At 49.5% G+C, this 121896-nt stretch overlaps 17 protein-coding genes, 1 long non-coding RNA gene and 1 pseudogene across 21 annotated transcripts; 11 read left to right on the top strand and 8 right to left on the bottom strand.

Annotated features, from left to right (window-relative positions):
• The first annotated feature begins 1326 nt into the window (after positions 1 to 1326).
• On the top strand, positions 1327 to 6865 carry LOC112887590 (cyclic nucleotide-gated ion channel 17-like). The gene is made up of 6 exons (XM_025953808.1): positions 1327 to 2529; positions 3765 to 3977; positions 4088 to 4374; positions 4704 to 4815; positions 4947 to 5183; positions 5779 to 6865. The coding sequence occupies exons 1-6, from the start codon at positions 1951 to 1953 to the stop codon at positions 6448 to 6450; spliced, it is 2100 nt and encodes a 699-aa protein (XP_025809593.1). The 5' UTR covers positions 1327 to 1950; the 3' UTR covers positions 6451 to 6865.
• Positions 6866 to 9602: 2737 nt separating this feature from the next.
• Positions 9603 to 13622, top strand: LOC112901325 (amino acid transporter AVT1A-like). 2 transcript variants are annotated; one of them, XM_025970217.1, is made up of 12 exons: positions 9603 to 9832; positions 10036 to 10268; positions 10372 to 10586; positions 10915 to 10938; positions 11044 to 11224; positions 11319 to 11538; positions 11643 to 11778; positions 11873 to 11892; positions 12010 to 12155; positions 12508 to 12551; positions 12938 to 13000; positions 13099 to 13622. In XM_025970217.1, the coding sequence occupies exons 1-12, from the start codon at positions 9696 to 9698 to the stop codon at positions 13189 to 13191; spliced, it is 1512 nt and encodes a 503-aa protein (XP_025826002.1). In that variant the 5' UTR covers positions 9603 to 9695; the 3' UTR covers positions 13192 to 13622. The 2 variants fall into 2 exon arrangements, 1 of the variants encoding a protein (XP_025826002.1); XR_003230268.1 differs by lacking the exon at positions 11873 to 11892 and having other exon boundaries at positions 13099 to 13176.
• A 1277-nt stretch (positions 13623 to 14899) lies between these two features.
• LOC112893390 (amino acid transporter AVT1A-like) lies at positions 14900 to 19542 on the top strand. The gene is made up of 12 exons (XM_025960698.1): positions 14900 to 15395; positions 16197 to 16480; positions 16562 to 16776; positions 17213 to 17236; positions 17336 to 17516; positions 17628 to 17847; positions 17929 to 18064; positions 18153 to 18172; positions 18286 to 18431; positions 18691 to 18734; positions 18984 to 19046; positions 19214 to 19542. The coding sequence occupies exons 1-12, from the start codon at positions 15163 to 15165 to the stop codon at positions 19304 to 19306; spliced, it is 1659 nt and encodes a 552-aa protein (XP_025816483.1). The 5' UTR covers positions 14900 to 15162; the 3' UTR covers positions 19307 to 19542.
• A 3628-nt stretch (positions 19543 to 23170) lies between these two features.
• LOC112877454 (protein SMAX1-like) lies at positions 23171 to 26564 on the top strand. Its single transcript, XM_025941800.1, has 3 exons — positions 23171 to 24418; positions 24554 to 24785; positions 24897 to 26564. The coding sequence occupies exons 1-3, from the start codon at positions 23247 to 23249 to the stop codon at positions 26295 to 26297; spliced, it is 2805 nt and encodes a 934-aa protein (XP_025797585.1). The 5' UTR covers positions 23171 to 23246; the 3' UTR covers positions 26298 to 26564.
• Positions 26565 to 34205: 7641 nt separating this feature from the next.
• LOC112899478 lies at positions 34206 to 35801 on the top strand. Its single transcript, XM_025967965.1, has 2 exons — positions 34206 to 34370; positions 34901 to 35801. Exons 1-2 carry the CDS (start codon positions 34261 to 34263, stop codon positions 35502 to 35504), a joined length of 714 nt encoding a protein of 237 aa, XP_025823750.1. The 5' UTR covers positions 34206 to 34260; the 3' UTR covers positions 35505 to 35801.
• A 363-nt stretch (positions 35802 to 36164) lies between these two features.
• On the bottom strand, positions 36165 to 38110 carry LOC112877934 (eukaryotic translation initiation factor 3 subunit G-like). Its single transcript, XM_025942314.1, has 2 exons — positions 37652 to 38110; positions 36165 to 36718 (listed from the first exon to the last, which is right to left on the bottom strand). The coding sequence occupies exons 1-2, from the start codon at positions 38004 to 38006 to the stop codon at positions 36165 to 36167; spliced, it is 909 nt and encodes a 302-aa protein (XP_025798099.1). The 5' UTR covers positions 38007 to 38110.
• A 2454-nt stretch (positions 38111 to 40564) lies between these two features.
• Positions 40565 to 47436, top strand: LOC112903339 (diacylglycerol kinase 7-like). The gene is made up of 13 exons (XM_025972587.1): positions 40565 to 41127; positions 42203 to 42325; positions 42739 to 42876; positions 42957 to 43042; positions 43433 to 43529; positions 43870 to 43939; positions 44218 to 44300; positions 44855 to 44925; positions 45317 to 45394; positions 45969 to 46056; positions 46340 to 46456; positions 46761 to 46941; positions 47083 to 47436. The coding sequence occupies exons 1-12, from the start codon at positions 40732 to 40734 to the stop codon at positions 46920 to 46922; spliced, it is 1509 nt and encodes a 502-aa protein (XP_025828372.1). The 5' UTR covers positions 40565 to 40731; the 3' UTR covers positions 46923 to 46941; positions 47083 to 47436.
• A 612-nt stretch (positions 47437 to 48048) lies between these two features.
• On the top strand, positions 48049 to 53272 carry LOC112879828. The gene is made up of 3 exons (XR_003226200.1): positions 48049 to 48402; positions 48642 to 49281; positions 49647 to 53272. It is a non-coding gene; the product is annotated as an uncharacterized LOC112879828 (long non-coding RNA).
• Positions 53273 to 59336: 6064 nt separating this feature from the next.
• On the bottom strand, positions 59337 to 66227 carry LOC112875466 (glutamate receptor 2.8-like). The gene is made up of 4 exons (XM_025939335.1): positions 65716 to 66227; positions 61007 to 62319; positions 60611 to 60923; positions 59337 to 60522 (listed from the first exon to the last, which is right to left on the bottom strand). The coding sequence occupies exons 1-4, from the start codon at positions 66032 to 66034 to the stop codon at positions 59483 to 59485; spliced, it is 2985 nt and encodes a 994-aa protein (XP_025795120.1). The 5' UTR covers positions 66035 to 66227; the 3' UTR covers positions 59337 to 59482.
• Positions 66228 to 69861: 3634 nt separating this feature from the next.
• On the top strand, positions 69862 to 74227 carry LOC112897373 (glutamate receptor 2.8-like). The gene is made up of 4 exons (XM_025965691.1): positions 69862 to 70834; positions 70950 to 72265; positions 72388 to 72700; positions 72792 to 74227. Exons 1-4 carry the CDS (start codon positions 70579 to 70581, stop codon positions 73835 to 73837), a joined length of 2931 nt encoding a protein of 976 aa, XP_025821476.1. The 5' UTR covers positions 69862 to 70578; the 3' UTR covers positions 73838 to 74227.
• Positions 74228 to 74520: 293 nt separating this feature from the next.
• Positions 74521 to 78284, bottom strand: LOC112902557 (E3 ubiquitin-protein ligase At1g63170-like). The gene is made up of 5 exons (XM_025971679.1): positions 77908 to 78284; positions 75899 to 76691; positions 75595 to 75720; positions 75234 to 75519; positions 74521 to 75131 (listed from the first exon to the last, which is right to left on the bottom strand). The coding sequence occupies exons 2-5, from the start codon at positions 76489 to 76491 to the stop codon at positions 74916 to 74918; spliced, it is 1221 nt and encodes a 406-aa protein (XP_025827464.1). The 5' UTR covers positions 76492 to 76691; positions 77908 to 78284; the 3' UTR covers positions 74521 to 74915.
• A 501-nt stretch (positions 78285 to 78785) lies between these two features.
• LOC112899061 lies at positions 78786 to 80028 on the bottom strand. The gene is made up of 2 exons (XM_025967394.1): positions 79566 to 80028; positions 78786 to 79483 (listed from the first exon to the last, which is right to left on the bottom strand). The coding sequence occupies exons 1-2, from the start codon at positions 80026 to 80028 to the stop codon at positions 78927 to 78929; spliced, it is 1020 nt and encodes a 339-aa protein (XP_025823179.1). The 3' UTR covers positions 78786 to 78926.
• Positions 80029 to 88097: 8069 nt separating this feature from the next.
• LOC112874884 (mitogen-activated protein kinase kinase 5-like) lies at positions 88098 to 89754 on the top strand. Its single transcript, XM_025938844.1, has one exon. It carries the CDS (start codon positions 88321 to 88323, stop codon positions 89407 to 89409), a length of 1089 nt encoding a protein of 362 aa, XP_025794629.1. The 5' UTR covers positions 88098 to 88320; the 3' UTR covers positions 89410 to 89754.
• Positions 89755 to 93278: 3524 nt separating this feature from the next.
• LOC112882173 (U-box domain-containing protein 52-like) lies at positions 93279 to 96593 on the bottom strand. Its single transcript, XM_025947163.1, has 8 exons — positions 96381 to 96593; positions 96213 to 96307; positions 96008 to 96129; positions 95665 to 95888; positions 95526 to 95568; positions 95159 to 95441; positions 93776 to 95086; positions 93279 to 93679 (listed from the first exon to the last, which is right to left on the bottom strand). Exons 1-8 carry the CDS (start codon positions 96553 to 96555, stop codon positions 93581 to 93583), a joined length of 2352 nt encoding a protein of 783 aa, XP_025802948.1. The 5' UTR covers positions 96556 to 96593; the 3' UTR covers positions 93279 to 93580.
• Positions 96594 to 96741: 148 nt separating this feature from the next.
• LOC112882181 (putative lipase C4A8.10) lies at positions 96742 to 100677 on the bottom strand. Of its 3 annotated transcripts, XR_003226618.1 has the most exons (11): positions 100257 to 100677; positions 100107 to 100174; positions 99585 to 99655; positions 99163 to 99414; positions 98660 to 98823; positions 98513 to 98568; positions 98362 to 98414; positions 98153 to 98270; positions 97807 to 97904; positions 97281 to 97411; positions 96742 to 96879 (listed from the first exon to the last, which is right to left on the bottom strand). XR_003226618.1 is itself a non-coding variant. In XM_025947177.1 (10 exons), exons 1-10 carry the CDS (start codon positions 100652 to 100654, stop codon positions 97340 to 97342), a joined length of 1350 nt encoding a protein of 449 aa, XP_025802962.1. In that variant the 5' UTR covers positions 100655 to 100677; the 3' UTR covers positions 97075 to 97339. The 3 variants fall into 3 exon arrangements, 1 of the variants encoding a protein (XP_025802962.1); XM_025947177.1 differs by lacking the exon at positions 96742 to 96879 and having other exon boundaries at positions 97075 to 97411; XR_003226619.1 differs by lacking the exons at positions 96742 to 96879; positions 97281 to 97411 and adding an exon at positions 97998 to 98071.
• A 2149-nt stretch (positions 100678 to 102826) lies between these two features.
• On the top strand, positions 102827 to 103628 carry LOC112882220 (pathogenesis-related protein PRB1-3-like). Its single transcript, XM_025947230.1, has one exon. It carries the CDS (start codon positions 102890 to 102892, stop codon positions 103412 to 103414), a length of 525 nt encoding a protein of 174 aa, XP_025803015.1. The 5' UTR covers positions 102827 to 102889; the 3' UTR covers positions 103415 to 103628.
• An 852-nt stretch (positions 103629 to 104480) lies between these two features.
• LOC112899052 (pathogenesis-related protein PRB1-3-like) lies at positions 104481 to 105266 on the bottom strand. The gene has a single exon (XM_025967383.1). The coding sequence runs from the start codon at positions 105264 to 105266 to the stop codon at positions 104649 to 104651; it is 618 nt and encodes a 205-aa protein (XP_025823168.1). The 3' UTR covers positions 104481 to 104648.
• Positions 105267 to 107436: 2170 nt separating this feature from the next.
• LOC112882196 lies at positions 107437 to 108127 on the top strand (annotated as a pseudogene).
• A 4205-nt stretch (positions 108128 to 112332) lies between these two features.
• Positions 112333 to 113219, bottom strand: LOC112882215 (pathogenesis-related protein PR-1-like). Its single transcript, XM_025947216.1, has one exon. The coding sequence runs from the start codon at positions 113188 to 113190 to the stop codon at positions 112651 to 112653; it is 540 nt and encodes a 179-aa protein (XP_025803001.1). The 5' UTR covers positions 113191 to 113219; the 3' UTR covers positions 112333 to 112650.
• Positions 113220 to 121896: the final 8677 nt, after the last annotated feature.

Below are 121896 nucleotides of genomic sequence, written 5' to 3'. Positions count from 1 at the left end.
TATCTCTTTTATAATTTTTTTTTATATCGAAGCCGGCCGTAAGTTTACTGCCTGCTTCTCCTCTCTCTCTCGTCATTTCGTTCCTCCAACTCAGCATTTAGCGCTTATAATTTATTATAAATAATACTTGCTCTAAGGTGCTGAACCGCGAAGGACTTGGACAAGCAGCAGCACGTACTGCTCGGCGCTCGCGAGTCGCGACATAAAGAAGCCAGCTGATTTGGAAGGCCGAGTGGAGAGCGACGCCCTTTCCGGCTCCACGGGCAGGAGAAAGGGCAGGGCAACCGGCGGTGCCGCTCCCGCTCCGGATCAAAAAGGGAGCGGCTGCTGTTCGTGTTCGTTCGTTCACTTCCTTTTTATCTGCGCCGGCTTGAGCCGTGTCTGATGCACGTTTCCTGATGGGGAGGATGCGGAGGACTGCACTATGTGAGAACTTTACTCGCAGCCGCCCAGTTGGGTCGTGATCCCGAGTTCTTGACCATGCTGGCACAACGCTAGTAAGCGGGACGTCATCTTCATCTCCATCCAACGGTTTCAACCTCCTCGCAGGTTGGGACAGTCCGACAGACGGCGTCCGTCGAAGCCTTTGCCAAAGCCAAGCCATCCTGTTTTCATACTTTAAAATAAAGGAATCTCGGAAGCCCTCCAAAGTCAAACCCGTTTTGAGATGCTTTGGTTGGACTCTTGCACCTGCTTTTATTTTTGCAAAAACTAAAAGCTAACTAAAGCGCTTGAACGTCCCAGGTGCTTTTGTCCAAAAGCAGCTTTTTCCGTAGTACAAATGCAAAATCATCTCCCTCCTGCTTTCAGTGACTTCTGGGGCAAAAAAATACCCATCTACCACTGATTATGAAAAAACGGTTCATTCTATCCCACCTCCCGTCCCCATCCGCTCTATCCCGCCTCCCCGGCGCCGCGCCGCCCCGACCTGCCGCCCCACCCCGACGCCACCCACGCCATGCCGCCAAGGCCGGCCCGACGCCGCACCGCCCGTCCGAGGCCGTGCCACCCCGGCCGCCCCACCCCAACGCCGCCCACCCAAGCCCGCGCCACCCCCGGCCGCCTTGACGTCGCACACAGCACACAGTTTCCCACAGCATGCAGTTTTCCGTAACTCACAGGTACTCTAACCAAACGGGCTTCTGCTTTCTCTATAGCAAATTTTTCACAGTAACTTTTTCACAGCTCACAGCAGCTTTTTCAACACCTCATGCTAACCAAATACACCCAAGCCCAACATGTCTTCGGCTTGTTATCAGCACTCGTCTTCTCCCCGGCGACCACTTGCCCACCTCTTCTCTTCTCCTCACCATCGCCGAACCCCCAAGAAGGAAAACTCCATTTAGCGCCGCTATTAGCACTAACCACGGTGAAAACAACCCCATTATTATTAACCCCAGGTTTTAACCCAAAGCCCGTCAATTAGCGGCGACAATAAAGCAATTAACCCAGAGCGCGGAGGCATCCGTATCTCCCGGGAGTTTCCGCTCCCTTGCCCGACACCCCCGCCTCCCTCCTTCCTCGAACTCCTCGCCGCCGGCTCTTCCCAACTCCGCTGACTCGCCTCGCTACCCTCCCTGCCCCTGCCTGCTCCAGGTCCCAGATTCGTCTGGACGGTCTCCGGCACCTCGCCGGCGGCCAGGTCGTCGTCCTCACCGCTGGGTGCCTGCCACCACCAAACAAGCGCCGCCGAGCGCATCCCGAGCGCTCCGCGAGAGTTGACTCCCGAAGCACGCCGGCTGGAATCGCCCTCTCCAGTTCCCCTCTCCGTCCTTCTCCGCTGCGGCCGCCGGCGCTACTACTGTGCAAGGTGCAGATCCATTGGGACTCGGAAGCACTTCTCCTTTTGTTGGTGAGGAAGCAGCTGGATGGATCGTTCTGAGGGTTAGTCCTGTTCTAGTCTTCAGTTTATTTGCCACGAGCAGTCAAATCCAGGCCTTCTCTTGAGGGATGGACTGCGATTTGTTTGCTGCGTGGTGGAGCAGCACCACAAGATTGTTCTCCAGAATTTTTCGGGGATCGGCTGATCCCCCGGGGCCGCCGCCAATGAAGCCAGCTATACCGCTTCACCAGAAGCAGGCGGGGCTCGCGGCGAGCAAGCTCGGTGTGGGGACCTCGAAGAAGCACAGGGCTTTTGTAGCCGGCGATGAGCAGTGGTACAACAAGATTTTTGATCCGTCAAGCGACTTCATCTTGACATGGAACCGCGTCTTCCTCGTCTCCTGCTTCGCCGCGCTATTTATAGACCCTCTCTACTTCTATGTGCCCAAGATCACCTACGGTAGCTCCATTTCTTGTGTTGGGACAGACATCCATTTAGCCGTCATTGTCACTTTGCTTCGATCAGTTGCCGATATGCTATATGTCTTGCACATCATAATCAAGTTCAGAACCGCGTATATCAATCCGAGCGCGACTCTGAGGGTGTTTGGAAGAGGAGATCTTGTCACAAATCCCAAGGAAATCGCATGGAAGTATTTGAGATCTGACTTTGCAGTTGATGTGGTGGCTGCATTGCCTTTGCCACAGGTAGCTTGGTACTCTGTTTTTTGTTCTTGTTGACTTTAGTATTACTAGTGTAATGATCCCTGGTATTAGGCTGTCTGCCATTAGTATGTTTTATGGCTGTTATTATTATTGGTAATTATTGACTGCAATAATGATACAAATATGGTATGGAACAAACAAAGTTCATTACGGTGCTGCAGCACAGGTCACACGTTAATTACAATACTTTGCTTGTTCAACCATTCTATCTCTAAGCTTGCCCTGATTGTTTGGAAAGAATGCATTTCGTAAAAGATTTTTCTTTTGAGAAATAGATAGCACTTAAGTTCGACCATGGTAATCTTTACCCTCAATGGTACTTAAGATTATACATATCTCTTAGAGATATCGTAGAAGTTAAGAGATAGTTGCTTAGCCTTCATATGACACTCTTTGAGTTTATTTCTAAAATTTCTAAAATTTGTAAGTACACCTACCCTTTATTTTCAAAACAAGTTCCTCAATCCTAATAGGGAGGGATTCACTACTGTCGTTGTAGCATCCATTTGCCAAACACACATATTGCTTTTTCATGTTTTTTTTGTGCCTATAGATAGGTCAAATCTTAACATCATGTTTCTTTGTCAGTTACGATCTTAATAGTTACTACTATTGACTTTTAAATATGGAACTTCTTTAATCATGTGCAATATCTAGTTTGTCCTAGTTCCTTCTCATTTAGCTGGCATTTTTTGTTGGGACCCTGGGCCATACAGCTGCATACAGGCAGCACATCTGGCCCAAGGCGTCCGAAATCCAGGGCCTGTTTGCTTTGCGACTGGGCAGAGCTGCCTGGCCCACGCAGCGCACCCAGGCATCCAATTCCGGACGACTGCGGCCGGCGAGCTACCTTTCAGGCCTCCAAGTAAACATGGCCCAATGCCTGGGTGTGCTGCCTGGACCAGGCTGCGACCAAACAGGCCATAATGCCTTAGACCCAGGAATGCCGCAGGGGAAAAAGCATGTGCAAAATTATTATACTCTCAGACCTCAAAAAACACTTGTCTCAACTTCTTATGCCAAATTTTATCTGGACAGCTGTACCTCGCTGTTTTTGAATGGGCGGGAGCACCGCCTCTTCATTTAAGAAGAAAGAAAAAACCTTAGGGTTACAATAGTTTATTAAATATGGAAACTAAAGGAACATGCTATTAGGTTTAACATATACCTCAGTTTGCACTATACATTATGCTTACTTATCTTCACTTTCTTTGCAGATCATTATCTGGTTTGTGATACCAGCTATAAAGTATTCCACTTCTGAGCATAACAATAACATTCTGGTTCTTATAGTTCTCGCTCAGTATCTCCCAAGATTGTATCTCATATTCCCCTTAACTTATGAAATTGTCAAAGCTACTGGAGTTGTCGCAAAGACTGCTTGGGAAGGGGCTGCATACAACCTGGTGCTCTATCTGATAGCTAGTCATGTATGATATACATATGCACAAGTGGAGTTTCTCATCATTTTCTATCTTGTATAGAAAATTCCGCGTTAGATGTTACGCAAAGTTTTAATCCTTTGTTCCTCTTCTCTCAGGTTCTCGGTGCACTATGGTATTTGCTATCTGTTGATCGCCAGACAGCCTGCTGGAAGAAGAATTGCAGGGATGAAATTGGTTGTGCCATTAAGTTCCTAGATTGTGATGACACACCAAATACTACTTGGGCAAATACTACTACCATCTTCAGGAATTGTAATGCTAGCAATGGCACCATTGATTTTGATTTTGGCATGTTCCTGCCTGCACTGACAAATCAAGCACCTGCTGAAAGTTTTGTGATGAAGTATTTCTATTCCCTCTGGTGGGGTTTGCAGAATTTAAGGTATTTCCTATTTCCTAAACACACATTTTCATGTCATAGTCAATTGGAGTTCCTAATGGAAACTTATTTTACATTTCCTTTGCATAAACCTGTTATCAGTTCTTGTTTAATCCCACTATATGGGCGGGTTGGGGATCTCAGCAAGAAAAACTTATTATCATTTGTTTAACAAACTATTAAGATCTTACTGTTGTATTTGCAATTAGAGGTTATCTGTTTAATTGCTTCGAAGTTCAACCTAGTCCAGTCTTTAATTTACCAGTTCTAAGTTAATAACCTAATATATGGTTTTAGTGATATGATGTATATTTCTTTCATTTTCCAAACAGCTGCTATGGCCAGACTCTTGTTGTGAGTACCTATCTTGGTGAGACTCTGTATTGTATATTCTTGGCGGTACTTGGTCTTGTCTTGTTTGCGCATTTGATTGGAAATGTGCAGGTACTTTTTACCCACTTTGTTGTGCTCTTTGTATTGTAGAAGCTCGTGTAACATCAATTTTATCATTTTTAATTGATGTATTGATTTGAACATTCCATTTGGAACATTCTGACTTAATGTGACGATTGAAGACCTACCTGCAATCTATCACCGTGAGGGTTGAGGAATGGAGATTAAAGCAAAGAGATACTGAGGAGTGGATGAGACATCGCCAACTACCTCATGAGCTGCGTGAAAGGGTGAGACGGTTTATCCAGTACAAGTGGCTTGCCACTCGGGGTGTGAATGAAGAGTCAATATTGCAGGCCCTACCAGCAGATCTTCGGCGTGACATTAAGCGCCACCTTTGCTTGGGTCTTGTTCGACGGGTAAATTCTTTTATACGCTTCTGCATATGTGCATTCCGAGCAAATGTTTGAAACTGCTACGTTTGTCTTATGGTCTTATGGGTGATGGATAATTTCAGTGTTTCTCTATATACCTAACTTCTAGAAGTATGCATCACATTGCCATTTGCCAGTGTCACGACAGCACTTTTCACCTTGTATAAAATATATAGTAGTTATTTGATCGTAAGCAGGCTGGTGGTAGTGGCTTCTAATATGAGCTGGGAATAAATATCTTGGGTAAATCAAATTCTTGGTAAAACGAATGTTATGACCCTTTTTTATATTGTTAAAAAGAAGTGTGTTCCTCCTAGATGGCTATTACTCATCAATCTTACTCCGAAGTAGACAACTTAGCAGCCTGCACTTATTACCTCAAAAAACTACTGTACCATCCCAATATTACTGAGAGTAGAGGGTCCAGATGATAACTTTTAGCAATCCTTATGCGCTTCTCTTTCCAAAAACCAAAATCATTGCTAATTTGTACTAAAGATTGCCTTATGCTCCCTTGTGTGCTAATCTCTAAGATGCCTTATGCTTGATTGTGTGCTAATCTCTCATTGTATTGTTTCAGGTTCCATTTTTCTCCCAGATGGATGATCAGCTTCTTGACGCCATCTGTGAGCGTCTTGTATCATCACTTTGCACAAAGGGCACATATATCGTCCGTGAAGGTGACCCGGTGACTGAGATGCTCTTTATCATTCGTGGGAAACTGGAAAGCTCCACAACAAATGGTGGCCGCACAGGCTTTTTCAATTCAATTACTCTGAAACCTGGTGATTTCTGTGGCGAGGAACTACTTGGATGGGCTCTTGTCCCCAAGCCTACCACCAACTTGCCTTCATCCACTCGGACTGTGAAGGCCCTCATAGAAGTTGAGGCCTTTTCCCTCCAGGCCGAGGACCTCAAGTTTGTCGCCAGTCAGTTCAGGCGGTTGCACAGCAAGAAGTTGCAACACACTTTCCGGTACTACTCGCACCACTGGCGAACCTGGGCCTCGTGCTTCATCCAAGCTGCTTGGCGGCGGTACAAGAGGAGGAAGATGGCAAAGGACTTGTGTATGAGGGAGTCATTCAATTCCGTTAGATTAGATGAAGTGGATGAGGAAGATGAATCTCCAGCCAAGAATAGTCTGGCACTCAAATTCATAGCTAGGACTAGGAAAGTGCCTCAGAGCATGAAAGAATTGCCTAAGCTAAGGAAGCCAGACGAACCGGATTTCTCAGCTGAACCTGATGACTAAGGTCCTACAATCCATACAGTGGTTATTTCTGCATCTGCCTCTGACTCTGCTGCTGCACGAAATGGGTCTAGAAGCGAACTTGATAAGACCATGAATCGAATTGGGGTCGTCGGTACCATTTGTTGATGTGAGGAAGGTAACTCGAAGCTTGAATTGTGATGACACTCCTGACTGAGATAGGTTTTGAACGGTTGTAAGTTAACTAGATGTTGTTCTCATGTTGTAAAAATTCAGACGCCTTGTGCCTATAGAATTCTTGAAACCAAAGAAAAAGTACACCGCTACATAAACTGATAGCTTACGAATCTAACATTGAAGCCTGTGATTACGCTGTCTGTAACTGTTGAGTCTGTAAATTGTTAAGGCTGGTTGGCTGTATTTCTTTCTGAAAAAAATGTTACACAGATTGCTGTCAGGTTCTTGTGTGTCTGGTCAGAAGGCCAATGTAACATCGTGCACGCTCATCATCTCTGCCTCTGAGGCTGTAAGATGTTGGACGTAATTCTTCTTTAGGAAAATGATATCAAATGGGTATTATTGGTTATACTATGTGTTATGCTCCATTCCATGTTCCTGCAAGAAATTACTGGCCGAGTTGCTGACCGGGGGCACCATGGCAGTCTGGCCGGCGTGGGCGAGGCTGCACTGGAAGGCTTGGCAGATTGGGCCGCCGGCGCCGAGGCGTGTGTTGCCGGGCAGGCACGTTCGGCGCCTGGGACGAAAGCTGGGAGTGCGGCGAGGGGCTGCGGGATGCCAGGATCGGAGGAGACCAGGGCCAGCCTGCAGGAAGCTGCAGGGTGCCTGCTGGGTTCACGTCGCCATGTGCTCGGGGGCGGGCGCCAGGCGGAACGGCCTTGCCGGCGCGATTCGGAGGCGCGGTTACCCGGCGAGCGCTGACGACACGCGTCTCCGGCGGACCTACTCCTCTGAAGAGGTAAGGCGGGCAGTCGAGCAACAGAGGACCAGCCCATGCGGCCGGCCCGCCATGCTGCATGCCTCCTACTCTACTGATGCGATGCTACAGATGCTACAAGTAGGCCGCGCCATTGCTTCGTTCCCTACAAACAAGGTCACAGCGGCGTCTAGGACTGGGCTAATAGCTCGCTGCTCCCTCACCTTTCTCTTACTCTTCCTCTCCCAAGAGAAATTAAACAAAACAGAGAGAAAAATCCCCTCCTAAGCTATAATAATCAGCAAACCTAGATTAAAAGAAAGAAATAAGTGTGCATGTCGTGAACAAACAAACAAACAAACAACTCGCCGGCGCCTCGAGCTGACAACTCATCAAGAAGCGACCAACGAACGACAAGAACACCGATGCGCGTGCATGTTACCCGCCGTGGCAATGCTGACCTGGTTATCTCGCCCGTTGTACTTGCATGCATGTCCTCAAAGGAGGTTCGTGATTCTTCCTTCTCTCATGCCATGCATGTGTACCGTGGAGTATACATATACTGGGACTGGCATAGCTGTTGCACGCCGATGCAGCCGGTCCATATCCGTCTCCCCAATACGCCATGGACGCACTTGTCACGTAGCCCAAAAGTTGCCCCCTGCCCGTCCGTTCCGTCGTCGCCCTGGACCGGCCGCCTGCCTCCTTTCCTCCCTCCCCGGACTTCCACATTGCGTGTCGACCGGAGCGCAGCGATAATAATATATAATGGCTTTAAAAACGGTTTGCAAAAGAACGAGCCATCGCCAGATGCATGATGAAGCATCATCCAGGCCTTGTCTCGCTCGTATGGGCGTTTTCGATCACCTCATGACCTGCAGCGTTGCCTAACTGTTGTGCTCCAAACGGAGGAGGAGGTGCGGCTCCGGCCTGTTCTGATATCCAACAACACTCGCTTGTTCTTTTTTGTCGTGCGCTAGAGGTGGTAATCTAATGGTAGCGCTCTGAAACGACGGGCTCTAATTTTATATAATTTTAATTTTAAGCTAAATAATATATATAAGGGTTAAGTTGGATTGCAAAGAGAGCACTAGCGCCATAATCCGTTACCATCCCTACGTAACACCAGGCGCCGCCGACGCACCTGCGCGACTGGTCCTCACTTGTTACACCTGCTCCGGTGCTCCGCGTCAGGTCAAGGACGATCGATCACGATAATCAATGTAGAGCCCGTTTGGAGGGCTCTGGCCAGCTCCAGCTCCTCCTAGCAAAGCACTGTTTATCGAAGTCGGTTTTCTCTCCCCTCTCCCCTCTCTTTCACAGAGTCAATAGAAGCCGGTGGAGCTACTCGTGGATCCATCGGACCGGCTTCGATGAACAATACTTTACTAGGAGGAGCCGGAGCCGGTCGGAGCCCTTCCGAACACGCCGGCAGCTGACACGGCGGAGCACCTCCTGTGTATCATCATGCATGCTATCCGTGATACTTGTCGGTGATAGTGATACTGATAATATCAGAGCTGTTGCCTGCACGCTATACATATACATATATATACATACATATATAGAGAGAGAGAGGCTCGTTGATTTACACCGTGCCCCTACCCCTCGTTCGTGCTTGCTCCCGTAGGCTTGCTACTTTCGCCGATGGGCCCCAAGCCTACGAATGAATCCATGAATGATTTTTGTGCATATGCGTCATGCATGATGAGACTCTCTTTGGCAGCTTAGCAATTCATTCATTCTGCATGCATGCCGCCTAAACAAAATTCTGATTCTGCATGCGTCGGAAAACACCCAAAGGCAAGTACACCGCCGCCAGGTCAGCGACGCCCCAGCTCGCGCCCTCCTCTCGTACCCGCCTCGCTAGCGCACCCAACCCCACTGCTCGGGCCCGCACGTCAGCCTCTCCCACCCACGAACGGAAAAGCCGCTCTCCAAGCAGCTCGCGTCGTCGCCGCACTTTTGACTCCGTGTTCGATAGCCTGACCTCATGAGATGAGCCAGTGCATCGGACCGATGGATAATAGAACTGAGCAGGCTAAAAAACGCCAGATATGGATTAAGATTAAGGCATTCTACGACTACGAAATCTAAATGGAAGCGAGTTCTGTTTAAATTCTTTGGTTAGATTTTAATTTTTATAAAAATAAAAATAGGTTGGAAAGCTCCAACCAAACATATTACCCTATCCGCTCCTTTCGGGTTCCTTTTATTTCAGCGCCCGCCCCCCTCCCCCCCGGCACCGCGCCTTCCAAACCCAAACCCGGCCACTGAAACATTCTCACTCGTCCCCGCGAGCGGATTGCGTTCCCCCCAACCCCGCCACTGGCACGCGTGAGGCGCGGGCGAGATGGCGGCGGCGGACTGGAAGGAGGAGCGTTCGGCGATGGAGGACGGAGACATCGAGGACTGCTTGGACGACGACAAGGCGGAGGCGGAGGCGGAGGCGGGCTCGCTGGACTCCCAGCGGTGGCCGCGGAGCTTCCGGTGCGTGCGCGCCTCGCTCTCTCCTCGCGATCTCGTTTCATCTGCATGCGTCCTGGAGAGAGAATGTCAAGGATAGCGGGAATGCTCGCGCTTCGGAAACGATCAAATGATTTTGTTCCTGGCTCTGAATGCACGGATGATCGATCTTTTCAAAACAGCTTAACAATCTCCTTCACCTGTGGGACGCCGCTTATTTTTTTCAGGGAAGCGACTGACACCTTCACCATTGCTGCGCCTCCGGGCTTTGGTCACCTGGGCGACGGCAGGGGACTGGGCTCTGACCTGACGCTGCCTCTTCTGTCGGACAAGCCAGACGGGAAGCAAGATTCATCAGTCAAGAACTTGCTATGTGACGGGAAGCTCTCAGATAATCTGCACCAGGCTGCAACAGCCCCAATATCTCAGGGATGCAGCCTAACACAAACTGTGTTCAATGGTACAGTGCTATGTTTGCAGTATACAAGTATACAACTGTAACTGAAAATGGCGCTTGTTTTCCTAGGATTTGGACGTCTCATATTTTTCTTTGTTGTTGGCAGGGGTCAACGTGCTTGCTGGTATTGGCATTTTCTCGGCTCCATACACGATTAGTGAGGCAGGATGGGCCAGCCTAGCGGTTCTGGCTTTTTTCGCTATTGTTTGCTGCTACACTGGGGTTCTTCTCAAGTATTGTTTTGAGAGCAAAGATGGTGTTAAAACCTTTCCAGACATTGGAGAGGCTGCCTTTGGGAGGATCGGTCGCCTTCTCATCTCTGTAAGTCCCCTTTTATTTATTATAATTATAATAATGAAACGCAGAGAAATTATCTGATATGCTACAGAATGTCCGGACAAGTTTCTCCCTAGGACGCTAAAAAAAATATCTTCGAACACTAAGGCACCAATCAAACTTACTGACCAATGGAGATAAAGTGAAAATAACAATAATCAAACAGATGTTTGCAACCTTGTGTGCAGTGGATTGCTGGTTCATATATTTTCTTAACCATTGTCACACGTTGTGTAGATGAGATAGAATCATTCCAATCTCTTATCTCTACTGAATTCCTAACCATTTGATGCTTATGTTTTCATCTCTGCAGATTGTTCTGTATACAGAGTTATACGTAAGTGACTCATTTTTCCTTTTTGTGTTGTGCAAAATTTGTCATCCCGAGCAAAACGCAGTGCTACCTCGTTGTTTTCTCACTAGAATGACCTATATATTGCAGTCCTTTTGTGTGGAGTTCATTAACCTGGAAGGTGATAATCTAGCATCAATATTCACAAGCACCACTTTCGATTGGCATGGCATTCATGCTGATGGGCGGCACTTCTTTGGAGTGTTATTTGCTCTTGTTGTCTTGCCCAGTGTATGGTTGCGTGATCTTCGAGTGATATCTTACATTTCAGGTTTCACTGCTCTCAGTCAGTTCATTTTTACTCACTTTATCATCAACAATATTAAGATAGCATATTGATTAGCATACACTAATTGTTTGTCCAGCGGGTGGTGTCTTTGCAACTCTTGTGGTTTTCCTATCTGTTGGTCTAGTCGGTGCTACTGGAAGTGTAGGATTCCATATGACAGGGAAAGCAGTGAAGTGGGATGGTATACCCTTTGCTATTGGGATTTGTGGCTTTTGCTATGCTGGGCACTCCGTATTTCCGAATATATACCAATCGATGTCTGATCGCACAAAATTCAACAAGGCACTGTACATATGGTAGGTATCTTTGTATCAAGTATGAAGCTCATTCTGATGTAGTGACTTTATTCAGTTGATTAACGAAATTTTGAATGTTCTGAATAATATTTGGTCTTGTTCAGCTTTGCAATTTGCACAGCCATATATGGTGCTATTGCTGTTCTGGGCTATCTCATGTTTGGCGACAAGACTCTGTCGCAGATAACTTTGAATCTTCCAAAAGATTCATTTGCTTCAAAAGTTGCTCTGTGGACCACGGTAAATGTTGCTTCTTTTTTGCCTTGTTCAGTTCTTAACGTTCCTTTGTGTTCCTTCGTTTATAATCCTTATTGCTCATTTTCTTTGTTTCCAGGTGATTATTCCTTTCACAAAGTATCCTCATACGTTTTAGTCATCAAAATTCGGAAACTTGAAGCTTATAGTATTACATTGTGTTTGTCAATGTGCCCAACTCCTATTTAGGATTGTTTCATCCTTAAATGCTTGCAGATATTCTTTGGTGATAAACCCATTGGCTCGGAGCATAGAAGAGTTGCGTCCAGCAGGGTTTCTGACAGACAGAATCTTCTCTATTACGCTGAGGACTGCCCTTGTTGCATCAACTGTATGCATTGCTTTTCTCCTGCCATTCTTTGGTATGTAAGCACCCCATTTCCATTAAGCGTGGATTCATGAACAGTTTTGGTATATCAACCTTGTTAATGTATTGAAACATAGCCATCGTTAATGTTTTGAAAGCTTTCAGAAAACATGTTTGCTTTAGTTTTCAGAAACACAATCCAGTCTTTAGTGTCACTCATCTTAAGCAGGTTCAGAAGCTATAGAATGTGAAATGATTATATAGATGTTAAGGGAGCATGTGTAGAAAATTTTTGTTTAACTGTTAACTTATTAAGCAGTGGAGATACTCTTCAATTTTTGGGGAGGATATTTATTTTCTGGTTTATTAATGTGTAACATGTGATTCTGAGTTGTTGCACATTCCAGGTCTTGTGATGGCTCTCATTGGATCTCTCCTTAGTATACTTGTGGTATGTTGCTTCTGTTCATTTCACTATTTGTACCGTCACAACAGCATAATTTGGGTGCTAATTTTCAGCTAAATAGATCCTCAATAGTTACACTAATGTAGTAATTAACAAATGCACGAAAATAAAATTGTAAAAACAAAGATAATTTTAGTGAAACAAGGCTAGATCCTTAAATCTCGCTCTACATAGTATATTTTTCTAAAAAGACGGCCGTTATGTAGACAGTATCTGAATAGCAAGGTGCTGGCTAATTGATGAAGCCTCATTTCAGCATGGTATTACGCGACAACAGTGACCTTATCGCAGTCTAGATGATAAACACTTAAAGCAGAGTGGCTGACGTGTTCTCTTGTTTCTAACACCGATTGCCTATTCTTCATCTTCAGGCGCTCATCATGCCCTCCCTGTGCTTCCTGAAGATCGCGCGGAATAAAGCGACACGCTCGCAGGTAAACTTCTCTCGGCTCAGTCATGCAGGCAGCGTTGTAACACGCCAATGACTGACGCGGTGACACAGTAATTTCTCACTCCGCTGCAACTGCTGAAGGTCATCGCGAGCATGGTCACCGTGATGCTGGGCGCCGTCTGTGCCGTCCTGGGTACGTACAACTCGATCGCCAAGATTGCCGAGAACTACTGAGAAGTACGTAGCATCCAAGATGGGAGGCACAGGACGCGTCCGTTCTGCCATGACCCGTACGTCGCGCCGGCACAGGGCGCCATCGTGCCCTGTTGCCCCTGATCTTACTGCACCGTGCACAGCGCAAACTGTGTGGTCTGTCCGTGACCCGTCCCGCCTGTGCAGGGCGCCATCGTGCCCTGTAGGTAGGCCTGTAATAAGAGGGATCCTGTGTCTGTCCGTCTGTGCCTTATCAAGACTTGGTGTTTCTCTGCTCTCCCATGTTCCCCTGAATCGGAAGGAAGGCCGTGGGCCGGCCCCGAGCCTCAGGCCTCGGCCTTCTGCCGGACATTGCCTGTCCGGGTTGGGCTTTACGCCCACACCTCCTCCTCGTGTCGTGTGAACTTCATCATCCAATCGGACAAAATTCTCTGCCGAGTAAACTGCAATAATTCACCGGGCAACTAGCTCCTTCTGCTGCTGAGTCGTCAGCGACGTGGAGGATAACGACCGGTCAGCTGTCTGCATTCCCTAGCGTCGATCGCAAGATTCCAACACACGTCTTGGACAGCCGACGCCTACACGCTTGCGGCCACTAGATGATGAGCACGCACGCACGCATCGCTGAATCACGTCCAGCGCACGGAGGATGGTGAGGAATCTGACGGCGCGTAACATGGCGGATCGCACCCATGGCGGCGGCGATCTGAATCCGATCTCGCCGGCCGAACGCGCATCTCGTCGTCGTCCTTTCTCCGGGAAAGGAACCGAACAGAGACGCAACTCGCCTCCACGGAGCTTTCTGCAGCAGGGTCGTGCCCCGGACCCCAAGTTGCCCTTACAGCAGGGTCTGCCGCCTTCCCGATTGGGCCATTTGGAGTTTTCCAAAAACCTGGCAGTGGCAGCCTCATGGTTGGTCGTCAGAGATAAGCTAGAAAACCCGGGCATGGAGGAGACTGGAACAAGGCCAGCCGCCGGAGCTCCCTTGTCTCGGGCCTGCACTTGCGGCCGCGGATCCACATGCCCGTGCTCCGTCCTCGCCCTAGAGATATCATTTATTTCGCCGGGCATGTGTGGGCGGGTCGGCCGCCGGTCGATGCAGGGATCCATCCATCGATCGCCTGCCATATTCGTTTTGCTGGAGGCGTTCGTCAAATCCGCTGCATGATTGCGTTTTTTTAGAGGTCCATTATTAGCTGGGCTTTCGATTCGGATATTTTTGCCTGCTGCGGGGGAGACATTTTGAAGAGATCGCGCCCACCGGCTGCTGCAGATTTTGCACACCTGTTTGAACAGGGTGAACTCTCGGGGAAGGGATGGGAGCAGTTGACTTTTGCAGAATAGAAATCAGAAAGATAAAAAAGGAGAGGCTCGCGCATTGCAACCATCATCATCCGTCGAGATAACGAATTTGAGCCCAGTAGAATCCCGGCCCGTGCGCGTGCCATGATGAGTTTCGGTCCATGAGTGCCCCGCTCCCTGCAGGTCACTCGGACGCGTGCTCCGCCAGGCGCCAGCTCACACCTCCTCCCGAACTTGCCAAGTTTACCGCCACAGGAGTACGCCGAGCCGCCGAACCAATCACGCAGAGCAAAATGGCCGCAACCGCCGCGACCCCACCAACACTCATCTCCCGTGTCGCCACGTGCACCCGCGGCCCCACGCGCCAGTGACACCGGGCTCGGGGCGGCCGGGGTCCCCGTCCGCAACAAGCCACCGCCTCCTCTCGTCCCGAGCTCCGAGAGCCCGAGCACCCCGCGCGCCCCTCTGGCCGCCGCCTTGTCGCGACGCGCGATCCCATCCCTTGCCTTCCAATCCTGTCGCGGCCATTAAAAGCCTCCCGCGCCCCCTCCTCCTCCGCTCGTCTGGAACCGTCCTCGCACCTCTCCGCCTCCGCTACGCAATCCCAACCCGGCCACGATTTCCAGTTGTGAGCAGGCGTGCGGGCTAGGAGTGCGAGCAACTCGCGAGAGAGGCGGGCGGCGGGCGAAGATGGCGCCGGAGAAGGAGAAGCCACGGAAGGAGCAGGAGGAGGAGGAGGATGAGCTGGTGCTGGAGGACGGCGGCATCGAGGAGAGCCCGCGCCGCAGCTTTGAGGACGGCGACGACTACGAGGAGGGCGGCGACGGCGGGGAGGACGACGACGAGGAGGAGGAGGAGCGGGACGGCGACGGGGTCGGTTCGCCGCGCTCCTTCCAGTCCCGCCAGTGGCCGCAGAGCTACAGGTGCGTGTGCAGTTGTCAATCAATCCCCTGCTTGATCGCCGCTTACGGACGCAATTATATTCTTTTTAGAAAATATTACTAGAGTATTATAAGCATGCTGCTTAGTGCTAGTTAGAGTAGTACTGTGCTTAATGGTGATGGAGATGGACTGATGGTGGTGGGGGCTGCTTCGTTGATTTCCCTGTTTTTAGTAAAATTCTATGTTGATTAGTGGGCTTGGTCGAACTGTCAAGTCCGTGATTGGGACGGCGGGATGTGGGACGATTGTTTCGGAACATTGACGTGTCTGGCTGGGATATTTCTGATGCTGAATGGCCTAGAATCCACACCTGGGGTGTTGCTCTGAAAATAACTGGAACCGTTCCGAAGGCGTGGAAACTGAGACGTGGCGCGTTCATGTACAGTGGGGACCTGGGGACGCTGAAGACATATTTGGGTTGGATTCTCCTATCAGTACAGAGGATGCATATGGAGCTTAGATTTCTTTACCAAACTTTTTGGTCCTACTCAACAGTCGCAGGAAAGGAGATCATCCCCGTCTTGTAAAAAAACCTCTAGCAAGTACTCTGCCACTTTTCTCATCCATCGAGAACTTTGTGACTATGTATTTTTTTAAAAGAAAAATCGATCCTAGTATATCTCATTTTTGCTTTGTTAATCCAGGTCGAGTTCTCACTGATTAATGTAAACTTAAGAAGTGTTCAACTGATCATTTTTGAAGAACATTAGCAGCTATACTACAGGATTATTCGTGGATCATTTTGTACAAATAACGTGGTAATGAAACTCTTTGTTCTTCAGGGAAACAACTGACACCTACACAATTGCTGCATCCCCGAGCTTCGGTTACTTGGGGCCATCTACAAGCAAATACTCTCTCCTTGATCTTGGTCGTAGTGGTCTGGGCTCTGATCTGAAGCTGCCTTTAGTATCCGACAAGGCTGATGGAAAGCAAGATTCTGTCAAGAACTTGCCGACGAAAACACTTGGTTCAATAAGAGATGAGAGGGTCTCATTTCATTTGCAACACACTGGAGAACTCTACATTAGTCAAGGGTGCAATGTGACACAAACAGTCTTCAATGGTACTACTATCATTTGAGTACAGAGGTGCTCAAATTACTTACTATTCAACATGTTTGATATTTCTCATTCTTATTTGGCAGGGATTAATGTACTTGCTGGTGTTGGCCTTCTTTCCACTCCATTTACAATTCATGAAGCTGGATGGACAGGCCTCGCAGTTCTAGTATGTTTTGCAACTGTTTGCTGTTATACTGGAATTCTTCTGAAACATTGTTTTGAGAGCAAAGATGGTATTTCAAGTTATCCAGACATCGGAGAGGCTGCATTTGGAAGAATTGGCCGCTTGTTCATATCTGTAAGTTCTAGTATCTTTAGATGAAAAGGTGTAGGACTGTCTTTCAAGAGTATGTAGAAATTCCTGTGCACCAACCAAAGTTACATAGTCACAGTACCTACAAGCAACCATTGATTTTTTTTCCATCGGTACACTTTCTTAGCATGGCTTACTGTTATATTGATTGTCAGCAATCTGCGCCCCACCTTAATAACTTTTGTATATGAATGTTTGTAGTTCGACAAAAGCATCTACCTACGCAAACTGTTGAGATTTTTTTTTTGAAACATGGCTGCCTTTTCATAGTGCATATCGCGATGAATTTTACATTCAACCATTGGTACCTCAGGGCTTGGAAAATTCACGTCCCCCTTTTGTTTTATTTTTCATGCAGGAGATGTTTATTTTTTCTTTAATTCTAGGGAAGAAAAACTAACTGATGATTATTTTCATGCAGATTATTTTGTATACTGAGCTATATGTAAGTATATCATTTTCCATAGTTTTTATCTAGTTGTTTGTTTGTCAAACAAATCACAGGTCTAAATTTTCCCTTTGTCATGTTATGCATTGGCTGCAGTCATATTGTGTGGAATTCATTATTCTGGAGGGTGATAACCTCACATCAATTTTTCCTAAAGCTAGTTTTGATTGGCTTGGGATTCATGTTGATGGGAAGCATTTTTTCGGAGTGTTAACTGCTATTTTGGTCTTGCCAACAGTATGGCTAAAAGATCTTCGAGTGCTCTCGTACCTTTCAGGTCTCACTGATCATATTTTGTTTTATTTATTTTTGCACAGTATTATTAGTGAATATTGAGAAAAGGTTTCAAGTGACTTTGCACGGTTTTAACTAATTATTATATGTGCAGCGGGTGGTGTGATTGCAACTCTTCTGGTATTCGTGTCTGTTGGTTTAGTTGGTGCTACTGATGGTATAGGATTCCATTCAACTGGAAAGGTAGTAAACTGGACTGGCATGCCCTTTGCCATTGGTGTTTATGGATTTTGCTACTCTGGGCATTCAGTATTTCCAAATATCTACCAATCGATGTCTGATCGCTCTAAGTTCCCTAAGGCACTGTTTATATGGTATGTTCAAACTGATTTCTGATTCGGTTTAGCTTATTGTTGAATAATGACTGTACTAAAGGTTGTAATGGTGTTCTGCAGTTTTGCAATTTGCACAGCAATATATGGCTCTTTCGCTGTCATTGGCTTTCTCATGTTTGGGGAGAATACTTTGTCACAAATCACTTTAAATCTTCCAAAGCATTCGGTTGCCTCAAAAGTTGCACTATGGACCACGGTAACAACTCCTCTTGACCTAACTTTACTTTCTCAAGTCCAATAATATTTTATTGACATTACTCAGTAATTTTTTTGTATGTTTTCAGGTGATCAACCCTTTCACCAAGTATCCTTATCATAAAAACATCTAAATTTCAGTTTTCTAGGGTAACATTTTGATTTCGATTGTTGCAACTCTTTGTGGAGTACTGGAGTTGCTTCATCCTTAATGACAACCAGATATGCCTTGTTGTTAAACCCAATAGCTCGAGGTTTAGAAGAGTTGCGTCCTGAAGGTTTTATGAATGAAACATCTTGCGCTATTATACTGAGGACTGCCCTTGTTGCATCAACTGTATGCATTGCCTTTGTTCTGCCGTTTTTTGGTAAGCATGCAGCTGTTTTCCAAATTGTGAATACCTCTCTCTCTCTGCTTCTGTTTATCCTGAAAATTTTCAGTATCTTGTATCAGGTTAATGTATACATACTTCTAACAAGTACAGTACAAGCCTGGTTTTGCTTTCTTATGCATATTCTAATCTTTATTCAACTTAAGCAACTTCAAGCACTGTATTAATAAAAGAAGCATCTCATGTTACTGTCTTGACTGGACCCAGCATTTTTGAACTATGTTGCATATTTCAGGTCTTGTGATGGCGCTCATTGGATCGCTACTCAGTATACTTGTGGTAAGTCATTCGTTTTTTTCATTTAATAACTGGTTATAACTGTACTGAGCTGTATTGGCACTTGTTCTTCATATCTAAAATTCATTTTGTAACTACCTATACATCGTACTTTTCAACTGTTTCACGAGAACAACAGTCCTGTTTAGTTTTTTTCCTGATACACTCCTTGCATTGTTATTTTTCTTCTTCGCCTAAGTAGTAAGAAGCATTGATGATAGATTAACAAATGTGTACTTTCCACGGTTACAGGCAGTTATAATGCCAGCCATATGCTTCCTGAAGATTGTACAGAATAAAGCGACTCGTTCACAGGTAAATGACCGCCAAATAGCAGTTTATTACAAAATGAGTATTCCTTTTCTACACATCAAGCTCTCAACTGGAGATCTCTGATGGTACTGATTTTCTTTACGGTGGCAATGTGCATGCCTGATGGCTCATATCATTATATATGGTTGTTTCTTATTCCTCAATTTCAGGTAATCGCAAGCATTGGCATCATAATATTGGGCATCATCAGTGCTGCCCTCGGGACGTACTCCTCCGTAAAAAGGATTGCAGAAAACTACTAAGCTCTAATACTTCTAGCACAGTCTTCAGCAGCGGCAACCCAATACCAACACGTGCAGATTATTGCCCGACTCTGCTTATGGGACTCGAAATGGTTAGATACGTTGCTCACGATCAAAATTTTTGCTAGAATTTCTGAGCTTTCTGTAGATTATTATCCGGATCACAATACATATATATTCTACTAAAGACTGCATCGCCGCTTGCAATAATGTAATCATGTGCCTTTTAGCTGCTGCTGTTTCTGCTCTGTCGATTGTTGCTGTTAGATGCATCTATAAGCTTATTTTCAGTCGATCAGTCAGCCCTCGAGATTCCGTTCCTCTCAGGCCTAGCTGGTTTGGGATTGGTCGGTGGGCTACTGGGTGGGCTGGGCCTTGTTATGATGCTGCCTCTAGCTTCCTAGAAGGCCGCCTGGTCTTCTTTTCCTTGTATGTTTGCTGGATAGGAGGGGGGTGGTGGTAGCGAGAGCTGAAGCATACTGGGCCCTTGCAAGACTAAGACCTAACAGGGTAGCACATTTTGCACATATTTCTTCTCAGCCTCTTTATATGGTGCTGGAGCCTGGAGAATCTCTTCTGTTATCATTCGCTGCATGCAAGCACTTGAATGATTAAAAAGGCGCCTCATGCTTTTAAGTGCAATACAGAAAAGCGGTACTACTACTACCACTACTGAAGTCTAAAGAGGGAGAGGCTGTAGCACAAACTTGAAACATTGCCAATATTCGTACGCATCGCAGCAGGAATGAGCGAATGTGTTGGCGCTGGAAAAGCAGGGGATTGTTAAGCTTGACAATTCCCGCACGCACAAAAGAAGCGGGGAGTGGAGGGCTTCGCTTTGCGGAACTTTTCACACAAAGCCGGAGTTTGCCGCTTTATGGGGCTCCAACTTTCCATTGGCACCTCACATTTGTTTTTAAGGAATCCAAAGTGACCAAAAGGCCCTTCTCTCTCTCTCTCTGCTAGTGCTAGGGGGGGAGAGAGGAGAGAGGAGAGGCGAGGAGAGGAGAGGAGAGGCGAGGAGAGGGGAGAGAGAGGGAGGAGAGGAGAGGAGAGGAGAGGAGGGAGGGAGGGAGGGAGGGAGGGAGGGAGGGAGAGAGAGAGAGAGAGAGAGAGAGTAGAGATGAGCGGGCGAGCAATTGCAAACAGAAAGAAGAGTTCGTGCGTGTGTGCCGCCTTTATGCAAAGACGGGCATCTTTGCAGAGTGCATCCCACTTCGCGTTCCGGTAGGCAGCCAGCCCATCTCAAAAGACAAGCGCTCTTTTCCTCATGACTTTTAGTAGTGCAATCTTTCTGCCCTCAAAAGTGGCTAATCCTTTCTCTTCCTTTCATTGGTGTCTCAAACTCCCTGGCCTTTTCTCCTTTTCCACCCGAAAAGGGCATGGCCATGCCATCTTTTTGCCACACCCTTCACCATCCATGCTGTGGGGCGGGGGGAGCATGATGCCCTTTAATTTGTCAATACCTTCCCTCACCCAGGTGCCTTGCTTCACACACACCTCCTCCTTCCTTCACATTTCATCTCTCTCTCTCTCTCTCTCTCTCTCTCCCTCTCCCTCTCAGAGAGAGAGAGGCTCTCAATGGGCAATCAATTATAAAGGTTGCCAGCTTTACTGGTGGCCATGCAATTTTTCAATCCAGCTGCTGCCTGATGAGCTGGAGTGTTTCACTCATGGCATGCATCCATCCATGGTTAAAACGTACTAACCCAGCTGCATGCATCACTACACACTACTAGCTAGTAGATAGAATAAACAAAAGAGAAAGCTAGCACCGCCTGTGCCTGATTAAAGTCTTGATAGAGCTAATCATGGTGGTTAAAAGGTGCAACCTTTATTTAGGTGTTGTGGGTGGGTGCGTGGACTATGATGGCCCGGATGCGATTCACGCTTTTACTTTGCACCAACAACTTTGTTTCTTCAAGCTAAGGATTGACACACGGGCAGGCAGCAGGCAGGCCATTATTCCTCATCATGCTCTACTTTGAGTTGCGCAGAGATGCACGGTAACTTAAGCAACCGGAAAGCAGGCACATCGCAGGATGGCTATCTATCTTTCTCGGTATCTCTCTCTCTCTCACACACACACACACATACACACGCATCGGCGGCTGAGGGAGGAAATGTGAGGAGAGAAGGGAAGGAAGGAGATAAAGCAAGCAGCAACTTTGCTTGCATCTCATGGCATGAATGAATGAATGGGCATGATTCACCACCAAAGTGCCGTCCACTGAAAGACTGAGGGGCGCCGGGGAAAAAGGCCACTTCTTAAAAAGACATGAACCAAGAGAAAAAAGGGGGCTAGTGAAATTATGCGTGTATAAACCACGCTGCAAGCGCACTTTATGTTATTGGCGCTTACAGGAATCATGCATGCTCGATTGGCTCACTTTTCACCTTTCCTCAATAATTACGCACGCACAGAGACACGCCGTGTAGTAGCCTGTCAAAAGGAAAAGAACAAGAGGGGAAAAATTTGAATTATGTGACAGGATAGCTCGCATCATTCCTACCTGAAAGACGCAGTATTGTCGAGTACATGATACTGCAAGCTCCATGCCTCCATTGGACATGGGCTGGGGCCTGACGACCCGAACTCGCTCATGCCCAAGTCCAACCTTACTCAGCCCAAATCCACGCCCAGTCCAATCCATTCTTTTGCGAGACCCCAGCCCGGCCAGTTCATGGTAGCTGTTTAGTATTGGCCTGAATTTTACATTCCAAAGTAGTATTGGCCCCATTTCCACCAATGCAAAGTAGCAGATATATCGATCAGTTTCTCCCGATCCATAAAAAGAATCGAGACAAACATCTTTCAACTGTTCCCAACAAACACACCCAGCTGCAGTAGCAGTGTAACACTTAGCTCGGCGAAAAGGAGATGGAGATGGAGAGAGGATCGAGCTAGCAAAGCCACGAGCCCCTATTGCCACTGCTTACATGCATGCCTTTCCCAGCCAGGAGTATGTGCATGCATGCGGTGGGGAAGAAGAGAAGAGACCGAGAGGGGCCGGCCGGGGCGTCATCGCCGCACTCATGATACTATGATGCCGCGCGGGGCGGCCGGGTGATTCGGCGCGGAGCAGGCGGACAAGGAGATAGGGGCTGGATCTCGGGCGGGCCGGGGCTGGGCGCAGTACGTCGTGCGACCTCAGCTGGGCAGCGACCTGCTCCGTGCGCGCGCAGGCACGGCCCCCTTTTCCTTTTTGCACGATGACGACTCCAAGTGTGCACCACCACCCACGGTGGCCCCGGCCGGCACGCTCCCCTTTTGCGGCTTGTTGGGTTGCGCCTTGGGAGGGTAGCGGCCGCCCGTATGCGAGCGATCGGGCGGACGAGCTAGGCGTTCCCCCTCTTGGTACGGATCATCGCGTCGGCGTGTGCGTGCGTGCATGCATGACAGCGAACCATACTCCGTGCACACCGGCTACCGATCGATCCATGCATCTGCGTGGTTGTTATCGACTGTCCTGACCTCCATCGATCGAGGACACGTGACACGTCGATCTGCCCCCGGGCACGGAGCATGGATGAAAATCCAAAGTGAAATGACAGTGAACATCCTCTGCATGCGCAAGCGCAACGTACATCCGAGCTCTCAATTTTCCAAGGGCCCAACCTGAATAGCTCCCTTGCTCGCTTGATGCGTCGGGCCCACTCTGCCAGAAGCACGTACACATGCCTGCACGTTAAACTAAATTATCTCCTCTCTGTCCCGGCCTCGTTTTCAGCTGCACGCACGCTTCGCTTGTTTACCACTTACCACCACTCCAAGTCTCGGAGCTCAATCACATCTCCAAACCAAACTAACCCCCAGCAAACACCACCTACACCTCCCGCACCGCACGCAGCTAAACCTATAACACCACCGCAACCGCAACCGCAACCGCAAGCGCACGCCGGTGACTGACCGCAGCGGCGGACGGCGACCACCACAGGCATGAGAGCCTACGCGGCTGCCCCCGCCGTCGCCACGCTGCCGTCGGCCGCGCCGCCGCTGACACCCGACGCCGCGGCCGTGCTCTCCCGCGCAGCGGCGGACGCGTCCAGGCGCCGCCACGCGCACACCACGCCGCTCCACGCGGCGGCCGCGCTGCTCTCCGGCCCGGCGCCGCTGCTCCGCGACGCCTGCGTCGCGGGCCTCGCGTCCCCGCACCCGCTCCGGTGCCGCGCGCTCGACCTCTGCTTCTCCGTCGCCCTCGACCGCCTTCCCACCTCCACGGAGCTCCAGCACCACGACGGCGGCGCCTTCCACGCGGCCGCGCCGCCGCTCTCCAACGCGCTCGCGGCCGCGCTCAAGCGCGCCTACGCGCACCACCGGCGCATCGGCAGCGGCGGCGTCGAGGCCGACGACCACCGCGTCGGCGTGCCGCACCTCGTGCTCGCCATCCTCGACGACCCGTCCGTGGCGCGCGTCATGCGCGAGGCCTCCTTCTCCAGCACGGCCGTCAAGGCGGCCATGCTCAGGTCCTTCTCCGATCCGGCGGCCCCCGACTCCGGCGTGTACGTCAACGCCCGGGTGATGCAACGGCAGGCTTCCCACCGGGAGGAGGAGGTGGCGAAAGTGGTGGAGGTGCTCAAGAGGGGCAAGAAGCGCAACCCGGTGCTCGTCGGCGACACGGTGGACGTGGACGCCGTGGTGCAAGAGGTGGTCACGCTCATACAGAGGCAGCGCCTTCGCAACGCGCGCGTCATCTCCTTCCCGAAAGAGTTGGGCGACTTGGTCGACATGGACAGGGCGGAACTCATCGCCAAGATCAAGGAGCTCGGCGAGGTGGTGAGATCGGCATCGAGCAGCGCCGGCGTCGTGGTCAACCTCGGCAACCTGCAGTGGCTCGTCGAGGAAAGGTGCGCGGCTCATCAGGCCGAGCAAGACAAGAGGAGGGACGTGGTGCTCGACTCCGCGCGAGCCGCTGTGGCCGAGATGGCCAGGGTTCTGAATCAGTCCGGCGAAGGCGAGCACCGCGTCTGGGTGATCGGCACGGCGACCTGCGCCACGTACCTGAAATGCCAGGTGTATCACCCGGCGCTGGAGAGCGAGTGGGATCTCCAGGCCGTGCCCATCACGCCGAGGCCTCCGCCGCCACCGCCGCCGCTCGGGCTCTCGCCAAGGTTCGCTTCTGCCCCCATGACTGCATCAGCTGTCTCATCTTTTATTCTCATGAATCTGACGGAACAGTTGATCATTGAATCTGACAGAACAGTTGATCATTGAATCCTATGTCTGTTTTCCTGATGTGACGACAGTGTCGGAGCTAACAGGGGCATCCTCAGCAGCTCGGTCGAGGTGCTGTCAACGGCGATGACGGCCACAATGCCACGGGCGCCGAGCCTTTGCAACGCCTGTGTCGATGGCTACGAGCGCGAGCGCGCCGAGATGGCTTCGGCCGAGCGCGCTCCCTGTCACGCCGAGCAGCCGATGTCGCAGTGGTTGCAGATCGGGACGCCGAGCAGCGCACGCCCGGTCGACCGCGCGCAGGTGGGAAGTTTTTTTTCCCCCAGTTGCACGTCGTGTCCACGTCATACACGTCTCAACTCCTAGTATGTCCTAGTGGCAACGGTCTGACACGTGGAATCTGTCGCTTTGCAGGAGAAGGCACGGGAGGCTGACGAGCTGCGACGACGGTGGCGCGACCGGTGCGCGCAGCTGCACTCGCACGGGCGGCCACCGCTGGTCACTTGCTCGGAGTGGAACGGGGCTAGTATTCTTGGCAACGTTCAGACGCCGCCGCCGCCGGTACGGCCATTGGTGCAGCCTAGGGGTACGGTGGACACGGATCTTGCGCTTGGCCTGGCGGCGGCGAGGCCGGCGTGTGAGACGGACGACAAGGTGCTCGTGAGACGGCTCACGGAGGCGGTCAGATGGCAGCCCGAGGCTGCCGCCGCTGTTGCCAGTGCGATCGCCAAGGCCAAGTCCGGTGAAGGCAAGCGGCGGGGCGCGGGGGCCAAGGCCGACGCGTGGGTCGTCTTTGCCGGGCCGGACGTGGTCGGGAAGAGGAACATGGCCGAGGCGCTCTCCAAGTCCGTCTTCGGCACGGGCGCCGTCACCGTGCGTCTCGGATGCCCGCCAGCTGGCGACGACGGCGAGTCCGTCGTGTCGTGCCGTGGCCGGACGGCGCTGGATCGCGTGGCCGAGGCGATACGGGCGAACCCGTTCCGCGTCGTCGTGCTCGATGGCGTCGACCACGCCGACAACGTCGTGCACGGGTCGATCATACGCGCGATCGAGTCCGGCCGGCTCGCGGACTCGCACGGCCGCGACGTCGCCCTCGGCAGCAACATCTTCGTCGTGATGTCGCAATGGTCCTCGCCGTCGCCGGATCACTTGAGGAACTCTCAAGAAGCTGTGCCACTTCCAGACCTGCCATGGAACCCGGAGCACAGGACCGGGAAGCGCAGGCCGGAGCAGGAGCTTGAAGGAGAAGAAGACCGGCGGCGCACAAGGGCACGCAAAGACTCCGCGCGCGAGCCGCTCCCCCTGGACTTGAACTTGTCCATGTCCGATGACCATATCAACGCCATAGATGACAGCGGCGGTGAGGGATCACGGAACTCGTCCAGTGACCTCACCGTGGAGCACGATCAGGACTACGGCCATCCCGCTCCGGCCAGGTGCCCGGCGCCATCGAATGTGTCCGAGCTCATCAAAGCCGTGGACGGAGTGGTCGTGTTCAAGCCGGTCAACTTGGAGCCTCTGAAGCGGAGCTTCTCCGACTTGGTGCCGGCGAAGTCGGGAGACATCACGGGCGGCGGGTGGCCATCCGTTCACATCGATGACGGCTTGCTGGCCAGGCTAGCCTCCGCCGGTGCGGTGCGGACGACGGCCACGCCCCTGGATGCGTGGGCGGGCGAGGTGCTGTGCCCTAGCCTACGGCAGTTCAAGCGAAGCTTGAGCACCAACGACGTCGACGGAGCGACGGTGGAAGGCAGCGGCGGCCGGAGGAAGGGCGGCGAGGTGTTCCCTATGCCGGTGGCGGTCGACGGCAACTGAAGCGCATAGCCCAACCCTGACGTCTTTCTTCTTTCTTCGCTGGTCATCAAAATATGATCAAGCATGAACGGTGTACATTGGTACATTCATGTAAAGTTTCAGCAATCACTTTTTGTTTCGGTGGAGAACTAGCAATCATTATTAAGTTGGAGACGGGATCTAGAAGCTAGCTAGAGTAGCTCATGTTTCTCATTTTGCTTCTATTATTTCACCGAGGACATGGATTCACTTCGAACCATATATGATCGATTCACATCCGCTGAACAATTATTCGGTAGAGGATCGATCATGCTTGCTGCTGCATGCACCTGAATTTGAAAAACTAAGTGCTCTAACGATAGCATTTAATTTACAGCATACTACTTTACTACTCATGTGGCATGGCATCCAACATGCTCATGCGCATTGTACGTTCACTAGGTAATGCAAGCAGGCTAAACTTTTATCAACCAGAGTGAAGTGTGATTAATTGGCAGTCGTCATTATTTAATCATAATGCACCTCGACCCTGTTAACTAGCGTGCATGAATGGGTAAACACTTTGGCCTTTGGGTATGCATGCATGATGGCCCTACCAATGCTAAACCTCTGCTGTACTGTAGTCAGTGTACCCCATGCACGCAGTGCTGTCTCCACTGCACATTATGTCCCTAGTACCAAGTACAGATACACAGCTGCAGCAGTATACTAACAGGCTGCTAGCAGCAATACGCAGATACAGCTTCTTGTATCGTAGCCCATCCTGGTCGGAGTACGCGCGAGCGCGCAGGCGACGGAAGTCCCGGTCAAAAAAGGGCAGCCTCCGCGTACGCGACGCGCACCTCGGGAGGCCGCGCCGGCCGGCAACGTCCCGGAAGAAGGCAAGCAGTTGCAGCTGCAGTTGCCGTGCCAAAGCCGCCGCCACGCGCCGCAGCGCAAGCGGGTCTCGCCGGCCGGCCGGCCGAACTGCGCACACTGCTGCCAGTGCCACCAGCCAGCAGCCGAGGCCGAGCCGAGCAGCCGAGGCGCCGCTTTATCCGCCAACCAAAAGGCAAAGGGATGACGCGAGGGTTGATGAAAAGCGAAAGTTACCGCAGGCGCACGCCAACGCCGTAACTAATCCCGCGCCGTAATCTATCTTAACCCGACGCGGTACGCACGGATCCGATTGGTCGGGAGCGAGCGAGTGGCCTCCAAAGATTCACCCCACCTCCTCCGGTCCGGCTCCGTCGCTGTACGGACCATGCCGTCGCGTCTCCCGTCTTGGATATATAGTTTACTATGCATGCATGATCTAGCGCCTTTTCATGGGGGATTTCTGCTGTGCTCGCTCGTCTATTTTTCTTGATCGATCTCGGCTTTGGAGGCAGCGATGATACTGCATCTGCATGGATCGATCGCCCGAGTTGTATAATGTGCTAATACTCTTCCTAGTTTTCTCGGATAACCCGGTAGAGAGAGAGCTCTCAGAATGTGTGGATTATCATCGCATAATGATGGACTGTTACTGCTGCTAACACTGACATCAGAATTCTTTTTTTTTAACTGAGAGTTCCCAACACCCTAGGAGCGATGCTATAGCTTCTAATTGTGACAGCTGATGTAGCTTTGTTTACTGACTCCTGTCATCCAAAAAAAAACTTCACTGAACCTTGCCAATAATGCAGTAAGTACCTCCCCCTTATTTTGGCGGCTGCAACTTGTTTTCTCAATGCCCTTTTTTCGACAGAGGGAGAGAGAGACTGAGAGAAAGAGGAGAGGATCCAAGATCCAAACTACTGCTGCTGCTGTGGCCATTTGAATAATATGCTAGCTCGTACACAAGCACATAAGCTATCCGCTCCTAGAAATGCTCAAAATTCCACAGTAGTATCCCATCATGCATGCATGCAGCATTCAGCAGGACGTATGTAGGGTACATCTCGTGTGTTGAAATGGAAGGGAATAGAGGGAATGATGGTTTGTCGCCGCGCTGAAGAATTCCCGCCCTTTTGCAGGTCGTAAACGCAGAGTGGTTAAGCGCCGCGCCGGTAGCTGACACGGACAAAATGGCTGCATGTTTAGGGATAAGGGCCAGAGGACAAAACGCGCGCTGTAAGTTTCGTTATAACCACTCTCTGCTACGTACAGTACAGTACAGCCTCTCTGAAAGGAAGGACATGCATTAATATACAAAAGTTCTCAGCTGGCCCATCCATGCATGTGGTATACTTACTAGCAACACACTGCACATATCTGTATGAGATTATCACTAATCGTTCTACTCATCTACTGGTTTTGAAAAAAAACATGTAGACAGAAATACAATCTGAATGAAAGCTCCTGCACATAGTTTAATTAGAGTCTACTGATGCTACATGTTAAGTGCTAATCCTGTTCTGAATCGGAGAAGAATGAGCTAAGCTTATCCTTTACTAGTTCAGAACTTCAGATATAAAACTAAAGATGGTAGTGGCACCCGTAGTAACTTATTAATTTATGACTAATCCTGTAAATAATATAAACTCTGAAGCTTATCTCCTTCCTTTCTGCAGTAGGTGCAGCCTGCTTGCGACAAGGAGATGGAGGAGAGGGCAGCTATCCCTCTCGACAAAGGCCACAGATGGTAGCAACAAAGCGGATCGAGAGCTAGACGCCAAGGACAAAACTGCTGCATGTTTAGGGATAAGGGCCAGAGGACAAACGAGGAGCACGTTAAGCACGTAACTACCTTACCTTTGCTGCCCACGCCAGTTGGGGGGGGGGGGGGGGGGGGGAGCGGGGTGCTGCAGATAAAGCGCTGAACTATCTCTCAGCTTTAGCAGAGCTACAACCCGTTGGAATCGACGACGACGAGGGAGAAAGAAGCTGCTGCTGGCCTGAATCCGCTCCCATTCTTTCATTTCGTTTCAGACTTTGAGTGGCGCCGGTCGCCCGCGCGCGTGAAAGTCCGCGCCACTGATGCCGCGTGGCAGCTTTCTGAATTTACCACTCCACGGTCCTCCCCGCTTTCAGTGCCTGCCTGCCATGCGGCCAATGCCATCGGTAAGCAAAACAACAACAACTCCACCTGCAAGCCCCATGCCGCCCCGTAGACTGTGGTGGCAGCGGCGGCGTCAGAGATGTGCCTACGGCGACAGGGCCAAGGAGAATGGCACGCCACAACAGCTTACTGTTCAGAGGTTAGTGTTTTGCGAGCTGGGGCGAGCAGCTTCGTTGCTGGTCAGTGGTCACTCCCACCCACAGCTAGCTTCTTCGAGATGTTCAGATCTAGGAACCACTGTACGAGAAATAAAATTGGTGGAACACATAATAATTGTTTTTTTATTATTGATGAAATGGTTTTTAGGGTATTTTATTTTATTATCGAAATTCTGGAGCCTTGCTGTGACGCTGACAGATTTTTTTTGAAGGAAATGCTGACGGATATTTGATCGATTGGGTAGGTGGGCCTCTTCTGTGTGATTTTCTTGCTGTTGAGCCCAATAGAAGCCAACCCAAGCAGCCCTTCTAGGCTACCAAATCGGCCCAACTGAGACTCCAGAAAGGCCCAATTATATCGCTTCGGCGATATATTTTATTCATTTTATTCCGTCACCTGAAACCAGCGCTATCAAGCCTGACCGCCCTCGCGACTCGCGTCCACGACTCACCAAATCGTTCGATGATGATCAGGAGGAACCCCATCGCCACAAGGCGATGGATTCCGGTGGCTAACAGCGGCGGCCGGCGGATTCCGGTTCCGGAGGAATGGAGGTGCGGAAGGTCCTGGAGACTTAAATGTAATGTTGTTGTTTGTTAGGGGCCTATCTGCAAAACACCTGCTATCTGTATCCTTGTCGGATGTACCTGTATTTGTACGGGTCTGTGTTTGGTATCCTTAACATCAATACAGGTATGCTTCGATCAAAAAAATAAAAATAAAATCGTTCGATGATGGCGAGCAGCAGCTCGCCGGAGCAAGAGGGGGCGATCCGCACGTGGCTTGGGCACCATTCGTCGGGTTCCAAACCACGGCGGCGGAGGATGCAGGAGGAAAACAACGGATTGGAGTTAGGGGCTGTTAGAATATCGAGTGGTTTGTCAGGTATAATTATCGAGTTTGCCTGCTCTAAGAGAAAATAAATATATTCATACCTTTCAGCTTTACTGCTCTAGGGTTCTGACTGGACGCCGATAACTGCTGTGTACTTGCATTTAAATAGAGGTGTTAAAGGGATAGGTTACAGTAAAGGGACTCTGAGTACAACACCCAGCGCAACTTCCAACCAAAAGTTGCTTTGGTGCATGGGCTGCATGCAAGCAGTAAATGAAGTGTGCAGCTACCTAAGCCTAATCACAATAGGGGTTTCATAGCATTAATTATCATGACACATCAGCATTTTTGATGATGTGGTACTGATTTAATGAGAAGAGAAGTAATCAGTTTCATTCCCACGACACTCTGCTAGCTCGTTTCCAAGACGTTGGAAATGATGTGAAACGATCACTGTGACCGCCGTTGTTTCATGGAGAATCCCGTGCGCCAATAGATCAACTAACATATAATTACACTGGTTAGCTTTAAAAACAGTGAAATGAAACTCTCCATTGAGGCATAGTATTTCATTCATCCCCCGAGCTGATGTGACATTCTTTGGAAACAGAGATATGAAACCCCCCATTATGATTAGCCTAAGACTAGAGGATTTGATCTAGATCCTGCCTACACGAGGGTTAAAACCCCAACAATTCTTCCCTTTAAGTCGTGTGTGCCTTGTTTGAGGGTACTTGGACCATCCCAATTCTGGATTGCAGCTCTTGAAACTTTACTCGCCTGAATACCTTCGTCAGGATGTCAGCGAGCTGGTCCTTGGTGTTGATGTAGTCTGCGTCGATGAGTCTTTTCTCAATGCAGTCGTGAATAAAGTGGTACCTCAATTCGATGTGCTTGCTCCGCTCATGGAAGACGGGATTCTTACTTAGCGCCAGTGCCGACTTGCTGTCCATCATGAGTTCCACGCACTCGGCCTTCCTTCCCATGAGTTCACCGAGTAGTCGCGCAAGCCAGACTACTTGGGTTGCTGCTGCGGTAGCTGCCACGTACTTTGCCTCGCCTGATGACAGAGCCACCACTCGTTGCTTGAGTGATTGCCAACTCACCGGACACTTTCCAAGATAGAAGAGGTTGCCATTGGTGCTCTTGCTGTTGTCGCCGTCGACGGCATGGTCGCTGTCGCTATAGCGAGTCAACCGAGTTGTTTCGGTCGACTTCTCGTAGCGTAGACCGTAGTCGAGCGTGCCGTTGACGTAGCGGAGGATGCGCTTCACCGCCTTCATGTGCTCTTCAGTCGGTCTCTCCATGAAACGACTCGCAAATCCAACCGCAAAAGCCAGATCTGGTCGCGTGTGGAGGATTACGATAGCATGCCACTCTAGTTCATTTCTCCTCCTAAATTATTTACACAAAATGACATTCTAGTTCATTTTATTAACTTTTTAGATCGATCCAATAACCTAAAATATATATAATTTGCATATAATAGGGCTTCCATCGCCTTTGAGAACTGAAGCTAAACATCTACTATCATGATTAATTCTTTCAGCAGTACCATTTCCCAGTCCATTATGGCTGTAGTATATCCCATGCAAGTTTGTTCGAGAGCTAATGTTATCTTTTCCTGGTATAACACCTTTCTTGGTTAAAATTGATAATTTGACCTTATTGTTAATGACTCTTTAATGGCCAAAAGATCTCAGTTTCTCTCGTTCTGTAAATAGTATGGAAAACGGATATGAACTGGATATAGGGGAAAATGTTTCTTTGCTAAATGTAAGAAACTAATATGGTTTACATCAAAGAAAATAAAGGAGGTAATGTGGCAACCTACCTGACAGTGGAACTTCGTGCAGGTACGAAGCAGTAACACTGCCAGAGAAAAATATGAATATGGAGGTGGAACAGCCCATGATTTTCTCAGAGGCTGGTGCTGCCATGTTCCGGGGAATGGCATCCTTGTTACTTGGGCATTTCAGAAAAATGGTCATTTGCGTACAGTATAATAATTACCACATGAACACAATATTTTCTGACATTGACCTGATTGTCTCCACCCTTCTGACTGAAATCTATGATGCCTATGCAGCAATTGGATGATTTGGGATGCTGATGGCTTCTCTCGTGCTGACCATCCTCACCAAGGTTGGTCTTTCTGCTCTTATGGTCCACTCTATGTTTGCTCAAGGGATAATACTTTCTAACCCTAGGAAATTTTCTCAGCTGAGGCAGTGAATATCACCCTGGTTAGTAATTTTGAGTCTGAGCTTGCAGAAACTGATGTGTTCAATCGTTCTGAGAGGTAAATTAAAGCTACATATTTATCTATCAGCCCCGGGCTGGCTCAGCGCTAATGAATGGAATTTCAGGTGGGGGATTCTCTCCCCCTCCATTGATCCATAAAAAACATATTTATTTTAATTTACTACTCTTTTATCATTGTTGTTGTATGCTTCTTTTTCTTAATTCATCTCCAGTAAAAATATATTTTTGTAAAAATGCTTTGTATACATATTTGACAAATCAGATGATGAGATCACAATCAATATCACTCCTGATGAACACCCTAACAGGTCACAAGTACCCTGGTTTCTTCACCACCTAGGCAGGAACACCCTCCTCAGCAACAACAATAATATGATGCCCCATCCCCTATTCAATAAGTACCTCAACAAGGTGTCAAGCACATGATTTAACCTATGGTGCTATATGGAAGCAATGAAGGTTTTTTATTAGAATTTAACATGTTAAAATAGTAGAGCCGAGAAATAATCATTATGAGGTGGTAATTAAAGCGAGTTTCTAATTAAAGCAGGCAGCCATCATCATCAGTTCATCACAAGAACAACAGCCGGAACTCACCGCCTCATGAATTTCCACCTCAGGTTATTCTAGATTATTTTATTTTTCTCAAAAATTGGAGTAACACCCTTTTTCCTAAAGAGCCGATCATCATTGTCATTGTCTTTTTGTCCTGATAATTGATTGAATTTGCAGCCTGAAGGAGAATATGAGATGGAAACAGAACTCATCCGATGGATTTCACAGATGGCATAGTGTTAGTCCTGGAAGTCCTGGTAAGTTGACAAGTGAATAAGTTTAATTCATGTCCGTACTTGTATAGACAGTTGATGACATAAATTCTTTACTGCTTCGAGCTCTGGTGGCTCTGGTCGGGGGGTCATACTATTGGATCCAAAAATACAATTGCCATCAGGAAGTAGAAGGTGACTGTTGACTAATAGTAATAGCAACAGTTCAGTTATATTAGTATTTTGAACTATGGCTATGTGATCTTTTGGTACTGAAAGAACTTGGCCATCTAAAGAATGTTTCATCAACACAGTGGAACCTCCTTTTGTATATGCTTGTAAGTGTAGAAACAAAGTTTAGAATCTCTTTGATGAAGTGTCAGGCAAATAGAAAAATGTCTAGCTCTCTAAAGTCCTCTGGCGTCTTGTTTGACCATGGCATGGCTATTAAACAGATCCAATATGAGGCAGCACTCATCTAGAAGAATCTTAGGAATATTTGATCCAATTGAGGAAGATTTTCCACTGGAGCAAGAAGCGAGGGACTTCAAGATGGGAAAGCTTCCAGATTTTGGGCAAACTCCTGGTTGGTTGCGTTTCTTGTCCTTACTCTGTCATATATAAACATGTGCAACTGTTTTCTCGAAGTGTTTCATCCAACATAGAGGGGTTTTTTAAAAGAAATCCAACATAGAGTTTAACAGTTAACATTCGTTTCAGAGTCGTATCCCGAACTCAAACCCCCCACATGAGGAGAAGAAGCGCTCCGATCCTATCGAAAAGGTCAGCTGTAGTTCGGCCCGGCCCAACTACTAGTTGTCCGAAAGGCCCAAAAACGAAGGGGTACGGAAACAGAGGAAACAAGAAACCTTACCCGTTCTGCATTCACTGTTCCCATAGCACGAGCACGAGTGCACGACCATATCCTTCCACGGCAATGGCGGCGGCGGCGGCGGCCTCTCCAGCGAGGGCTTCGTGGCGGCCTGTGATTCCGGCCACCTCTGCTTACGCAACCAGGAGCTGCTTCCGCGTTAGAGCTAAGCGCTTGTGAGACCCCTTCTCTAAGCTTCGTTTCATGTTAATCTGCAGGGAGGCGAGTACTCGTGCAGTAATTGAGCAATTTTTGGTTCTGCTAGCTTCCAGCGTTTCTGAATCAGGGGGTTTAGGGGCAAATTTGGGACATGGGATTTACTAAATTTAATCTCTGGCGCTTGGCTGAACATTCTTATGCTTGAGGTTAAGGGTTCAAGTTCTTTCCCCAAATCACATCGTCATAATCAGGAAATGCTAGACATACTTGCCTTTCTTCACCTGAATAGTTGTATGATGTTTAAGCAAACTAACGGAGCTGTTTCCAATTTGTTCGATGCATTTGAAGTCTCTGTGACAGGCATGCTCTTCTGAGGTTGTTGACCTGAGAACTCTGAATCAACTAAAATTGTGCTTATTTCAGCTCTTTTGCACAATCTTATATAGTATTTCGTGCCGTCTTCCTCTTTGGCATATACAGTCACATCACTCTTTTTTATAGAACTTTTGCTGAGCTGAGCAGGCTGTAACGTTTGCTCGGTCAACAGTGCAGGGCTCCAAACGACATGCACCTGTCTGCACCAAGCCATGAGGCTCACAGCTGCTCACGTCAAGAGCGGCGAAGCCGAAGGGCGTCCAAGCACGGAGAGCGCCGCTGCCGGCACCCCGGACGAAGAATCCTTGCGACGTGAGCTCGAGACGGCGATACAGGAGGAGGACTACGCTCGCGCCGTGGCGCTGCGGGACGAGCTCCGTGTGCTCCAGGAGGACGGCAGGTCCGCGGTCCTCGCGGCGAACACGCGGTTCTACACGGCGTTCAAGAACGGCGACCTCGTGGCGATGCACCAGGCCTGGGCCAAGGGCGACCACGTCTACGTGGTGCACCCGTCGGCGGGGAGGATCTCCGGGTACGAGATGGTGATGCAGAGCTGGGAGATGGTCTGCGACGCCGACTACGAGTTCCCGCTGCAGATCGACCTGCAGGACGTGGAGGTCCATGTGAGAGGCGACGTTGGCTACGTCACCTGCCTAGAGCTGATCAGGACCAAGGGGAGCAGCAGCTGGGGGAAGCAGGTGGCTACCAATGTGTTCGAGAAGGTTGATGGCAAGTGGTTCATGTGCATCCACCACGCTTCACACTTCGATGAGTGAAAGTGATTTTCATTGGCCTGCGAGAGCCTGAGAGGTAGAGTACAGGCGTGACACATAGAATTCGGATTTGAGAATGGCGATATCTCCGTTTGTTTTTAGTTGCATTACTATTTTTTTTCTTTCTGCTTGAGAGAAAAGGGAAGAAAAAAAAATCAATGGTTTGCCGGTTTGAATAGCAAGGACCAAGCTGGCATATCATCTGACACTATGTTGTCTTAGTTTTGATGCTTGCTCATCTTACATGCTGCATGTTTACAGTTGATGTGGTCAAAGACTCAGAGTGAAATGTCTTCAGAACTTTGCACTTGTTCATGGTTAAGTTGCCCAGCACTTTACTTGACATATTGACACTATTGCAGATGACGCCAAGATTCAAAAGCATGGATTTGTATGAAACATCTTGATGCTTACTGAGTAACTGACATGCACACTTTGGAGAACGGAGGCGCGCAGCAAACTGATCTGAAGTTATACAAAGACAACGACATTCAGAATCAGAACTCAAACAAATCCTCCTAAATTGAAATTTGCAAGATTAGCAGACAGCAAACAGCAGCGAGTGAAGTATTCTCGTCCAAACACACGTACTATTTTAAGATAGTAATCATACATTAATAGTTGGTTTAAACATGCAATTATATTAAGCAGATGTAGCAAGAACTAGTTGGGCCTTGGTGCTGCCCAATCGACGCATAGGATGAGGTTATCGTAGCCGTAACCATTGAGATTCTTGATAGCCCTCTCGCCGTCCTCCCTGTGAACAAAGTTGACGAAGCCAAACCCCCTGCTTGCCCCAGTCGCCCGATCTAATGCAACGTAGACACGGTTGAGAGGGCCAAACTGGCCGAACAGCTCTGCGAGGTCAGGGTCGCGGGCGTCCTCCGAGAGGTTGGTCACGCGGATCGAGTTCTCATCGTTCCTCCGCCTCATCACATCTGCTCCGCTCTTATCAGCACCTGACCTCCTGAATACAGGAACATACGCTCCAGCCACACCGGCACCACGTCCACCTTGTGATGCAGAGCCGTCTGAGCTTGGAGGCCTGTCGGCAGAACTTTCACCCTGTTGTGGAGCAAGGTCCTTGTAGGGGCACTTTGAGGTCCAGTGGTCACCCTTCTTCCCACAGGTTCTGCAAACCATGAGAAGACCTCCACCCTTATCATTCGCCTTAACCAGTGAATCAACTTTAGTAGATAGCTCCTTGTCTTTGCTTCCTGCAACAAAGAGAACAGTTAGCAGGTAAGCACAAAGACATGCATGAAGATAACAATACTTGAGCAAAACTGGCAAAATCAAGAGACTCCAGAACAACCAAATTCATACGCTGAAAACATTATGAGCAAGATTCTATATACACCTTTTCTTCTAATAAAATTTCACGGCAAAACTATTGCCGTCCTTTCAAAAAAAAAAGATTCTATATACCCCGTCAGCTGTTTTGAGAATATTCATGCTGCCGGCACCACTACCATAGAAAATTAGCAATGGCTGAATAAGATGTCTATTCTCTTAAGATGCAGAGTGTTGATAATTGATATCCTTCGTCTGTCGGTTATTAATCAAAAGTAACTAAGTCCTAACATGCTGACACCCATTAAAAAAAACTTTTCTTTAAGTGCAAGTGCCACATATTCATTTAGGAAATCCAACCAGCTTACAACTTACAGATCAGCAAATGCATCTATGCTTCTTTTTTTTAATATTGCAAATTCAAAAGTGCAGACAAATAAATTAAAGACTGAGTTTGTTATCTGATTCAACCCTACCATTGCTTACAATTTAAATCACAAACCTTCTATGGTATACCTCCTTGCAGTATCTAGAGATCTATTGGTCCTACGCAGCAGTCAAACCAACTAAACACGTTCAGCGGAAAAATTGAAAATCTACGTCTGACTTACTGTATAGACCCCAAGAGCAGGTAAGATGGAACACCAATCTCAATCCTATCATGAAACACGTCGATCCTATCATGTCGATTCTACCAGCACCTACAGCAATCTCGATTCTATCTTGAAGAAAATTGTCAGAACACCCCAAATTCTGACCCAGGTCGATTGTGTCTACAACGGAACATACGAACCGAAACAAATGAACCGACAATGCAGAATCAGTTGGAAGGAAAAAAAGTATAGAACAGCGACGACCTGTGGCGCGTGTGCGGTCGAAGAGTATCTCCTCCGTGCAGGCCATGGTAAGCCGCGAGCCGGCGGCCTCCCTGGCGGCATCGCCGAACTTTGGCCAGGAGCGTCGCTCGATGGCGCTCCTGGAGCGGCGCACCGTGCGGACGCGCTTGGTGGTGGTGACCTTGACCTTGTTGCCCTCGCCGTCGATCCTGTACTCGGTCACCGTCTTGATGCCTTTGGCGTCGGGCCCGACGACGACCGGCGGCGGGAGGAGCATGCCGAGGTCGAGGTCGCCGCCGTCGTCGTCCAGGAGATCGGCCCACCGTTCCGTGTGGTGGTGGTGGTGCTGCTGCTTGTGCATCGCCACGGCTGCCATGGCCGCTTCTGCTCGGCTCGTGACGGGATGCGTTCCGCTGCGCGCGTGCGTTAGGGCTAGGAGGCGCGACGGCGATTGGAGGGAGATCGGGAGATGTTGTAGTTTGCTTGGGTTTCGTCTTGAACGTGTCGGGGGTTCAGGGGGTTTTAAAGTCGGGTCAATGTCGAGCCGTCTTATATTAAAAAAAGAAAACTGTGGAGCCGGTATAGATGTAACTGGGGTATAGCCCATGGGCTGTCTTTATTGGACTGGCTCCGTGGGGAGAGAAACGAGGAAGTCAAATAACTGGGCCTGATGAGGCCCAGTAAAAGGCAAGCGTACCTCCTCTTTTTTTTTTTCCTTTTCCATTTTGTTAAAGCTTTCGTCGCGCGTGTAGGGCACATGCGACAAATGTTTGCTGACCAAGTGATTCTAGCGGCTACGTTCCACCTGGCTTGAAGTTTCGTTGTTCGACTCCATCTGCGTCCACAACTTGTCATCCTTTGCTTTCGTGGTGAATTCAAGGCCGGACGAGATGGAGAGAAATTCACTGATGCCCAGTGCTGCCCTTCTAGTGGAGGTAATAACGGGGGCGTCAATGTTCTAGATTACGGAGAACAAGTTTTGTTGGCCCAGTTCTCGAAGGAGAAGAAAAACGTCGCCCCCGCCTGTCTGATGACTCCGGTCGGAGCGGGGCTTCGCGTTCTCCGCCCGCCCGTCCAACGGTCCAGTTCCTTAATGGAGCCAAGCAGCCCTGACCCATCGTCATCAATTCAAACAACTAACAAGGGGACCGACCCCACACCCCCTTCCTTCTCTTCCATGCTTCCAAGCTCCAACGAGCGATGCCGGCCGCCGCGGCAGCGTGTCGGGCTGGCCCACGCCACCGCGGCCCGCACGTGGGCGCTGCCGTCTCCCCTGATCCCCTCCGCGCCGCGGGAGGTCACATTTATGCGCCGGCAAGGCCGCTCGCTTGCATGACAGGTGGGCCCCGGAGCCGGCCTGGGTCGTTGGTGGCTCGAGTCCTGCCGCCAACCGTGCACCTGACGCCACCGGCCGGGCACCGAATAAAGCGAGGCAGCACGGCATCATGCGTGGCATGGGTGCGAACCACATTCTGGCACCAGTTCTACGGGACAGGTTGACAACAACCAGCCGGGGTAAAGGAAAGCATCGTCTGCACGAGAGCAACACGGGCGCATACGTGCAGGACTGGAGGTCACTTGCAGCTGCCGTTTGGGCCGGGCTATCAGAAGGAAGGCCAGACAACGGAGGGCCCCCTTTCGTGGCCCCGGCAGGCCGGGACGGAATGGATACCGTGGCCGCGACCGCGACGGCGCGCACGTGCCGCTGCGTCTCCGCGCGCCCACATGACGGGTGGGCCCCAGCGAGTCCGGGCCAGCATGGCATCTAGCCATCTAGCGTGGGCGGTAACTGGCCGTTGGCGGATGGAGGGCTGCGATTACTACGTTCTACAGCAGCGACCAACTGTGCGCTTGACGCCACGAGGCACATACTGGAATAAACCGAGTGGAAAGCGCGTTAGCTGCGTTGCTTTGGGTACCGGCCACATTCTCGTCTGCCACCCGTTACACATGACAAACAGCTAGGAAAAGCCAGTGTGCCAAAGGAACGCATATGGTTAGGTGCACACACGACACGAGAAGAAAAGGAGAATACAGGAGATTCCAACCGTAAGATAGATGATTGTTTCCAAATTGAAAGGCAAATAAAGTAGGAGGAGAGTTATACACCCTCTATAGAGAAAAGGGGTTTAAATGGAATCTGCATATGCTCCTCTGAAAGTGGCAAAGGAACTAGCATATGCTCCTCCGAAAAGTGTCAGCCTACAAATATCGGTTGATCATGCTTGAGCCTAAAAAAACTAGCATTCAAAGTTAATATATCACATCCTGGATAGAGTTTCCTTTTATTATCATAGCTTCATGGCTTATGGATATGCAGGTAGCGAACGGAGTATGTGACATAACATTATATTTATAATAAGGTAATAAGCTATACATTTTCAGACCTGTTAAGGTAAATGAGCGAAGACATGTAGGATTTGGAGATGGAAACAAAATGGTGCCAGCTTAGTTTTATTTTCAACTAGCGAATGACGAATGTAAAGGTGGATCTGACCCTATTTACCTATTTACCAGGGTTTGCTACGTAATGAAATTCGTAAATCATATGGTTAGAACACCGTTAGGCCTGAAAAAACCCAACATGTCATGAAGTTGAACCTAGTGACCCACCCTCCTTGTGTTTTTGATTGGAGCTGTCAATGTAAATAGTTGTTTGGTTAAGGGTGGCCATCTCTACTAGTAGATCAGCGAGAAGGACATCTATGTCGACCTTAATTGAAATTCTAGAACGCGCAGTTCCAGCATCCAGTCCTTGGCAGATCTTGGGTCCGTCCTGCCGGAGAGAATCGAACGTAGGATTTGCGCCAGGAGAGACGACGCCGGCAGAACAGGACCACGCGGTTGCCGCTGCCGAGGGCGGAAGGAAACAAGGAAGAGCGCATCAGCAGCACCAGTCAAAAGCCCACCACCTGACCTGTCTAACCTTCCGTTAGTAAAACCTCGCGCCCGCCCACCAATAAAGTCCACATCAATTTCTTTCTTTCCCCAATTCCATCAGCTCACACAAGACCAAGCAAGCACGAGGGGGGAGGAAAAAAAGTGTTCGGTGCTTCTGCTGAGCTGTGCCTGTCCTCGGAGCGGAGCAGGGAGCCGTAGCCATGGAGCGAGCGGGGGAGGTGTCGTCCGCCGCCGGCAACGGCAACGGCAACGGCGACGTGCGGAGGTCGCCGTCGACGGCGCCGTCGGCTCGGGTGTCGATCTGGGAGTCGGTGCGCGCGTGTGGGATATGGGGGAAGGAGGTGGACAAGGCCGAGCTGCGGAGGCAGGTCGTCATGCCGCTCCACCTCCGCCGCGCGGTCGCGGCCGCCGTCGCGGCCAAGGACGAGGCCGCCGGCGTGGCGGCGGCGTCGGCGGCGAAGGAGGGAGCGGGGGATGGGGAGAAGGACGAGGGGCCAACAGTGGCGCCCCTGGTCGTGTTCGTGAACTCGCGGAGCGGCGGGCGCCACGGGCCCGAGCTCAAGGTGCGGCTGCACGAGCTCATCACCGAGGAGCAGGTGTGTGACGGCATCGCGATTCGCTCGGCGCTCGTGCAACTCTGCTTCCCGAATTTCGCTCCCGGTTTCTTCCCCAGTTTGCAACGCTCTGGTTTGTTTGATTTTACAGCTTGCAAGTGATTGTTTTTATGAGCTTTGCGTTGAATTGGCAGCGAAATTTGGACCCCATAGATATATTTAGCGGAATCCGCTTCGGCGGGTAACGCTCGTGGATCGTTTGTACTGTCGAGAAGAGAATGAACACCCTGCGTCATGCGATCTGCGTGACATTACGGTGGCTCTCTCTCTCTCTCTCTCTCTCTCTCTCTCAGACTTTAAAGTACAGAATCGACTATACACTAACTTTTTGCGGATTTCCCATTGATACTCGAAGGCAGAAACATGAAGCTGTGGAGACAGATCACAGAACATCAATGTTAATGCATAATAAATGCTTACACCGCTGGGTGTTGGGAACGCTCTAGCAATTTGTGTCTCGCTTCTTCACATGGCCTCAGATCGGAGTAGATGAATATATTCAATTTGGTTGGTAGCAGGTAGGGAAGGGATGGAGTATCTAAATAGGGATCATCATCCTTCCGAGTTTTTTTTTTGTTGGGTGAGGGTCAGGGGGTTGAAACGCCCACAATTATTCCAGGGTGGTAGAATCTAGAGTGACGGGAGTGGGACTGCCTTTCATTCTTTAGCTTGACATTCCCCTGTGAGAAAACCTATGCCATTAGTTGATACTGATTTCAGCACTGCTTTGATGGGGTTCCTTATGTATCAAATCCTGTGGAACTTGACCCCAATGATGTAACTAGGCATTATATTACCATAAGAGCACTAAATTTGATGAAAAACTAAGGGTTGAAAAATGCATGCAAGTCTTTGGAATTTGACATTCTTGTGCATTGCTCCTGAGAGGTTGGACAACTTATGTAACATGAGACGAGCCAAATTCAAGCCTTTACTCTGAAATCTTTTGGGACTATCACTTGTTCGATTATGTTATGCACTCACAACATATTCATTTTAGTTTCCTTTTCTTTTGCTTTTTTGAGAAGACAATTTACTGATGCAATGACTTTTTCAGGTCTTCGATCTTTCTGTTGTGAAGCCTTCAGATTTTGTTCACTATGGTTTGAGTTGTTTGGAGAGGTTAGCTGACCAAGGTGATAACTGCGCGAAAGCTGCTCGTGAAAAAATAAGAATTGTGGTATGTGTTTGATGCCTTAAGTAAGGACATTGCATTTTTTTTTTGGCATTAAGAGTTATCAGATTCAAGAACCATAAAAGAGCTCCTTTCCTAGCTCATTTGTTTTCCCTTTCTCTTTTGGGCATCTTCTGGTCTTAACTCTTTTTCAGCTTTGTATAGTTCCCCCCCTTTCTTCACCTGTATTAATTTATTTACCAAAGTAGGCTCTCCCCTACTATATTTTTACATAAAAAAGAGTTATCTGCATATCTGATTTTCTTTTCCTATCTGCTACTTTATGCAAGGCTGTTCCTTTCTCAGCTTATTAGGGCCTCCCTGTGTTTTCCTCTTCACAAACTAAATTTTGTGATGTTGGTTATTCGCCATCTTCCAACTACTTTGTGTCACATAATTGCACTAATTTTTCCTGGCAGGTTGCTGGAGGTGATGGCACAGTTGGTTGGATGCTTGGTTGTCTCTCAGATCTTTATAAGATGAAAAGGGAACCAGTTCCACCCACAGGAATCATTCCACTTGGTACAGGAAATGATCTTGCTAGATCATTTGGATGGGTAATAACCTATATCTGTGATACTTGTCCTCTTTGGATCGTTTGTTTTTCAACCCAAACGGCTAATTAGCTCATGCACAGGGTGGCTCTTTTCCCTTTGGTTGGCGCTCAGCTGTAAAGCGTTATCTCAGCAAGGCTGCCACTGGTCCCATTTGCCGTCTGGACAGGTGCTTTTGTTATTAAAATCTTGATATCACTGTTAATTATTTTTTGACATCATAATTCATCTGTACACTCATTCAAGTTCCATTTATGTTAGTTGCTTATCTAGAAGAGAAAAAATAATGTTGTGGGGTAGTTTGTCTTCTATTCCACCTACCTAAAGAGAATTATTCTATTATATTTCAATGTACTAGTGCAAATCTTTGTCATGCTTTACATGAGATGGCTACTTAATCTAGATGGGCAGAATAACGTACCAAGATATTAATGGCTATCACTCATTTTTATCGTCTACTTTGTATCATCAAATTATGGTATCTGCTCTATATAATCTGTTACATTTGTAGGCATTTCATCTGCTTCTGCACTCATAACCTCTGTTATTGCCCATGCAGTTGGCAAACTGTAATTCAGATGCCAGAAGGAGAAATAAAAGAGTTGCCGTATTCACTTAAGAAAGTGGAACCTGCAGATCGACTGGAGATCAGCCAGGTTTTGACTACGAACCCACCTGGATTTATATGCTCGACTTAATTATAACTCGCATATATGCATTATTCTCTCATTATTATTAACTTTAAACCCCTTGCTCTTGTTGAGTTTATTTATATCTTACGTTTAATAAGACTACAAATGATAACAGAAAAGTATTGTTAAGAATTTAAGATAGCATGTGAGAACAGAATAAATGAACAGTTATGTTACAACAAGATGGTAACAGAAAACGATCTGGTTGCATGTTGAAAAGGCACAAGAGAATGGATTTTGTAGAGTGTGTTACAATGTGTTTGGTCGTTTCGATTTATTAAAAGGCTAATCTAATATGGTGCAGGGGAATGGCACTGAATTTTCTGAAAAGGCTTCCTGCTATAAAGGAGTATTCTACAACTACCTTAGCATTGGTATTTCGTTTGTTGCTTAATTAAAATTCTTTCTCTTTGTTAAGACTGTTATTTATCATGCACTGAGAATGATGATTAATTCAAGAGAGACAATTGATGCTCAAAAACGAATCCTTCAATGGTTTGCTGTAGATAAACTCGAACTTAGGCTGTGTGACTATAAATGGAGTTAGAACAGATGTACTATTTTGTTATGTTTAATCCAAATTTGAAATTTGTTTAATTATTTAATATTATGGTTTGTGGTCATTGCTGAGTTTGCAGTTTACTTTGAACAGGGATGGATGCTCAGGTTGCATATGGTTTCCACCATCTTCGTGATGAAAAGCCATATCTTGCACAAGGACCAGTTGCAAATAAGGTGCCAATAAAACCCTCTAATGGTGTAATATGTATTGGTGACTAGCTTAAAATACTCTGCTGCGTGTGCCATCATTATGATGCGTGGATTGTGGCTATTTGCGAGCTCATTTCTTTGGAACCACATAGTTAGCATTTTTTTTTCAATAAGTGAGCGGTATATACCCTTCCATTTGGACTACTGGTTAGAAATACTTTATCAGTTGCCTATTTTGTCATCAGGTCATAATTATCATGACTATATATCATGTAATGTCACAAAAGAAAAGGAAATTGTGAATCCCCACTTCACAATATGTTCTGGGCATAATATCATTCTGTGTATCTTGATATATATCTGTTGGATGAGCTGGGTGTGGTTGCTGCAAGTTCTTCAAGACTATATAACTTCTGAAGAAGGAAATAAGCTTCAAAGGCTTATTTGTATCCATATGCAGTTTTTTTCAACTTCATTTTCTGTAGCATAGTGATTTGGTACCTCAGAATCATGTCTGATGTAGATGAGTGACATATAAAGTGTTCTGATGATGATCTTTGTTTTCTCACCCTATGCAGTTGATTTATGCTGGATATAGCTGCACTCAGGGGTGGTTCTGTACACCTTGTACGGCAAGTCCTCAGCTAAGGTAAGCGATCTTCTTTGCATGAACTCTAATGTGTTCTGAATGTTTAGAGTATTAAGTATTTATTTTACCCTGATCGATTCAGATGCTATAATATAATTGATTCGAAGTTATATTTTAGATGCCACCGCGTTTCCATGATTTATTGTGCTTTAGAAATATATGATGGCCCTGCAAAATAAAATAATTTCTTAGTTGACATCTGAGTATGTAGTACAAGGTTGATGCCCATGGTATACTAAATATGATGCAATGAAATGAACCTCATCTTTTGCATTTTGTCTCCATATTTGATTGTTCATGTATTAAGTTGCAATCAGGCTGTGATAACACTCTTCTTCCTTTTCTAAGATGCCAAAAATTGTCATGCTCACATAATAATTTGTTGATGCAGGGGGCTTAAGAACATTTTGCGACTTTACATTAAAAAGGTTAATTGTTCTGAGTGGGAGCAAGTTCAAATGCCTTCAAGGCAAGTTGTTGATTTCTTTTACATTAAACAGGCTACACCTATTAACAGACACTTGCATCAATATGTCTCACAATTTTTTTAATTGCAAATGTCCAATATATAATTGGCATTGGTTTAATAGGCACAAAAGTTCGACGTGTCACTTTACAACTACAGGGGAATAGTCAGAGCTATATTATTCAAAGATGATTAATTGTGACTCTTTTACCTATAGTTCACATCATTTTTGAACTAAGACATATTTTGTTAGAAGATTGTAGTCAAATAATTTAAATTTGAACGCCTTAGCAACTCATCCTGTTATTTGACTCTTACCTTTAGAAACGTAGATGGATTAAAAGATGTATTGGATGTCCATGCGGGATCAGGCTCTGAATATATTATTGTAATATGTTAGATGCATAGGATTTCCAATGGAACCTTTTGGATGTGTATTTGGATACTATTGTAAAGCCTGGAAAGCATATCTGCTCAGATGCTAGATGAGCTCGTCTCATGGAGAATTGCTGTCGAAACTATTTACTGGTGTGTAAATTCCGGATTTGCGCTCACACCTGTTTCCCTGATAATGCAGTGTTAGATCCCTAGTTGTCCTGAATTTATACAACTATGGCAGTGGAAGGCATCCATGGGGTGATCTTAAACCTGAATATCTCGAAAAGGTTAGTTATTGCATGTTCATGTGAATCGCATATGATTTCGCATTTCTACCTTTTGTTCCTGAATACACTCTTTGAGGACTGGGATAAATGCCTTTGATGTTGCAAAAATTTATAAAAATGGACCAACTTAGCATGATTTATAAGTATATATTCCAGAACTATTGTTGTATCTTTTGAGAACAGGAAGTTGCTAGAGTCAAGGAGCATATGGTGGGGTTTGTACATGGTTTTGTTTCTTATGCACATGAGAACATAATGTTGGCACTCAATACCGGTTTTGCAGAAAGGTTTTGTTGAAGCTCATTCAGATGACGGCTTGCTTGAAATATTTGGTCTGAAAGAAGGTTGGCATGCTTCATTTGTAATGGCTGAGCTTATAAAAGCAAAGCACATTGCCCAGGTATTTACTTTTTATTGCCTTAATTTTTGCATTACCTGTCTGCGAAAGATAATCTGAATGAATATCAACAGGCTTTGTTGTAATCAGTAGTTTTTCTATGAGGCACACTTGATGTTGGAATCTTTTGCTAGCCACAATTTTTTTGGTTGGCTAAGGTTTTTTTGAATCAAGAAGCTTGCATGACTCGCTTTAATTTATCTTTTTGAGCAGTGGTATTGTGGTAGACTGATCTTGGTTCTTGGTCCCTTATGCTTCTTTTCCTACGTACAATTGACTATGATCCAAATCCATCTCCTGCTATCAGGCCGCGGCTATCAAGTTCGAAATGAGGGGTGGCCAGTGGAATCGAGCATATGTTCAAATGGATGGAGAGCCATGGAAACAACCACTCATTCAGGACCAGTCAACCATTCTGGAAATAAACAAAGTTCCATATCATTCTCTTATGATCAACGGGGAGCAATGACATTTCCCATGTGAATCAGGTAACACTCCAGAAAGACCGTTTCCATAATGCTTTCTTTAGGGCACCAATTCCTTGATGTTTACTGGCATCATATTCTGCTCTATACAGCATTTCATTTTCTGATATCGCCTCTGATCGCTCACTTAACATTTTGTACCAGGGTTGCATTCTTAGACCGTTAGATTGTGTACAGTTCAGGAGCAGCACGCACTAGATTCTTAGAACTGGGTCGACTGCAGCGAGGATGCATGTTCGTTGGCCTTTATCTTGCATTGGTCGAGTCATGGCCAAAGCATGATAAGGCACCATGCATTGTTGTATTGTATCATATCTGTATTCTGTTGTTGTATCCTGATTTCTTTTGAAGCGAAAGAAACAAGCTTAATTTAATTTGCAGTGTTCCGTTGTGTGTCAATGCAAAAGAATAACCTGGTGAAAAACACCATCTTGACTGTAAAACTGGACAGTTTGCCATTTGCAATGTCCTAGAGCATATTCATTTGCAAACAGCTTATTTTACTCTCCAAATTTTCCTTAGCATTACTACTAAGTCATCGTGAAAGTAAAAGAATAGTTTCTTCTGGTTCATTCAGCCGTTCAGGTCAGTTGTTAAAGTTGAGTTAGTTACTGCATGCGAGAGTTGGTCAGTTACAAACATGTACAGATTGGAATTAGGAAGTACAGTACAGTGTGAGGATGACACACATATCTGTGCCATGTATAAGCAACTGGACCTTAGGTGGCATGTATGGATCTGAACAAAGATATCTTCGATTCGCATTCGAACACAAACATTCTCCTGATGAATGCACGCAGTGTTCCATAGTTACAGGTAGTGCCATTCAGCACCTAGCTATAAGCTGATGTACTTCTACTATTGTACTTAGCTATAAGCTATAAGCTGTCATGTCAGAGTTCTCTACCAGACATGTCAAGGAGCAATTGCCCTGCATCCACATGAATGCTCACTTGATTAGGAGTACTAGTTGACTACGGCCGCCGCGTGACCAAGGTCCATGGGTGCCGTCAGGGTCCTTCGCAGCAAACATTAGCCGCTAGATTGTCCTCGGACGGCTGCAGATCGAATATTCGAGGCGGTCCCTCAGCTCACGCGGTCCGTCACGGCCGCCACCTAGCACAGGTGCACATGCCGAGCACGTGCCGTCGTCTTCCCGATTTCGAATCCCCCATTGCTCCCCGCGTGGCCGAGACGCGACTAGCCCTAGCCCGCCCTGCGCACCGCCTCCATCTCCTCCTATCCGCGTCCTCCTCCCTCTCCGCATCATGGTGGCGAGGATGGGGTGAGGGAGCTTCGCGTCACCGTGCTGATGGAGCAGATCCGCGTAGGGCGGCGTGGGCCGGGGGCGGATGGGGAGTTGGGACGACTGCGATGGCGGAGGCGGGAGGGATGGCGGCCTTCCGGTGACTCGGCGATCACCGGCTCCGGTGTCGTCAATAGTGGCGCGGCTACCCTAATTTGGTATGGAATCCTTCCTGCCCCTATCGAGCTCTGACCTGATTTTGCTCGTCGCCGCGGGAGACGTGGGAACCGTAGAAATTGGGGGAGACCGTTCCGCTTCCCGGCGCCGGGCCTCGATTCCCTCTCGTGTGCTGGCGCGTCGCCAATGCCACTGTCTCCAACCATTTCAGACGCCGCGCTTCTATTATGACCATACCGTCTCTACCTTTTCTGAACTGTTTCATTTCCTCCGATTCTAGGGTTTCTGAGAACCGAATGGTGCAGAGGAGGAGCCAGATTAGGGGATCGCTTGCTGTATTTGCAGAACTCAAGTGAGATTGTTTCATGATTTCTTCGGTTTCCAAGGAACGATGGCCAACCCGTTTTGCTGGGAAAGTTACGCGTTGAATATTCACAGCACTGTTTGGGATATGCTAGTTTTTATCTCCTCCTTTTCTAATTTGCACAGAATAAGTAGCAAATTTTATTGCTTCAGAACCTTGGTGCTTAGCAAAGTTTTCTTATTGTGTCACATAGATATTGTTATATGTTAATACCATAATCTTAGCATCATTGTTTGATGAATGTCAGTGCTAGATAATTCCTTTAGTATATGCATAAAAGGTGAGCAAGAAGACAAGAAAAACAAATTTATGAATTACAGCTTTGCACCAACTGAAAAGGGAATGGATGTTCCATCATTTGCACCCTCCTGGACTTGTTCCCAATTGACTTTCACATCATTTGAACTGCTTAGGTTGTGTTATGATGGGTTTGCATGTCCTTATATTACTATTCCTATGAATTTAAAAAGGCTTTTCTAGGAGAAATGGTCTTGAAAGCAACGCCAGGCCTTGAAGAGGAACATGCAAGTGCTCAGGAGCTTGTGCTTCTGGACAGGTCAGTGTTAAGCCGTGTGTGTGTGTGAATCTGCCAGATCTGTGAACTTGTTTTGGCATCATGTATAGGGTTATTCTAGTTTTATCTACATTTCATCTTTACAATGTGTGTCAAAGGAAGTAACCAAGTGTACCACATCAGAACTTTAGGGCAAAAGCTATAGGTTTATGCATACGCAGAAACATTACAATACCATTATCATTACTTGAGAAACGGCAGATAGTGGATAGTTCCATTTATTCTTTTAGTCTATGCGCGTACTAAAAAAAGACTACAATAACAAACTTATGAATCTTAGCTTTGCACTAACTGAAGAAGGAATGGAACTTTGAGGATGAGTTGTACCTTTCTTGTCTTGTTCTCAGTTGGCTTTTTCATGGATTGGACTGCTCATGTTGTGATGTGGTCAGTTGCATGGACTATTCCTATAATCCTATCCCCATGAATTTTTCATGCCCCATTCATGGCAGCGAAAGCAATACTAAGCCTTGAAGGGGAACAGGCAAGTGATCAATGATCATGGGCTTGTGCCCCTTGTGGTCTCTGGATAGAAGTTGCCTTCCAATAGCATATGACATAATTCCCAGAGATTATGTTGGTTGATATTGTTTCTGATATTACATATGTGTTGATTTTAATTTTAGATTCTGAATTGCTAAAAGGGCACTGTCCAATTGTCCATGATTATTAGTTATTACTTATTATGTCCTTGTGCATTTCATTTATCTTTTTTTCTAAGAGAGTACCGTGGCTCTATATTTACAGTTACCATACATTACTTATTAGGTCCTTGTGCACTCAGATTTATCTTTTATAACAGCAGTACGAATTGGCTCTACATTTATAGCTACCATAAGCAATTTATATTGGCTTTCATTAGGTCTACTCTTCCTATTTCTCTGAATCTTCTATTTGCTATGATCTCTGGCAATTCGATTTGAGCCTGAAGAAGTCATCAAAAGTTGCTGAATTGGCTAAAGCAATGGCTTGATAGATTTCGATTCATTTTAAGTTTTCCACCCAGAGCGTCTACTGTCTTTGCATCTTGCTTAGTATTCTGTGCTTTGTTTTAGGTTTCTGTTTTTTTTTGTTCGAGGTTTGAGTTTTTGGAAAATGTGCATTCATTCTTATCCCTGGTATGCCAAGGTGAAAAACTTATCCTGGTCAAGGCTGCTTGAAGTAAGTAAAAGTTTGATCACTGTTTATTATCTGGTGTTAATGGTTCTGTTTATGCACTATTCTTAGTGTTAGAACTTTATTATCTGGTGTTAATGGTTCAGTTTATGCACTATTCTTAGTGTTAGGACGGAAACTTGATAGAAAACATAGAAGACATGTCACTTAACTCCATTGTTAAATGCATAATTGAAAGGACCTCAAGATGCCTAGAGGGGGGTGAATAGGCTGATCTTTGGAGTGTTTTTTACCAGTTGTCTTACTTTAGAGACTTGTATAATAGTAGATCGATCACAAACCCTAAAATGTTGGTCTCACAAGCAAATAGTTCAAAGCAAGGTGACACGGAGAGGTAAGGATTTGTTTTCCGGAGTTCACTCCCCAAGGAGCTATGTCTCCGTTGAGGAAGAGTTCAAGAGACGATGCTCAAGAACCCTTACCCTTACGCTCCTCCCCAAGGGTGAGACTGACGCTCAAGCCCAAGGTCACTTACTATGAAATCCTCCGAGAGGATGGCGAGTACAAACTTCTTGTGGAGCTCACGATACGGCTGAGCATTCACAAGCACGCCTAGCCGTCTAGGAGCACTTAGCTCCAAGAGTAACAAACTTCAATCACCGGCTTGACAAGGATCTAGTGCTTAAGGGATTTGAATGGCAGCTCACGAAGCACAAATCTCTCCTCTTGCAACACTCACACTTGAATCCCCAATGGAAATTACTCAAAGATGAAAGGAGGGGCGTGAGATGGCTCTTTCAAGATGTTTCAAACTGTGCAGCATAAAAATGAGCCAGAGAGCTAACTGTTGAGGGTATGGGGGGTATTTATACCCCCACTCCAAAAACTAGCCGTTGGAGCAAGAGGTGCCCGGAAAATACAGGCAAATGTCCGAATACTCCGGACACTGGGGTCCGGACACTCCGGACTCAGCGAAAACTACTGACGGGGAACAGGGAACACATACCCGGAGACTCTGAGTGTATGTCCGGATACTCCGGACTTTATGTTCGGACATTTCGGATCCGGAGTCTCTGGACTCACTAGGGACACTCTCAAAACCTTGTGGTGTAAGTTTGACTCATAAGTATTTGTATGGGTTCTCTTGAGCACTAGTTCTAAGTCAAAACCTGCAGATCAAAGTTCTTTTTGATAGTACGGAGTTTCTATGCTCAAAAATAAAATAAAAGTCTACTCTTTGAGTAAATTTTAACCACCGCTTTTTAATTTCATTTTGAGGGGTCATACTTCATCATATATTTTCATCATATGTTTTGCTTGTTCAATTTTAGCACATGCACACATGCTAGATAACGAGATTAAACGTATATGTATTTTGTAATTTAAACACCAAAATCCACGTAGGGGTCTAGATATCTTTCAATAATCTATTTGCAGCTGCTTAGGTAATTGCAGTTATTAGATCACACCTTATGTGACTGTAAATAGTATAGACCTTTAGAATTTGGAGGTAAGCTATAGCATTGTTATAGTAAACAAAGTGTTGAAACATTTAATATTCTAACTACTTGATGTTTTTGGAATATTGATGAAAGGTTTAGCTCTGTTTTTGATGGCGAGTCATCTTAATGAATGTATAGTGGCAATGTAATAACTTTTTTATATAATAATGGAAGGTTGACGCAATGAATAAGGTGATGGCCCCAATTGTCGGATAATAGTGTCTTACCAATATCTTGATTAGAGAGCAGCGAACTAATAAACTTTGATTAACTGTATTTCATGGATATTCCAGTTAACAATATGGAAGCGATGAATTTATTTGATTTGGAAAATGGTTTTCTTATATTATGACTTTCCTTAGGATTAACAGTAGAAATTAGACATGATATTGATAATAACAATTATCTGGATGAATTTGTGTTTTACATTCTGATATTAGACATGTTTTGTAATCTTATAGCAATTATCTTTAATTAGCTTGCCCTCATCCATTATTTGCACATTGTTGCTCGAAATTACTCCAAAAAACATTACCACATTACATGATCAGCAGAATTCAATAGCATGATAGTTTCTGTCCGTGTCGAAAGTGTTACCTGCTGGGCCACATACCATCTATACGAGAACACCGATCCTTGGTCTTCTTGTAGGTAATTTGACTAAACTTGGTGCAGTTGATTTTCAGAAACCTAATATTACCTCAGAAGAGTTTTTTATTATCTTTTTTCTATGTGGTCATCAAGCTTTTACTTGCTAATTATGATAATAACGACCTGTTAATTCGTCCAGCATATTTATTATCTAGTAGTGTGCGAATTGTAGCCTTTTCTTCATATTGGTTTGATGGATGCACTTCTCTATTTGTCCTGCGTGATTTTCTTTTCCTCAGGTGGCATAATGAGAGTGACAGCTTCAGTGAAATTATTCTATACAAATTATTGTGTTTTCAACAATATTCGATTTACTAGTTGTGTGCGTACCAGCAAGAGACTTGCATATACTCCGCTAACGTTAGTAACGTTTTCTTTCCGATGTGTAGCACATGGCCAAAATCTATTCGTGCGCTGGCCGTCCCAAACCTTTTTCCCCTAGAATAAGCATATTGAGCTGAACTTAATAAACGTTACTGTCGGTCATCAAAGGCTCATTTTAGCACAGCCATGTACATAAAACGCAGCTCCGAACATAGACAGCTACACGCACATCAAAACAGGCCTCTCGGACCAACGCCAGCAAAGGCCCATAGACTCGGCCCAAGAAGAATACCAGCCCAACAAGTGCCACCAAGCGTAGTGAGGCCCATTAAACTGTTGGCCAGCCCAACACCAGCCTAATAGATCGCATCTCCAGCCCAACAACGGCCCATTTAGTAGCATTGCTGGCTCAATAGATCGCACTTCTGGCCCAACTGCGGCCCATTTAGCAGCAATGCTGGCCCAATAGATTGCAACTCCGCCCATTTAGAAATGCTGGCCCAATAGATCGCTCCTCCGGCCCAATAACAGCCCATTTAGCAGCAAACCTAGCCCAACAGAGGCCTAATGCATCAGCCCAATAACGGCCCATATGTGTCCGAGAAAGACCCATTTAGCAGCAATGCCAGCCCAACAGAGGCCCAACAAATCTCAACGCCAGCCTAGCCACGGCCCATCGGGGCACCAGTAAGAGCCATTTAACAGCAATGCTAGCCCAGTAGCGGCCCATCGGGGCACAAGTAAGAGCCATTTTAACAGAAATGCTGGTCCAACAAAGGCCCATTAAACCGCAACGCTAGCCCAATAAAAACCCATCTGAGCACAAATGACTCCGTTGAGAAGCAACGCCGGCCCAACAGAGAAGGCCCGTTTATATGCAAAGACAAGACCCAATAAAAAGTTCGGTTGATTAGGATTTCCAGCTCCAACATACGGTCCAATTAAGTGCATCGACAACCCCACAAGGGCCCAATTATGTACGAAGCCACTAAACGAAGATCTAATTAAAAAAAGGCTTATTTACCGTAGCACAGCACTGAATGGATTAGTACTACCATAAAAAATGATTACTTCCCAATGTACTTATATTTAACCCAAGAAAGATATAATCAGATAGGTACCAAATATATTATAAGTGAATGCTGATGGAGTCTAGTACAAGTATTATGCTTGCATTCAACACCACGACGCTGTAGCCCCATTAACTCCCAAAAAAATTGAACGAACCCCATTAACCCAAAAATGATCGGTCAACAATCCCATTAGTGCCATACGATACAACGGTCCCATTAATACAATATTATTAACCTACCTATACAAAAAGCATACAACGTGTTGCAAAACATTTACTATCGTAGAGTGTAAATAAAAGATGGCACTTCTGATCTTCTTTCCTTTGCTGCAAAGGGCAAATGTAATGCTGCATGCAACTAAGGTAGACAAGTTCAAAAGGTATAATACGTGCAAATCAGAAACATGGTTGTTGTGACAATGCACCAACAATCAAAACATAGATGAACGATGGATGGGCATCATTATCACTGTTGCATTTGCACGTGTAAATGTTTTTGGGTGCCCAAATCACTATTAAGCACTACTTGCTGAAAAGAAAAAAAAAGGTCCGAACTAGGCTGGGGATTACAATGCACTAGGCTCCAACTTAGAAAGGGATTGCAATAAAGTTACAGACCAATACCAAAAAGATGCTGCTACACAAAACACTGAAACTATATTTTAAAATGATTGCAGATTAGGAGTTCGGACACATACCTCAGAATGCAGGTGCGGGCAAGCAATTAAGTTGCCTCAGAGGCCACATCTTGAATCAAGCATTATCCAAAAGAGGTTTTAAACAAGCAATGCATTCATTTAAATTATTTGCATTTGAATTTAAGAGTGAGAATCACATGAGTAGTAAGCACTACATTGTTTCAGGTTTTTCAGTTTCAATGCCTCATGTTGAACTCTTTACTTTTCAAACAGACGATTGACAAGAGAACGCCGCATTCTACAAAATGCATCAGTGGCCTCATCACTTTTAGGAATGGTAGAATGTGTGCCCCAAAGTGAAACAAGTGGAATTTAATGTAGTTGTATTTTATCTACAGGGCTAAAATCTTCTATTCGTGTCGTGCCTGGAATAGCACATCAGGAAGTACACTAGCTGCAATGTCAGAATATCATTAAATTTTTAGAGTTGACAACTCAAATTCGAGTTAGTACTTAGTAGCCACCAGGCAACCACATAAATTCTTGATGACAGCATAAATTCCATAAATGGGAGAACAGCATAAATTCTAAACGGTGCTTGATGACGACTCTAACCAGGCAACCACACAAATAGTGAAATTATTTCTAGTTTCTAGGTGTCTAGCACTTAATATGGAAGCATCTGGGAGAGTCGGGTAACTAAAATAATTTGGCAGTATTTGATTAGGATGGTGCAGGTTAAAAGGTTTTAACTTCTATGGCCTTCCATGATGCAGCTCATCAAAGGGATACTATGCACTTCTATTGCCCAGCCAAACTGCCGTGACTAAAGATAAGAGGCTTCTTAGATACTACGACAGTACAGATTGATAGTGTAACTCAGAATTTCCTAAACCATGTGAAAAGTTCATGGCAATCTAAATTCAAAAAGAAAAGGTACCATGTTTCTAATTTGATTGCTAAGTAAGTTGCGCTAGTCTAATTCCCAAGAGTCCAAGATCATAACATAAATGAAGTACAACTAAATGCATGTTAATTCATGATATACAAAATGTACTAAAAGATTAACCTTTAGTGGGTCATTAGGGGCATATCAGCTAATGGCCTAATGGTCTGTATTGTAGCAGCACTGATTTATCAAATATCCTGCCGATACAGCTTGCGTTTTTCAAGGAAAGAACTGAAAAGAGCAGGACAAAGATATAGTATAAAACTGTAGAACGGCTGTATGTCTCACTATTTAGGATGGATCATTGCATATATATTAGCCGTATCATCATGTCTTTTTACTTTTAAGTACTACCATTAGTACGGATGGTACCCTAATCGTTGCCGAATCTCCTGGATGAGCAACAGCAGACTCAAGTGTGGTGAAAAAAATTCCTTCTGCTAGAAGCAAGGAGGGGGTTAGGTGTAGTAAATAACCAATTCTCCCAAACAATCAGTATAGCTGAGCGCCACCACAACATATTAAGCATTCTAGCCACGTAGTACCATGCACTGTAACTTTGTAAGCATGGGGTTCATGGGGTAAAAATATCACCTGTCAAAGCTTCAAATAAAGGAATGCAACCATTTTCCAAAACACAGAAAGACTTCAAATTCAATCATGTAAATATTTACAATGGGCACACATTGTGGGACTTCACTTCCAGCATCAAATGGTCCCCTATTGCACAAACCATCAACTACACTGGTTAGCCTTTAAATAATGTCATGATTCTGTCATACAAATAACCTGTCTCATACACAAATATAAGATTGCTGGCACAAAAGTTCACAACTTTGATAACTTGCAGTTAAGGGCTTCTTTTAATGTTCTGGTTGTGTTCAAACCTCACAGGGTGCCAATTTTGGTAAACTAGCTGGTCATGTAAGAGCAGATGGCATAAACGAATTAGTGTACTATGGTTATACAAAAGAAATGTCTGCTGGAGCCTAAACATTTATCTTATTGGTTATATCTAATACTGTGCCTGTTTGATAAGTAAATACATCAATAAAACAACGTATTAAGCCAGGTCCATAAACTAACAGCAATGTCCTGCTCCAAATAAACATTTCAACAGTGTGATTGAGTGGTAATGGAAACAACTGAGTATATTGATGCAACTTGGAGATAATATGTAACCATTTCTTTCTTAGTCTTCTGTGTTGAAATAATTAAACACCTCTAAGAAGTTAATGTGTCATATTTAGCGAAAGCAAAATAGCAATGGTAAATATGGAAAAACTTCCACAATGGTAAGCAAAACTCCAGTGCCAGTATGTTCTCATTTGAATGTGCAAACCAAAATTCAAATTCATGAAAGGTAATATTTAGCTAGCATGCTAGTCATCTGCAACCAACTACTCATACAAGATTAAAATAAACATGCTAAACTTCCAACAACCAACATATGCTCCAACAAATCCTTGCGACAGAAAAGTAACAAACAATTTGTACTAAAGCATGAGCAGGGCAATTCAAATTGAAGCAAGGACCAGATTGAACACTATCGACTCATGCCATACAGTAATCACCGAAACTTATTATCTCCTAGCAACAAAATTAGAAAAGTTATAGACCCAAACAATTAACTATTCAAGTTTGTGAAGGTGTTATCTATGCTGCAGAACAGGGGCGAACCCAACGTGAGACATGGGAGCAGAACATGGGCAGAACACACCATAATTTTTGCAAACAAAATCGAAGCTAGTAAGGTAATATACTGGAAGAGCATCTTCAAGAATGCCTAAAAATTAGAGTCCCAAAATGCTGATTTTGGTATCTTGCCAGAAACTATTGGGAGAAAAAAATAACTCATTCAGCAGTTTCCAAAAGTTAGTTCCCAAAAAGATTTAATTGCTGCCACATCATCCATCCATGGGCCCATTATTTTATATTTTTCTCATAATTGCCCCTCGCCTTTCCCCCTCTCCGTTCCCAGCAGGCCACCGCTGCTCTTCTCTCTCCTCTATTCTTTATTTTTCATCAAGCAAATTAGCATCAGCTCAATCTTCCCGTCCTCCGAGCTTGGCCAAATATCATCATACTTCTTTCTCTCAACCGAAGCACCCAATCGGCAGCTTAGCAGCTCTCCTCTTCCTCTCTAATCCGAGCTCCACAGCTACAAGAGCCCAGCATGCCTGCTCCTCATCGATCTCTGTTCCTCTTTGTACTGCTTCCAAATCAAAGCAGCTAGCCAAGCACTAAAATCACCCATGCCATCTCCCTCGTCTGGATTACTTCCAACCAAAGCAGCTTGCGCTCCTCCCTCCCTCTATTCTTCTATACACTGAAGCAATTAGTGGTTTTAGATCGGAAGTCAAACCGCATCTTTCAGACCGAGCACCCTGCACCACATCTTTTATCCCTTCTCTCTACATGAGCAAAACAATAAGCCAGCCACAGAGCAGGTCAAGGCGATCTCTGTTCCGCACCAGTCGTCTTCCACCTGCAAGCCATGGCAGCCTAAGCAACGCGATGCCAGCATTGCCCGTAGAGGACGGATGGCCCTTTTGCCGACGTCGCCCCTAGAGCCTTGCGTGCCTGCAGAAGGAGGACAGAAGGGGAGAAGGGAAAATGGTGTGTAGGGAAGACATCACACAGAGTCGCAGACGGGAGAAAAACTGACGGAATCGGCCGATTGGGAGCTCAAGCTAGCGGCGTAAAAATGGCCTGGTAGGCCGCTACTATTGGGCGCGCAAGAATATTGGACACAGCTAATGTTTTTGTGTTTGGTTAAAAAATTGATTTTTAGTAATGCATTTTGGGCACTATTGAAGATGCTCTAACTGGGTAGATCCGACAACAAATAGCGTATATTAGGGTTTTGGGTGCTCCGTTCTGAAGAAGGGAAGGGCATACCTGGTGGGTGATCGTCGCCGGCAAAGGGCTTAGCTAAGACCGAATAGCGCCGACGCTTGCCCAGTCGTTGCCACCAGGAAAGGAAGTAGGAAAGAGCTGTTTGGAGTGCTGCCCCACCTGCCACGGCGCGCCACACTTTTTCCGCCGCAGGTGTGGCGGCCGTTTTGAGCGCCACAGGTTAGGCACGCCGTGGCGGGTGGGGCGGCACTCCAAACAGCCCTGAAGACCAAGAGAGTAAATGGACTGAAAGAGAAGGGAACGGAACCATGAACTCCCAGTAGGCACGGGCTGCACCGTGCAGGTTGCCACGGCGGTGAAGGCGAGGGCGGGGGCGGGAGGGGAGAGGAGGGGCTGCCGACCACTGCTGTCGAGCTCAGCGAAGGGGAGCGACGGCGACAATGGAGGGGGAGGGCTGCAGGGTCGCAGGGAGCAGCGCGCGGAGCCGGGGAGGGGAGGGTGATAGGGTTGGCCGGTTGGAGCAATTTGGGTGAGGCGGCATAGTACGAGGAAGGGGGTGTGCTGTTCTCCTAGGGCCGGCAACACCGCGGTGCCATGCTAGTTTGGGCCGTGCCTTAGCAGTCATGTTCCAGCCTTACTCAGAACATCCCTGCCAAACTGACGGCAACTTTCTTTAAAAACTGATTGCAACTATTTTTTTATTATATAGTACAACTCAGACACTCATAATGTACGTACATTCATTTCTAAAAATATATGTACACAAACGCTACCTCTACGATTATCTTCGAAAATTGGATCAGTAAATTCTTAAAATTGACGAAATCACTGCAGACACATCGCTATCGATGGGAACGTTACCTGTCACTGGAAGCGCGTAGCGCCGTTAAATAAAAAAATCGCTCGTTGGTACGAAAAAGTCAAACTCACTGCAACTGAGGCTACGTACCCTTTCTTGCAACTATTTACGGATGAACTGACCGACTTTGTCAGAGTTTTCTACTAGACATGTCATGTCAAGGAGCATTTGCCCTGCATCCATACAGTAATTTACAGTTATGAGGACGTTGATCTAGGCATCTCCAGAGAGTGTCATCTCCGCAGAGTGCGGCGCATCCTGCAACCTCTGCTCGAACGATGTCCCGATCTCCGACGCCGGCGACGAACCGGCGTTGATCATCTCCGAGCCGGCGGAGATGCTGAAAGGGCTCATGCCGATGGCTTCCTCATCGCTCGCCGCCGGCACGGCGCTGTTGGCGCCGCCGCGGCCGTTCCGCACGGTATCGTCGACCCATCTCCTCGTCTGGCTCCCCTCCCGGACGGACTCCTCGTTCCACGTCTTGAACGTGGGGCACTTGAGGTCCTTCTGATCGAAGTGCCGCAGCCACGCGCGCAGCCGCCGCACCGACGAGCTCCCGGATCCGCCCTCCTCCACCGTCCGGACCTCGCCGCGCTCGCGGTAGACGAAGGTGGCGAGGTAGATAAGGAGCATGAGGCCGGACACCACGCCGGTGATGAGGAACAGCCCGCCGAAGCTCCGGAAGCTGAGGTTGGAGGAGCCGACGGCGGCGCTGCCGCCCTGGCTCGGGCACGCGCCGGGCTCGCCGAACCACTTCTTCTCGATCTGCGCCATCTCCTCCCCTTCCGCCAGCGTCAGCACCGCGCGCGACACGTCCGGCGTCAGCGGGCTGCCCAGTGGGAACACGAACCCGAAGCCGTCGGTCTTGTAGACCGGGCCGACCATGGCGTACCCGTCGCAGTACTGCGACAGGAAGAGCTTCAGGTATGGAATCTCGTCGAACACGGCGGCGACGCCGCCGTTGGCCGGTCCCTTGGACAGCGCCTCGGCGTACCCCTCCGCCGTGCTGAAGTTTCTCATCCTGGCCTCGTCGAAGCCGATTTTACGGAGCGAATCCTTAATGAAGGAGCCATCCTGGTACCCGATGTAGGCACCGCTCCGCTGGAGCTCTCTGACGTCGGTCACCGTCGGCTGGAGCTTCTGGACGGTCAGCATCGACGTCAGGCTCGCCGTATAGCTCGACGTCAGGATGAGGACGACGAACACCCAGATGATCACGACGAACCTCGACAGGTTGCTCTCGAGCTTCTCCTCTGCAGAATGCAAAGCTCAGTCTTTAAGCCATCGTTCAACCAATTGGTGCTCTAGATTTGCGAGATGAAAATCAAGGTGCGCGCGTACTGTGCGAGAAGACGAGCGTGGAGAAGGCGAAGTAGAAGATGAGGCCGAACTGCTGCCACGGCGTTCCGCGGAACTCGGGGTTGATCCGGTGCTCGATCGCCCACACGACGAAGCCGGTGAAGCAGAAGAAGGCGAGGCTGGCGAGCCAGAGGCTGGTGGTGAGCGGCTGCAGGAAGATCCACATGCTCGTGCTCGTCTCCGTGCGCACCGCCACCACCATCGACCACCCCGAGTCGGTGAACGGCATGCTGAAGTCCACATTGGCCATCCTGCTCGCCGTGATCGTCACGTCGCCGACGATGATGTCGGCTTTCTGCATTCATTGGCATAGCTTGTCAGTGCACAGCCAGTCCACATTCCCAATCCCTCTTGCTCCAATCTCTCTACAATACTGACCTGTTCTGGAAGCAGGGACACGAATTTGTCGTAGGAAACCGAGCTGTTGGGGATCGGCACGTACTCGTAGCTCACCGGATATGGCATTTTCCTCATGACAGCGTCGAACACCTCGATGCAGTAGCCTGTGATGTTGTGCACTCCGGTGGTCGCGTCTTTGGCGACGTTGACGAACTGCTTGAACCCTCCCTTCACCGGCACGGCGACGCGAAGCTTCTGGCCGTTCGCCGACACGACCCAGCCTTTGGGTGGCGACGTCACATCGCCAGGCCAAATGATACTAGGCTTCAGACCTTTGGCGGCGTTGGCGTCCAGAGCCTGCGAGATCCCGGCCTCCGGCGTCCAGAACCCCACCTGCCTGGCGCCTTTCCCGATGATGTTGACGACCTCGTAGGCCGGCGGCTGCAGCTGCCCGTCGACGAGGGTGAAGTTGCCGGCGAGCCCGTGGAAGGTCGTCTCGTGCACCGCCTTGAGAAGTGCTGCTCCGGTGGCCGACACGCCGAGGCGGCCCAGGTCCGTGAGCGCCGAGCTCTGCTGCGGCGTCTGGAACGCCGGGCTGGAGACACCGGCGGCCTCGGCCGCTGTCGCGATCGCCCATGCCGTGTCGTACGACCAGAGCATCAAAACGGTCGGGTCATGGGCGTAGACGTCGGCGCTCGGGCTCACCCGCCGGAGCCTCGCCCTGAACCGCGCCGAGAAGTTCCTGACCTCGTCCGTCATCTGCACGTACGGGCGGAGGCTGATGACCCCCTCCATGGCGTTGATCTCGTCAGGGCTCAACGCGTCCACGACGCTGCCGACGCCGTCCGTGACGATCCAGGCGTAGTCCTCCGACATCATGCCGGCGTTCCTCGCCCGGCGGAAGAACCGCGGGGCGACGAAACGGTTCATGTGCACGATGAACACGCGCGTCGGCATCGCCATGAATCGGTTGAGCACCGCGTCGATGCGGTCGTCGTCCGCGTCGGCCGGCACGGCGGTGCGCTCCATGATCCTGGCGCCGACGCCCTGGAGCGCGTCGGCGAGCGCCGGGAGGATCCCGGACCCGTAGGGCGAGTCCTCGTACACGATCACCGCCGCGTGCCACCTGAACGTCGCGAGGACGGCGGCCACGGGCGAGACCTGGAAGGAGTCGTTGGCCGCGGTGCGCACGAAGAAGGGCGTCTGCGCCGGGGACAGCTCCGGGGAGGTGGCGGAGGAGGAGAGGACGGGGACGTGCGTGCTGTTGGCGAGGTAGGCCACGAACCCGGCCTCCGCCGACGTCGCCGGCCCGATGATCGCCTGCACCTGCTCGTTCTTGATCAGGTCCACCGCTGCGCACACAACGGAAATGCCTTCCGCTTAGAAATGATGGAATACAAGCCCATAAACATTTCGGCCCAAAGGAGAATCGGGCCGCGCTGGGCCACAAACTGTACTGGCGGCAATAAACTTTTTCTTTCTCGAACGAATGATAATACTACGAAACAAAAACGTTGACATCAAAATTGCGACAGCCCACGATGCTGACGGGCCTAATTTACCTGGTCAAGAATTCCTTTTAGATTTGTGTTATTATATAGTGTGAAATTTTCTCAGTCCAGGTGCTAGAGTAGTTTGATGCTTTGCTTCATTGCTTGTATAGTTGTATGGCACAAGTCGTCGTGAGAATATTTCCATACATACATACAAGAGAAAGGTGTCCTTATTCGCTGACTACCTTTCGGTGTGAGAAGTCTAGAAAGCCGGATTCCTGTACAACCATTGTGTTCACCAGACACCCGGCTTGGCTGCCAAGGCGTCTGGTTGACTGACTGCAGCTAGGGGTTGTCCTCTGTTGTCCGTTGCTACTAACCATCTCATCACAATCCTACAGAATATTCAAACTAGTTCTTCTATATTGTTGGAAACTGGCTGATTCTTCTATCACAAGACATGCAGGTACTGTTGGAAATTGGCTGATGAAAGAAGGGTCCTTGCGCAAGTGAAAGGGACTAATCATGGACTAACTGCAGCTAGCTACTGACATCGTTTTCAGCTGCTAGGCCTAGGCGATCTAAAGCCGACCCGACTATCCCAGGACCCAGGGCCTGTTTGTTTCCTACCATAAACTTTAGACCTATCACGTCAAAAAGAATCTTACTATTTAAAAGTATTAAATAAAATCTGTTTATAAAACTTTTTGCACAACTGAGTGCTAATTCGCGAGACAAATTTAATGAGCCTAATTAATCCATAATTTGCCACAGTGATGCTACAATAATCATCCGCTAATCATAGACTAATATACCTCATTAGATTCGTCTCGCGAATTAGCACTAGGGTTCTGCAATTATTTTTGTAATTAGACTTTATTTAACACTTCTAAATGATAAGATTTTTTTTGATGTAATCCCTCTAAACTTTAGACCTCCGGATGCACGCCAGCGCCGGATCCGATCGCGCCCAATTTTCCACGCGGAAAGAGCAGGAATTTTCGTATATCAAGGCTACGGCCAATACCAAGAGTCCAAGAGTGTCCAGTAGTCTTCAGTCTTCAGTTGTCACTGGTGTCTGACGGGGACTTGTCTGATCCCTAATAACCTACTATTTGCAATTGCTCACGTCCACTTCACGCGCGCAAGTAATTTTTGTGCCCAAAAGGTACTGCTGCTATATATCTGTAACACTACTACTGCTACTTAATAATAGTGGTAAAATTATGTTAATCTTTTTTGAAACGAAAAAAATAGGTTTACCTGAACCTAGCTAGTAGCCTAGTGGTAGGTACTAGCTAGCACGCATCGTCTATAACCGTCTGTGGGGAAAAAAACTGGACAAGGATTAACCGCTGATGCGATCTACATCTCCGTCAGCGCTGCTTTCGTGCTTGGACTGAAGTCTAGCATGATTGAATGTTCGGACACCGGCCAAGAGCTGGACCATCATCTCACCTCGCTCGCATCGCAACGCACGTGCCTCCTCGGTGAAGGAACGCCCAAGCTAAGACTAGTCCAAGGCTGACTCTGAAGGCAAGGAATGAAGAAGGCGACAGATCGACATGGCATGCATGCATGGAGCTATAGCCTGTTAAGTTGGTCTATAAACAAACTTATCGCATCCACATACGGACAGGCACGTACGAGATGGAACAGCAACAAATCCTGAGAAATCTAATGCGTTCCTGTCCTTTTAGGGGCCGGGAGACCATGATCGACTAGTAGCAGTGCAAATTAAATGGCAGTTTGATTGGTTGCAGGGACGACGGATTAGTTGAGATCCAAAGCGAGAGAAGTTTGATTTATTCGGGATGAAGTTTAATAATTTCCTGTTCATACCTTGATGGGGAAGCAGCATGGCGTTTTTAAATTGGGAGCCGTTGAAAACCCGAACCAAATAAACCTGCATGGATATCAGTTCTGGGTCGGCGTCGTGGATGTGTTGTGCATGGTAGCTAGACGAGAACGCGACCCTCACGTTACCCGGTGCGCTAAGCTTGAAAGCAGCAACGCGTCAGTTGAAGGAAAACTCTGATAATTAGGATCTCCGGCGACGATTTCAAACCCGGGCAGATAACAAGATTGAGACGCGACGCAACATGACAAACTAACGGGGTGTGTTCGTTTCCTGGGGCCTAAAGTTTAGAGGGGTCACATCAAAGAGAATCTTGTCATTTAGAAGTATTAAATAAAATCTAATTACAAAACTAATTGCAGAACCCCAGTGCTAATTCGCGAGACGAATCTAATGAGGTATATTAGTCCATGATTAGTGGATGATTACTGTAGCATCACTGTGGCAAATTATGGATTAATTAGGCTTATTAAATTTATCTCACAAATTAACACCCAGCTGTGCAAAAAGTTTTATAAACAGATTTTATTTAATACTTCTAAATAGCAAGATTCTCTTTGATGTGATGGATCTAAAATTTAGAGGATAGGAAACGAACGGACCCTAAGGGTGTGTTCGATTTCCTCCCCTTTAAAGTTTAGACCCGTCACATCAAAGAGAATCTTGCTATTTAGAAGTATTAAATAAAATCTGTTTATAAAATTTTTGCACAGATGGGTGCTAATTCGCAAGACAAATTTAATGAGCCTAATTAATCCATAATTTGCCACAGTGGTGCTACAGTAATCATCCGCTAATCATGGACTAATATACCTCATTAGATTCGTCTCGCGAATTAGACTGGAGTTCTGCAATTAGTTTTGTAATTAAACTTTATTTAATACTTCTAAATGATAAGATTCTCTTTAATGTGACACATCTAAACTTTAGACAAAAAAAAACGAACGGACCTAGAGGCAGCCATGGCCCTCGAGCTGGTCGATTGGAGCTGGTCAGCTGGCAGCAGAGCCACAGAAACTAGTGGTTGATGGCTCACATCACAGAGGACGAAGCAGCTGGCTAGACGAACTCCACAAGCTAAGGATGCTACGCGAGGTCCCTTGATTTTTACTGTCTTTGCACAACTATTCCACAGCAAATCAGCGACTGATTCTACTTCTAAATTCTAGAACAGCGCAACCACTAGCAGTGGTAAGCTGGTAACCAAATTAAACCAGGGATTGAACAGGCAAAAACTAGCTAGCTCCATGCATATCTACTCATCAAACAAAGCATGGACGCCACGTAGCAAGAGCTTGATCAGGCAAGTAGTGGTATATATTTAATTTGCTTGCAGTATGTACGAACTGGAAGCACAAGTGTATCTCTGAACTCTGAAACAAGGGCGAGGAGCTTACCGGCAGACGCGGCGCCGACAACTTGGCCGCCGGAGTCCCGGAAGCGCAGCGCGACCCTGGTCCGGGAGCCCGGGTGCGCGGCGTAGTAGTCCTCCACCGCCATCTCAATGCCGACCTTCCGCCGCTGCCCGATCGACGACGTCAGGTTCAGGATCACGCCCACGCGCACCTTGACCTGCCCCGGCGGCGCATTCCGCTGCGCTGTGGCCGCCTGCAGGCTCGCCGCCAGGACGCACCACCACACCAGCGCGGCCAGAGCAAAGCGGCGGAGGTTGAGGGAGGAGGAGACGAAGCGAGAAGACGAGCACGGCCTCCCCATCTACCTACCTACCTACCACTGGTGCAGCTCCACCAGGCAGCTAGGCCAGTTCCTGGGAGGACGACGGCTGCAGTGCGTCTCTCTCTGCTGGTGTTCATCGCCGCAACAGGGCCTTCGCTCGCTTTAATACGCGCGGCGCGGCGCGGGCGGCGAGAACGAGGAAGAGGCAGACCGCGCCGCGTGACTTGGAGCGCGACGCTTCTCGCCGGAAAATTATAATCGCATGCGCGCTTGACTTGACTGGTTGGATGCGAATGCGATGTAGGGGTGGCGCGGTGTGGTGGCAGCGAGCGGAGGCATCACGAACCGGTCCCGGAGAGTCGGTGGCGGAGCCGAGGACTCGGGGTCGCGGCATCGGATGGATGGATCCAGTTCTAGTGGGGACGGCGAAAGCTCCGCGACCAATGCCATGGCGGGCCCGTGCTGCTCCTGGTCTTGGTCTTGGTTTCTTGTGTTCTGGCGAGACAGAGAATGGAAGAGATGGGTTACTGCCTGCACCAGATGACCATATGCTTAGTTTTGCTTTTGCAGGCCGACAATGTGGTCGTAAACATTGACCTAGCTAGACTTATGCGAGGACAAACTGATCATCTTGGCGTACCCGCTACGCGCTTGATGAAGAAGAAGAAGAACGTTGTTGCGTTTCGAGGTAAATCAAATCTGAATCCCACAAAAGTGATGTGTACTAGTAGTAAAAATTGACCGCAGCAGACCTTTAGGGCGACAAGCTGAGGTCTTCCTATCTGCTGCACAGTTCACAAATAAAATAAAGCCTGCGTTTTGGATATGTATCCCGTAATAGTTTTACTAAGTTATGAGACCCCCGAGTACGTCTTTCATGTTATGTAAAGTAAATATCGATCCTCATGTAGTCTGGATCTTCTACCTCCTTTAAATGAATTAGCAGTGTTGCTGCCCCCTTTTTTTAAAAAAAAGTTAGAAGATGGGGATGCATGATGATCTCTTGCGGATGCAGTATTCAGTTTGTCACAATTCGGCAGTGTTCAAGTATATGTGTTTCTCTTCTGAAGTACCAGAGGAGGTGCACCACCAAACATGGACTGACAGACGGAACTTCAACCGAATTCTTCTTGTCCACAAGAGGGATAGAGGACGTTTGTCCTCAGAGTGCAGAAAAGTCAGAGAAGAGCAGAGAGGCTGAGAGAATCTTTTGCAGCGAACGGCCGGATACTGAAAAAAAAAATTAGTGACATAGTTGGCATTATGTTAATTTATGGTTATACAAGACTAGGATACTGTGAAGTATACCTACTCGCTACAAGGTCTAGAGCACCATAACAGATCATTAGATTTGTAAGCTGCCTTTTTAAAACTAGACTATTAAAGTTGTTGAAAAGCTAAAGACACAGTATCTAACTAGAGCATAAATTATCTTTTTTTTTGCTAAAAAAAAGAGCTACACTAATGTATATCTAGTGCAACCTAACTGAAAGATACCAAGCAACATGACGCATGCATAGCTTTATTATTTATACATTTGTCAAAGGGCAGAAGAAGAGCAGAAATTTCCTGGCGTTGTCAAACTTCAACTTGACACAAGAAAGCCAGAATTTTGTCGTCTGGTTTTCCGGACGAACGGAATTCCCTTGCTTCGTTTGAGATTATTTAATTTGCCACTATATAGGCTTAGGTGTCACTCCAATGCCACTCTATTTTTAAATATAGGCTCAACGTCATAGATGTTAGTGCAATGTCAAAGCTCTTAGCACGTATATTAACTAGGGGAAACTATTATAAAAAAACGAAAATAAAAACTTGAAGGCAAAGTCAGCTTATGTATGATAATATATTTTTTTTGTTAGTTTTCCAATGCATGTGATGACTTTTGGTTTCAAGGCAGATGCGCTCAATAAGATCCTGAAACTTCAAGCCAAATTCAGATCAATCCTCGTAATTAAACTAGTATGGATGTATGATGGTAGCACGGGTTGTGGCATTTGGTCGCTTTCAAGTACGCGATCAGAGGATGCTTAGTCCAGCAACTTCCGTAGAATTTCCTGGTCATAAAACTTCATGAAAGCAACCTCGACGCTAGGGCCTGAAGACTCAGTAGTTTTCGCTGTTCCGTCATTTTATCCGCTGGATAAGACTGGTGAAATGTACCGATGAATCGGTAATGACAAGGAATAAGCCTTCGGATTTGCATAGTAGTTTCCGTTTCTGCAGTGTTCTCCAGCATGGATTTCCTTAGTCTTTCTTGACGAGGCTCTAGATGGAAACCAACACTTGCTGCTTTCAGCTTGATCTTCTAGAAGTAGAATGAACCCAGGTAACGAACACCATAAGCTTCCACTCCTCTGGTGAAACCGCCTCTGACGCTGACCTTTGGATTACTGCACACCTCATTCCTCTCGTCGTCTCATGCAACCTGAATAAGACTGGCGAAGTGACTACTGTACTGAAAACGCGTGGAGGTTTCCATGGCAGTAATTTTCAAACTGAGAATGACAAATGGCGATCCAACTAAACCTGGGCGACGGCAGTTTTAAATGGAAGACAAGATGCTGTTTCAACGTAAGAGAAGGGCTGGGAGCAACTTGTTTGATGGGCACTTGAGACTGAATTCTGGTGGACCGGTTCAGAGACTCTGGACAGACGTTGTTTATTATGGTTGCTGGTAAGCATCCACAATAAGCAGATCTGGAAACGTTGTTTATTGCTTCTCATGAGACGGGGGCATGAGGAATGGAGTTGATCTCAGGTCCGAACTGAGCTTTGGTTCTGACTTCTGATACTATAGTCTGGTGGGATTTACCAGCGTAACTGCAAATGATGAAGTCCTAGTCTGTCTGTTGCAGCACCTCCGCTTGCTAAATATTGTTTGCTGTAGAGGAACGGAGGATTGACCAGCGAGTGGCAGACGTGAAGTCGTGGGACGAGCTTCCAGAGCATGGCTCTGGAGCGAGCAGGCAGAATTGTCGCAGTTTGTTCGAATTTTACAGCATCGCCCCCGGGGGGGGGGGGGGGGGGTGTTTCGGGCGGGCGCAAGAAAAGTCTCCGCAACACCGGACCGGACCGGACCGGACGCACGGCCAATGGGCGGGGCTGAGAAGCGGAGGCGCCTGGGGCCGAAGAAGTCGTTGGCCAGTGTGCAAGCCTGATCCACAGCCCATCACTAGCGAAAGGGCATGTAGTCTATAGTCCAGCGGTTAGCAATGAAGTTTTGAGTTTGACTCCTTATAGAAGCGAATTTTTTAGAATTTAACGGCGTTGTGCTTTCAGTGGTAGTCGACGTTCCCGTCAACAGCGAGATGTCTGTGGTAATTTCATCAATCTCAAGGATTCTCGTACGGGTAGGACTTGTATACGTGTGTTTACAGAGATGAGTGTGCATGCGTTGTGAGTGTTTGAGTTGTATTGTATAATAAAAAAGATGTTTTTCTATTTTTTTAGAGGTGTTTGGTTCCCTGGAGCTTATTTTAATAAGTCCCGTCACACACTAATTAATCCATGATTAGTAAAAGTATACTATACCATCATATGAGCTAATCATGGACTAATTAGGTTCAATAGATTCGTTTAGCGAATAAGTCTAGGGTTATAGAAATTTTTATCATTAATCTATATTTAATACTCCTAATTAGCATCAAACATCCGATGTAACGGGGTTTAAAATAAATCTCCGGGAACCAAACACCCCCTTATAACATGAGCTTTTATATGGATATGGATATACATGCTTTATGGCTACATACTCTATCCATCTATATTTCTGTGGTAATTTTTAATGCACCGTGTTTAGTAGTATGGTAGCACGGCACCGTAACCCACACGGTAGCACCTAAGCTTTTCCCGACTAGATTATTCTTGTGTTCCTAGTGTTATACTGTTGTGCGTGGTTTCAGTGAATCCTTGAACTTTGCTTGAAGACCTGATGAAGCAGCTGGAGACTCGCCATGTGGAGCTAGCGTCCAGCCGTACAGGAGACGTCAGCCTGTGGGGTCTGTTGTGAGCTGCACTCGAAGAACGTTCCAAAGAGATAGGAGTTCTTTCTTGTATGTGTAGCACCCTGATGTTGGCCTGCAGATCAATATCATGCAGACATGTGGTGTTAAGGAAAGCAGCTAGGGGAGGGAACACCCGCTATCTTTCTTCGATACCATTCATGGCCTCAGTCATGTTGGGCGAGATAAAATTAAGCAAGGCCTGGGCTCAGCTTCGTCGTCTACGCTGGATGCCGGATGGTGATGGGCTGATGGCTAGCCGGGAGGGAGACCCCAGATCCGCCCTACGTGCTCTCACCAAGATCCTGCCAATCCCCTCTACACATCGCGGTCATCTGAGACAACAAGGCGGCCCGCCCGTCCCCTCTGCCCCTCTGCTCTGCAAGTTCCACCCAGCAAGCTGCTGCTGAATTTCCGTTCAAACAAGGAGCATTTCAAAAAGGCGGGGATGGGCGCGATGCGCTGCCGGGGACAAGCGACGGCGACGTCCTCGCCGCCGCACCCCGTATAAAAAGGCCCGGCCAGTCCTGGGGACGAAGCGGGGGCGCACGGCGCAGCAAGCAATCGACCGTCTTGGAGATGGGGAGGCGTTCCGCCGCCGCAGCTTCCTTCGTCGCGCTGTGGCTTTTGGGCGCGCTGGTTGGCCACCGGACCGCGGCGGAGCCCGTCCGCGTCGGCGTCATACTCGACCTGGCGTCCGCGGCCGGCAGGAGGTGGAAGACCAGCATTCAGATGGCGGTGGATGACTACTACGCCAGCCACCCCAACTCGACCACGAGGGTCGAGCTCAGTTTCAAGGACTCCTCCGGCGATGCCGTTGGCGCCGTTTCTGCCGGTGAGCTCATCGTCATCCTGGCTATCTCTGACAACCTGATGATTACACTAGTAGCTCAGCTGACATGACTGGGGCCAGCGCGGAGATTTCTCAACTGTACACTTGTCGCTTGCAGCGATGGACCTGATCAAGAACGCGCAGGTGCAGGCCATCATCGACGGGGCGCAGACGGCCGGCGAGGCCGAGTTCGTGGCCCACATCGCCGGCCGCGCCCACGTCCCCGTCCTCTCCTTCTCCGCCACCTCCGCGGCGCAGACGCCATTCTTCGTGCGCACCTCGGCCGACGAGTCCTCGCAGGCTGCGCCCATCGCCGAAGTCCTGGGCCACTACGGGTGGCACGCGGCGACTCTGCTGCATGAGGACTCCCGCTCTGGCGCCGCCATCGCCCCGGCGCTCGCCGACGCGGTCCGAGGCGTCAGAGCCAGCGTGGAGCACCGAGCGGCCGTGCCGGCCGACGCGTCCGACGACCGCCTCGACGCGGTGCTCTACCGCGTCGCGGCGATGACGACTCGCGTGTTCGTCGTGCACATGCCCCTTCCCCTGGCTCTGCGGCTGTTCCACAGGGCCAAGAACGCCGGCATGATGTCCGAAGGCTACGTCTGGATCGCCACGGCCGGCGTGGGCGAAGTCGACGCGCTGAGCCCCGAGGACAACGACGCGATGCAGGGTGTTCTCAGCGTCCGGCCTTATGCGCCGCCTACGAGCCAGGTCACTGCCTTCGCGGAGCGGTTCAGAGCAAGGTTCCAGCAGGAGAACGATGGCTCTCAAGACATCCCAGACCCCACCGTGTCGACGCTCCGGGCGTACGACGCGGCATGGGCAACCGCTGCTGCGGTTGAGGCGGCCGGGATCTCCGGCTCGGCTTTCAAACCGCCGGAAGGAAGCACGGGTCCGACGGAGCTGGACCAGCTCGGCGTGTCAGCCACCGGCGAAAAATTGGTCAAGGCTGTGCGTGACACAACATTCGACGGGCTGGCTGGGAAGTTCACGCTGTTGAACGGGCAGCCGCAGACGCCGGCGTACGAGATCGTGAACTTTGTCGCAGAGGGCCCCTGGACGGTGGGCTTCTGGAACACAAAGTCTGGGATCTCACCGGAGTTCGCCGCCGGCAGCGGTGAAGGCTTGAAGGAAGTCCTTTTTCCCGGCGTGGACCAATCGGACATTCGGATTCCGGACGGGTGGGCTTTCTCGCCGGCCGGGCAGGAGCTCGTCGTCGCCGTGCCGGTGAAACATGGATTCCAGCAATTCGTGCGGGTGTACAACGACACGACAAGCAATAGGACAATGTTCTCAGGCTACTGCATCGATGTGTTCGACGCGGCCATCAAGGCACTGCCGTATCCGGTTTACTACCGGTACGAGCCATTCTATGGGATTGGCAATGGCAGCTCGGGAACTTACCAGCAACTGATCGACCTTGTTCCCGATCAGGTGAGCTCGGTCAAATTGCTGACGATTTCTTGAGTAGTTGGCCAGTCATCAGTAACCATGATGATATGATCGCTCGACTGTACTCACCATGAATTCATCATCTGCTAATCTTGCTGCTGCAGAAAGCTGATGCTGTCGTCGGCGACGTGGCCATCACGGTGAGCAGGATGGGCGAGGTTGACTTCACCATGCCGTTCACCGAGTCCGGGTGGACGATGGTGGTGCCGGTGCAGTCGCAGGCGGCCACGGGCATGTTCTTCTTCCTGAAGCCGCTCACCCCTGCCCTCTGGCTCGCCAGCCTCGGCGCCTTCATCTTCACCGGCTTCGTCATCTGGGTGATCGAGCACCGGATCAACCCCGAGTTCCGCGGCACGCCGCTGCAGCAGTTCGGCATCATCTTCCACTACGCCTTCTCCACCCTCGTCTTCGCACACAGTAAGCTCTCCCTCCACTGCTCTGGACAACCAACCCTTAGGACGGTAAACTGAGAGCGGCAACTTAAACAGCGAGTTCTCATTGTGCGCAGGGGAGAATGTGGTGAGCAACCTGTCAAAGTTCCTGATGGTGATATGGGTGTTCGCCGTCCTGATCCTGACGTCGAGCTACACGGCCAGCTTGACATCGATGCTGACGGTCCAGAAGCTCAAGCCGGCGGTGACGGAAATCCATGATCTCATCAACAACGGCGACTACGTCGGGTACCAGGAGGGTTCCTTCGTCTACGGCGAGCTCCTGGAGATGAACTTCGACCAGAGCAGGCTGAGGAGCTACACGACGCCGGACGAGTACGCCGACGCGCTGTCCAAGGGCTCCGACGACGGCGGGGTCGCCGCGGTGTTCGACGAGGTCCCGTACCTGAAGATCTTCCTGTCGCAGTACTGCGACAGCTACACCATGGCCGGCCCCGTCTACAAGGGCACCGGGTTCGGGTTCGCGTTCCCCAAGGGGTCTCCCATGGCGCCGGAGCTGTCGCGTGCCATCGTGGGCCTCACGGAAGGGGACGAGATGGGGCTGATCGAGAGGAAATGGTTCGGCGCGCCGGGGACCTGCGGCGGCGACGGCGTGGACGCGTCCAACGCCAGCCTCACCCTGTGGAACTTCAGCGGGCTGTTCCTCATCACCGCGGTGGCCGCCACGCTCGTGCTCATCGCCTACCTCGCCATGTTCGTCTACCGGGAGCGCCACGAGCTCCGGGCGGCGGAGCCCGGCTCCGGGAGCGTGTCGCTGAAGCGGGTCCGCGCGTGGCTGCAGCACTACGACCGCAAGGACATGACGGCTCCCCACTTCAAGCAGCAGCTCTGGAGCGACTCGCCGTCGGCGAACGGCAGCAGCCATGGGAAGAAGAGGGAGAGAGCAGAGCAGGATGAATCCCGGGATTTCGGCGGCCCGGGGGCGTCTCCTCTCAGCGACCACTACCGCATGGACTCGGCTTCGCCGCTGGAGCGGAAGGGGTCGGGCGAGTTCAGGACCCCGTTCGACCAGCGGACGGGGGAGGCAGCACTAGAGCGCAAGCCGTCGCTGAAGCTTCAGCAAAACACCGAGGAAAGAAAGAAGCTGCCTTTATCCCCGTGAACTTGTTCGTGGAGGTGAATCAATGTTCTGAAACTCAGATAAGAGGCAAAACGATCAGTCACACGATGATCAATGCTTTACCAAGAAGAATACATGTGTTTGATAGGATACGGTGCAAAATGACATAACTAGAACTACGTGAAGATTAAGGTTATGTGGGCGATTAGATGTACATGAACTTTCAATCCTGCCTAATCTGGATCAAGCATGTGCAATGTTAGGCAGATGAGCGAACTCGTGCAAAGGTCGGGAAAATGGTGAGTAACAAATGGACACAGGTCAAAGGAACTATGGCGTGCGAAAATTGTAGTAGTTTTGGACCAGTCTACCAAACACATGCTTTAAGAAACTGTCACATTGACTGATGTTTGGCTCACCACAAACTAATCTTGCATTCCACAGAGCTTTCGGCCCATTCAAGCGTTGATTCAAGCTTGGACGCTCTTTTCTTACAAACCGGAGCAACCAGTTTAACTCCCAAGCGCTCAGTGCGAGCGTATGTGTAAACTTGAGTATCAGCATAAGCAGCGCATTCAACCACGGTTTGGGAACACTACCCTAAATGACTACGAAATTAAGCAAGTCTTGGTATTAATTCATAAGTTCGCAAGAGCGAAGAGGCAAACAGAAATGGACACATTCAACACAAGACTATCCATTAGTCAGAAAGTTCACGCCTCATAACAAGTGGAACAGGTTTTTACCAGATTTTTATAGTCATCAACTGAATATCGTAAACTTCAGTTTCACGAATGAAATACAGCAAAGTTGACTAGGATCACGCAGTTAACGGATCATCTATGTACCTGGACCTGGCCTGCCTCTTTTGCGCTACTAAGTAGCCATCCAGTGTCATTCAAAACAGAACAAGGTACAATACATGCTGATGGAAACCTGGGTAGTATTGGCTTGGGCACTGTTGGGTGACAGCGAGAAGAGCTGTAACATCTCCAAGATAACAATGATAAAACGAACCCTAGGAGTCACTACAATCCATACATCAATCTCCAACTTTATACATGAAGGCAGGGAACCCCAAACAGCGGTATTCTTGTGTAATGAGGGAGAGCAGACCAACCTAATGCATTTCAATCTCCTGCACCGGAATAGCATTCTGGTCTGATTGACGTGTATCAGAAGTGCTGGATGAGCTCGCTATCTCATATTTGCACAAAGGGCAAAGTGCATTTATCTTGAGCCATTTATCAACACAATCCTTGTGGAAACAATGTGAGCATGGGAGTTCACGAAGCTCATCATTGTGTGCATACTTGGCAAGACAGATGCAGCAAACCTGCAATACCAAAGGGTACAAGAGAAGACATAAGTGATGAGGATCAAAAACTTAATTCTCTGAAAAACATGAGTCCAGCTAGAAAGAAATGGATAAGCATACAGCGTCTTCAGCAGAAAGTGACCGCTCCTTCTCAGTCCCTGCGGCCACTACCCCACCTTCTTGGCCTTCAGCTTCACTTCCTGAACCATGGCGGCGTTTCTTTGTTTTGAATTTATATGTAGGCAAAGCATTGATAGATTCCGAAGTAGCCCCCCTTGTGTTGTTTGTATCTTCTCTAAAACCCATAACAGATATAATGCAGGGAAGGCAGCAGCATATCATTGCGCAGAGGATGAACGGCATGGCATACCCAATGCAACTAAAAGTGAGGAAAACAATACATAACCTGGTGGGAAGCAAAAGTCAGCAACAGGATAAAGGAGGCGACATCTCATTCATGGAAAGGATAGTTTACGTTTACCTGTACAAGTTTGGAGCATCAGCAGCAGAAGAACGTCCACCGAATATCCACACATTTCCAACAACGAACCATACAGCAAAGAAACAATCCAGGGCCATCTTGAAGTGGTCAAACAGTGCATTAATCCTGCAAATGGTGCAGTGCATTTATCATTTATGTATAGTCACAGTGCTGGTGCAGCATGCCATATACATGGACAAAAAAACAGGCAGTTCACTGCATTTATTGTAAATATCCAGTACAATTTTAGAAATGAAGGCGATCAAGTAAAACCATAAAGCTGTAAGATGACATGAGCCTGTACCTGGGATTAGCAAGCACCGCATTTCGTGCAGCATTCCTACGACGTTCTGATGCACTTGCTGCATGAGTGGCTTCAGTTGAGTTGTTATGAGAGGACCCTTGTGGAGCGTGTGCTGGCTCATGCTCACCATTTACAATATTACGGTGTATATAGCGCCAATAGAGATGGGGTAACGTTGCAAAACAACCAACTGTATAACCTATGACCCACTCAAGTAATGGAGCTTGTGGATGCTCCTTTCTTGACAGACAGAGAACAACAATAGCAGCTACAATCTGGCTCACGTTGACAATAACTTCAATTGAAATCCACAGTCCAGAATTCAAAGGGCTTCTGTGCCGGCGAACATAGTTATCACTTCTCCTAGTGCCTGAAGTCTGCCCTGCACTAGGTACAGCACCTATTGCTGATGGTGCCTGCAGGGCAGGTACTAGAGCTCTAGTTGAAGGCCTGTCCACAGGATTCAGTTCTTCATGGTTCTCTCTATCCACACTGCGAGAAACAGAAGCGGAAGAACCAGTGTCCCTCGGAATATCAATTATGTGTTCAGGACCACTTACACCTGTTGCTTGTTCCATCCTTGAAGTGTTCATACCAGTACGACCTTGAGCTTCAAGTAACGTGAGAGGGCGAGTTCAATAGCATCCAGGAGTAACCAATAAAAAGAGGAAAGTTTCACATTTAGAAGCTCTTCAGTCTTCCACAAAAGTCAGGAAATATTTCTATGTACACTTCAACAGAAACTTCCAGACTTCAAATGACCCTTTAGGCATAGATCTCCAAGATAGTTGTTCTGCAATGCCACATGACAAAAGAAACATGAATTTGTTGCCATATGCACTGACAAAACACAAACATGTTTATGACACGTGCTCAACCAATCCAGCAGTATCATTTATAATCTGAATATCTTCTGCATTATGTATAGTTTCACCTCAAAAATACTGCATCAATTAGGCTGAAGAAGAAATTGTTACTAAACAAAATATTGCCAAGTCATAAAAAAATATGGGCTACAAATATTGTCAAATAAGCACACTATATGGTTAAACATTCAATTTAGCATGAGAGCAATTATGAGTAAGTATGACTAGCAGCAACAGAAAATTACAAATTCTGCATTATAGCATAATGCCTCTTCAATCCATGGAATGGCATAAAATTTTCAACACAGCAAAAACCAGTGGTGTTTGTTTAGCTAGACTTTCACAAGTTTACAATGACAAGTCACGAGTTGGGCTTAGTAGAGTTGAATACTTGAATTCTCAAGGAAAGGTTGATGTGCAAAACACAGGAAGAATAGGCAAGCAAACAGTGAGCTGGGCAAATCTTGGGAATCATATGGTTTATTGGTGCACAGTGCCCACACCAATAGAGGGCAAATCAAGCAGTCAAATAAATAACAAAATGCTCAAGTTCATGGGTTGTATTTGGAATTTTCATAAGACACTAAAAGTTGGCCCAGTTTACATGCTCAAGTTCCCTATCCCCCATGACCTCATGAACATTGTCTTAGTTTCTGGCTATCCAATCCTAGATAAACCATTCTATGCCAAAGATAACCTTCTTCCCTTAGCATCGATACAAGCTTCAACCCTCTGCTGCCCATAGCATCCATGGTCTAATCTACACCAGATCACTCGCGACAATCACACCCCACAATTTTGGAGGTCTAGTTTCCCCAATCTACATAACTGGAAGATTGACAGTCGACTAGTTAACCACATTAGCTGCAGCCTCTGTCCAACTTTATCAACTCGATGTCTAATTTTATCTGTCCGTATGCATCCACTAGAACAACGACATAAATCTCAACATGACTAAAATTGACCCGCAGCAGACTTATGAATTGGTACTACACATGAAAACTCCCGAGAGAAACCACATCCAGGCAATTCGGTAACCTCGACGGAGCAAGGAAGCACACGACCGAATTCAATTTTGCTAATAAGCGGCCAGATCTGAGAAAGGGGAGGACCGAAGAGGCGGAGGTTTGATGGGGGCAGTACCTGCCGGATAATCCTCGGGTGGACGGAGCGGCGGCAGCGGCCCTCCCGTGGCACGTGGAAGCTCGCGCGGGAAGCACACGGTGGCAACCGGAGAGCGAGAGACGATGACGCGCGCCCGGAGCCTGCTCGCGTGATACGAAGGTAGAAGAGGACCACCCAACCCTAGCCTGGCGAGGTAGCCAGCCACCAGATGCGCCCCCACAGAGAGGCCGGCCGGGTCCGCGGATACTGCGCACGCGCCGCGGCGAGAAAAGGCGTGGCGATCGGGGTCGGGGCGGGCAGCTGCTGCGAGGAAGGAGTCGCCCTCGCCTGTGGTGTGGTGGGGTGGAGCGGGGGAGGAGTGGGGAGGGGTTGGGATGGGTTGGTGCGGTGACGACAACGGCAGCAAGGGTGGTGCCGTCTCCGGAACGGGGGGAATCGGGAGGATGCCTTCGGGTCTCCGCAAAGCGAGAAAGATGGGCCAGCTGACGCGGCAGCAGAAGCCTTCTAAAACTCCTGCGCGCGGCCCATGTATGTATACAGCCGAAGGCCCAGCAACGGATCACGGAACAAGATCCATCCAAGTTCTGAACTTTCAGGTTTCAGCAGCCACAGCTATTGCTCATGTTGGACTTTCAGGTTATGCGCTATGACCACGAGCTAAATCCTCCTGATCGCGCTCTCAATTCTTCATGCTTGTTCAAACTAGTTTGATCATAGGGCATAGTCACAGGAAAACTCTTTTTTTTCAGATGACAATTGCTGCACTCACGACGGCATGAAATTCAGAGTAGCCCTTGCAGAAAAACTCCGTCAGTTATCTTTGAGTCATGTCTGGGCTATCAGGTTTGCAGAAGCACAAGGAACCGGACAGGTTATTGTTAACGCAAGAAATCTGACAAATGATAATTAAACATGTATGAAATTGTTTTGACCTGCAATCTTATTAGTTTGATCGTACAATGATAAAGGAGTGGATTATTCTCGCCTAGAACACCCGTTACAAAAAAGTGGGGGATCAGGAATTCCCGATCCCTCGTTCACAGCAGTTGGGCTGTCGTGCAGCCGACGCAGTAAGGCCTTGACTTGTGCCTGATCATCCTGAGCGCCCCTCTGCTGCCGCGCACGACCTCCACGCCGGTGAGCACCACGAAGGTATCCACGTCCAGGTAGTCATCAATGCTCTTCCCCCGGCACCAGCCTTTCTGCGCCAGGTGGAACATCCTGGCGACGCAAAACTTGCCTCCGCCCAGAGGCAGGAGCAGCGGTTGCGCGAGCTCGTCCCACACTTTGCGCAGCGCCGGTGGGCTCGTCGGGGATGCCGCGCCAAGGTCGCAGGCAGCGAACTGCCTGCCCTCCGACGTGAAACCGAACCAGAGCCCGAGCTCGGGGGCGTACTCGACGCGGCCGTAGAACGGCAGCGCCCAGTCGCCGGCCTCGCTCCACACGCCGCTTGTCGTGTCGAAGGAGGTGCCACCGTCCCTCGTGGATATCCATATCTGCGACTGCGAGTCGCCGACCACCGTGTAGGCGCGGATGACGTAGGGGTCCCTCCCGTTCCTCTCATAGCAGCGCCGGCGGGTATTCTTCGTAGTCCCTCACCTTCTGGCACTCGTAGTCCTCATAGGCATAGGGAGGCGGCGGAAGAGAGCGCCAGTACCAATTCTCGTTGGTGAAACAGATGCCGTCGCTCGGGGCGCGGTGGATGAGGGCCTCGAAGGAATGGTCTTCCTCCGTCCCAGGGTTCTTCTCGAGGATGTAGAGGCCGTCCCCGACGGTGAGGAAGACCGAAGAATGCTTGGGCGAGTGCAGCGCGGGCATCACGCGGAGGCCGCGGGAGGCGCCGTCGTAGAGGAAAGTGTTCCCGTCGGGGTCCATGGAGATAACGCCGTTGCTTTGCTGCTGCCGAGGGAGGCGAAGTGCATCTCGCCGATGGTTTCCTCCTGGAGGGGATCGTAGAAGGATATGGCGAGCGTCCTCCACGGTGACGCCGTTGCTGTTTTCAGTAAGAGCCGCGGCCAGTGCCTGCTGTGTTGTTGGGTGGAAGCATCTCCATGGGTTGATGCGGTGCAGAGTGGTGGCAGGATGGCGGTAGCGGCCGATTCTCCTGTCGACCATGAGGTTCACGAACCGGCGGCTCATGGAGGTAGGTTTGGGTGGCGGGAGGCGGTTGGGGGCGGTGGGGAAGAAGATGCGAGGGCACTGCGGCGGCGATGAGTCGATCAGATAGAGGCGGCCGGTGTGGAAAGGAAAGGCAACGTGACAAAGGCCAGAAGGGCACGGTGGAGAGAGATACCGGGCCCATTAAGGAAAGATATAATGGGCCGGCCCGGTGCTACAGCCGAAGAAGCCTGCAACGCTTCGCTTCTACGTATGTTTTTACCTTCTCGGCGCGGCCTGCACCCAAGAAACTCCGTATTGCTGTGCCTGTGCTCTTATCGAATTCTAAACTTTTTTTATTTGACACCAGTTTGATCATAATTTCGGTGCGCTTAAACCACAGGAGAACCTTTCGAGCTGGCAAGTGGCAACTGCTGCCCTGCGCCACTGACGATCGTCAGAAGTCCAGCTTAGCTTTTGCAGAAAGGCTTGTCAGTTACCGGTGGCTGAATCATGGTTGGGCAAGTCAGGTCAGGTTGCAGCGTCGCAGGGGAGATCTGACAGGTGATGGTCACGGCGTGAGCCCCCAGCTTTTGCCGGCTGAATGATTGAACGGCTTACCTAGTATCCGCCCATGCGAGGGCAGGGCAGAGCGCCGCGAGCTCCTCTGCCGGGACCATTCCTCGCTGCGTGCTGCCCAAATGCGGCGCACCAACAGTGGAGTGCCACAACATTTGGCGACAGATGCCCAAATGTGCACGTCGTATACGGGCAGTCACAGGCTGAGGCTGATTCCAGCATCTGATTTCGAAGGTTTCCCCGCGGTAAAAACCTCTGCTTCTCGGAGTGTTCTTGTGGTGATGCCTCCCCCGAGTAATTGATGCATCATCTAGTACCTGAATACCTGACGCAGCAGCTAAGGTCCCTTTCTCGCAGCGTCCAGAGTGAAGCTCACTGATCCGTGGCCGTGAGCTCCAGCTCCGTTCCTCTCGCTGGCCTTTTGGCGATTCCGCCGCGCGCGTGAAAAGGGGCGTGAGAACACACGGGTCCCCACGTGATGATTGATGCAGGCGAGACGCTGCTAGCAGTGCATACCCCTGGGGCCAGGCCCCCCGCCGCCGCGTTCGCCGATCAGCCGTTGCACAACGTCCACTGAGACCTTGCCGACGGACCGGCGCTACCTGTCAGCCGGGCTCCTCCACCGCGACTGGAATCTGTACCCATCCACACCGGCCAAGTGTGACGAAAACGCAAGCCTCGATTCTGTCCGTACGTGAACGCGCGCGAGGGCACGTGCGTGTCAGCGGCGTCGCTGTATCGGGGGCCAGGTTCTCGGCACGATACATGTATGTGTCCGCGTCTCCCGTGCCCGCGCTCCGCAAGTGGTAACTTGGCCGCCGCAGCCGTAATGAAGCCGAAAAGGCGCCCGGTGCCCGTCTCGCCGGTCGACGCGACGTGCAAGCTGCTGGCCGGCTGGCTCGCTCATCGTTGTCGGCTCGTCGTCGCCTGGCCGGGGTAAGCCGGGCGGGCGCGACGCCGGACGGTGTCGCCGTTGACGTTGTCTCGCGGAGCGCGACGGGTGCGTGCACGGCCAGCGCGACACCCGTTCCGGACGGACGCCGCTGGCGACGGGCGCCCGTCGCTGTCCTTCGCCGGCCCGGACGCGCCGTCCAGCAAACTGCAAAAGCGATGGCGGCCGGACGCGCCGCGCACGTACGCCTCTCGCCCTCCTGGCAGATGCCGCCGGTCGGCAGCTGCGCGGCCGCCGCCTCACCCCATCTCGCGCGTCGTCTCCCTTGCCTTCGCCGGAGGTCACCGCGGGCGTCCTTTCCCCCTGGGTCACTGGAGCTGGAACGAACAGATCCTTCACGCACGAAAGAACTGTTCGTGTTCCTCTGCATCATCCGTGTGTGGTGTCGAGATGACGCGCGGGTGATGACAGCCGGCCGGCCGGCATGCCTTCATCACCCGTCCACGTCGGCGCGAAACTTTTCAATCCCACTGGAATTGCGATGGAGACAGTTACATCGCCGCGTTGCTTTCTTGTTGTTTTCTCCAATGTCAAATGTGAAGCTGCGACGAAAAGGAGGGCAGAGGAAAAGAAAAGGGCAATAATAATATTCCCCTTTCCTTCTATATATTCGGGGCCGATGGGAAAGCGAGCCTTTTGTGATGATCCAAACAAGAGGATGCAATGCATGGGAGATTTTCAACGTGCACTACAAAACTAACCAGTATCTGTTCATACAAAATTTCAACTCCCAGTGGGTACTTTGAACATTGTCAATCTAATCCCAGGGAAAACAAGCCTAGTGAATACGGGAGAGAGTTCCATCCCTGACATGGAAGAAAGATGCACCTAAAAAACATACGCATATGCCGAAAGCAACCCGTTCCCGAGCCACTAACCAATAGGATTGGTAGATCTTATCGACGCTTGAAAAGCAGGTGACAGATCTCTGTCACCCCATTTATCCACGGGCTTTATCGAGTACTAGCTAGCATCAAAATTTTAGGATGCCATCTTTGTTAGTAACTGAAATGCTGATAACATTGTTTATTTACCAGCCAGCTCTTGACTTGTGTTATTTGCTTTTTCTCTGTAGGGAGGGTAGATCACGATATGGTCTAGTAGATCGCTGTGTTTCATGCGCAAACCGCCGTTGGTTTTGGTCACGTTATACGATGGAAGGTTCCTTTTTGATGGAATTGATGCCTTGGCTTTTGATTAAACTTGCTGGCCAATCCAGTGTTTTCACAGGCGTAGAAACCCCTATTAGAATCTCCGATGCTCTCCGCGAGATCTTACAGAAAATCATTAGGGGCACTCCACCTACCATTAAAACAAATAGTGCCATTTATTTTTGAAAAAGAAAACAGAAAGATATGAACACATACACATTTACCTGGTCCTAAACTCTAACCTGGATAGTTGAAGTCCCACTACAAAGAACATAACCAACAGAGGCACGCTAAATTCAATTCTAGTATTTCTTAGCTTCACTTGTATAGCCTAGTACTGGTTATTATACGCGTAATTTGGATCAAGTTCAGCCAGGTCTTCCCCCCCATTGTATTGGATCACGCAAGCATTTCGTATGAACCTTCTGGTGCAGGCATTACCGGTGCCTGAGTGCGAATGAGAACTCACTTTCCAGTTAATTAGTGACAAGTGGTGAAAACCAATACTTTCTAAAAAGAGATCTTTTCTATTGGTGTGCAAAGCTGATCACCTTTAATTTGGCCTAAATGCATGCCTCCGGTCGTGATCATCAAAGTGAGACACTGATTATTCTTAGGAGGTAGTAATACATTGGCGATGCATACATTAATGACAGTTAGCTAGCCCGAGATCACCATCAGAAACTTTACCGCAAAGACTACTAGTTTTGCAAGGCGATCCCGGACGGATTATTGAAAGAACAATGAACTATATTCGATTCACATATGACTGCAGGTCCAACAACTTTCGGCAGGAATAGAAAGTTCTTGCATTCTTTATCTTGCAACCAATCTTGTGATGCTATGAAAAGGTCAGGTAAAGTTATGTAAACACGCAAGTTTAAAAGGGGGACACATGTACCGGCTAATAATTGGCTGCGAGACATCATGGGACAGAGATAGAGAGCAGCAGGCTTGATCATCAGCCGGTACTCCATCCAGTGCCGCAACATGAGGTCATGATCGTCGCGGCCGGATCCCTTCTTGAAGCCCCCACATGGTTTCCTATCGCCATCAGACAGGCGTGGGTCACTCGCGGCCCTCTTTCGGCTGCGATTATGGCGATGTGCTCCAAACATCTATCTAATCCGTATCAACGTCCCGTCTCCTCCTCTGCATTGCGCCCAGCGGCTCATGGCGCTCCGGCAGAGGCAGGCACTTGCTGCTTATCCCGGCAGCCGGCAGCCTTTGTCCAAGCAATTTCACCACGGCCTCAACGTGACACGCATGCGGGCCCCACGAGAAAAGGGAAAGGAGACACCCGCCGGCCGCCGCGCGGTGCGGTGGCAGCAGAACGGCTGAACGGGGGAGGGACGACGACAAAGGCGACGCTCGGCCCATCCCCCTCGTCCCGTCCAATCCGTGGAGATGGATGGAGGCGCTTCGTCCGGCCCCACCCCCCGGGCCACTTGATCGCTGCCAGCATTACGAGGAGGATCGAGGTCTGGCGGTGGCCGTGAACCGGCGCAGCTTCACTGGTGGTTCCGCGACCTTGCACGCACGCATGACACGACGCGACCCCGTCTCGCCACCGGCTCGACCGGCGTTGAAGCGTTCGTCGCGTCGCGCCGAGCGAGCGGCGTACGCACGCGGCTAGCGAGACGAGACTTGCCTGCCGGAGCCGGACCCGGTCGCCGCTGCTCCAGTTCCTGCCTCCTTCCGCACGGCCAACCAACCCCCCTCCCTCCCTCGCCTTCGGCGAAGCGCCGACGAAGTCGCCGCGCAGCCGCGGGCACGCGCGAGAGGGACGCCACGCCGCTCCCCCGGGTCTGGACACAGGTCGGGTCCGTCCGAGACGGCCGCGGCGACGTGCCGGGCAGGCCAATGTTGACTCTCGCGCGAGGGGCTCGGCGAAGGCTTGGCGTGGCAGGTCCGGGCGACACGCTGGCCGCCGGTGCGTCCTTTTCTTTCGGTTGATTCAGGGAAGCGTTGACAAATGACAGTGCGGGCCTGTCCTTTTGGGGGGCTTAATTCAGGAAGCGTTGACATTGGCAGCCTGAGTTATGCGCAGAGCGACCCCTGTACTGTAGGACATTGCTGATTTCAGATCTCCTTTCTCCATTCCTCGGAAAAAAGAAACCTGCTCTGAGGTTATGTTTTTATTTCGGTGCAGTGTTAAACACGATGCCTGTGTCTTTGCTGTGTTTGGAAACCTGAAACCATTGTTCTTGCCCGGCTTCGTCGAAAGTCTGGTGAATGTACTACATACAGTCCATCCGTAGACATCAATCAGTTGGATTTCCTGCTGATGAGCAGTTGATCAGGTCGTCTAACACACCAATACCCTATATCCACCAGGAATTGACCTTCCCTGATATGGATTCCGCAGTAGCTCTGCTCGAGTGTACATCAAGTCATCATACTACCACTAGAAAAGAAGTTTGGGACGCTGACCTGATCCAAGTGATGGAAGGGGTCAGCAGTTTGATCGCTTCTCGGCAGCAAAGGCAGGAACCTGGCGACCTCGGTCACATGCTTCCGGTCACGGGAGACGCCTTTCTGCGATTAAAAATTCTCCACTTCATTCCTCAAACTATCGTCAGAAACCTGTAACGATAAAGTCAACCACGTTCAATCCGTGAAAGAAAAGGGCATGATAATACATAATGGAAAAGCAAACAAGCAGACTTTGAAATTGAGATTCTACAGCACTTGTTCAGTGGAAAAGTGTTGTTACTGCTACTACGACCGGTGATGGTAATTCCGTGTGCGCTCGAACGAACCCCGAGGCGGTGAACAAACGGAAGAAACAACGCATGTCAGCCGAGGTGGGCCCGGTGGAAGGAGTGGAAGGAGTGGAAGCGAGTAGGTGTGGCGCTATGCGCTTGGATGTGCCGCCGTCGCCCTAGCTGGCTTTTCTTCCATCGCCACGTCCCGTCACCCCCGGCCTCTCTTTTTCCACGCCCGGGAATCCGAGTACGAAAAGGCCGCACTGCTCACCTTGTAGCCTGTACCCTCAACCAATTTGTTCCCTGTCCCCACGCCACGCCCCGCTCCGCTTCATTTCATTTCCGGCATTTTTTGTTCGGAATTTTTCAGCTCGTGTCCGTCTGGTACGCGTATTGGCAGGCGTAGTATCCGGGTGGCGCCGTGGCGGTGGGCACCGGCACGGGCAGGCATTGGGGTTCATGGCCTGGATCCCGTAGCGCCCCAGCAGGAGGGAGGCGGTGGCAGCGGCGGCCGAAATCCACGTGCCGCGTGAGGCCGTAGTTATTGCCCTGCGAATCTCGATGCGTGGCCAGGCGGGCGGCGTTGCTCTGGTGAGCGCAGCAGTAAAACTGTCGCGGTGATTTTTGTTTTGCTTTTGGTTTCACCCGTCGTCTGCCTGCCCGCGAGTAATGTCACTGCGATTGCGATTCCGCCGCGCTGAATCCCGAGCCCAGCGTCGAATTCCCCAGGTCGCGCACCCGTCGCCTCGGCTGCCGGAAACTACCCCCCACGCCGCCGTACATTCGCTGGAGCCTCAGAATCTTTCCTTCTGCCTGCTGTCGCTGCGACGTGGGGCCACAGAGGTGCGTGGATTTGCGTCGAGAAATGTAGCAAAATCTCCTGCGGCGCGTCTGGTTTAAAAGCCACAGTTGGCTTACGGTGTGTTCGTTTACTGGGATCTAAAGTTTAGAGCGGTCACATCAAAGAGAATCTTGTCATTTAGAAGTATTAAATAAAGTCTAATTATAAAACTAATTGCAGAACCCTAGGGCTAATTCGCGAGACGAATCTAATGAGGTATATTAGTCCATGATTAGCGGATGATTACTGTAGCATCACTGTGATAAATTATGGATTAATTAGGCTCATTAAATTTGTCTCGCGAATTAGCACCCATCTGTGCAAAAAGTTTTATAATTAGACTTTATTTAATACTTCTAAATAACAAGATTCCCTTTGATGTGATGGGTCTAAAATTTAGAGGATAGAAAACAAACACACCCTTAGTGGACAAGTTCTTTGGGCCTGTTCGTTTCCAGCCCTCTAAATTTTAGACCCATCACATCAAAGAGAATCTTGCTATTTAAAAATATTAAATAAAATCTGTTTATAAAACTTTTTGCACAGCTGGGTGCTAATTCGCGAGACAAATTTAATGAGCCTAATTAATCCATAATTTGCAACAGTGGTGCTACAGTAATCATCCGCTAATCATGGACTAATATACCTCATTAGATTCGTCTCGCGAATTAGCACTGGGGTTCTGCAATTAGTTTTATAATTAGACTTTATTTAATACTTATAAATGATAAGATTCTCTTTGATGTGACCCCTCTAAACTTTAGACCCCCGGAAACGAACACACCCAATAATCGCACTGCATGTGCCGTTCGTTAACGATGCTTATGGCATCGTCAAGTTCTTCATTCTCATCTGGAGGTGCCTGTTCCGTGCATCTGGTAATTATCTATGCTGGCAGGACTCGTCAAAGAAAGAAAAAAAAGGGGGCTAACTTTTGCTGTACTGATTGCAATAAAACGTTATGTTCAGGTTCGAAATCAACCCATGAGTCCCTGCCCCCATTGAAATTAAAGGGTTTAGAATTCCAAAGTTGATAGAGCAATAACGCATCAGCATGTTGGATTCTGCAAATGTCTCCAACCAAGAATCAACGAAAAGAATTCATATGTTAATGATAGGGGATTTAGTTAACTCCTGCACATCTCCTCGATTACTTGCCCTTTTTTTAAGTGCATAGCGTGGTTGGTGGATTCTGTGTACACTAACCATTTTCAGATAATTTCCATCTGATTCGAGTGGACCATTTCTTTCTCACCTTGTCAAAGATCTGGAATTTAGGAATAAACTGACCATTTGAACTAGCATCCAGCTTAGTAGAAACCGTTAAGTGTACCGAACACAGCTACAGGATAGTTTATTCTTGGTGACGTATCATTTTCTTCGTTCTTTTACCTATACCTGAAAATTCATTGAAGTAATTAGCTAGTTCAATCGTATCACTCGGCACATCCTCCCGGAACATTTGGCAACAAGCCAGTTTGTCTTAATTGCCCCATTGGCTCTATGGTGTGAGCTCCAGCAAGCTTGTCCCTTCATTCTCTAGCTGCAAGAAATTTTCATTTCCTTCATCATAAGATAACATCTTAGGTGTCGCGCATGAGGGGGCTAGCAACGTAAAAACATACGGGGCAAAGGTAGCGGAATAGGAAGAATGCGGCGGTTTTTTAAAAAGAGAAGGCAATGTCTATCTGAAAGGCACCACATCCCGGCAAGAAGGCAAGGGCCGATGGGTAACTTGGAAAAGGCAAAATACAGTTACAAAGAAACATGGGACCAAATAAAAACGGCCATCTCCGTCGGCGGAAAACCGGGAAAATCCTAGCGACCTCCCCTGCACGGCCTTTCACCCCGTTCCGTTCTTTCTCTCGGCCCGTCGTCTATAAAAAACACTCGTCCCTCTCGAGTCCGCCTTCCCTGCCCGGAGCCCCCCGACCCCGACCTCTCTTTCGCGTCCTTGCCCTCCCACTCCGCGAGCCCAAACAAAGCGCAACGCGAACGTGACGAGAGCCACACCAATCCATCAGCGCACGCGCCCCGTCCCGCGAGGCGCTCCTCCCTCTCCTCCCGTCCGCGTCTCCTCCGCCGCGCACGACAGAGGGAGCGATGAGGCCGGGCGGGCCGCCGAACTCGCGGGCGCTGCAGCCGCCGCAGCAGCCGGGCACGCCGGGGCGGTCGCGCCGGCGGCCGGATCTCACGCTGCCGCTGCCGCAGCGGGACCTGACCTCGCTGGCGATGCCGCTGCCGCTGCCGCTCCCGCCGTCCTCGGCGCCGTCGTCCACGTCGTCGTCGGGGCCGGCGTCGCTCGGCGCGCCCACCCCGCCGACCTCGGCCGGCTCCGCGCCGCCGAACCCGCCGCCGCTGTGCGAGCTGGAGCGCGTGCGCCGCATCGGGAGCGGGGCCGGCGGGACGGTGTGGATGGTGCGCCACCGCCCCACGGCCCGCGCCTACGCGCTCAAGGTGCTCTACGGCAACCACGACGACGCCGTGCGGCGGCAGATCACGCGCGAGATCGCCATCCTCCGCACCGCCGAGCACCCGGCCGTGGTGCGCTGCCACGGCATGTACGAGCAGGCCGGCGAGCTCCAGATCCTGCTCGAGTACATGGACGGCGGCTCCCTCGAGGGCCACCGCATCGCCGACGAGGGCTTCCTCGCGCACGTGGCGCGTCAGGTGCTCTCCGGCATCGCCTACCTCCACCGGCGCCACATCGTGCACCGCGACATCAAGCCTTCCAACCTGCTGATCGACTCCGGCCGGCGCGTGAAGATCGCCGACTTCGGCGTGGGGCGCATCCTGAACCAGACCATGGACCCCTGCAACTCCTCCGTGGGCACCATCGCGTACATGAGCCCCGAGCGCATCAACACCGACCTCAACGACGGCGCCTACGACGGATACGCCGGCGACATCTGGAGCTTCGGCCTGAGCATCCTCGAGTTCTACCTGGGCCGCTTCCCCCTCGGCGAGAACCTCGGCAAGCAGGGCGACTGGGCCGCGCTCATGTGCGCGATCTGCTACTCCGACTCGCCCCAGGCGCCGCGCACCGCCTCGCCGGACTTCAAGAACTTCATCAGCCTGTGCCTCCAGAAGAACCCGGCGAACCGGCCGTCCGCGATGCGGCTGCTGCAGCACCCGTTCGTGGCCCAGCCGCAGCCGCAGCCGCAGCCCCTGGCCGCCCCGCCGCCGTCATGACGACTCGCCACAAATCCACAATTCCCACCGATTGATTGGTTCCCGTCCTGATCCGACCGGGTGGATTGATCACGGATTCACGGATGGAAGGTTGGTTGCCTGATTGGTTGGCAGGCAATGAGATGTGGGATCTAGGGACGTTCGCCCTAGCCATTTTGGGAATTCAAGCTACCGCCACAGCAACCATCATCACCACATCCATTGTTGTTGCAGTTGCTCCAGGAATTAAGTTCGCGTCTTAGCACTTCTTTTTTTTCCTCCCCTCTCTCTCTCTCTCTCTACTTCACAATGTTGTTCATGTTCCTCCAAATGATAATCATATAATATGGGTTGTTAAGAAAGCAATCGCGTTCCATTTCGTAATACCAGCCACTCGCTGGATTGGAAATGGAGTAGCTGGTGGTGGTGATCCATCAAACTTCTGGTGGAGAAGATGTTGACGATATCAACATGGCAGACCTTGATGCTGGCTTCTTGGATTCCGTAATCCTGGATGGATTGGACGGATCAAATCTTCTTGTATTATTTTTCTTTTAAAAAATGGATCAAATCTTGCAAACGAGAACCAAATCGACTCTATTTTTTTCTTCCTCTCATTTCTCTGGCTTTATTCTTGTCCGTCTTGTGCAAGAACGGATGGCAGGCAAAGCAAACACACCCGCCTGCAGCAATGGATGGCCTTTTTCTTTTCTCGTTTTGCTCTCCAGTTTGCTTCTTTGGGGCCCGGGCCTGTGTGGGGCGCCACTTTGCATGCCCGGGTTTTTGGTCATTTTTAGGCGTCGCTTGGTGTGTCGTCCTAATTTTTACGCAGTAAAAGGAAGCATACGAGAGGCAGGGGAGACAGCGAAAAGCAGGGGAAGCGAAGGTCAGGTCCCCTGCTCTGCACTGCTCATCACTTGCCCAGCTCAGCTCAGCTCAGAGAGAGAGAGAGAGAGGGTTGCTTGGAAATGGATAGATTTGTAGGCCTGCGAAAGGGGCGGCACATAGGAAACGGATTAATGGAGGAGGGCATGTGGGAATGGCGTGAGCCCGCCCTGCCAGGTGGGCCCGGAGGGGAGTCGCCCGTGCCGCTATGCTGCAGTAGAGGGGTAGTATGGATAGCGTGAACAGTGTGCGCTCTGTCTCTGCTGTAAAAAATAAATGGAGACACGCCCTCCTCATGCCCCCCGTGTGTGTACCGGCTGGCTTGTGATGAACTGTGCTGCGCCCACAGCAGATCCCAGCGAAGGATGAAGAAATTCCTCGCCGTTCACTGCAGCTCAGGGCTCAACCAGTGCTGCTTCCAGAGTTGCATTTTCGAAATCAGCTGCAGCTCAAGGCAACTGCGATGAGGAATTTGGATACGAAAAGTTTTAGCTCCACTGACGAAGCAGAAAGCGAGCAACTGTCTCTCTCTCTCTGTATATATATATTTGTTGTTGCCGCCTGCTTCGGATAGCGTCTCGACCACGCTGGGATGAGTTGTGTGGCGGCGGCGTCTTCCCCACCGTGCGGCCATTGAATTTCAAGTACTGCGAGGTAGGCGGCGCAGGAAAAGTCAATGCGGCGGCCACAGGATATCCCGTGGAGGGTGGTACGTAGGAGTACATCCGATCTGCAGCTCCGTGGCCTCTCGTCTCGCATGATGCTGGAGTGGGATGACAGCGCGGTCATGCCCAGGTTACTGTGCTGGTGACATTCTTAAAAAAACAGGGCTGGTGACACGGCGTCGGATTGGATGATGCGGATCCATGGCTGGACACGCCAAGGCCATACCCCGAGATCGTGTGATCCTGACCTGGGCGCACGCTGAGTCGCTGATTGGAGAGAGAGCGAGAGAGAGGAGAACGAGCAACTCCGAAGGAAAGGAAGAGCGGAAGAGGGCAGGAAAAGGAAGCGTGAGAGCGGAGGATTCTTCTGAGGAAGCGAAAGGTACCTGACGGGGGTGCGTCGATCTATGGGGAGGAACAGTGGGACTCTGGGAGGAAGAAGCGTCGTAGACTGTCGCGTAGACCCTGCCACTGTTTGGAAGTTTCGGCTCGGCGAGGAGCGAGGCGACGGATCGAGGATCCATCGCCGGCGTCACCGTATCTACAGTAGGATCTACTGGTAGTAGGCGACGTCGCAGCCGCAGCCGCAGCAGCCTGCTCGTCTGATTCCTGACACGAATGCCGTATCGCCATTGGTGCGTGTTGGCTGCGCTCATGGCCTTATGGGGATTGTCGATTGTTAGGGGGGCTGCGGGCCTAGCTGCAGAGATGGACGGAGTCAAAGTGAGGGGCGCAGGATTCCTTCTGGTTTTGGGTAGGAATCAATAGGATCTTGCTTGCGCTTTTGCAGAGGGGTTCTTGGCCCTTTGGGTGCTTGAGCTTCGAGGCGAGGTCTGAGGAGCAGCACCCCGTTCCTTGTCTCATCTCACGAATGTGGTTTAAAAATCTTGAGGAGAGCTTTCTTTCAAAAAAAAAATCTTGAGGAGATCTCATCTGCTCGGCAAAAGCTTTTTTTTTGAAAGAAAAGGCAAAAGCATTTTGATCCTGTGGCCCTGCAAACTCCGGTTGGTGACACTGTACATTTTTTTTTTGCACAGCATGTTGCTCTGTTGGGAGTTCAGAGTTGTAGTGGTACTAGTGTAAACCAATGGGCGTTTGGGATCTGGAGCCCCGGCTTCGCCCGCCGCGCCGCGCATCGGATCCCTAGGCATCTTCGTTCCGAGGCTTCGTGCAGGAGCTAACTAGGCAACGTCCTCATCGGCGCCGGCCGTGCACCGTATTTACAGGCGCAATGGAAGACGATTGCAACCAGTTGCATCTCGCGTGCTCTCTGGCGACGCACTCTATCGATGCGTTTCGGCTGCGCCGGTGCACGGGCAGGGCGTGGTGAACTGGTGACTGGCTGTGAGACATGACACGGGCCGCCAGGCCGGGGGACCAGCCTCCCTCGACCTCACTCACATGAAGCCATGCCCGTGTCCGCTAGCCTAGGCCTCCTACCGGCTACCGCAGCCGCCGGGTTACACGGCCCAACACATCAAACAAGAATTGGACTGATCGTTCACCAACGTGCCAGGCACGAAGGGTGCAGTATCTTTGGCCCGCTCCGAACCATGATGACACATGTCTCCCTTCTCCCGGCACCCAGAGTTACCAGGCCAGCCGTGTGACCTCGGCAATCTTCCGAGCATAGGTTCTCGGCGATTGGCCGGCCGGCCGGCAGGGGTCGCGTCCGCGTCTGGGCTTTTGCCGACCTCCGCAGGTACATCGATCCTGCACCTGCTCCTGCCCCTGCGTGAGGTGACCGTCGAGTCGCCGTCTCGTCGATGCATTCAGCATGCCTGGTGATGGTGTTAGGCTGTTAGTAACTGATCCTGGTGGGTCATTAACTATGCTGCTGCTGTGGCTAGTTTTTTTCTTCGATTCGAGGAGCTGGTTTGAGATCTGGGCTGCAACCAAGGTTGCATCAGCTGTGACAGCGCCGACCTGTTGCTTGTTCAGCTCTCTACGCGTCTGCTTCAGGGTTCAGAGTTTCAGACAAGGCCGGCGGTGGTTCTGGCATGGACAAGGGCAACAACGGCAACGCCTGTCGGGTACAGGGTACGTCAATTCCACGTGCTACAAGTATCCTGGACAAAGCCTGGAAACGGCCGCGGCGACACGAGCACGACACCAACTTTTGCTCTGACATCTCGAGAACCGACAGGTTCCAGGACGCGTCACGTTGCGCGAAACGTGTTGCCGGTTCAGCGTCAGGCAGAGGGAATGTCCTGTCCCGTGCCGTGACTTGGACCGGACGAAGGAACGAAGCGGAAATCCAAATTCTTCGTTCCAGTGGCCTGCCACCGGTGAACCAGCCGTACACATCACGCGATGCGAATTTCAAAATGGCTTTTGGGAGAAACCGTCGGTATCCAATTTGTCTTTGAAATTTCAGGGCTGTTTACAGAGGTAACACAACTTTTCAAGAATCTAGATAGTACTGCACCTTGCTGCCAGGAGCGCACAATTGGCAATTGGCATTGCCATGGTGCTCTGCTTCTGCCAGCTGCGTCGGTTTGCAGCAGCCACACTCTACAGTCTACTCAGACCAGGAGAACATCCAGTTCAGCTAATCAATCTTCAGTGACCAGTTTCGCACTGCTCCTTGGCGATCGGTTGGTTACTCGAGTGCGAATGCGATCACGATCTCTCTCTCTCTCTCAATTGTAGTTGAGCCTTCGTGTCGGCATGGCGGCCTGGCTCCCGTTCGAGCTGTGCTGCTGGTGCGGCCTCCCTAGCGATGGATCACTCACCCCATCCTGCACGTGGATTTGTTTGATATGAGGGAAGGCAAGGCAAAGGATGCATCACCACCAGCGTCAACGATACCGAAAGGAGGGAGGAACGGGCGTTACGTGTCGTGGATTCGAGTAGGGCCCGCTGTGGAAGGCGGAGGAGCTGTGCATGCCGCCGCGTCCGCTCATGGGGTCGCAGTACTCCATGTTGTCCTCGCCGAGGGCGCGGAGCCGGTTGAGCTCCGGGAGCACGATGGTGGCGAGGTCGGGCCGGTCCTTGCGCCGGAGCTCGCAGCACCGGAGCGAGACCTCGGCGAATCGGTGCGCCTCCTCCATGGGCCAGTCGTGGACGGCCGGGTCGAGCAGGTCGGCGAAGGTGCCGCGCTCCAGGGCGCGCCCGACGTGGTGCGTGAGGCCCATGGGCGGCCGCGCCGTCACGATCTGCAGCAGCATCACGCCCAGCGAGTACACGTCCGACTTGACGCCCAGCATCCCCGTCTGCTGGTACTCCGGGTCGATGTAGCAGAAGGTGCCGGCGGCGGAGGTCATGTGGCACTGCGTCACGGAGTCGGCCACGGACGGCGGCACCAGGCGCGCCAGCCCGACGTCGCTGATCTTGCTCACGTAGTTGCGGTCCAGGAGGATGTTGCCGGGCTTGAGGTCGCGGTGCACCAGCGGCTCCGGCTTGGTCTGGTGCAGGAACAGCAGGCCCGTCGCGATCTCCGCCGCGATGCGGAACCGGTGCTGCCACGGGATCACCGGCCCCCCGCCGCCGCGCCGGAACAGGCAGTCGTCCAGGCTGCCGTTGGCCATGTACTCGTACACCAGGCACCCGTACTCGGGGCAGGCGCCCAGGAGGAGCACCATGTTGGGGTGGCGGATGCAGCTCAGCACCTCCACCTCCTGCTGGAACTGCGACCGCCCCTGTGCCGCGTCCGGGCGGAGCACCTTGATGGCCACCGGCGTGTGGTCCAGGTGGCCCTTGTACACGGGGCCGTACCCGCCCTCCCCCACCTTGCGGGCGTCGTTGAAGTGGTCGGTGCCCAGCTCGATCTCCCGGATGGTGTACTTGCGGTACCGGACGGACTCGCGCGCCCCGCCGCCCATGGAGCGGAGCCGCTCCTCGGCCTCCTTGAGCGCCTTCATCTCCGCGCCGATCCGCTTCTGCGCCTCCAGGTCCGCCAGCCGCTGCGCCGCCTCGGCCGCCTCGATGGCAGCCCTCGCCTTGGCCTTCTCCTGCTCGATCAGCGCCATGGCCGACTCCTCCGTCAGCCGCGTCTCGTGCGACCGCTGCTCCTCCTCCACCTTCCAGCGCTGCAGCTCCATCGCCTTCTGCTTGGCGCTCAGCGCCTCCTTGCACGCCGTGCTGTACATGTCCATGGTCTGCTTCAGCTCCAGCCGCAGCCGCTTCATCTCCGCCTCCATGTCGTCCTGCATCGCATCATGCATGTCACAAAAGTGATTCTGTTCCGTCTGGTGGGGTACGGTTTGATTTGATCGTACCGTTGGCTGGGAGCACCACGAGGAGGTGCTGGTCTGGGAGTGCGCCGTGCTGTCGTTGCCGAAGGAGTCGCCCCACCGGCTGGGCGTGCGCGCCTCGAAGCTGTGCTGGTCGAGGCCCTCCGACCCGCTCGACAGCCGCGGCGGGCACGGTGGGTACCGCTCTGTGCTCCGGCGGGGCGCGGAGCCGATGAACGATATGTCCGACGACTCCGGCAGCGAGAACTCCGGGAACGGCTTCCGCGCCGACCCCGCGCCCACTCCTGTCGACCTCGCGAACGGCGACCTGTCCCCGCACAAGCAGCCATCGAGGTCGTCAGCAAAACATGTCGTCGCCGGAGATCGCGAGAGAGTGGACGGCGAAACTTACATGATGGGATTGTCTTGCATCATCGGTGTCGCGGCAACATCACCTGCCAGAATTTGGACCGAATTTTGGGTAACGCATTGTAGTATTGTACAGTGCGATCATGTTATAGGTGAGTGGCAGTGCTGCAAACAAGACAAACCTCTCGATGGAGGCGGCGTCGTCCATTTCTGCGCGGCCGCGGCAGCGGGCGCGTGCACCTGATCGGGCTTGGGGCCCTGGATCATGGTCCGCAGCGGCGAGACGGCCGGCGCCTGGCGGATGGCCTGCCGGACCGAGTTCACCTTGCCGCCCTTGGTGACGACGTACACGGTGCAGAAGTCCGGCGCCGTCTTGGAGATGGTGCTGGAGATTTCCGCCTTGAACCTTCACAAACCGATCCAAACAGAAAGGGATTGCTCGTCGTTCAGAGACGTCAATGCCTGATGAGGAATACAGTGCGCGCTGGACGCGTGGACATCGACAAACACGGGACCATTGCTCACCTGACGAAGCCGCCCCTGGCGGTGGCGCCGACGACGAGCTTCTCGATGGCGGCGTGCGCGGCGAACTCGACGATCGACTTGGCCACGTCGTGGTCGTCCAGCACCACGTCCTTGCACTGGATCTGCATCCAAGCACGTGTTATACTACCAGCCAGACCTCGTGAAATCGCACCGGCCGTGTTACGTTCGAGGTGTGCATACGTACGTCTTTCCGGGTGCAGAAGCAGCGGAACGGGAGGAAGAGGTCCTTCATCTGCGGGTCCGTCGGCTGCTTGTATCCGGCGGCGTCCTCCACCCCTCCTGCACGCACGCCGCCGTCAGTCGCCGCCGACGAGGAAAATTAAACTGTCCGAGAGGCGGTACGGATGCTTGCCTGAGGTGCCCTTGGTGTTGACATGGACAAGGACGATGGTCTGGCCCTTGTGGGCGAGCGTCTCGGTGGCGTACTTGAGCGCGTTCTGGCTGTTCTTGTCCTTGTCGATGCACACCGCCACCAGCGGGTAGCTGCCGCCGGTCTCGCCGTCCTTCCCGTCGCTGTACTTGCCCATCCCCTGATCAAGCTTCTTCTACTATGGCTTTCTCCTGCTCTGATGTATGCAGTGCGCTATTTGGATTGATAGATTCTATTGGTCTGGTATGCTTTCTGGGCTAACCTCCTACAATTCTGATGTCGGCTATTCATCATCCCCTCAAAGGTCACGGGGAGGGGTTGTGCTCAGAAAAGGATTTTGGGGCATCTCTTTTAGGCTTTCACTTCTGTTCTCTGACCCCCATTGACTATAATTAGAGCGGCTTCGGAATGTTAATCATATGTTCGTTTTGGGGAATCCAGCTGATTTAACGGGTAACCACCGGTTCTCCCCTTCCATTTTCTGCAAAGCAGGTGGGATTAAAGTTAAACAGAAAAATGATAAGGATCTCAAATTAGATCACTTTGTCAGTCCCTCGGAAACCATCACTTGAGGATGGCACAACTTCAATCAGGTGCTTTGAAGCAGAATGACTATAAAGCAGACTGGCACAAAAAGGAGAGATTCTTTTAGAGAGCAATCAGAAAATTTACATTGTTACAACCTCCAAATTTTGACCAACCTTTTAGAATGCATATTTACAGGAATTTTGATATATAAAGCTAACATTTACATTACTAAAACTTTATACATTGTCCGCAGTCAGCAATAAATCAGGTCACACACTCTAATCACCTGACAGTATGCCTGAGTACATGTTGATCCACTGATATCAATCAACTATCAAGATTTGAGTTACTCACCGGACCCTCTCATGAAGAACTCATCAGAAAGAGCTATCGAGGAAGCTAGTCTTAGCCATCTAGACTAGAAAATTGTCTACCGTATGGTATATGACATCTTCTCCATCCGAATTAACTGGATGAATCCTAACCTGCACCAATTATAAACAAAAAAAATGCTCAGACTTCCCTGTCCCTGGAACGCCTCTACGACTTCTAGTTTTATGGAGTATCAGGTAAATCATGCACATTAACTCATCAGATAACGCAGGGAAGTCATGTCTATTAGTATCGAAAAAGGAAACATCGCATATATTGACAGGAAGGCCCATAGGCCACGACTACTGATCAGGTACAACAATAATAAGAATGGTGCATAAGATTCTTCCTCATCTGCCCAACAAGTAAAATGCTGCATGCTTAGTAGTTCAATTCCCAATTGGTGCACTAGTTGTAATATAAATCCACAGTTCGTTAAACACACGAATGCAGGTCCAACTGTACTAGAATAATTGAGAAGTTTCTTCCAATAGTGATCAAATCTTACCTGGATGTTATGATGGGCGTTGTATCTTAGCCAGCTCTTATGAAAGCATACATCCACACGTTCCCAGCTCACTTGTGTAAGGCCTCGGATCATCCTCTCTGTAAAATAGATCTCTTAATACATAGCTAGCAGAAAACCCACTGCTTAAAAATTTCTAGTTTCAAAACATGTGCAGTGCACATCCTACTCACATCAGTAATTTCAGATTAGATAAGCTTATCATTTAACAGCTACCACGCAGCAGCATTTCAGCTTCCTGCAACTCCTACAGTCACCTCTAACCAGTCTTCAGAAAAAAAGAGAGCAAAAGCCCGGACCTGCAATTGTGCAAATCTAGCACTATTACCTTCTAAGCTATCTGCCAGCGAAGCTTCTACGGACTCCTCTTGTTGACAATCCTCTGAATTTCCTTTGTCGACATTAATAACATGAGGATACTTTTCATCGTTTGCTGATAACTTAAGCTGGGAAACAGAAGACCACATTATAAAAATATGAGTGGTAAAGCACAGGAAGACTTCCATTTCTTCTTAGTAACTAGGAGTGCTGGTTTACTTTTGGCAATTCATGCTGACGCCGAATTGACGATGTTCTCCAACCAACTATATCTTTTGCATAAGTCAAGGGCACGACCAAACAGATATATTTGACATTCAACCCATAATTTGATGCAGAAAATAGAAAATCTATAGCATCAGTAGGATACGATCATATGTTACATTAGCATAGGCAACCCGACGCTTAAAAGAGCGCAAAGCAGACCTGCATACAGTAACAGAGTGATAAAGATGTTTGAAGCCAGTGTATGAAGTAGCCAGACTGATGTCACTTGGGACAGTTACTGGATCAATACATGAATTTCCCGTCATCACAGTCTTCAACCATCCGAACTAGAAGTGGAGGCTTCCCATCATCCCTATCAGTAAGGAATAAATGTTTACCAGTTCTCCCAACTATAAAATGTGCAGTACCGGCAGCAATTCTCTCTAAAAGTGGGACGCCGAAAAGATAGGGAAGCTGACGAAAAACACAGATATAAAAAGGAATCAGGGTCTTAGTACAGATACTGTTTTGGTATTGAACCGCAGTGAAAAAATAACTAGAGGAGAAAAGTTAAGTATTCAGGTATAAGAATACAACAAATAATACAGCAACAAAATAACTTTTTAGTCCCAAGTAAGTTGGGATTCAGGGCTAAAAGTTAATATGATAGACAAAGTTCAGAATATCAGGAAGCTCATGGGAGTATGGGACTTAGGTGGGGACGTGGGGTGACAAAAAACACTAATAATAAGATAGAACAAGAATGTATCAGGCATTCACAACTGCACATAAGTAAATAACCATGAAACTTACTTGTTTATTCCATCTTGAGCCCAAGTGTGGTGTAGCAGATGTGATAAAATTGATTGGTTCTAAACCAGCTATTTTACCAGCACCAGGTATTTTTTGTTCATCAGTAAGCTTATCAGCATCAAGAGAAGAGGTTTCATTGATGGTGGGTTCATAAAGTTTTCCAATTGCATATCTTGTTACTAAACCACCAAGCGAATGAGCAACAAAAGATATCTTCCTCAAGTTTCTTCTTCTCTGAACAACTTGTCGAACCTGCATGATAGATATTTGCTTCATCTAGTACCCTTCTAGTTAATTCTAAAATTTACTGTCACCTTCACTAAACTAAAGCATATACTAATCTGTGAATTGGCATATAACACGAAAATGAATGAATTACAAGATGAAAAGCTTCATTTAACGGGATTACTATTTGGTTGTACCTCCTCAGCTAGCCTTTCACCCATCAAATCAATTCCGTCATATGTTAATTTTGAATGATTGCTCTGACTACCTGCAATAAAGAAAGTTTTAAGACAAATACTCTTACAATAGCACACATGAGACTGTTCTGAACTAGTAAGGTCAATGGTTAGCTAGTTAAGGGTGCAGTGGAAGTTTGGAACACACTTGATATGGGAAACTAACTGGATAGCATGACTGCATGAGATGACATCACAGAATTGTAACTACTAGTAAACTAGACTGCGCTGCACATCACTCCCAGTTGCATCATGTCAGACTGTCAATGTACTGCTTTATTAATTTCAAGCTGTGGTTCTAAGCAGCTCAATCCTATTCTAATTAGTGTTGATTTTCTTAGCGGTTGCTTTTAAAATTACACTGACATACACCTGCAAAATTTAATGTGACTTCAGATTTCTATGTTTGAACCTCCGCCCTTTGGGATAACACATTCCATTTCAAATCGAAGTGCGAAACTAGTACAGAGTATGAACACTCACGATGCACAAAGACTTTCCCCGGCAACCTCTTCGCGAACTGCTCCGCTGCAAACTTCCAGTCTGCCGAACTGGTCAAAACTCAAACCACCAAAATTAGAATACACAAGAGGTCAAAAGTCACAACAAGCAGTGCAACCATCGCGTTCGCACCTCCCGTACAGCCCGTTTACCATGACGACGAGGTGGTCTGCCTCTTCGCCACCGACCTCCTCTTCCTCGCAGCTCCCAGCGGCCTTCCCCTCGGCCTCCGCCTCAGCTTCCGCGGACGGAGGCGGCAGATGCTGCGACAGGAAGCACCTCATCCAGTTCGCGAGGTCCAGCCTCTCGTCCCCAGGCCGCGGCTTGCGGCCGAACAGGAACCCAAGGTCGAGCCCGAGTCCGGGCTGCTGCCACCGCGAGCTGCTCCGGCTGCGGCTGCACCCCGGGGGCACGCTCGGCGACTGCCCCATGAGGGAGGCGGCCTGGCGGCGGCGAGGAGGAGGGGAACGGGAGGAGGCGGAGGCGAGGGAGCACGCGGCGGAAGTGTGGAATCTGGAAGACGCGGGCATTTCCCGGTTGGTTGCGGGTCCACGTCGGACGGTTCTGGAATTGCTTGAGAGATGAGCCGTTGCTTTAAGGAAAAAAAATCAACGACAGTGATTGGCGTGCGGACTCGTATGTCTAATATCGAGCGGTCCTAGTTAAATGTCCCCTAAGCAGACATAAAATAATTTTCTAATAGAACCATTTATATCACCATACTCCCTCCATCCTCTAAGGCATATGATAAGACATTCTCGGCATTTTGGATAAGTACTAAAAGAAATTATTTAATTTTTCTTGACTCTTAGCTGCATACTTATCTTTAATATTCCTTTCTCCCCACTTAATTTTAGAAACAACTTCAATTATAGCCAGTAAATTAAGAGACATGTATCTTTTTTCTCTCCTTTAATATGTTCTAGAATTACTACAATGCAGGATGGAGGAAGTACATATATACAACAATGGTCAATGAATGCACCGATGAGGTTCCATTTTGAGTCATTAACCATTTCTCGTTCCATATTCGAAAAAAGAAGTTGAAGCTCCGGTGAAAAGAAAACATTTGTTCCATTAACCATTGTTCGGTAAAAGAAAACATTTGCCAAAAAGGTGTTTGATTGTTGCGAATCTTCCGCAAGATTGTGCTTATATATTTCTTAAAAGAATGAAAAATTCCACTCATCTTCAAGTTTGTTCCAGGCTGGGGGAGGCCAGTACTTTCTCATATTCACCAGATATTTCCGCATGGAGAATTCGAATTCAGTCCTTGGCTGCACGTTTGCAACTTGCAAATTAATCCATCTCATTCTTGACATGCAGACATGCAGTCCTTTATTCAAAAAAAATGGACCGTTAATTTGTACTGGGAGCTGAAGGCCCAATAGCAGTTCCCTTTTTTTTATTAACTGCCATCACCATCAACAAGACCCTCAAAAGAAAAAACTGCCATCAAGAGACTGTGGGAGGCCCAACAAGACCAGGTTGTCCTGCACTGTTATTGGGCCTTCAGCTTCCTATTGACGGGCCAAATCTATCGACTGACATTCCTAAGCACTCCACGCACACAGTCTGCAGTGTTATTGGAAGCATTTCTGACGTTATTTCTATGCTCCTCAGGAAATTTTGCTACCGTACTCTGCAGAAGTTTGTTTAATCTCTCGACCAACCAGTGGCATGAGAGAACTGCAGCAAACGAAGCTTCCACGCACGCAGTGCAGGCACCGACTGACGACGAGTCCCTTGATCCTAGATGCGGTCGAGCTAGTCAGGCACGCACGCAGAGCGCCGGAGCCACATGAATTCATGTGTGTTCCTATCATGTCAGGGCCTGTTTAGTTCGTTGCGTGTAAACGTAAAAAAAACTTTTTACAAAAAAATCTTACCAATTTGAAGTACTAAATGAAGTCTATTTATAAAACTTTTTGCACAGATGGGTTGTAAATCGCGAGACGAATCTAATAATGAATATTAATCCATGATTAAACAATAATTTGCGGATGGTTACTGTAGCATCACTGTTGCAAAATATGGATTAAGTATGTTCATTAGATTCGTCTCGCGATTTACAGCCCATCCATGTAAAAAGTTTTATAAATAGATTTCATTTAGTACTTCAAATTAGAAAGATTTCCTCAGTACTCCTGTTCGCGCAAAACCGCTGCACACAAACCATTAAACTACACCGAACGAATCGCAACCCAAACCCCTTCCGGCCTTTTCAATGCGTTTACTTCATCAGCTGCAATGCAAACTGACGAGGCTCCGATCCATCGTCGTCCTAGGCCGGCATCCTCTGACCCGGACGCCATAGATTTGCCCAAGGTGTCGAACCGACCAATGGAGGCGAGGGAAACATTTAAGAATGTTCGTACACTGCCCGGCTCCATTATGAAATCGCAGGTCAAACGAGGACACCGACGCCCTGCGCGCCTGCCCCTCCATCGCGAGCTGCAGGAGGAGGACGCGGCCTCAATGTACGTGCACGAGCCCCAATGCAATCACATGACATGATTCTCCTCCATCGATCCGTGGATCCATCCATCGATCTACCACTGCACTGGATGCATATGCTAATGGTAACTTGTAAATATTTAACAAAGATAATATATATACCAGTGGTGAATTTCTTATTTGTCGGCAATGCTCAAGTATATAACGGCCAGCAGGAAGAAGCCATTGGCATCGTCGTCATTTCTTACACTGCTAGACTACTCTATAGCTAGCTAGCTCTAGCCGGGGAACGAACACTGGTCTTCGCCATGGAGTGCACCTCAAGAACCGGCAGGCTCTCGTGCTGCCTCCTCATGGTCGGCGTCGTCCTGCTGGCCTCCTCCCCGGGCTCCGCGGCCGCGCCTCGCCGGCTGCTGCAGACCTGCCTGGGGCAGGACTTCGACGTGCCCCACGCGCACCTCCGCGCCAAGAACAACGTGCGGCCGCTCAAGTACACGCAAGAGCTCTCCGACCGGGCGGCGGCGTGGGCCGCCCAGTTCAAGGACAACTGCGCGGCCGCCTCGCCCGCGCCGGGGATCAACGTGTTCCTGGGCATCGCGGGCACCACCTGGCTGCCCAGCGACGCCGTCGCCGCGTGGGCCGAGGAGGAGCAGCACTTCGACTATGGCTCCAACACCTGCGCCGACGGCAAGGGCTGCGGCCGCTACACGCAGATGGTGTGGCGGGGGAGCAAGGAGTTCGGCTGCACCACCGTCGAGTGCGCATCCGGGGAGACGCTCATGGCGTGCCTCTACGAGCCGCAGGGCAACATCATGGGCCAGAAGCCATTCTGATCTGAATGCATCCATGGTGCCACTATACCATCGTTCCTAATCATGCTTTGAGCTGTTCTACATTTCCTCTTATACCTAGCTAATTATTTGTTGGGAGTTCAGAAAGATGATGTATGCCCTGAGAGTGAAACGAGCTTATAGGTTTGTCCTCGTTTGTTTTGTTCATGGCATGATCTCATGATGAGTATCAAATCTGTCTCCTCGTATCTCAACTTACATTATCTTTATTAGCTTACTTTGTTCAATTTCAATTACTCTTCAATTTCTATTTTGCTTTAAGAAAGGCGTACCGTGCATGTTTTACGCTGACTTGAAACTAACGAAACACGCACATCGATGTCATAACTCTACAGGCGTTTTCAACTGAAGCGAGCTAAATTTTCACAAAAGAGGTCACAAATAATATATGTAGGAATTAAGTGAAATGTGTCCACTGAATGAGACTCAGTGCGGGTGCTCGTATTTTCTAAAATTATTCTAAAAAACGGTGCTATTCTTTAAGATCCACCATCCCACAACCCGGTATCATGCGCGTGCGTGTCATTAGGAGTGAGTTTGTGGTATATCCCCATAGGAATAGTAGTGCTGAACAAGCAGGCTGGCCCAACGTTGTTATCTTTATTGCAATCGTTGTAGGTAAAAGGAATTCCGTTGCCGCTGGTGTGTGATTAGTTACAACCAACGCAAAAAAAAAATTATTGCGGCTCTACCGTGTTTTCAAAAACAAATATATCTGTAAGCAGGAATAATCCACAGTCATTTACACGAACAACAGAATTAGTTCAAAATTTACGAAGTTTGTTCATAAGTTCCCAAAAGCCCTAAATCGATCGACTGGCCTAGAAGATCACTTTTCGGTTCTTTCGTATGGGCTTTTAAACTAGGCCCAACTGCAGCCCAGAAATTTGCAAGCAATCCATCTTGTACCCTGTTTTCTGCTTACGATGTCGCCAGAGTTGACTAATCACAAAATCACCAATTTATGAAGGGACGAGCGGCAGTAAAGCACTGCAGACATCGCATTTTATTCTGACATAGAAAGCATCCAAAGAAAGTCATGGTTTAGGGAGACAAATTCTAGTGAAGCAGTATAGCACTTCACTGATCTGCATCATTTCACCCAACGAAGCCTGAATATTTATTTACACACGAGTCCGACTCTGACGCCTGGTCACGAGCCCAACTGCACAGATGATGATTCCTGAGCCTAGTAGTAGTAGCTTCTACTATGTAATCAGTAGGGCCTCTGGCCGACGACGTTGCCGGGCGGGTAGTAGTTGCAGGTCATGAACACGCCGCCGTCGTCGCACACCACCCTGGCGCACCCGACGGAGGTGGTGTCCCGCCACACGATCTGCGTGTAGTGGCCGCACTCCCGCCCCGGCGAGCACGCGTTGGCGGCGTACGAGTAGTCCACTCCCTCTGCGGCCCAGTCCTGCACGGCGTCCCCGGGGCGCCATACCCCGCCGGCGCCGCCCCAGAAGATGTTCTCCCCGAGCGCGAACTGGCCCTCCGGGAACGAGTGCCGCAGCGCGCAGTCCCCGCGGCGCTGCGCCGCCCACCACCGCGCGTACGACTCCATCCGCGGCGACCACGCCAGCGGCAGCTCCCACCGCGCCAGCCGCACCAGGTTGTGGTAGTAGAGGAACTCCAGGGACTCCGCCCACGCGGCGCACCCCGGGCACAGCGCCGCCGAGACGCCGTACACCGTCGCGTTGCGCGCGTACGCCGGCGGGTGGCCCTGGCGGCTGGCGGCGGCGTACGACGCCGGAGCTTCCCGGGAGGAGGAGCTCTCTGCCCCGATCGCGAGGAGCTGCAGGCAGAGGAGCAGGGCCGCGCGTGGCCGCCTCATGCTTTGCTTTCCTGTTGGTGGGTAGCTGCGTGCGTGGTGTCGTAGGGCTCGTGATTTAAGCGTCGGCAGTGGGCCAGCCAGTGGCCAATGGGGGATCACTCATTCGCTTGTCGCTGCCACCCGTGAGCCGGCGAGTGGCGGTAGGTGCTAACTTGATATTCGCGTGGCTTTTGTCGTCTTGAGTTGACAAAAAGGACGACCTGGATTTTGGATCGTGGTTCGGTTTTGTTTTATGGCGCTAATGCAGGTTTTTTTTGGTACGAAAACCGACAGAAATGCGTGTGCTGGATTTGTTGTTAGAAATAAAGTTGGAAGAAACCGTCCCTGCGCTGTACATTGGCAAGGCATTATTAGCACGGTGAGGCCGTCGTCACTGCTCAGCACTTCATCGATGACGACCAACAACTAGTACCCGTTCACAATTAGGTTTGTTTGTTAGATTAGATGGGGCATCTGGTCATTTGGTTCTTAGTACCGGACAGAAGGACACCCGTGACGATGCATGGCGGTTCTAGATGCTTCTTCCCTCGCGGTCACGAGCCTGCAAAGTTGCCTGGATTGCTTCGCTCCGATCCATGCACGCGGGATCCGGCACTTCTGTGGCGGCTGCAACCAACCGCTGCCACGCACCGCGAAGGGATTGGCCGGGTGCCCACGCGTGTCCCCAAATGTTTCAGCCGCTTTTCCGGTCAATCAGCAACGCTAACGGCTCCCGCAGCAACTCGTTACCGCGCGACATTTAGACTGCGTTTGGTTCGACTTTTTCCTGGAGCCTTTGCGTTTTGAACGTCGAAGCTGAACCAAAGGATCCCGACGCGCGACCTGCTTTTTCCAATGCGGCTACGTTCTCGCGTACAACTCCCGCAGCTGCCTCGTCCCAGCTTATTTTCGCGTTTGCCCCAAAATTACAATCGAATGCCACCGCCAAGTTGGGTACCGGTTCGGCCTCTTCTATTTTGTTCCTCTCCCAAGTCCCGACTCCCTTCGCGAGCGGCTTCCCCTATCCACGCCGGACGCCGCCTTCCACCTAGGGTTCGCCGGTGGGCTCCCAACTCTGGCCACCTTCCACCTCCGGCGCCCGCGCCGCCGACCCCCCGGCGCCCGCGCCCCAGCCCCCCGGCGCCCGCGCCCCCGACCCCCCCCCCCCCCCGCCCCCGACCCCCCGTCGCCCGTGCCCCCGACCCCCCGGCGCCCGCGCCCGCGCCTTCGCGTGCGCCTTCGCCTTTGACTCCCGCAGCCCCGCACCGGCCCGCACCCGTGGCCTCCCGCCCGGCCGCCCCGACGCGAGCTGCAGGGGGCACGGGCACCAGCCCCAGCAGACAGCACCATTCCCTCTTGTGTGTACTGCTTTCTCTCTCATTCCATTTCATGATTGCATCTCGATTTCACTTTTGAATTCAGAAATTGAGTGATTAATTGAATAATTGATGCATCCATTTGTATATGGGACCTTTTTAGTTATGTAATTGTAAATTTGGTTACTATATTCCGTATTGTTATTGAAGTGCTATTAGATTACACTGGATTGCCGTGCACTGCCTTTCAAGTTTTGCTTATTGTGGGTTGTTGTGGTCGAAATGTATTGATGAATTGGAACATTTGATGTGGTAGTAGTGGTAGTACCATGTATTGCTAGTTGTGTCGATCTGGTGATTAGTGTTGCTCTACGCTTGAAATGGTTGTATGCTGATGAAATCACCCACTATAATGGCTGTATGAACTTGCAGTGTTTGTTCTTGTACCCTAACCTTTGTTTTTTGTTTGAATACACAATGTGTTGTAGCCAGCATGGGATACATAATTGTATTTTTTTTCATATTTAAAACACAGACATAGGGCATTCCTTTTCTATGCATGCTATGACATTGACTGCAACAAAATTGACTGTGCATTTTGATCTTTCATCTTTCTTGGGTGAAAATTGGAAGGATCATGTCTGTTTTACATGACCTTTGATTTTTTGTATGTTCGTGTCATACACTGTCTTTCATCTTTCACAATTTTGCATGACACCGCAGAGTCGCAAACCAATCAGTCTATTCTTCAGATGTCTTTGCTTTTTAAATTTATAAAGTACCATAGTCACCAGTTTATTTCTATTTTCTTAACATTTGGATTAATACATCGATTGCTTGTGAATGAAAAAATAGTTGATTGCAATCCTCACATTAGTGATGGGTGAAAAGGCGGTGTGGGATAATGCCACTTTGAAGCACTTCATTGATATTTGCAAGGAGGAGCTTATTCTTGGGAATAGACCAAATGGTTGTTTCACTAGAACTGGTTGGAAGAACCTTAAGGATAAACTTCTTGCAAGAACCGGGTTGAAACTAGTGAGGTCACAATTGAAGAATAAATTGGACAACATGAAAAAAGATTACACCGTATTCATGGAACTGAAAAATATTGCCACTGGGCTTGGATGGGATGATGCGAATCAAACTGTTGAGTGTTCTAGCACGTGGTGGGATGAACATCTTGCGGTGAGTTAAGTTTTGTTTTTTGAAGGGAATTCTATTTGCCTTTGTTATATTTCGTTCCTAACCTTGCTAAATTTATTTTACAGTGATGCAACAACCCAGAGAGAGGTATCAAGTGTGTCCATGTCAAGTTTCGAAAGCGGGGGCCGAAGTACCTTGATGATTTACATCTGCTGTTTGAGAAGGTGCATGTCACCGGTGCTTCCGCATCATGTCCGGGAGATATTTCTTCAAATGACTTGAGTGATGAGGAACTAGTGGAGATTACTCCCATTGAGAAACCAAAACCAGCAGAAAAGAAGCGCAAACAATTGTCTAGTCCGATTGAAGAGAAGGAGGAGAAGAGTCCATTTTTCCGGATGTACAAGAACACATGCATGAGGATTGAAAGTGCAGCTGATAAAATTGGATCAAGTCTTGAAGCATCATCGGCTCCTCCGCAATCCAGCCGTGTTCCAACTATTACTGAAGCTATGAGAATAGTGAAGGATTGTGGGACTCAAGAAAAAACTGTTTTGATGCACACAGCTCACTTATTAATCATGAAGCCTGAGTTTAGAGAGTTTTTTGATGCGCTTGAAACAAACGAAGGAAGGTTTGATTTGATTGAGAGGGAGCACGAGATAAAGAAGGCCACATAGATCAATTTCTCTTGTGTTTGAACCATGTATTTGCTAACGTTCTCGTATGTTCGAACAATTGTCTTGTATGTTGGAACCAGTGTTGTTTTTTATCTTGGAACCAGTTTTGTTATGTATGTTGGAACCAGATTTGTTATGTATGGTGGAACCAGATTTGTATTGGAACCAGCTGAATATAGAGCAAAAGAAGATCCGGAATCTGGTTATGATTGGGTCATGAAGTGTTTCAAGCGTCCAAGATACTTTTACAAGATGTTTCGGATGAGTACAGAGGTTTTTATGGCTCTTCATGATTTATTGGTGTCTTCATATGGTTTGAAATCCTCTAGAAATGTTACATCAATATAATCATTAGCAATGTTCTTATGGATTGTTAGAGGGCCTCAGTCATTTTCCCAAGCTGAAAGCCGTTTTGTCCGGTCAACATGGACAGTTCATATGAAATTTAAGGAGGTATTGAAGTGTTTACTTAAATTAGCAAAACACAACATAAAACTGAAGGATCCAACATTTAGCAATGAACATGAGAAGTTGAAAGAACCTTGTTTCTAGCCTCATTTCAAGGGTGCTATTGGTGCAATAGATGGATCATATATTCCGGTTATTGTTCCGGTTGATGAGGTAATTAACTACACTTGTCATCATGGATATACATCACAAAATATACTTGCCATATGTGACTTTGATATGAGGTTCATATTTGTGGTTGCTGGATGGGCGGGTTCCGCACATGACGAACTTTCCTTATACACTTTGATCATCATTGGCAAACTTTCCTTCATTTCCTGTATCTCCTAAAGGTAAATTATCCCTTATACACTTTGATCATCATTTTTTACAATGTTAACTTATTTTTCATTTTCAGATAAATACTATCTCGTTGACTCCGGTTATTCAAATCGAACTGGATACCTTGCACCTTTTAAGGGGACTACGTACCATATATCAGAATTTCGTCATCGTCGTGGATGTCCACCGCAAGGAAAGCATGAGTTATTCAAATTTTTGCACTCCTCTCCCCGCAATATCATTGAGCGAGCATTTAGAGTTCTCAAGCAAAAAATGGCGCATATTGAAAGCTATACCGAGTTTCTCAGCTGACCGGCAGAAAGAGATCATTATAGTTTGTTTTGCGCTACACAATTTCATTCGTGATAGTCAGTTGCGTGATAAGGAGTTTGAGAGATGTGACGCAGATGAGGAGTATATGCCAGGAGCATCAAATGTTGAGGAACAAACTCAAGATGATGGTCGTGAGATAGAGGGAGAGAATGAAGTTACTATGAACATAATTTGTGATAGGATAGCTGCTTCGATACAAAATGCAAGGGGAACATGAGATTGCTATGTAGCTGATAACTCTTTTAAAATTAACAATGCACTTATTTATATATATAATATAATTTCGTGAAAAACATGTCGCCAATGCAAAGTTTACATCATTACGCTCATTTTACATATAAACAACATATCAGGGTCTCAGGGGCATTACGGACATTTTACATCAATTCACAGTTTCATAGCAGGTCGAACCAAACGGCGTTCAGCTTTTTCACAGCAGTTTTCTCACAGCAGCTTTTCACAGCTCATAGCTGAACCAAACGCACCCTTAGCGAAATTTTCTACCTTGGCCGCCATCGCGTCTCGTCAGGGCCCAGTGTTGGGCCGACGTAGAGAAAAGGCCTCTGATGTGGACTTGCGCCCAGTGGTAACCGGGCCGTGACAATCCCGACAGGTGAAAAGCCCAAGATGTCCGACCCATCACCTTCTTTTTTTGTTTTTTGAAAGGGACTCATCACCTTCAGTCATTTGCTAAAAAAAAATCACCTTCAGTCAGGGTCTGAGAGAGAAAACCCTTGACAGATTAGTACAGCAAGACCCGTTATCAGGCAGCCGATCATGGAGGTTTCGTAGGCTCACACAGAACCGAGTTTTTCAGCGGAACGTAACTACGCGGTCGCGCCCCGTAGCCTGCTGTTCTGAACATCTGATCGGCTGCGTGCCTCTGCAACGACAAACCAACCGGTGGAATACGAATATCCTTGCGCATCACCTTGGCCATCAGCTGTTTGTATCTACGCAACCTTTATTTATAGTCGATCAGGTGACCTGATCGCACGTAGCACGCGCTGCCAGTTCCCGGCTAGCCAATGCCGGAACAGATCGCATCGCACAGGCTTCCTCGTCGTGTTCTGCCAGCACGCGTGCTGTCAAATCCGCTGCCGCTGCAGGCCTGCAGGCTGCAGCGTGCATCTGCCTGAACGTACACGAGCTGATGAGCGTGACAATGCGAGAGCCAGAATCAAACGAGCGCTCTCAGGCAGCAAGTGGTTTGTAAGGGCACATGGGAAGAACATATTGTTCCGTAACACAAGCACATTGTCGCAGCAGGAGTTCAGAGCTCACCATGTTTAATACCAGGAGATGGAGTCATTTGCGCTGGAATGGGCGGCGGGGTGCTTTATTATGAGGGGATGGTCTTGTGCCGCTGGGTCCGTATGTCGCCCAGCACTAGCAGAGGCACGTACTCTTTCTTGTATTGTAGTATTCGGGTCTGACTCTGACCTGAACATGCAGGCGTATACGGGCAAACCATGCCTGTGTCAGCAGCACTGGAGAACAAAACAAAACCCTCCCATCTGAAAAGGGAGGGGGGGGGGGGGGAGCCTGTCCGATCCAACAATCAAATTATATAGTACTCCTTGAATGGCGCATGTTCCAACAGTGCCTGGGGTGGGAGAAGCGACTTGCAAGAGCACACCGCGTTCTTCCTTCCGCCAATTGTCAAACCCGCACACGCTGACCCAGCTAGTACCCTGTCGTCACTGTTGACAATCTGACACACGACGAACCCGTATCCCAGCGCACATCGACTCCCGCAACCGCCCTGTGTGTGTAATTGGACATTTGACCGCTCCCAAGAACTCTAGGGATTCCTTCAGGCTTGCTTGACGGCAGCGTCTGACGCACAGCCTTGCAAATTGCAACCGCAACGCAGCGCGTGTTAAATGGCGCTACGATCCCTCTCTTTCTCTCTCCCAGCTTCAAGATCGGACACGAGCATGTGGCGCCGCGTGCCATGGACACGAACGAACACCCGCCGCGGCTCGTGACGCCGCGCGCGGTGATGCTAAAGATTCCGGGACGTTCGACACAGCTCGCCGGCGCCACGGACTCGCGGTATAATTGTTGGACCACCTGTCGCGTGCGCACGCAGCTCTGCTCTGTCCAAGCGCACGGCCGGGCCGTGGTTTACCCGCGTGCGACGGGGCGGCCACTTGCTCGCTCGCCGCATCCGGGCGGCGCTGCTGCCAATCGGCGGCCATGGCGACGGATGGACGAGCTGCAAGTTGCAACCGCAACCACACGCCGCCGTGGCCATTAAAGGCGAGTTCGGTGGCGTCGCGTCGCACGCATCGGATTCCAACTGCCCATACGCGCGCACGGTCATAGAGGGCGCAGAGGCCAGAGCACAGGAGAGGACAGAGGAGGGAGGCCCAGCGCCACTGCGCCAGCAGCCTCTGAGCCACATGCGCGCTCATTTAACAGCTCATTCGTTAGTCGTCCCCCCCCCCCCCCCCCCCCCCCCCCTCCTCCTCAATCACGGCTCGATCTGCAGTTGCTATGCCAACCAACCCAACCACCCACCAATCAGGAGAGAGGCAGCTGCTACAGGAAAACAAGGAATGGAATCGCATCACCCAAAAGCAACTCGAGAAAGTGAGATCTTTATCGTTGTCCCAACTCCCAAGTAAAGGGTGGAGCAGCGGTTGCAAACGCTGTAATTCTTGGCTTGCAATAGCATCGCAAAGATCACCTTTTGCAACTGCATGCAAAGGTGCGAGGTCAACAGCACAACTGAAATGCAGTGTCCAAGAAGGGGAAAAGAGGTTCTCGTTCTGTTTGACAACTCAATTTTGTTGCAATTTCCCGGGGTCCTACCAATAACCTCAAAACTATTTTCATAAAAAATATCTCAAACTATATTTAGATAGTATATTGGCAGGGGAAAAGAAGAAGGTAAATAGTAGTAGTAGCACCGTAACAATAATGATGCGTTTTTGTACACTTGTAGCATCTCGATCAATGTAGTGACAACAAATTAATGGTGGGCCAGCAAGAGACAGGCTGCTGCGACATGCCGGCCAGCAATGTAGCCAACCAGCTAGCTCGGAGCCTTGTTGGATTAAGGCGATAGTAGCATGGGGAGAGGTAGTAGGTGATCACCGGCGGCCGGCCGGACGGCCGGCCAGTGGCTGCAGCTCAGTACGGGCGCACGCCGACGTAGTTGCCCGGCGGGTCGTAGTTGCAGGTGATGAAGGTGCCCCGGCCGTTGTAGCAGGTGACCATGGCGCACCCCACCCGGCGGGTGTTGCGCCACATGATCTGCGTGTAGTGGCCGCACATGCCGCCGTAGCAGCTGTTGCTCCAGTAGTCGTAGCGGGGGCGCTCCGAGAGCCAGGCGCCCACGGCCTGCGCCGGCGCCCACCCGGTGCCGCTGCCCCAGAAGAGGTTCTCGCCGTAGGGCCCCGACGAGTGCACCAGCGCGCAGTCACCGCGCCGGGACTGCGCGTACCACCGCGCGTACGCCGCCACGCGCTCGTCCCACACCAGCGGCGCCAGGCCCATCGACGCCCGCGCCGCGTTCTGCTGCGACAGGAACTGGTACCTCAGGTCCCCGCCGCCGCCCGGGTACGCGTCGGCAGTGCCGGCGAGGAGGACGAGGAGCGCAATGCCGACGACGACCCCGGCGGCGAGCTGCCCTCTGCGGCAACTGGAGGAGGAGCAAGAAGCCATTGCCATGGGAGGTGACGCTGCTGAGCTGTGGATTGTGCTGCCACTACCGCCGGTGGCTCGCGGCCGGGCGCTCCATATAAATACATGGAGAGAGGGAGAGATGTTGTTGGGGGGACATGTAGCCATGTTCGATAATGATTGTGACACATAATACGCCTCTGGAAGGTCTACCTAAATGTGCCACCGGCGGAATTCATTAGCACCTAGCACTACCAGCTGCTGAATTATGGGGAGGCGGTGATCGATCGAGGAAGAACCGTTTGGCTTTGATGCTCCTTCAGACTGGTATTGATTTGTTAGTAGGTAGTAGCTCTTGGCAGGCCCCAGCGTGCAACTGAATTCGGTGGCCTGCCTCTTCACTGTTCATGCAAGCAGAAAGTAAAAATGAACTGCTTTTGGATTGGACTCGCAGAAATTTCAGGTTGCAGGTGTTAGTTTGATCTCATCCCGGATCGGTCCAACGCCTGATCCGGAGTCCGTTACGCGTCCTGATCGGGGACGCACAGCCAAGCCAATGGCATGTGGGCCCCGTCACGCAGCGTCAAAATAAAAGGAACGAGGTTCACCGCGTTGCCTGTAGCCCCACCAAAAACCCTATCCCAATCCGATCTAAGGGGCGCTGAAGCGATGGGAAGCACCACCGCCTCCGTACCGCATCGCCGCCGCAATCCCATCCTCGGCCTCGACTCCGGCTCGGTTTCATCTCCACCATGGCCAACAATGGCGAATCCGGCTCATCGACCGAAGGTACGACATATATCTCTCTCTCTCTCCCTCTTTCTGTTTCACTCTCGGTTAGTCCTAAGTACCATCTTTATTTAGCTAATCACCAAGCCATCTAGCACTTAGTCGATCTCTAAGTATTAGCAATGGTATCAGTAGGCCTAACTAAGTGTAGTTAGGCTCGGGTAAGAACATTGCACAACAATTAGAAGGAGAGGATTTTGTATCAACTCGCAAGAAGGCAAGAACAGAATGATTGAGCCCCTTTCGGGGTGAAAGAACCCAAGCACCCCGTGCTAAACCCTAACCCTAACCGGGCAAGAAAGGAGACTTACCTCGCCACCGTGCCGTCGCGCGCGGGCCAGCTAGCCACCTCGGGCCCACTCGACGGCGGCGCGCTCACGTACAGGCGAGCGCACTCGCTGGCGAGGAGGCCCGCGGCGGCGCCATCGTCTCGGTCGCCGTCAAGAGCAAAGGGGGAAAGGAAGGATGAGCTTGTGCGCGGCCAAGGCAAGGCCATGGCGCGGCGGCCAGAGCACCGGCGGCGGCGGCGCTGGTGTGACAGTTCATGTATTTGTAAATTAGATATATTTGTTAGTGTGAAGTATGTGCTTGTTAGTGTAAAGCTTGCGTATGTTTGTGTGAAGCTTTTGAAAATTTAAAGTGCAAGTAAAAAGGGTATTTTTGTAATTACAGAAAAACTAGGGTTGTTTTTGCAAATGTAAGTGGATTAGGGTAATTTCAAAATAAGTGAAACATATTTTCTTACTTTATGTCTTCAAAATAAAAAATATATATATATATTTATTTACCCAAAAGTTGCATTTGAAATGCATATGTTGAAGTGGGTAAAAAGTTAGGGTAAAATGGTAAAAATAAGGGTATTTATATAATTTTATAAAAGTGCAAGTCCTTTTATGCAAATGTTTGATTTACAAAAGTAACTTTCAAATTTACTCAGGACTAAAGTGTAAAAAATGCAAGTCATCATGACATGTCTATCCAACCATTATGACGAGTCTATCCCGTCATTATGACGTGTCATAAATACTTGCATTTAGGTCCTGAATTTTATAAAATTACACTTTTAGGACAAAAGCAATTCAAATCCGACTTTTGTTCAAAACTTCATGCGTAAAATATAAATTTTGAGTTTTTAAAGTTGAGCCCTAAAGCAATGTTGTAGAGCTTGAAAAACTCTCCAACTTTCGTTTTGGGCATTTCTTCATTTGGGTTTTAAATCAACGGGAAATTTTATTTTACAGAAAGGCCCTTGCAGTTTTCTGTATTTACGCATAGGTCCTTGGGGAAATCCATTCCCCTTTTCTCCTCTGTTTTCTTATCACTGGCGCCTTATCTTCTTCCTGCTGTCTCCTTCTTTCCTCCTCTCACTGGCAGCACCATCCCAATCCTCATCCACTCCCTCTGCCTTATCTGTTCCCTAGCGTCTCCTCTCTTCTTCCTCCACCAGATGGTGCTCCTTTTCCCTGCCTCTGTTTTTCTTCTCCACACGGCACCAAGTCAGGCAAGCAGCAGCAGCAGCCCAAGCAGCGGCCGGCGCTAGGGCAGCGCGCGCAGGCGGCAGCGCTAGAGCGGGGGAGCGCGCGCGCGGCTGCGGCCCACACGAGCGGCGTGTGCGCGCAGCAGGCGCACAGGGGCGGCGCAGGCCCGGGCGGGGCGGCGGCCCACGGCAAGAGGCGCTGCGCAGGGCGCGGCCCCAGGCGCAGGCGAGCACGGGCATGCGGCGGCAGGGCGCTGGCGGCTGCGGCCCACGCGGAGCGAGGACGGCCCGTGCGGGCGGCTGGCAGCGGCGGCTGCGGCGCGGGCGCACGCGCGGGCAGGCAGGCGCCGGGCGGAACGGGCCCAGGAGGGGCGCTGGCGGCCAGAGCGCGGGCGGCCCAGGGATGGAGCGCGGTTCGGGCGGCCGGCCGCGGGAGGGGCAGGCGTGCGCCGTGGGCGCGTGAGCGCAGGCGCGCGGGCGATGTGTGCGCGGACGGCTCGCGGAGGTGGCGCGCAGGGCGCAAGGGGGGTGAGCGGCGCGGTCTGACTGTGGTCCGAGCGGGCTGGTGGCGCAGCAGGAGTAAGCGCAGCACGCGGGGGTGACTCGGCTGGTGTGGGCCGAGCGCACGCGACAGCACGCGGGCGCCAGCAAAGCCAAGCAACGGCGCATGGTGGCGTTGGAGCACGGAGATAGTACTAGGGGATGGCGCCGGGCTTGGACGGAGGAGAATGGCCAAGGACTGGCGGCACAGGGGCTCGCTGCGGTTGGCGCGAGCGCTGTGCGAGCGTGTGGGAGGCGTGGAGCAAACGCGTGAATGGCACGCGAACCAAGCGGCGCTGGGGCGAAGCTCGCGGCGTGGCGGCACGCGAGCAGAAAAGAACCGGTGTGGCAGCGTGCGGTTGCGGCAAGGATATGTTGGATGCGAGCGGCCCTGAGCGAGTAATGGCGTGCAGGACAAGTGCGAGCGCAGCAGGTGCGAAACCCGGGCGGAGGCGAGTAGCCCGGAGTGAGCAGTGACGCGCGGAGTGGCCCAGGCACGCGGGTGAGGCAGCAGGCGTGCGCGGCAACGGCACAGGAGCGGTTCGTGGGCGGTGCCGAGCGAGTGGTGCGAGCGTGCGCGCGGTGGCGTGCGGGCATTGGCGGTGTGGGCAGGTGTTGAGCGGCCGGAGCAGAGCGGGCTCATGGGCACGAGTAGGCAGTGCTGGGTGCGACGTGCCAAGCAACGGCACGCGCAGGAGGAGTTACGGTGGAGAGTTTCTGCGTGAGATGCACGAGAGGCAGCAAGCTGGAAGGAGAGGAGGCAAATCGAAGGTGACGATTACGGCGAGGCGAGTCGGAAGGAGGAGTTGTGGAGTGAAGGCGGCAGTTAGGCGTGACGAGCTCGGAGGAGCTTCGATGCAACCAAGCACGGCAACCCTGCCCGGCAAACTTCTTCATCAACCACGGAATCTCGTCATCGTCAAGCTCATCTTATCGCCGATCCTGTTCATCGCGGGAATTCACTTTCCACGTGTTCTCTTTCATAACCAAGACTACCCCGAGGTTTGCCCTGTTTTCTTGAATCCTCCTAATGCCGGCAATTCCTTTGCCGGAATATCGCCATTAACTTCCTGTTATCTGTTTTCCCGGACCAGGGACTTGATTGCTATGTTTTAGAAAGTTCTAGGGTGTTCTTTGTAAAATTTCTAAAGCTTTCTGTATTTCAAATCGATGAACTTCTACATTTCATAGATTTTCATAGGAAGTTCATAAAAATGCAAAATCAGTTTTGTTTGAAACCCTAGGTCGAAATCTACAAGTTTTATGTTGTGATCTTGAGTGAAAGTCTTTGATTTGCGGTCTAGGTTAAATGTCAGGGAATGAATGCTTTGTTTGTACCTTATATTGTATGCATATGTTATAGCTGGAAGATAAAGTATAGGATATATGTTTTAGGTGGAGAAAGTTGACGGTTAGTTAATCCTATCACCCTGGTGCTCATCTCCTTACCGTCAAGATGTTATCCTTGTCTTGATTGCCGTTTCCTTAAGATCCTTCTCGTAAAAAGATCCCTATTAATTTATGTGTTTTTGCTGCTTAACTTATACATCTCTACGGCTATGCTTCAGCGTTGGCTATCAGTTCAGCTGCTAAGCATCCGTTTCCTTGAGTTGATGACGTCCCTGTGTAACAGCTATCAGTCGATGCTTCTACCGTCGACCAGTTAGCTGATACGGTTGTTACCTTTATAGTATCGGCTACTGCCGATACAGTCCTTTGTTCCGTCCTACATCGACTGCACGGAGACGATGTATCGGAGAGACACCCATGATCTTAGGGTTCTTGCCATCGGCCGACCCAAGCCGATTTTAGTTACTTTTCCATATCGGTTATGGCCAATCGATCCTTAGTTTTCCCATCTTTTTATCCACACACTTCTATCAGTCGATTTATCGACTGAGTGGTCGGCTTTATACTTATCAGTCACATACCCTTAACCACACTCCATTCGGCTATACGTCACTCAATAGTTGTGCTGACGTAATCGAGCCGATGCAACCACACTTAGTTATCTAGAATAACCCTTAAGCACATCTCAGTTAGGACACGACTGCTTTAGGAATCATCCCTCTACTGAAGTAATCAATGTTTTCATCAATCGTCTAGAAACCCGATGTATCTTTCCATCAGCTAAACCCCCGTTGTTTCCAATCGGCTCTGTTGTGATCTTCAACGAGCAGCCGATTCTGGTTAGTTGTCCCCCTAAAGCTCTATCTAGGTTTAGTTCAGATCTTTTTGGTTAATATGTGAATAGTATGTTGTATGAATGCTGGATTGCAATTGAATTGTGAAGTAAGGTAGTTTTATGTGCACACTTTGAATGAATGTTGCATTGCATGTAGATACGATTACTTCAGCAACGGTACCTACGAGATCTCCCCGGAGTCTACGGAAGATGTTCCTGAAGACCCAATAAACATCACCAAAGGATTAACTGAAGCCCCGAACCAAAGTTCGGAATATATTGACATTTCTAACTTCAAACCCACCAGTAAAGGCAAGCCCCGGACATAACCCACTATTTTAATTACACTGCACTCTATATCTATTTACGTATTCTATGCATTAAGTTCTTAGGAATTGCTTGAAACCCTAGTTGCATTCTCCTAGGAACCAATGTGATGGATACTAGTACTTGAGTCCGACTAGCTGCTATGCTAATAGGGCCGGTAGAAGTCGGGTGATTTCCTGTCACTCGCGCGATATAGGAGTTGTAATGTTTATATTCCTGTTTTCACTATAAGGATGCCGGACGGGAGTTTTGTGAGGTATCATGGTTGAGGTGATACCCCGTCTGTGTTGTTGAATTGGATAAGGCCGCGGGGTGTGTTAGCGGTGGTTAAGCATTTGAAAGTACTAACCACATGCCGCGAAATATGGTAAGCGGTAAGCCTAGTAGCCAATCGGCCCGAGGAGTGGACATACCTCCCACCACTCGTCTTGCTTCTTCTGGTTACTCATGTTCGACTGAGGAAATACGTGTTGCAAGGGCAACCAGGAATACGGGTTTTGTAGTCGCGCTACAGACGTATGTCCTGCACACATTGGGTGTGCGTATGTTCCTGCAGTCGCTTGTGGTGGCTCTGATCCACGAGTCGGAATGAAAGGTAAACGGTTGCTTCGGAATGACCCTGTGGTGTTCCAAGCGTGTGTGTTAGGTTTACCTTGCAAGGTTAAATTCGATTCAGAATCGTCCGCCTCTCACGAAGATTGAGACTGCTTAATCCCTTTATCACACAGAGTAACAAGAGTAACTATATGATGAGTAATACTGATGGTTGAGATAAAGAACTCTACCTTGCTTGCTTAGTTATAAGTGCTTATCTAGAATGGATAATCACATAGAATTTGAAAGCTAAAAGTTGAAAATAAGGATCTATTCTTAGTTGCTTTTCAGCTGAAATTAAACCCAGAACCATTATAAGCCTACATAAGTCTAGTTATGGGCTAAGTATACCCAATTCCGGGTAAGCCTTGCTGAGTATTAGTATACTCAGCCTTGCTAGTTATATGTCTTGCAGGTAATGTCTGGAAGACCCTACTCTTCCCTTGCCCTGGCCCTGTGTTCTTTCAGAAGGTTGGTCCGTGGAATGGGATCCGTCCCCGGCCAGCACTGGTGATATCGAGCGATGTCGTGCTCGGGCTTAGCATGACATCCGTCTTAACGACGAGTTGAAATCATCGCATATGTTTTCCGCTGCTAAAAACCATAGTTTTAACAGCTTGTAATCTTTTCTCTGAATTTAAATCTTCGTACCTCTTGTAACACCCTAATGTAATTTTCCCAAATTTTAAGGAATTTATTTTGGCTCAAATAAAATTTTCAAGGTTTTTCTAATTTATCCTGCATTTAAAAGAAATTTATAACACGGGAAAATAAAATTTATCATAGGATTAAAGTGTTTGTGCATTCATGCTGGTGCATAAGTTTCATTTGGTTGAGTGCATACAAGTTGAATTCAAATTCGAACTGAATTCCAATAGATTTGAGTGGAAACAGGAAAGTGAGTCAGTCTTTCTCTTTTCTCAGTCACTCCCGTAGTCTTTCTATTCTCAGTCATACTTTCCTTTCTCAGTAATTCCTTTCCTTTCTCAGTCATTCCTTCCTTTCTCTCAGTCATTCCTGCTGTTCTCAGTCATTCCTTATATTCTCAGTCATTCCTTCTTTTCTCAGTCATTCTCGTTCTTTCCTCGGTTATTCCCGTTCTTTTCTCAGTCATTCCCTCAGCCTGACCCCACCTGTCGGCCCCTTCCCCCTCTCCTCCTTCTTCCCCGGCGCTCAACTTCCCCCGAGATCTCCGGCGAGCTTCCTTATCCGGGCCCGCACGCCCAGAGTAGCGCCGCCGCCCTACAAGTAGCGGCCCCACGCCCCTCAGAACCCTAACCCTAGTCCCCGCCGCCGCTATCGACGCCCGGCACCGCAACCACTCTGCTCCGCCGCTCGGCGCCTCTGCTCCGTCGCGGACCCGCTGCTCCACCGCGCTCTAGCCCCGGTCAAGGCCCGCAACATCTTCGCCCCGCCGCCAGGGAGCATTCCGAGGATCCCACCCTCGCCTTCGGCCTGAGCAACGGCCGGAATTCGACCCGAGACCGCCGACGGTGAGATTTTCCTCCGCTGCGATTGCTCCCCGCCGATGGTTCCCCGGTCGTCCTGATCCCCTCAACGTCTTCACAGGACCTTCACGGGTCGATCCGAGGAAACCCGACGCTCGGAGGGCGCCCGCAGCTGTCTTCCCCACGAGCGCCGCCTATCTCTGTCCGTGCTCCGCCGCCGCCGTCGTCGCCAGCACCCCTGCGCCGCCCCTAGTCGATCTAAACCCCTCGGTGAGCTTCCCCTTCGCGCCCTGGTCCTGTTGCACCAGAAGTCGTAGGCATTAGCTAACCGTAGCGCCAGAACACCGCTCGCCGGCGTTGTCCTTTGCCCGAGCCGCCGTGCATAACCGCCGTCCCCGCGAACCCATCAGATCGGACCAGTCCGATCCAGATCGGACCGTCCGGACCCCTCTGTCCAGATCGGACCGGTCCGAACTCCGCTGTTCAGATCGGACCGTCCGAACCGGAATGCGTTCGAACCGTTCGATTTAGATCCAACCGCCTTTATTAGAAGCCGCGTACCCCTTCAGCTGTGGCAGTTTTGTTAAAGAGCCCCTGAGTTTCCTTGGAATCAACCCGCAGTCCACCCGTAGTTCAAAAATAATTACGGTTAGATCCTTTTCTTCTCGTTTAGACCCCTGAGCTTCCGGTATTTTGAACCCGCAGTCCATATCTTGGGTTTTTCTCATGCTAGCCCCTAGATCTAGGCTTTAATTACGTTTAGGTCCCTGGGTTTTGTCCAGAAACCCCTGGTTGCTCTGTTTTTCTTACAAATAGGTCCCTGGATCTTGTTTCAAGCGTAGTTTTCGCGTTTTAGCTCCGTTTTAGGTGTTCTTTATATCCACGCGATCGTTATAATGCGTAGAATAGTTTTAGGCTAGTTTTATGTGCTGTTCCATTGTATTGGTGTACTGTTTTCTTATAGTTTGCTATTGTTGTGCATGTGTGTATGTGTGGACTATGCTTGATGATCGTGAGTAGACGCGGAGCCTTTGGACCAGTATCAGGAGCAGCCGTCTTCCGAGCAGTTCGAGCAGCAGCCGGGAGAGTACGAGGAAGGCAAGTATAGCATGAACCTCCTATCACTTTTAAGTACAATTTCATACTGCATTTAAATTCTGTATGCCTATAAGGATTTCCTAGCCACTTTATATCCTATATATATGTCCTTTGGGTTGCATTGTGGTTAGTTGTGCTAGGTTGCTGCGCTATACCACACTTGGTCCTTTTTAATTAATTTGTTAATGGTTATATGCAACTTAATTCTGGAGCCGACCCTCTGTGCTGTGTGCTTGAGTGGTTTGTGCGTCCTTAAAAGATGTTTTTGTTAGAAACATGGTTTAGGGGGCCAGCAC

This window comes from Panicum hallii, chromosome 1 (assembly GCF_002211085.1).
Source record: "Panicum hallii strain FIL2 chromosome 1, PHallii_v3.1, whole genome shotgun sequence".
Lineage (NCBI taxonomy): Eukaryota > Viridiplantae > Streptophyta > Magnoliopsida > Poales > Poaceae > Panicum > Panicum hallii.
The sequence above is the reverse complement of the archived record's forward strand: the minus strand, read 5'-3'. Positions and strand labels throughout refer to the sequence as shown.

Coding starts and splice junctions, on each gene's coding strand:
- LOC112887590 (XM_025953808.1), top strand. CDS start 1,951: ATGGACTGCGATTTGTTTGCTGCGTGGTGGAGCAGCACCACAAGATTG. Junction 4,375..4,703: donor TGGGGTTTGCAGAATTTAAG/GTATTTCCTATT, acceptor TTTTCCAAACAG/CTGCTATGGCCAGACTCTTG. Junction 5,184..5,778: donor GCTTGGGTCTTGTTCGACGG/GTAAATTCTTTT, acceptor GTATTGTTTCAG/GTTCCATTTTTCTCCCAGAT.
- LOC112901325 (XM_025970217.1), top strand. CDS start 9,696: ATGGCGGCGGCGGACTGGAAGGAGGAGCGTTCGGCGATGGAGGACGGA. Junction 9,833..10,035: donor CGGTGGCCGCGGAGCTTCCG/GTGCGTGCGCGC, acceptor TATTTTTTTCAG/GGAAGCGACTGACACCTTCA. Junction 11,779..11,872: donor AAGTTGCTCTGTGGACCACG/GTAAATGTTGCT, acceptor CTTTGTTTCCAG/GTGATTATTCCTTTCACAAA.
- LOC112893390 (XM_025960698.1), top strand. CDS start 15,163: ATGGCGCCGGAGAAGGAGAAGCCACGGAAGGAGCAGGAGGAGGAGGAG. Junction 16,777..17,212: donor TTGGCCGCTTGTTCATATCT/GTAAGTTCTAGT, acceptor ATTTTCATGCAG/ATTATTTTGTATACTGAGCT. Junction 18,065..18,152: donor AAGTTGCACTATGGACCACG/GTAACAACTCCT, acceptor GTATGTTTTCAG/GTGATCAACCCTTTCACCAA.
- LOC112877454 (XM_025941800.1), top strand. CDS start 23,247: ATGAGAGCCTACGCGGCTGCCCCCGCCGTCGCCACGCTGCCGTCGGCC. Junction 24,419..24,553: donor CCGCTCGGGCTCTCGCCAAG/GTTCGCTTCTGC, acceptor ATGTGACGACAG/TGTCGGAGCTAACAGGGGCA. Junction 24,786..24,896: donor GCCCGGTCGACCGCGCGCAG/GTGGGAAGTTTT, acceptor GTCGCTTTGCAG/GAGAAGGCACGGGAGGCTGA.
- LOC112899478 (XM_025967965.1), top strand. CDS start 34,261: ATGGCGGCGGCGGCGGCGGCCTCTCCAGCGAGGGCTTCGTGGCGGCCT. Junction 34,371..34,900: donor CGCGTTAGAGCTAAGCGCTT/GTGAGACCCCTT, acceptor CTCGGTCAACAG/TGCAGGGCTCCAAACGACAT.
- LOC112877934 (XM_025942314.1), bottom strand. CDS start 38,006: ATGGCAGCCGTGGCGATGCACAAGCAGCAGCACCACCACCACCACACG. Junction 36,719..37,651: donor CGACCGCACACGCGCCACAG/GTCGTCGCTGTT, acceptor TCTTTGTTGCAG/GAAGCAAAGACAAGGAGCTA.
- LOC112903339 (XM_025972587.1), top strand. CDS start 40,732: ATGGAGCGAGCGGGGGAGGTGTCGTCCGCCGCCGGCAACGGCAACGGC. Junction 42,877..42,956: donor TTGCTAGATCATTTGGATGG/GTAATAACCTAT, acceptor GCTCATGCACAG/GGTGGCTCTTTTCCCTTTGG. Junction 43,530..43,869: donor ATCGACTGGAGATCAGCCAG/GTTTTGACTACG, acceptor AATATGGTGCAG/GGGAATGGCACTGAATTTTC.
- LOC112875466 (XM_025939335.1), bottom strand. CDS start 66,034: ATGGGGAGGCCGTGCTCGTCTTCTCGCTTCGTCTCCTCCTCCCTCAAC. Junction 62,320..65,715: donor TGTCGGCGCCGCGTCTGCCG/GTAAGCTCCTCG, acceptor TTGTGTGCGCAG/CGGTGGACCTGATCAAGAAC. Junction 60,523..60,610: donor CACGCTCGTCTTCTCGCACA/GTACGCGCGCAC, acceptor TGCATTCTGCAG/AGGAGAAGCTCGAGAGCAAC.
- LOC112897373 (XM_025965691.1), top strand. CDS start 70,579: ATGGGGAGGCGTTCCGCCGCCGCAGCTTCCTTCGTCGCGCTGTGGCTT. Junction 70,835..70,949: donor CGTTGGCGCCGTTTCTGCCG/GTGAGCTCATCG, acceptor TGTCGCTTGCAG/CGATGGACCTGATCAAGAAC. Junction 72,266..72,387: donor TCGACCTTGTTCCCGATCAG/GTGAGCTCGGTC, acceptor TTGCTGCTGCAG/AAAGCTGATGCTGTCGTCGG.
- LOC112902557 (XM_025971679.1), bottom strand. CDS start 76,491: ATGAACACTTCAAGGATGGAACAAGCAACAGGTGTAAGTGGTCCTGAA. Junction 75,520..75,594: donor GATGCTCCAAACTTGTACAG/GTAAACGTAAAC, acceptor GCTTCCCACCAG/GTTATGTATTGTTTTCCTCA. Junction 75,132..75,233: donor CACTTTCTGCTGAAGACGCT/GTATGCTTATCC, acceptor TTGGTATTGCAG/GTTTGCTGCATCTGTCTTGC.
- LOC112899061 (XM_025967394.1), bottom strand. CDS start 80,028: ATGAGCCGCCGGTTCGTGAACCTCATGGTCGACAGGAGAATCGGCCGC. Junction 79,484..79,565: donor CGCCCCGAGCGACGGCATCT/GTTTCACCAACG, acceptor CCAGAAGGTGAG/GGACTACGAAGAATACCCGC.
- LOC112874884 (XM_025938844.1), top strand. CDS start 88,321: ATGAGGCCGGGCGGGCCGCCGAACTCGCGGGCGCTGCAGCCGCCGCAG.
- LOC112882173 (XM_025947163.1), bottom strand. CDS start 96,555: ATGGGCAAGTACAGCGACGGGAAGGACGGCGAGACCGGCGGCAGCTAC. Junction 96,130..96,212: donor GCTTCTGCACCCGGAAAGAC/GTACGTATGCAC, acceptor GCTTGGATGCAG/ATCCAGTGCAAGGACGTGGT. Junction 93,680..93,775: donor CCTACTCGAATCCACGACAC/GTAACGCCCGTT, acceptor ATCCACGTGCAG/GATGGGGTGAGTGATCCATC.
- LOC112882181 (XM_025947177.1), bottom strand. CDS start 100,654: ATGCCCGCGTCTTCCAGATTCCACACTTCCGCCGCGTGCTCCCTCGCC. Junction 100,175..100,256: donor GTAAACGGGCTGTACGGGAG/GTGCGAACGCGA, acceptor AGTTTTGACCAG/TTCGGCAGACTGGAAGTTTG. Junction 98,271..98,361: donor GTCAGCATGAATTGCCAAAA/GTAAACCAGCAC, acceptor TCTGTTTCCCAG/CTTAAGTTATCAGCAAACGA.
- LOC112882220 (XM_025947230.1), top strand. CDS start 102,890: ATGGAGTGCACCTCAAGAACCGGCAGGCTCTCGTGCTGCCTCCTCATG.
- LOC112899052 (XM_025967383.1), bottom strand. CDS start 105,266: ATGAGGCGGCCACGCGCGGCCCTGCTCCTCTGCCTGCAGCTCCTCGCG.
- LOC112882215 (XM_025947216.1), bottom strand. CDS start 113,190: ATGGCAATGGCTTCTTGCTCCTCCTCCAGTTGCCGCAGAGGGCAGCTC.